This window comes from Mobula birostris, chromosome 13 (assembly GCF_030028105.1).
Source record: "Mobula birostris isolate sMobBir1 chromosome 13, sMobBir1.hap1, whole genome shotgun sequence".
Classification (NCBI taxonomy): Eukaryota; Metazoa; Chordata; class Chondrichthyes; order Myliobatiformes; family Myliobatidae; genus Mobula; species Mobula birostris.
The window spans coordinates 105,301,247-105,445,425 of record NC_092382.1 but is presented as its reverse complement, the minus strand read 5'-3'; the positions used below and the strand labels follow the sequence as shown (position 1 = coordinate 105,445,425).

Here is a 144,179-nt window from a genome sequence, read left to right as displayed (position 1 = left end):
CAAAAATAACAGGGTTGTTATCATGGGTGACTTTAACTTCCCTAATATTGATTGGCACCTGATTAGTTCCAAGGCATTAGATAGGGCAGAGTTTGTTATTTGTGTCCAGGGCAAATTCCTGTCACAGTATGTGGACAGGCCGACTAGGGGGAATGCCATACCAGATCTAGCACTAGGTAATGAACCGGGTCAGGTCACAGATCTCTCAGTGGGTGAGCATCTGGTGGACAGTGACTACCGCTCCCTGGCCTTTAGCATTATCATGGAAAAGAATAGAATCAGAGAGGACAGGAATTTTGTTTTAATTGGGGAAGGGCAAATTATGAGGCTATAAGGCTAGAACTTGCGGGTGTGGATTGGGATGATGATTTTGCAGGGAAATGTACTAAGGACATGTGGTCGATGTTCAGAGATCTCTTGCATGATGTTAGGGATACATTTGACCCGTTGAGGAAGATAAAGAATGGTAAGGTTAAGGAACCATCGGTTATGTGGAGGAAGGCAGCATACATGAGGGTTAGGAAACAAGGATTAGATGGGTCTATTGAGCAATATAGGGTAGCAAGAAGGAGCTTCAGAAGGGGCTGAGAAGAGCAAGAAGGGAGCATGTGAAGACCTTGGTGAGTAGGGTAAAGAAAAACCCCAAGGCATTCTTCAATTACGTGAAGAAAAGAAGGATGACAGGAGTGAAGGTAGGACCGATTAGAGACAAATGTTGGAAGATGTGCCTGGAGCACGTGGAAGTGAGCGAGGTCCTCAATGAACACTTCTCTTCGGCATTCACCAATGAGAGGGAATTTGATGATGGTGAGGGCAATATGAGTGAGGTTGCTGTTCTGGAGCATGTTGATATTACGGGAGAGGAGGTGTTGGAGCTGTTAAAATACATTAGGACGGATAAGCCGCCAGGGCCTGACGGAATATTCCCCAGGCTGCTCCACGAGGCGAGGGAAGAGATTGCTGAGCCACTGGCTATGATCTTTATGTCCTCGTTGTCGACGGGAATGGTACCAGAGGATTGCAGGGAGGCGAATGTTGTCCCCTAATTCAAAAAAGGTAGCAGGTATAGTCCGGGTAATTATAGGCCAGTGAGCCTTACGTCTGTGGTGGGAAAGCTGTTGGAAAAAGATTCTTAGAGATCGGATCTATGGGCATTTAGAGAATCATGGTTTGATCAGGGACAGTCAGCATGGCTTTGTGAAGGGCAGATCCTGTCCGACTGGCCTGATAGAGTACCCTGTGGAGGAGAACAGGCATATAGAAGAGGGTAGTGCAGTGGATGTGATCTCTATGGATTTTAGTAAATCATTTGACAAGGTTCCACACGGTAGGCTTATTCAGAAAGTTAGAAGGCATGGCATCCAGGGAAGTTCGGTCAGGTGGATTCAGAATTGGCTTGACTGCAGAAGGCAGAGGATCATGGTGTAGGGGGTACATTCAGATTGGAGGATTTTGACTAGTGGTGTCCCACATGGATCTGTTCTGGGACCTCTACTTTTTGTGATTTTTATTGGCTGGTTGTTGGGGTGGAAGGGTGGATTGGCAAGTTTGCAGACGACACAAATATTGGTGGTGTTGTAGATAGTGTAGAGGATTGTCAAAGATTGCAGAGAGACATTGATAGGATGCGGAAGTGATCTGAAAAGTGGCAGATGGATTCAACCCGGAGAAGTGTGAGGTGGTACACTTTGGAAGGACAAAATCCAAGGCAGAGTACAAAATAAATGGCAGGATACGTGGTAGTGTGGAACAGCAGAGGAATCTGGGGTACATGTCCACAGAGCCCTGAAAGTTGCCTCACACGTGGATAGGGTAGTTAAGGAAGATGATGGGTGTTAGCTTTCATAAGTCGAGGGATAGAGTTTAAGAGTAGCGATGTAATGATGCAGCTCTATAAAACTCTGGTTAAGCCACACTTGGAGTACTGTGTCCAGTTCTGGTCACCTCACTGTAGGAAGGATGGGGAAGGAATGGAAGGGGTACAGAGGAGATTTATAGGATGCTGCTTGGTTAAGAGAGTATGCATTATGATCAGAGATTAAGGGAGCTAGGGCATTACTCTTTGGAGAAAAGGAGGATGAGAGGAGACATGATAGAGTTGAACAAGATAATTAGAGGAATAGATAGAGTGGACAGCCAGCGGCTCTTCCCCAGGGCACCACTGCTCAATACAAGAGGACATGGCTTTAAGGTAAGGGTTGGGAATTTCAAGAAGGATATTAGAGGAAGGTTTTTTTTACTCAGAGAGTGGTTGGTGCGTGGAATGCACTGCCTGAGTCAGTGGTGGAGGCAGATACACTAGTGAAGTTTAAGAGACGACTGGAGAGGTATATGGAGGAAATTAATTTGGCGGCTTATATGGGAGGCAGGGTTTGAGAGTCGGCACAATATTGTGGACCGAGAGTGGGCACAATATTGTGCCTGTTCTGTGCTGTACTCTTCTATGATCTATGTTCCCTCCTCCCTGTCTGAGTCACAGATAATTGTAGTGAGTATGAGAGAGAGATGACATCTAGTATGACACTCCACCACTTCCAAAAGATATCAATCACCAACTTTTGAGCCTCTCCACAGCTCTACAATCTCAGGCTCCTGGTGTGGTTCCATACCCCTTGCATCAATATCTGCAATCGTAACACTCTTTAACTCGCCTGCTCTCTCCTCCCCTTCCTTCCTCTTGCCACAGCACACCATCCGGTCACTCACACAATCCATCTCCGAGAGACACACTGAATTCGAGACTACTGGAACGCCGAAATGCTGAGTATTGGTGAGTGAGAAGAACGGAGTCGGGAGATCGTTTGAGCAGTTTTTCTGACTCCAGTAGAGTTTGCTGAGATGGTGCGCGAGCTATTTCACATGCCTGACCTTTGGTGTGTGATGGGTTAATACTACGGGAGCTTCGCTGGTTATCTGACTCTCGAAGTGTGTGTTGGAACGGTGTGGAGGGAGATTCACTGTTTATCCGACCCCGGGAGCGTGTGATGAGACAGTGTTGAAGGAGCTTTACTCTGTTTCTGACCCCGGGATTGTGTGTGGGACGGTTTGAAGCATGATTCACTCTGTGGTTGAGACAGATATTCTGTGATGGGACAGTGCGGAGGGAATTATCACTGTTTGTCTGACTCCCGGTGCGTTTGATGGGACGATTTGGAGGGAGCTGCGGGAGTGTGTGATTGGATAGTGTGGTGGGACTTTCACACTGTGTCTGACTCCGGTAGTCTCCGTTCGGACGGTCCAGAGGTTCTGGTTCTCTCTCTCTCTCTCTCTCTCTCTCTCTCTCTCTCTCTCTTCCTCTCCCTGCGGTCAAAGACTCAAACTCTCTTCACTCCGAACTCTCTCTATACCTCTCACATACTCTCTCTCTCCCTCCCTACCCCGCTTCTCTTCTCTTTTGCTCTACCGCCACTATTTCACACACTGTCTCTACCCACTCTCATATCCCGTAAGTTCCCTACGCCCCTCTCCATCTCCGTCTTACACTCCACCTGCTAATCGTTCCCCATCTACGTCGCCCCCAACCACGCTCCCAGCTCTCCCCCCTCTCTGTGTCACAGACAATTGTGGGGAGTATGAGGGTGTCTAGTATGACACCTCCCCCCTTCCACGAGATATCAATCACCAGCTTTTGAGACTCTCCACAGCTCTGCCTGCACAGGCTGGTAATGTGGTTCTGCAGCACTTGCATCGGTATCTGAAATCTTAACACCCTTTCCCTCGCACGCTCTCTCCTCCCCTTCCTTCCTTTTCCCGCAGCACACCATCCGGTCAGTCACACAATCCATCTCCGAGAGACACACTCAATTCGAGACGACTGGAACGCCGAAATGCTGGGTATTGGTGAGTGCGGAGGACGGAGGAGGGAGAGAGTGCGCGGGTTTTCTCACTCCAGTGGATTGTGCTGAGATAGTGCGTGTCACATGTCTGCCACCGGGAGTGTGATGGGATAACATTTAGGGAGATTCGCTGGTTATCTGCCACTGGAATTGTGTGATGGGACGGTGTGGGGGAGTTTTACAGTGTGTGTCATCCCGGTCGTGTTTCTTCATGCAGTCCAAGGGTCCAGGATTCCTCTCTCTCTCTCTCCCTCTCTCTCTCTCTCTCTCTCTCTCTCACTCACTCTCTCTCTCTCTATCTCTCTCTCTCTGTCTCTGTCGCTGTTTGTCTCTCTTTCCCTCCACTTCTGTCTACGCACACACAGACACACGCACACACACTCTCTTTCTACCCTGATTCTCTCTGTATCTCGCACAGCCTCCCACTTTCCCTCTAACCCTACCCATTTCTCCTTTGTTCTACCGGCTCTGTTTCACACACTTTTTCTATCACCACTCAAGATCTCAGGCCACCAACGTTAGAGTCGTCTGCAATCTCAGCAACGGCATCTTGTATAATCTGCTGCAAATAGTCTTTATATTTGACCGAGATCACTGGTCTCACCCCCGAACTTCTGGTGAACACCGCTTGTGAAGGTCTTCCAGCCTGAGAATAGATCCTCAACCCTAAAGCTTTGCCCCGACAGCAAAGCCGTGTGATAATAATTCCTTCTCTATGGTGGAATAATTTATTTGATGCTGATTGAATTTATTTTGAAAATAAGCCACAGGGTGGTCTGTACCATCATCCTCCGTTTTAGATTTGCACCATCGATAAAAAATCACAGACTTCTCATAATTCCTAAACCTTTGCATATAGGCTCCTGGAACCAGTTCATAAGCTTTAAGCACAGTCTGTTTTACTGTCCCATATTCAGATGCATCATCAACTGATAGTGCAGAATAATATTCCTTTTATTTCTCCCCGTCTTACATTCTCTCTCTTTCTCTTTCAGACGGCGAGACATCCACATACACTGCGCTGAACTTCGGGAAAGACGGTGAGTATGAAGATCCTCTCATCGCTCGGGACCCGCCGGTCTGTCAGTGACTGCACAGGCAGGTCAGAGTTCACATTAGCGACGTCACACTGAAGGAGTCACGTGCCATGCGCACAAGTATTCAAGTTTCTATGAATCTGCTGCAATCACCTCCTCTGCCAGCTCCCTCCGTAGACGGACCGCTGTCTGAGTGGAAAAACAAAGTTGTCACTCAAGTCCCCAGTTTTATCACCTTCTGCTATCATGTTATCCCTGAGTGCTCTGGTTCTCGGTTCTCCAAACCGAGAGAAAAGTGACTCTGCACGTTCACCTAGTCTGTGCCCCATGTCCCCTGTGGTTTTATACAAGTCTGTAAAGTCAGCTCTGCGCTCCATGGTATGAAGTGTCAACCTACCTGACTTATCTTCATAATTCAGTCACCAAGGTCCCGGCAATATCCTCGTAAATCTCCTCCGCACTCTCTGCAGCTCAGTGGCATCTTCTCCAGACAAGGAGGACGGAAATGGAACATTGTACTCCAAGTGTGGCCTCACTGAGTCATGTTGAATGCAACGTGACCTCCCTATTCCTGTACTCATTGCCCTGACTGATGGAGGGGAGCGCTTCAGACGCCTTCTCCACCGCCCTGTCTATCTGTGACTTCACACTCTGGGAACCGTGCACCCCGAGCCCTGGGTCCCTTTGCTCTGCACCACTCCCCAGTGTCCCTGTCTACCTGTGACTCCACTTTCAGAGAACAGTGTCCCTGTACCCCTGGGTCCCTCTGTTCCACAGCACTCCCCAGTGTCCCTGCGTACCTGAAACTCCCCTTTCAGGGAACCGTGTCCCTGTACACCTGGGTCCCTCTGTTTCACAACACTTCCCAGGGACCCTGACTGCCTGTGACTCCACTTTCAGGGAACCGTGTCCCTGTACCCCAGGGACCCTCTGTTCTACAACACTCCCCAGTGTCTCAGTCCACATGTGACTCCACTTTCAGGGAACAGTGTCCCCGTACCCCTGTATCCCACTGTTCTACAGCACTCCCCAGGGTCCCTGCCGACCTGAGACACCACATTCAGGGAACCTTGTCCCTGTACCACTGGGACCCTCTGTTCAACAACATTCCCCAGGGGCCCTGTCTACCTGTGACTCCACTTACAGTGAACCCTGTATGTGTACCCCTGGGTCCCTCTGTTCTATAACATTTCCCAGGTTTCCTCCCGTTCACCGTGTAAGTTCTGCGCTGTTATTTGTCTTCCTCAAACACGATAGCTCAAAACTAGTTGCATATGTTCCTGCATGGCGCTCGTCCCCGGCTAATCGAGATCCCACTGTCAGGGAAAACTGCCTTCACTTTTCACCACACCACCGATGTTAGTGTTGCCTGCAGGCTTGTCAACCGCATCTTATATATTCTGCTGTAAATGGTCGATATAGATGAAAAACAAAAACACTGGTCCCACATCCGACCCCCCGGTGAACAGCGCTCGTGACGGGCTTTCAGTCTGAGAAACGAGCTACAACCTTAGACCTTTTCTCCTATCGCCGAACCAATTGTATATTCAGTCAACCATCCCTCCCAGCGTCGCACACCATCTCCCAGAGCGGTATACCATCTGGGAACTTATTAAAATCTCTGTATATTGCAACTACAACCCCGTCCTGACCAATCTTCCGCAAAAAAAAAGGAAAAAAAAAAAAACACCTGTCATCTGCTTCCCACTTCTCGCTTCTATTCTCCCCAGCTTCCGACCCCCGCAGAGTTTCATAGTCATAGTTATAGTGTTACTTTATTGATCCCGGGGGAAATTGTTTTTTGTTGCAGTTGCTTCATAAATAATAAATAGTAATAGAACCATAAATAGTTAAATAGTAGCATGTAAATTATGCCAGTAAATTATGAAATAAATCCAGGACCATCCTATTGGGTCAGAATGTCTGACCCTCCAAGGGAGGAGTTGTAAAGTTTGATGGCCACAGGCAGGAATGACTTCCTATGACGCTCTGTGCTGCATCTCGGTGGAATGAGTTTCTGGCTGAATGTACTCCTGTGCCCACCCAGTACATTATGTCGTGGATGGGAGGCATTGACCAAGATGGCATGCAACTTAGACAGCATCCTCTTTTCAGACACCACCATCAGAGAGTCTAGTTCCATCCCCACAACATCACTGGCTTTACACCAGCCTAACCACCATGAACTCTTCCTGCACATCCTGCTGCCTCGGTAAAGCAGCCAGCATCATCAAAAAACAACTCCACCCACCCCGAACATTCTCTCTTCTGCACCTTCCCATCGGAGGGAAGATGGGAGAGCATGTCTGACCGGGCTCAGAGACAGCTTCTACACCACTGTGATCCGCTACTATGATAAGATGTAAACTTGACCGCGCAATATACCTCCTCGTGGCCTTTGCCTGCTTGCACTGTATTTTCCCTGTAATTGTGACACGTTTCTGCATTCTGTTATTGTTTCACCTTGTTCTACTCCAATGAAGTGACCTGTACCTATGGAATTTTCTGGGATCTGTCCTGTCTGCGATGTATATAATTTATCTGGATGACAGTGTAGATGGGTGGTTGGTACGGTTACAGATGATACGGAGATAGGTAGTATAGTGGATTGTGCAGAAGAGCTGTAAAGAGTTCCGCGGGATACTGATCAGTTTCGGATATGGGTTGGAGAAATGGCAGATGGAGTTTAACCCGGAGAAACGGAAAAATTTGCACCTTGGTAGGTCAAATGCAAAGAGATATCACAGTACTACAGCCAAGATCCTAAACATTGTTGGCTGGCAGACGGATCTTGGGGTCCAGTATCATTGTTCATGGACATGTTTTCTGATAGGGTGGTGAAGAATGCGGATATCATGCTTGCCATTATACTATTATTTAGGGCAATGAGTTCAAAATTCTGGAGATCATATTGCAATTTTATAAAAATCTCTAGTTAGGCTGAAGCAGGCTTATTGTATAGAGTTCTACTCACCCTATTATCGGAAGGATGTCAAGCCCTTGAGCAGCGTCCGGAGAGGTTTAACAGGATGCTGCCTGGTCTCGCTGATTTGAGGGATTGGACAATTCGGTTGCTTCCTATGGAGTGGAGGGAGATGAGGGGAAATCTGACGGCAGTTCATAAGATCATAAGACACATCGGCGGCCTCGGCAGACGTTGCCTTTTCCTCAAAGATGAAATGTCTAATATCACAGGGAATGCATTCGGAACATTATAATCCTCTCCTGTGCTATAAGGGTTGGTCTGTGTTCTATGTGTGACAATATAAAACCAATTTACTAACTCTACGAGGCAAGACATACTAAGGCACAAAGACCTACTGAGATTTCCATCCAAGTCATTGCCACAGACATCAGAAGTCGTGCGTATCATCACCAGTTGCAGAATTCCAAGAAGCAATCGCTGCCCGCTTAAGCCAAATCTTAACAAAAAAATCCCAAATTCACAGTTCGCTGTGAATTACAGAAATCGCAATCATGTAAATGAAGTTCCCATGAGAGGAACGTTTTTCAAATGCCCGTCTAATGTCAAGTGGTTAATCTCTACAGACTTGCGCGTCCAACCCATGATCCCCTTCTATGTCGGCAGGAAACGGTCCTGGATTTAACTGTGTCCTGTCCCTCTGCATTTGACTTCCCGGAGCTCAAAGCCTCCCTCTTACCCGGATTAAATTCGGTCTCCCATTTCTCCACCGATCTGCAAATGATCCACATCCCACTGAATCCATCAGCGATGATCTACACTTTCCACAACCCTACCAATCTTTGTGTCGTCAGCAATTTTAACAACCGCCCATCTCCATTTTCATCCAGTTCATCAGACCCATCACAAACACTGGACGACCCGCTTGTACATGCAAACTATATTCAACCTTGAGGTTCATTAAAAAAATGTTATTTAGATTTACTTATTTATTGAAAAAACAATGCGGATTAGGCACTTCCGATGCTTCGGGCGCCGCTGCCTACTAATTACCTGACTATAATCCTGGCCGAATCACTATAAAATTTATAATCAGCAATTAACCTATCAACCGGTACGTCTGTGCACTGTGAGAGTAAACGGAAGCACTAGGTCGAAAACTAGCCGTTCACGGTTAAGAGGAACATACTCCTTGCAGTCAGTAGCGGGAAGTGACTGTAAACCACTATGTTACCGTACCGCTCTTCCTGTTGCAAGCAGCCACGAAACTAATAAACACAATGGAAGGCGAAATTCCCCAAAATCTGTTAATCCCCATAAAACTGCAATATATCCCATTTGTGAAAAAGGAACAAATCTCCTCCTCCTCTCTCTCTCCCAGTGTTTTCTCCCCTCACTTTCCTACTCTTTCGCTATCACTCTCGCACATCCCACTCGCCCTTCACTCATAACATCGTTCCCTCTTCTCACGCCGCCACCCCTCTCCCCTTTCTCTTCCCGTTTTCGTTCCCACATTCTCTCCCATTTTACCACCCTTCTCCCGCTCCGCACACTCTCTCACATTTTCCCGCTTTTTCTTCCAGACGGTCCGAGCTCAACGTACTCAGTGCTGAACTTTCGGAAAGAGGAAGATCTCGTCCATGAGTATGACGATCCTCCCATTGCCTCGGGACCCGCCGAACTGTCAGTGGCTCCACAAGCAGGTCAGAGTTCACATTAATGACGTCACTGTAAAGGAGTCACGTGCTATGCGCACAAGTGTTCAAATTCCAATGCATCTGCATCGTCCGTCTTCTCTGGCAGTTCGTTCCATAGACGGACCGCCATCTGGGTAAAATGGAAAACGTTGTAACTCTGGTCTCCAGTTACATCACCTTTGCTATCATCTTATCCCTGAGCGTTCTGGTTCTCGATTCTCCAAACCTAGAGAAAAGTGACCCTGCGCATTCACCTAGTCCGTGCCCCATGTCCCCTGTGGTTTTATACAACTTTTTTTAAGGTCAGCTCTAACCTACCTGACTTATCTTCATAATTCAGTCACCTAGGTCCCGGCAATATCCTGGTAAATCTCCTTAACACCCTCTGCAGCTCAGTGGCATCATCTTCAGAGAAGGAGGACGGAAACGGAACACTGTACTCCAAGTGTGGCCTCACTGAGTCATGTTCACTGCAACGTGAACTGCCTACTCCTGTATTCACTGCCCTGACTGATAAAGGGCAGCAGGTCAGACGCCTTCTCCATCACCTTGTCTATCCGTGACTTCACACTCAGGGGACCGTGCACGTCTAGCCCTGGGTCGCTTTGCTTTCCTACATTCCCCAGTGCCCCTGTTTACCTGTGACTCCACTTTCAGGAAAGAATGTAACTGTACCCCTGGGTCCCTCCGTTCTATGACATTTCCTAGGTATCCTCCCGTTCACTGTGTAAGTTCAGCGCTGTTGTTTGTCTTCCTGAAATACGATAGCTCAAACTTAGTTGCATATGCTTCTGCTCGGCGCTCGTCCCCGCTAATCGAGACACCACGGCAAGAGAAAACTGCCTTCACTCTTCACTACACCACCGACGTCCAGTCAACCATTCCTCCCATCGTCGCACGCCATCTCGCAGAGCGGTATACCATCTGGGAGATTAACCGAATCTATGTATGTTACATCTACCATGCCGTCTTGATCAATCCTCCGCATCAACTTAGTCAGACAGATCTCCTTGAGTTCCAGATCATCCTCCAAAGCAGTCTACCATCTGAGCGCTTGTTAATAGTCTGAATTTGCCTACTCTATGGTACATAGAACATGGAACATAGAATAGTATCTACAGTACAGGTCCCTCGGCCCACAATGTTGTGCCAACCTTCAATCCCTGCCTCCCATATAAGCCGCCAACTTAAATTCCTCCATATACCTGTCCAGTAGTCTCTGAAACTTCACTAGTGTATCTGCTCCACCACTGACTTGGGCAGTGTATTCCAGAAACCAAATGCTCTCTGAGTAAAAATCATTCCTCTAATATCCCCCTTGAACTTCCCACCCCTGATCTTAAAGTCATGTCCTCTTGTATTGAGCAGTGGTGCCCTGGGGAAGAGGCGCTGGCTATCCGCTCTATCTATTCCTCTTATTATCTTGTACACCTTTATCATATCTCCTTTCATCCTCCTTCTCTCCAAGGAGTGAAGCCCTAGCTCCCTTAATCTCTGATCATAATGCATATTCTCTAAACCAGACAGCATCCTGGTAAATCTCCTCTGTACCCTTCCCAATGCTTCCACCTCCTTCCGAGAGTGAGGCGACTAGAACTGGACACAGTACTCCAAGTGTGGCCTAACCAGAGTTTTATAGAGCTGCATCATTACATCGCGACCCTTAAACTCTATCCCTCGACTTATGAAAGCTAACAGCCCATAAGCTTTCTTAACTACCCTATCCACCTGTGAAGCAACTTTCAGGGATCTGTGGACATGTACCCCAAGATCCCTCTGCTCCTCCACACTACCCAGTATCCTACCATCTACTACTAATTGCAGGTCTGCCCTCCCCAGTCAAATCAGCCCGATAAATTTCTCCCTGGGTCTCACGCCACCTGTCATCTGCTTCTCTCTTTTCGCTTCTACTCTCCCCAGCTTTCGGTCTCCCGCCGTGTCTCACCGCCTATTGCTTCTCCGTCTGGCCCCAAATTCCTTTCTCCCATCTTCCAGACTGCACTAAAATCTGGGATGTTAAAATGCGACTTGCCAAGTATCCATTATATCTATCTATCCGCACATATAACTGTTTCAAATCCCCCTGGGTCCCACACCATCCTGCAGAGAAGTCTACCAAGTTGAAAAAAAAAATGTTTTATTGAATTCCCTGTTAACCATGTCTACTGCCCTGCTCTCATGAAACGTCCTGGTTCCACACTAACAAATGAAACAAATAACACTGCTCCAACGATGAGCGCAAGAAAGTACAGAGCTGAGCCCAGCTCCGAAACCAGCCTACCCAATATGAACTCTTTCTGCACATCCTTCTGCCTAGGTAAAGCAGCCAGCATCATATAAAAAAAAATACTCCACCCACCCCGAGCATTCTCTCCTCTGCAACCTCCCATCGGAGGAAAGATAGGAAGGCATGTCTCACTAGGCTCAGAGACAGCTTCTACACCACTGTCATCAGACTATTGAACGGTCCTCTACTATGATAACATGTAAACTTGACCACGCAATATACCTCTCCGTGGTCCTTGACTGTCTGTACTGCGTTTTTCCTGCAATTGTGACACTCTGCATTATGTTATTATTTCACACTGTTCTACTCCAATGAAGTGATCTGTATCTATGGAATTATCTGGGATCTCTCCTGCCTATGATGTATATAATTTATCTGGATGACAATGTAGATGGTGGGTTGGTACGGTTACAGATGATACGGAGAGGTAGTATAGTGGATTGTGCAGAAGACCTGCAAAGTATTCGGAGGGATATGGATCATTTCAGATATGGGTTGGAGAAATGTCAGATGGAGTTTAAAGCGGAGAAACCGCGTTTGAACCTTGGTAGGTCAAATGCTAAGAGAGATCACACTATTAGAGCCAAGGTCCTAAACACTGTTGCCTGGCAGAGGGATCTTGGGGTCCAGTATCATTGCTCATGGACATGTTTTCTGATAGGGTGGTGAAGAATGCGGATATCATGCTTGCCGTTATACTATTATTTGGGGCAATGAGTTCAAAATTCTGGAGATCATATTGCAATTTTATAAAAGTCTCTAGTTAGGCTGAAGCAGGCTTATTGTATAGAGTTCTACTCACCCCATTATCGGAAAGATGTCCATCTCTTGAGCAGCGTCCGGAGAGGTTTAACGGGATGCTGCCTGGTCTCGCTGATTTGAGGGATTGGACAATTCGGTTGCTTCCTCTGGAGTGGAGGGAGATGAGGGGAAATCCGAGGTAGGTTCAGAATATCATAAGAGGAATCGATGGCCTCGGCAGACATTGCCTTTTCCTCAGACATGAAATGTCCAATATCACAGCGAATGCATTCGGAACAACATTATGGGCCTGTTCTGTGCTGTTCGGGTTAGTCTGTGTTCTGTTTGTGACAATATAAAACCAATTTACTAACTCTACCAGGCAAGATGTCCTAAAAGCACAAAGGCTTATTGAGATTTTCATCCAAGTCATTGCCACAGACATCAGAAATCGTGCGTAACATCACTAGTAGCGGTATTCCAAAGAGCGATTGCTGCCCTCTTAAGCCAATTCTTAAAACAAATTCCAAAATTCCCAAATTCCCAAATTCCCAATTCACTGTGAATCACAGAAATCGCAATCACGTGACAAAGCTCCCATGAGAGGAACATTGCCAAATGCCCGTCTAAAGTCAACTGTTTCACCCCCACCGAACTGCGCATTGACCCCGTGATCCCATTCTATGTCGACAGGGAACGGTCCTGGCGTTAACTGTGTCCTGTCCCTCTGCACTTGACTTCCCGGAGTTCAAAATCTCACACTTTCTTGGAGAGAACTCCGCCTGTCATTTCTCCGCCCATCTGCAACTGATCCACATCCCGCTGAATCCATCAGCAATTGTGTACACTTTCCACAACCCCACCAATCTTTGTGTTGTCTGCAATTTTAACAACCACCCAACTCCATTTTCATCCAGGTCAGTCACAGACATCACTGTAAACCTTGAGACTCATCTTTCTAAAAAAGAAAATAGAGAAACCCACTCGGTCACGGGCCGGCATGTACGGTGCAGGCGTCGGCAGGAATTGAACCCGCGACTCTTGTACTGTAAAGCACTACATTACCGTACCTCTCCTGATCTTGCAAGCAGCCATGAGACAGTGAAACTCAATGGAGCACGAAAATCCCCATAAAATGGTAATCCCCACAGAACCGTCATATACCCAATGCTTGAAAAAACAACAAAGCGTGCAAACAATAATACAACTACGAAAAATAATAAAACCGTAACACTCTCTCGTTTCGCTCTCTCTCTCTCACCAATTCTCTCTCGCGCCCTCCATCGCATTCCTCCCAGTCCGGCTTTTTCCTCCACTCCCTCGACCACTCTCTCGCTCACTCCCTCGCTATTGCTCTCACCCTTCACACTCCCTCGTCACTCATAACCTCGCTCCCTCTTCTCCCTCCGCCACTCTCTCTCCTCTTTCTCTCTGTTCTCTCCGCCCATTCTCTCCCATTTTCTGTCCTACCTTCCACACTCTCTCACCTACGAGGACACCCCGTCTTTCCGCCTCACTTACACTTCCTTCCTCTGAGGCATCTATTTCTCCCTCATTCTGGTCGCCTCAATATAGGAATGATGTGGATAGAGAGTATACAATATGATGACAGATCAAGGGGGCAGGGGCTTTACTCTTTGGAGAGAAGGAGGATGAGAGGAGACATGATAGAGTTATACAGGATATTAAGAGGAATAGATAGAGTGGACAGCCAGCGCCTCTTCCCCAGGGTACCACTGCTCATCACAAGAGGACATGGCTTTAAGCTAAAGGGTGCGAAGTTCAAGGTGAATATTAGAGGAAGGTTTTTGACTCAGAGAGTGGTTAGTGCGTGGAATGCACTGCCTGAGTCAGAGGCGGTGGCAGATCCACTAGAGAAATTTAGGAGACTACTCGACAGGAGAAATATAGGGTGCGGGGAAATATGGGAGCTGGGGTTTGAAGGACGGCACAACATTGTGGGCCGAAAGGCCTGTACTGTGCTGTACAATTCCATGTCCTATGTTCTCCCACTACTTTCTCTTCCTCTCTCTGATCTGTCTCTGTATCCTCTCTCCTACCATTGGAAACATTGAAATATAGAGAAACTACAGCACATTTCCGGCCCTTCGGCAACAAATGCTGTGCCAAACATGTAATTACCTTAGCAATTACCACGTGTTACCCATAGGCCCCTATTTTCCGAAGCACCATATACCTTTCCGGGAGTCTCCTAAACTACCCTATAGATCCGGCTCCTCCACCATCGCCGGCACGGATTCTACGCACTCACCACTCTCTGTGTAAAACACGTACGCTGACCTCTCCTCAGTACCTACTTCCAAACACCTTAAAACTGTGCCCTCTCTTTTCAACCGTTTAAGTCCTCGGTAAAAAGCCGCTGACTATCCACACGATCAATGCCTCTCATCATCTTATACACCTCTATCAGGTCACCTTTCATTTTCCGTCGCTCCGAGGAGAGAAGACCACATTCACGCAACCTATTCTCGTAAAGCATAGCTAATTGAGGATCCACAAAACTATGTCTCCTTGTATCCCGTGCCTCCTTACTTTCTCAATAAGCCTTGCATGGCGTACCTTATCAAATGCTTTGCTAAAAATCCATACAGACTGCATCAACGGCTCAGTGTGTTTAGTCACATACTCCTAAAATTCAATCAGGCTCGTAAGGCAGGACCTGCCTTTCATAAGGCCATGCTGACTATTCCTAATCGTATAATGTCTCGACAAATGTTCATGAAACCTGCCTTTCAGGATCTTCCCCATCAATTTACCAAACACAGAAGTAAGACTCACTGGTCGATAAATTCCGGGACTATTTCTACTCCCTTTCTTGAATAAGGGGGAAACATCTGCATCCCTCCAATTTTCGGAACCTCTCCCAACCCCATTGATGGTGCAAAGTCCACTGCCAGAGGCTCAACATCTCCACCGTCGCCTCCCAAGGTAGCCTGGGGTACTTCTCGTCCGGTCCTGCTGACTTATCCAACTTATTCTTTTTCCAAAGCTCGGGCTCATCATCTTTATTCATGTCTATATGGTCAAGCTTTTCAGTGCACAGCAAATCATCCCTACAATTGCCAAAATCCTTTTCCGTCGTGAATACTGAAGCAAAGTATCTGCTTTGTCCGCCTGGTTCACACATACTTTTCCACTGTCACAATTGATTGATCCTATTCTCTCACGTATTATCCTCTTGCTCTTCACATATATTTGTAGAATGCCTTGGGGTTTTCCTTAATCCTGCTCACCAAAGCCTTCTCATGGCCCCTTCTGGCTCTCCTACTTTTATTCTTAAACTACTTCCTGCGTGGCCAAGCGGTTAAGCGTTCTTCCAGTGACCTGAAGGTCGCTAGTCGAGCCTGGGCTGAGGCAATGTGTGTGTCCTTGAGCAATGCACCTAACCACACGCTGCTCTGCGACGACACAGGTGCCAAGCTGTATGGGTCCCAATGCCCTTCCCTTGGACAACATTGATGGCGTGGAGAGGCGAGAACTGCAACATGGGCAACTGCTGGTCTTCCATACAACCTTGCCCAGGTCTACGCCCTAGAAACTTTTCAAGGAGCAAACCCATGGTCTCGTGTGACTAACGGATGCCTAAAAAAATCCTTCCTGCTAACCATATAATCTTCTAGATCTCTACCATTACCAAGATTCTGAACCTTTCGTAAGCTTTTCTTTTCCTCTTGACTAGTTTTTCAACAGCCTTTGTACATCACGTTCCCTGTAACCTACCATCCGTTCCCTGTCCTTGTCCCTTTGGAATGTACCTATGCAGAACGCCGCGCAAATATCCCTTGAACACTTGCCACATATTTACCGTCCATTTCCCTTTGAACATTTGTCCCCAATTTATGCTTCCACGTTCCTGCCTAATTACTCCAATTAAAGGCTCAACAGTGCCTTATAAAGTCTCAACATTACATCCGTATTTACATATTCTGGACCACCCGATCACAATTGCCAACGTCACCACCCAATCAACCTAAATGTTAACCTGAACCGAATCCTGCACGAGGTCTCCCAAACCCCTTTGTGAAAAAGATATTTTAATTTTCTCTCCATTTAGATTCAGTCTGTTGGCAGGGACAGGTCTGCAGACCCCGACCAGGTTCATCATCGTGGCCTGACGCCTTGAGAGGGTTCACCCACCTGACCGATGTTCTGACGTTGTGGCCGAAACAGAGATGACAGAAAATGGGGTGTCTAATGAACCCCGCCCTTTCACCACTAACCGTCTGCATTAGCTCCTGACACCTCTGCAGTATATCTCCCACCCTCCCACTCCTCTGCTCCTCCAAACACACTCACCTCTTTGCTCCCTGATTCACACCCTCCCCAACGCAGCTCTGTTTGCGTGGACCGCTCCATCACCAACAGCCCGCCACATCTCTGGCCCCACACAAGTCCCTGCTCTACAAATTCCCTCTCTGTGTTCACTGGGATGTGTGAAGAACATTGGGGATAGTTGACGTCTGGTTTTACTCACATTTCCACCGGCTATCGGTCCCCCGTTTCTGAGTCTCTCCACAGTTCTGTGTGGATAAGTCTATCATGTGGTTCCCGTCGTGTGCAAGCAAGTTAGTCAGACAAATCTCTTTGGGTTCGACATCATCCTCCAGAGCAGTTTACCCTCTGAGCCCTTGTTAATAACCTTGTTCAAGCCTCTGTGCGGTACATCTACGACCAGTGCACGGTCAGTCCTCCCAAGCAAAATCAGCCCGTCAACTCTCCCTGTGTGTCAAGCCATGTAGCCTCTCCCTCCCCATTCTGTCTTCTACTCTGCCTACCGTCCCCTCTCCCTCCAAGTCTCACCGCTCCACTCTTTCTCTATCTACCTCCCTGTCATCCCTCTTCCAGTCCGATCTACCATCTGAACTCTTGATAATAGACTTGTTCAAGTCAGCGTACAATATATCTACCAATCAGAACAAAGCAGTCAGTCAAATCTCCCTGTATTCCACACAATTTGACAGAGTAGACTACTAAGTGGTAGCATTAAATGCTTTCTTGAGTTCTCGATTCATCACGTCCACTACCCTGCTCTCATGAACCGCTCTGGTTCCTCAATATAAATATAGAAACTGTTCCGCCTCTGCCCACGCACAAAAAAAAAAATAAAAACTGCGGATCGCTGTGCAAAGAGCTGAGCACAGCTCAGAAACCAGCCTCCCCTCCATGAACTCTGTCTGCACTTCCTGCCAGCTCGGTGTTCAGCAGCAACAGAGAAACACCCCGCCAATCCTGGACATTCTCTCTTCTGCACCCGCTCCTTCCCATCGGAGGGAAGATGCGAGAGCATGTCTCACTATGCTCAAGAACAGCTTCTACCCCAGTGTTATCAGAATATTGAGCCGTCCCCTAGTACGATCAGATCTACCCTGGATATCACAACATACCCCGTGGTGGCCCTTGTCCCTTATTGAGTGCCTGTACTGCTCTTCATGTGTAACTGTGACACGTTATTCTGCATTCTGTTATTGATTTAACTTGTTCTACTCCCATGCAGTGATCTGTACCTCTGCATGTAACTGGGACCTCTCCTGTCTGTTATGTATACAAGTAATCTGGATGCCAATCCAGATGGGTCGGTTGGGAAGTTTGCAGATGATACGATGATGGGTGGTGTTGTGTATCGTCTAGTGGAGCTGAAAAGAATTTACTTGTATAAGGATCAGTTGCAGATATGGGTTGGAGAAATGGCGAATGGAGTACAACAAGGACAAACGTACAATGATGCGCCCTGGTAGGTTAAATGCTAAGAGATAGCACACGAGTAACGCCAAGGCCTAATCAGTGTTGATTAGCGGAGGAATCTTGCGGTCTAATGTCATTGTTAGTGGCCATGGATTCCGATGGGTAAGTTAAGATGGTGTATATCATTGGACAACAGACACTAGACACTAGAAAACTACAGCACAGTACAGTCCTTTCGGCCCTCGATGTTGTGCCGACTGATATATTCCCTAAAAATGTACTAAACAGCCCCGTAATCCTTCAATGTTCTTTCATCCATCTGCCTGTCCATAAGACTCTTAAATACCCCTAATGTTTTAGCCTCACCACCATCCCTGGCAAGTAATTCCAGGCACCCACAACCCTCTGTGTAAAAAAAAAAACTCAGCCCGGATCTCTCCCCTAAACTTCCTCCCTTAACTTTGTACATATGCCATCTGGTGTTTGCTGTTCGTTCCCTGGGAAACAGGTACTGGCTATCCACCCTATCTATGCCTCTACAATCTTGTAGATCTGCATCAAGTCCCCCCTCATCCTTCTACGCTCCAAAGAGAAAAGTCCCTGCTCTGATAACCTTGCATTAATAGACAATAGACAATAGACCATAGGTGCAGGAGTAGACCACTCGGCACATCGAGCCCGCACCGCCATTCACTGTGATAATAGCTGATCATCCACAATCTGTATCCAGTTCCTGCCTTATCCCCATAACCTTTAATTCCGCTATCTTTACGAGCTCCATCCATCTCTTTCTTGAAAACATCCAGAGGCTTGGCCTCCACAGCCTTCTGGGGCAGAGTATTCCATCTATCCACCACTCTCTGGGTGAAAAAGCTTTTCCTCAACTCCGTTCTAAATGGCCTACCCCTTATTCTTAAACTGTGGCCTCTGGTTCTGAACTCACCCATCATGTCCTCCAAGTGTGGTCTCACCAGGGCCCTGCACAGCTGCAGAAGGACCTCTTGGCTCTTATACTCAATTCCCCTTGTTATGAAGGCCAGCATGCTATTAGCTTTCTTCATTGCCTGCTGTACTTGAATGCCTCATGCTTGGCATAATTAGTCGGGGCACTGAGTGCAAAAGTCAGGAAGTTATTTTGCTAATTTATAAAGATCTCTAGTTGGGCTGAATCAGGCGTGTTGTATATAGTTCCGTTCACCCAATATTGGGAGGATGTCAAGGCCTTGGATAGCCTCGGGAGAAGCTTAACGGGATGCAGCCAGGTTTCGATGGCATGTGTTACAACGAGGGGTTGGTCACTTGGGTTTCTTGCTCTGGAGCGGACGAATACGAGGGGAGATCTGATGGAGGTTTATAAGATCATAAGTGGAATAGACAGTATCATTTTCCCAAAGGTGAAATGTCTAACACCAGAGGGAATTCACCCTGGACAACTTTCTGGGCCTGTTCCTCTGCTGTACTGGCTGGTCTATGTGTGACAATAATAAACCAATTTACTGATTTGCGATGCAGGATGCGAATCTCACAAAACCTTGCTAAACAATTGGATTTCCCAAGTCTACCAAAGGCAGCGGAGCTCCCATTGCGGATCTCTGCGCAACACGACCTGACACGGACTTCCAACCAGCGACCGCCGTCCTGTGTGTTCCGTGGACAAGCCAGTACGGAATCCAAATTCCCACGTCACTGTGAATCACAGTCATCGCAATCGTATGAATGAATCTCCCACGAGAGAGACTTTTTTTTAAAGGTCCGTCTGCGCTCAACTCTTTAACACTCCATTGACCTCCGTGATCAACCCTAGAGCCGTTTCCCTATCGACAGTTAAGGGTTCTGCCGTTAACTGTCTCCTGTCCTTTCACATTCAACGCTCCAAAGGTCTTCCTCTTACCAGCAGCCACGGAACAAAGAAACACAATGGATTCCAAGAAAATCCCCACATGTTAATCTCCATAAAATCGTCGTATATCCCATGTGTTGAAGAGGTGCAAAGCGGACAAACTATAATGCAACTGTTAAAAATAATAAATTTGAATCCAAACGACCAATACCCCATGTATCATTATCTGCTGGATAAGCCTCCACTGAGGGACACAGTCAAACACCCAAATGAGGTTTTTGGAGACGACATCCACAACTACAACTTCAGCGATCACTTTACAGATTGAAGGTGCATGTCAGACTGGGAAGTCGAGGAATTTAGACTCTCTGCGATGACTTATTTCCTCAGCAGTTTGAACGAGGCACTAGTGCGCAAGCGCGTGGTGGCCGGCCGGTGTGAAGAGCGCAAAGAGAAGACAGGTTTACAGCGCGGGAGTCGACGTAATGGGAGGCAGAGTAGGAAGGCTTTGACTCAACAGGACTTCGGAGATAATGAGTCGAGGCGAGTTAGTTAATCTGTTTAGAATACAGACAGAAAGAATGTATGTGAGCATTGTATCCTTTTTGCCAAATACGTGTCCAGCTCTTTACTCCATCCCTCTTATTTCTGTCTTCTCCTATCATTTCTGATCTCCCTATCCACCTTCCAGTTTCGAATCTCTAACTATCCATTCTTTCCGTTAGTACTGACGAAGGGTCTCGGCACGAAACGTCGACTGTACCTCTTCCTAGAGAAGCTGCCTGGCCTGCTGCGTTCACCAGCAGTTTGTCCGTGTCCCCCCTATTACATCCCCATTTTGTTTCCCCTCACGATTTTGCTCCCTCTCCCAGCAACAAAGGACTCATTCTGTGTCTGAACCGGGGAGTGTATGGTGGAGCAGCGTGGAGAGAGATTAAATTTGTGTCTGACCCCGGGAGTCTGTGATCGGAGGGTGTGGAGCGAGTTTATCTCTCAGTCTGTCCACTAATGTATTTGTTGAGACTGTGTGGAAGGAGCTTCAATCTGATTCTGAAACCGAGGGTGTGTGATGGGACGGTGTGGAGGGAGATTCACTCGGTGCCTGACCCCGGGAGTGCAGGATGGATGGTTTGGAGGGAGCTTTACTCTGTAGCTCACCCCGGTAATGTGTGATGGGACAGTGTGGAGGGAAATTCACTCTGTGTCTGACCCCGGGAATGTGTGATGGGACGGTGCGGAGGTAGCTTCACTCTGTGTCTGACCCAGGGCGTGTGTGATGGGACGGTGCGGAGGGAGCTTCACTCTGTGTCTGACCCAGGGCATGTGTGATGGGACGGTGCGGAGGGAGATTCTCTCTATGTCTGACACCGGATGTGTATGATAGGACGGTGCAGAGGGAGCTTCATTCTGTGTCTTAACCCGGAAGTGTGTGGAGAGTCAGTGCGGAGGGAGACTCACTCTGTGTCTGTCCCCGGGAGTGTTTGATCGGACGGTGTGGAGGGAGATACTCTCTGTGTCTGATCCCGGGAGTGTGTGATTGGACGGTGCGACGAGTTTCACGCGGTGACTGACCCCGTGAGTGCGTGATGGGACGGTGTGAAGGGAGATTTGCACAGTGTTTGACATAGGGAAAGGTTGATGCGAGGTTGTTGGGCGACATTCACTTTGCGTCTGACCACTTGCGTTTTTGGTGGGAGGGTATGGAGGGAGATTTACTCTGTGTTTTTCCTAGGTATGTGGGATGGGACAATGTGGTGGGAGCTTCACTCTGTGTCCGATCCCGGAAGTGTGGGCTAGGACAGTGTGGAGGGAAATTCTGTCTGTTTCTGACCCCAGGAATCTGTGATCGGAGGGTGTGGAGAGAGTGCCTGACCACTGATGTATTTGAGTTGACTGTATGGAGGGTGCTTCAATCTGTTTCTGACACCGATATTGTGTCCTGAGACAGTGTGGAGGGCGATTTACTCTGTGTATGACCCCGGGAGTCTGCGATGGGACGGTGTAGAGGGAGATTCACTCTGTGTCTGACGCCGGTGGTGTGTGATTGGACGGTGTGGAGGGAGATTCACACTGTGTCTGACCCCGGGAGTGTGGGATGGATGGTTTGGAGGGAGCTCCACTCTGTAACTCATCCCGGTAATGTGTGATGGGACAGTGTGGAGGGAGATTCACTCTGTGTCTGACCCAGGGCGTGTGTGATGGGACGGTGTGGAGGGAGATTCTCTGTGTGTTTGACTCGTATGTGTATGATAGGACGGTGCAGAGGGAGGTTCATTCTATGTCTTAACCCGGAAGTGTGTGGAAAGTCACTGTGGAGGAAGATTCACTCTGTGTCTGACCCCGGTAGTGTTTGATGTGACGCTGTAGAGGGAGATTCTCTCTGTGTCTGATCCCGGGTGTGTGATTGCACGGTGTGCAGCGAGTTTCACGCGGTGGCCGACCCCGGGAGTGTGTGATGGGACAGTGTGGATTGAGATTCACACTGTGTCTCACCCTGGGAATGTGTGATGGGACGGTGTGGAGGGAGATTCACTCTGTGTCTGACACCGGGAGGGTGTGACGTGACGGTGTGGAGCGCGTTTCACTCGGTTTCTGACCCCGGGAGTGTGGGATGGATGGTTTGGAGGGTGCTCCACTCTGTAGCTCACCCCGGTAATGTGTGATGGGACAGTGTGGAGGGAGATTCACTCTCTGGCTCACCCTTGTAATGTGTGATGGGATTGTGCGGAGGGAGCATCACTCTGTATCTGACCCTGTTTGTGTGTGATGGGACGGTGTGGGGGGATATTCAATCTGTGACAGACCCGGGATTGCGTGATGGGACGGTGTGAAGAGAGATTTGCAAAGTGTTTGACATATGGAAAGATTGATGCGAGGTTGTTGGGCGACATTCACTTTGCATTTAACTCTTGCGTGTTTGGTGATAGGGTTTGGAGGGATATTCACTCTGTGTTTTTCCTAGGTGTGTGGGACGGGACAATGTGGTGGGAGCTTCACTCTGTGCCCGATCCCGGAAGTGTGCGATAGGACAGTGTGGAGGGAAATTCAGTCTGTTTCTAAGCCCGGGAATCTGTGATCGGAGAGTGTGGAGCGAGTGTCTGACCACTGATGTGTTTGAGGGGACTGTGTGGATGGTGCTTCAATCTGTTTCTGACACCGAGATTGTGTCCTGAGACGGTGTGGAGTGAGCTTTACTCTGTGTTTAACCTCGGGAGTGTGTGTTGGGACGCTGTGGAGGGAGATTGACTCTGTGTCTGACCGCGGGAGTGTGTGTTGGGACGGTGTGGAGGGAGATTCACTCTGTGTCTGACCCCAGGAGTATGTGATGGGGCGGTTTGAAGGGAGATTCACACTGTGTCTGACCCTGGGAGTGTGTGATGGAACGGTGTGGAGGGAGATTCACTCTGTGTCTGACCCCGGAAATGTGTGTTGGGACGGTGAGGAGGGAGCCTCACTCTGTGTCTGGCCCCGGGAGTCTGTGATTGGACGGTGTGGAGGAAGATTCACTCTGTGTCTGACCCTGGAAATGTGTGATGGACGGGGAGAAAGGAGGTTCACTCCGTGCCTGACCCTGGGAGTGTGTGATGGGATGGTGTGGAGGGAGATTCACTCTGTGTCTGACCCCAGGAGTGTGTGATGGGACGCTGTGGAGGGAGATTCGCGCTGTGTCTGACCCCGGGAGTGTGTGATGGGACGGTGTGGAGCGAGATTCACTCTGTGTCTGAACACTGGAGTAAGAAAAGGGACGGTGTGGAGGGAGATTCAGAAGTTACGACGGGACATTGATGGGATGCCAAACTGGGTTGAGAATTGGCAGATGGAGTTTAACATAAATAGGTGTGAGATGGTTCCTTTTGGTAGGTCAAATATCATGGCAGAATATAACATTAATGTTTAGACTCTTGGCAGTATGGCGGATCGGAGGGATCTTGGGGTCCGAGTCAATCGGACACTCAAAACCTGTGTAGGTTGACTCTGTGGTTAATAAGGCGTACGGTGTATTAGCCTTCAACAATCGTGGAATTAAATTTGGGAGCCGAGTGGTAATATTGCAGCTATAAAGGGCACTGGTCAGACCACACCTTGTGTACTGTGCTCAGTTCTGGTCGCTGCACTACAGGAAGGATAGGAAGCCACAGAAGGGGTGCAGAGGAGATTTACAAGGATGTGGCCTGGATTGGGGAGCATGCCTTATGAGAATAGGTTGAGTGAGCTCGGCCTTTTCTCCTTGGAGCGACGGAGGATGAGAGGTGACCTGATAGAGATGTATAAGATTATGAGAGGGAATGATCATATGGATAGTCAGAGTATTTTTTTTTTCACAGTGCTGAAATGATTGCCACAAGAGGACGCAGGCTTAAGGTACTGGAGAGTAGGTACAGAGGAGATGGCAGGGGTAAGGTTTTTACTTATAGAGTGGTGGAGGCAGATGCGATAGGGTCTTTTAAGAGACTTCTGGATCGGTACATGATGTTTAGTAAAATAGAGGGCTATAGGTAAGCCTAGTAATTTCTTCGTCGCTCCAGCACACCCTCTTTCTTAATATCTACATGCTCAAGCTTTTCAGTCCGCTACAAGTCATCACAACAATCACCAAGATGCTTTTCCATAGTGAATGCTGAAGTAAAGTATTCATTAAGTACCTCTGCTGTTTCCTCCGATTCCATACACACTTTCCCACTGTCACACTTGATAGGTCCTATACTTTCAAGTATTATCTTCTTGCTCTTCACATACCTGTAGAATGCCTTGGGGCTTTCCTTAATCCTGCCCACCCAGGCCTTCCCATCTTCCCTTCTGGGTCTCGTAATTATCTTCTTAAGCTGCTTCCAGTTAGCCTTATAACTTTTAGGTGTCTAACATTCCCTGGCTCTCTAATCCTTCTGTCAGCATTTCTTCTCTTCTTGACTAGATTAATTACAGCCTTTATACACCAGTTTTCCAAGCTTCAAGTAGCCATCTGTGAGTCTCTTAGAAAACAAAACGATCGTTTCCGTATCCACTACAGCCACCGGCAGCCTATTCCACATACTCACCACTCTCTGTGTAAAAAAAAAGGAAAAAAATACTTACCCCTGAGATCTCCTCTGTACCTGCTTCCAAGCACTTCAAAACTATGCCCTGTCGTGGCTGCCATTTCAGCCCGTGGAAAAGCTTCTGACAATCCACACGATCAATGCCTCTCATTGTCTTGTACACCTCTATCAGGTCACCTCTCGTCCTCCGTCGCTCCAAGGAGAAAAGGCCAATTCTCTCAACCTATTCTCATAAGGCATGCTCCGCAGTTCATGCGACATCCTTGTAAATCCTCTCTTCACCGTTTCTGTGGTTTCCACATCCTTCCTCGAGTGAAGTGACCAAAACTGAGCACAGTACTCCAAGTACGGTTGACCAAGACCCTACATAGCTGCAACTTTAACTCTCGGCTCTTAAACTCAGCCCCACGATTGATGAAGGCCAATACACTTTATGCGTTTTTAACCATGGAGTCAACTTGCGGAGCAGCTTTGAGTGTCCTATGGACTCGGACCTCAAAATCCGTCTGATCCTCCACACTGCCAAGAGTCTTGCATGAATGCTATATTCTGCCATCATATTTGGCCTACCAGAATAAACCACCTCACACTTATCTAGGTTAAACTCCATCTGCCACTTATAGCCCAATTTTACATTCTATCAATGTCCCGTTTTAAACTCTGACAGGCTTCCACACTATCTACAACACCACCAACCTTTGTGTCTCAGCAAATTTACTAACTCATCCCTCCACTTCCTCATCGAGGTCATTTATAAAAATAATTGCCAAGTTTTTTGAATCTTTCGTAAGCTCTTCTTTTCTTCTTGACGAGATTTAAAACCGCCCTTCTATTCCACGGATCTTATACCCTACCATCCTTCCCATGTCTCATTGGAACGTACGTACTCAGAACCCCACGCAAATATTCCCTGAACATTTGCCACATTTCTTCCGTACATTTCCCTGAGAAAACCTGTTTCCAATTTATCTTCCAACTTCCTACCTAATAGCCTCATATTTCCCCTTACTCCAATTAAACGGTTGCCTAACTTGTCTGTTCCTATCCTTCCCCAATGCTATGGTAAAGGAGGGAGAATTGTGATCACTATCTACAAAATGTTCTCCCACTGAGAGACCTGACACCTGACCAGGTTCATTTCCCAATACCAGATCAAGTACAGCCTCTCCTCTTGTAGGCTTATCCACATATTGTGTCAAGAAACCCTCTTGAACACACCTAACAAACTCTACCCCACCTGAACCCCTCACACTAGGGGGATGCCGATCATTATTTGGGAAATTAAAACCTCCTACCACAGCAACCCTGTTTTTATTACTCCTTTCCAGAATTTGTCTCCCTATCTGCTCCTCGATGTCCCTGTTACTATTGTGTAGTCTATAAAAAATACCCAGTGGAGTTATTGACCCCTTCCTGTTTCTAACCTCCACCCACAGAGACTCCGTAGACAACTCCTCCATGACTTCCTCCTTTTCCACAGCCGTAACACTATCTCTGATCAACACCCACCTCTTTTTCCTCCCTCTCTATCCTTTCTGAAACATTTAAAGCTCGCACTTGAAGTAGCTATTCCTGGCTCTGCACTCCGCAAATTTATGTAATGGCCACAGCATCGTAGCTCCAAGTGCTGATCCATGCTCTGAGCTCATCCGCTTTATTCATAATGTTCCTCGTATTAATTTCAACACATCTCAAGCCATCAGTCAGGGCGCGTACCTTCTCCATCATCTGCCTATCCTCCCCTTTCGCACTGTCTCCAAGCTTTCTCTGTTTGTGAGTCAAAATCCCTTTCCTCCATCTCTTCAGTTTGGTTCCCAACCCCTAGGAATTCTAGTGTAAAATCTCCCCAGTAGCTTAGCAAATCTTTCCGCCAGGATATTGATCCACCTCGGATTCAAGTGCAACTCCTCATTTTTGTACAGGTCACATGTGCCCCAGAAGAAGTCCTAGTGATCCAGAAGTCTAAATCCCTGCCCCCCTCCTCCAATCTCTCAGCCACTCATTTATCCTCCACCTCATTCAATTCCTATACTCACTGTCACGTGGCACAGGGAATATTCCCGAGATTCCTACCTTTGAGGTCCTGCTTTTCAACTTCTTTGTGAAGTTAAGAAATGGCAAGGATAAAAAGACACTAACAGCAGCAGTTATATACATGCCTCGAAACAACAGCCGGGATGTGGACTACCAGTTAGAGCTGGAAATATAAAAAGCGTGACAGAAGGAAATTGTCAAGATAATTATGGGGAATTTTAATATGAAAGTGGATTGGGAAAGTCAGGAAGGTACTCGATCTCAGGAAAGGGAGATTATAGAATGCCCACGGGATGGCGTTTTGGAGCAACATGTCCATACGCCCACCAGGGGATCGGCTGTTTTGGATTGGGTGCTGTGTAATGAATCTGAGGCGATTAAGTTCAGTTTCAAATTTGAAAAGGAGAAGTTGGTGCCAGGTGTAACAATATTTCAGTGGAACAAAGTTAATTACAGTGGTATGAGTGATGAACTGGCCCAAATCGAATGGGAAAGTAAGCTAGATGGAAGGACGGTAGAGCAGAATTGGATGAAATTCCTACAACAAGTATACCGAGTTGGATACTGTTGGGGGGGATGGCTTACCTGGGACAAGCTGAGGCAGCCGGATCTCTGGCACTGACTCTGGTTCTTCAGTGCAGAAGGGAGGATTGAAGAAGATGAGAGCGGTAGTGATAGAGCACACGATAGATAGAGGTACAGAAAAGAGGTTCTGTGGTCGTGACAGAGACTCCCGGATAGTTTGCTGCCTGCCGGGTGCCAGGGTCAGGGATGTCTCTGATCGCTTGCACAGCATTCTAAAGTGGGAGGGTGAACTGCCAGGTGTCATGGTACACATCTGTACCAATGACGTAGGAAGAAAGAGAGAGGAGGTCCTGAAGAGTGAGTATAGAGAGCTTGGTAGGAATTTAAAATGCGGGACCTCAAGGGTGGTAATCTCGGTATTGCTACCTGTGCTACGTGACAGTGGGGGAAAGAATAGGATGCTATGGCAGATTAACAAGTGGCTGAGGTAGTAGTGTAGGGGGCAGAGTTTCAGAGTTCAGTATCATTGGGACCTCTTCTGGGGCAGGTGGGATCTGTACAAGAGAGACGGGTTACACCTAAACTGCAAAGGGACCAATATCCTTGCAGGGAGGTTTGATAGTGCTATTGGGGAGGGTTTAAATTAGATTCGCCGGGGGATGGGAACCAGAGTGTCAGAGAAGATAGTGGAGCGGGGGTGAAAATAAATAATGTTAAAGTTCATACAAAGTCACAAATAGAAGCGTTGTGTAGGAGAGCATGGTAGATTCAAACAAGCAGACATGACTTGAGAGTTAGGGGGCATAAGTTCAGGGGTAACACGAGGAGGAACGTTTTTACACAGAGAGTGGTGGCTGTGTGGAACGAGCTTCCAGTAGCAGTGGCTGAGGCTGGGTCGATATTGTCATTTAAAGAAAAATTGGATAGGTATATGGACAGAAAAGGAATGGAGGGTTATGAGCTGAGTGCAGGTTGGTGAGACTAGGTGAGAGTAAGCGTTCGGCATGGTCTAGAAGGGCAGAGATGGCCTCTTTCCGTGCTGTAACTGATATATGGTTATATGGTTATATGTGTGTGGTGGTAATAATATTCGGAGGTGTGTCTATTTTACGGATGACACCATGATATGTGGAGGAGCAGGAAGTGTTGAACAAACGGAAAAGTTGCACAGGGACATGGTCAGTTTTGGAGAGTGGGCAAAAAAAAAATAATGGCAGATGAGATACTATGTTAGGAAATTGTCGCGGACAAACGATGCTCGGACCCGGAGTGAGAGAGCCGTAGAAAATTCTTTATTTGTCACATGATATCATGGGGAGCACAGCCCCTAAAATCGGGATCCTGGAGCTCCCTCAGACAATAAAACTCAGTGATATTTATACATCAACGGTACGTGACAAGAGACACTTGTGTTGAATTTTTTTTTTTACAGAAGTAAAGGTCACGTGCTTCAGGACATTGTATGGTCAGATAATTCCTTATTTGAACTTTTGTCTAGCATTTTCAGAGAACGCTACCGAATAGCGAAGTAGCAAAAATATGTCCCTGAGCAGCTACACATTTTACTGAAGTGTTAGTTCTCAGGCCAGCTGGCTCAACCGCGGACACATAAAAATTCTCAGAACAAGGAAGTACAGATGCAATTATTTTTGTATCTCGGTTGCGAGGCACAGTTCAGTCACACAGAGTACATTAGTTACAGATAAATGATTGTAAACTTCGAATTCACATTTTAAAACAAATCATTAGCTCCCTCAATGCCCATTACAATGTAAGGCCTTGATATTTTCTTCCACAGAAGTGTACGGCTGTACATTTTGGAAGAAGAAATAATCGGGCAGATTATTGTTTAGATGGGGAGAAAATTCAAAAAGTGCAAAGGGACTTGGGGGGGTCCTCGTGCAATACACCCTAAAGGTTAATCACCAGGTTGAATCGGCTGTGAGGAAAGCGAATGCTATGTTAGCGTTCATTTCAAGAGAAATAATGCGTAAGAGTAAGGAGGTGTTGCTGAGTCTCTATGGGGCACTGGTGTGACCTCATTTGGAAAACTGTGTGCAGTCTTGCGCCCCCTATCTTAGAAGGGATGTACTGATGTTGGAGGAAGTTCAGGAAAGATTCACCAGGATTATTCCTGGAATGCAGGGGCTAAGATAGGAGGAACTTTTGTCGGCTCTTGTACTGTATTCATTAGCGTACAGAAGAATGAGTGGGGTTATCATAGAAACATTTCAAATGCTGAAAGGGTTGGACAGAGTAGATGTGGAAAGGCTGTTTCCCTTGGTGGGTGAGTCCAGGACAAGAGGCCGCAGTCTTAGGCTTAGAGGGTATCCATTTAAAACAGCGATGAGGAGAAACATTTTAGCCACAGGGTCCTGGACGTATGGAATCCGTTGTCACAAACAGCTGTGGAGGCCCGATCATGGAGGGCGTTTCAGGAGGAGATTGATAGGTATCTGATTTGTCAGGGTATCAAGGGATATTGGGGGGAAAGCCTGAAATTGGAACTAGATAGGAGAATAATTTTGCTTATGTTGGAGTGGCGGAGCAGACTCGATGGGCCGATTGCCTTAATTCAGCTCCTTTGTCCTGTGATCTTCTTTCCTAACTGCTTGTAGTCTTTGTCAGGACCTCCTCCCTTTTCCTATCCATGTCGTTGGTACCAGTGTGTACCAGGACCTCTGTCTGTTCTCCCTCCCACTTCAAGGTATCGTGGACGCGATCAGAATCATCCCGGATCCTGGACGATCAGATGGACTCCTGACCTCACGATCCACCTCGTCGTGGCCGCTTGCACTCTAATGACTGCCTGCACTGCACTCTCTCTGTAACTGTGACACTTTACTCTGCGTTCTGTTACTGATTTACCTTGCTCTAATGCAATAAAGTGATCCGTATCTATGGTTGTAACTGGGACCTCTCCTGTCTGTGATGTTTACAAATGATCTGGATGATAATGCTGATGGGTGGGTCAGTAGGTTTGCAGATGTTACGGCGAGAGGTGGTGTTGCAGAGAGCGGGGAAGACTGGCAAATAATTCAGTGCGATATGAGTCAGTTACAGATATGGGTTGGAGAAATGTCAGAAGGAGTTTAACCCGGACAAACCTAACTGTTGCACGTTGGTAGGTCAAGTGAAAGAAATGAAGCCATAGAAACCATAGAAACTACAGCACAGAAACAGCCCCTTTGGCCCTTCTTGGCTGTGCCGAACCATTTTCTGCCTAGACCCACTGACCTGCACACGGACCATATCCCTCCATACACCTCCCATCCATGTATCTGTCCAATTTATTCTTAAATGTTAAAAAGAACCCGCATTTACCACCTCGTCTGGCAGCTCATTCCATACTCCCACCACCCTCTGTGTGAAGAAGTCCCCCCTAATGATCCCTTTAAACTTTTCTCCCCTCACCCTTAACCCATGTCCTCTGTTTTTTTTTTTCTCCCCTTGCCTCAGTGGAAAAAGCCTGCTTGCATTCACTCTATCTATACCCATCATAATTTTATATACCTCTGTCAAATCTCCCCTCATTCTTCTACGCTCCAGGGAATAAAGTCCTAACCTATTCGACCTTTCTCTGTAACTGAGTTTCTCAAGTCCCGTCAACATCCTTGTAAACCTTCTCTGCACTCTTTCAACCTTATTTATATCCTTCCTGTAATTTGGTGACCAAAACTGAACACAATACTCCAGATTCGGCCTCACCAATGCTTTATACAACCTCATCATAACATTCCAGCTCTTATACTCAACACTTTGATTAATAAAGGCCAATGTACCAAAAGCTCTCTTTACGATCCTATCTACCTGTGACGACACTTTTAGGGAATTTTGTATCTGTATTCCCAGATCCCTCTGTTCCACTGCACTCCTCAGTGCCTTACCATTAACCCTGTATGTTCTACCTTGGTTTGTCCTTCCAACGTGCAATACCTCACACTGGTCTGTATTAAACTCCGTCTGCCATTTTTCAGCCCATTTTTCCAGCTGGTTCAAGTCCCTCTGCAGGCTCTGAAAACCTTCCTTACTGTCTACTACACCTCCAATCTTTGTATCATCACCAAACTTGCTGATCCAATTTACCACATTATCATCCAGATCATTGATATAGATGACAAATAACAATGGACCCAGCACTGAACCCTGTGACACACCACTAGTCACAGGCCTCCAATCAGAGAAGCAATTCTCTACCACCACTTTCTGGCTTCTTCCATCGAGCCAATGTCTAGTCCAATTTACCACCTCTCCATGTATACCTAGCGACTGAATTTTCCTAACTATCCCCCCATGCAGGCATTGTCAAAGGCCTTACTGAAGTCCATGTAGACAATATCCACTGCCTTCCCTTCATCCATTTTCCTGGTAACCTCCTCGAAAAACTCCAACAGATTGGTCAAACATGACCTACCACGCACAAAGCCATGTTGACTCTCCCTAATAAGCCCCTGTCTATCCAAATGCTTGTAGATTCTGTCTCTTAGTACTCCCTCAAATAACTTACCTACTATTGACGTTAAACTAACCGGCCTATAATTTCCCGGATTACTTTTCGATCCTTTTTTAAACAACGGAACAACATGAGCCACTCTCCAATCCTCCGGCACTTCACCCGTAGAGAGCGACAATTTAAATATTTCTGCCAGGGCCCCCGCAATTTCAACACTAGTCTCCTTCAAGGTCCGAGGGAACACTCTGTCAGGTCCCGGGGATTTAACCACTTTAATTTTCCTCAAGACAGCAAGCAGCTCCACCTTTTCAATCTGTACAGTTTCCATCGTCTCACTACTTGATTCCCTCAATTCCATAGATTTCATGCCGCTTCCTTAGTAAATACAGACGCAAAAAAAAACTATTTAAGATCTCCCCCATTTCCTTTGGTTCCGCATAAAGCCGACCACTCTGATCTTCAAGAGGACCAATTTTATCCCTTACAATCCTTTTGCTCTTAATATACTTGTACAAATTCTTTGGATTATCCTTCACTTTGACTGCCAAGGCAACCTCATGTCTTCTTTTTGCCCTCCTGATTTCTTTCTTAAGTATTTTCTTGCACTTATACTCCTCAAGCACCTGATTTACCCCCTGTTTCCTATACATTTCATACAACTCCCTCTTCTTCTTTATCAGAGTTACAATATCCCTTGAGAACCAAGGTTCCTTATTCCTATTCAATTTGCCTATTCAATCAGATCGTGAAGTAACAATGTGGAATGAAACGTGAGCGTAAAACAGCACAGTGACACGGACACAACGCTCAATTCAATTCAAAATCTTACACGATTGTAGGCAAGACCGTAAACAGTTTTGATGGGCAGAGGGAACTTGGGGTCCATGGTCATCGCTCCCTGAACGTGGCTGCACAGTTTAATGCGGTGGTTAAAAAGGCCTACGGTATTTCTACCTTTATTAGTCGGGGCACTGAATACAAATGTCAGGGAGTTAACTTGCAACTTTATGAAAATCACTAGTTAGGGTGAATCAGCTGTATTGTCTACAGTTCTGGTCACCACATTATCGGAAGGATGTCAAGGCGTTGGGCAGCCTCCGGAGAGGGTTAACTGGACGCTGCCTGGATTCGATGGCTTGTGTTACAACGAGGCGACGGACACCTGGGTTGCTTCCCCTGGAGCGGATGGGGCTCAGGTGAGATCTGACTGATCTCTGGAATCCGTCAGACACCTGTCAGACCCTGCCAAGTCAAGGAATTTGGACTCTCAGTGATGACGGCTGACAGTAGATGAGATTAAGAGAGGGAGAGTTGACCGTAGTGGAAGGAGAGAGCGCGGATGGTGGGTGGAAGGGAGTCCCAGAGGGAGTCACGGCTGAATTCACGCACACACTGAATTGTCTGTCTACAGCTGTACTGAAACAGGAGTCGAACATCGGAAATAGACAGCACGATAAGATCTGTCTATTCTGCCTAGTTACGTCCATCCTTATCGCGATAGTGGCCGGGCTCTCGATATATGGTGAGTCGAACGGGCTGCAGAAGGAATCAGACCGTGTAGTAACAGTGTGGAATGAAACGTGAGCGTAAAACAGCACAGTGACACGGACACACCGCTCAACGTGACACTGACAAACAATTCACCGTGACACCGACACTTACTTTATCACGACACCTACACGCCCCTCACGGTGAAACTGACACTACCCTCAGGTTTACAAGAACGCGACTCCCGCCATGACACCATTACGCCCACACCGTGACACCGACTCGCACCTCACCGTGACGCCGAATTTCACCTCACCGTGACACCGACTCGCACCTCACCGTGACGCCGAATTTCACCTCATCGTGCCAGCGAGACTTGCGGGACAGTGACAACGGCACGCCCGACATCCTGAAGCCGATACACCGAAACTAGCAAATCCGTGGCACCGACACGACCCAACCCGTGACACTGACACGCACCTCACCGTGAAACCTATGCCACGCTCACTGTGAAACAGACACGACCCATACCGTGGCAAGGACATTCAATTAACCGTGACACTGGCACTCGTCTCATTGTGACACTGACATTCCCCTCACTGTAACACCGATAAAACCCTCATCGTGACAAGGACGCTCAGCTCACAGTGACGCCGACGATCATCTACCCGTGACACTGACACACTCCGCACTGTAACACCATAATGGGATGAGGGAGGATTTCGGTAGTGTAGACTGGTAACACAGACACTATTTTGGGAAAGTTGAGGAACGGTGGTGGAATTACAAGGTATTTTATTTTACGCTGTTCAACAAAAATATATTCTAGTTAAAGGCAAAGGCAGTAAGGCGTGTGTGTGTGTGTGTGTGTGTGGTGGGGGGTGGGGGGTGGGTGGGTGGGGAGAGCCAGCCTTGTATAACGAAGGAAATAAAATAAGGTATCAAACTAAAAGCTCGTGCATATAAATTCGCCAAGGGTTGTGGGAACCTGCAAGACTTGAAAAAGCAACAAAGAACCACTAACGAACAATAAAGAAAGCGAAGCTAGATTATGAAAATAAACTAGCACAACATTAAAATTGGATCGTAAAAGTTTTTGTAATTATCTATAGCAGAAAAGCGCGGCCAAAGTGAATGTAGGTCCCTCGGAGGAAGAGAAGGGGGAATTGATAGTGTGTAATGAGGAAACATCAGAGGCTTTGAGTGACTATTTTGTGTCTTCTTCACGCTGGAGTACGCGCCTAACATGCCAAATAGAGATGTAATGGATGCGATGGGAATTCAGGACTTCAATACAATAGCTGATCAAACCTGTGGGCCCGAAAATAGACAAAACTCTGGTCCGGATGGAATGCATCCCAGAGTGCTGAAAGAAATGGCAGAAATTATAGATGAGGCATTGGTGATAGTTTACCAAAATTCTCTGGACTTTGGGCAGGCTCCAGCCGATTAGAAGACGCCGAATGTCACATCAGTGTTCAGAAAAGGATGCAGGCAAAGACAGTTAACTATGGGCCTGTTAGTTTAACATCTGTATTTGAGAAAATGCTTGAGACTGCCATAAAGAAAAAAATAACAAAATGGATCCATCAAGCGGACACAGCATAGTTTCAGCAGAGGCAGATCCTGTTCAACAAACATCTTTTCGTATATAACGAGCACAGTGAACAGAGGGGAAGAAATGGCACTATTTATTGGATATCCAGAGATCATTCGATAAGGTGCCGCATAAAATACCTATCAATGAGATACGGCGTTGGGCGTGTTGTATTTGCATGGATACAGGATCAGTTAAATGACGGAAAGCAGGAGCTAGGATACACGGGTGAGTGGTGAACGGCAGGGGGCAGTGCTGGGCCCGCAACTTTTCACGATATACATTAATGATCCGGAAGAGGGGACCGAGTGTAGTATATATAAGTTTGCAGATGATATTAAATTGAGAGGAAACGGAATTCTGCAGAAGATACGGAGAAAGATGTAGATAGGTTAAACTAGCGGGCAGTCGGAGTACAATGTTGGTGAATTCGAGGTCTTCCACTTTGGAAGAAAAATGGAGGAGCAGGTAATTATTTAAATGGAAAAAGATTACAGCAAGTTGCTGTTCAGAGGGACTTGGGAGTGCTTGTGCATGAATCACAAAAGGTTGATTCGCAGGTGCAGCAGGCTATCAAGAGGGCAAATGGGATGTTGCCTTCATTGCTAGAGAGATTGAATTTAAAAACAGGAAGGATATGCTGTAACTGTACAGGGTACTGGTGAGGGCGCACCTGGGGCACTGCGTGCAGTTCTGGTCTCCCTACTCGAGGTAGGTTGTACCCTCTGCGGAGGAGGTGCAGAGGAGGATTGCCGGGTTGATTCCAGAGATGGGGGCGTGCGGTGGGGCGGGGGGCGTGGTTAGACTATGAGGAGAGATTGGGTCGCCTAGGACTATACTCGCTGGGATTCAGAAGAATGCGAGGAGATCTGATTGGAATACATACAATGTTAAAAGGGATAGAAAATATAAAGACAGGAAAGTGGTTTCGACTAGAAGGATAGACGAGAAATAAGGGACATAAGACTATAAGACCGTAAGATATAGGAGCAGAAGTAGGGCATTCGGCTCATCGAGCCTGCTCCGCTGATCAAACATGGGCTGATCCAATTCTTCCAGTTATACACTCTCCTGTTTTCACCCTACACATTTTTTTGTTTTTTTTTGCCCCGGCTGGGATCAGTGCTGGGTCCATTGTTATTTGTCATCTATATCAATGACCCGGATGATAATGTGGTACGTTGGATCAGCAAATTTGCTGATGATACAAAGATTGGAGGTGTAGTAGACAGTGAGGAAGGTTTTCAGAGCCTGCAGAGGGACTTGGGCCAGATGGAAAAATGGACTGAGAAATTGCAGATGGAGTTTAATACAGACAAGTGTGAGGTATTGCACGTTGGAAGGACAAACCAAGGTAGAACATACAGTGTAAATGCTAAGACACTGAGGAATGCAGTAGAACAGAGGGATCTGGGAATACAGATACAAAATTCCCTAAAAGTGGCGTCACGGGTAGACAGGGTCGCAAATAGAGCTTATGGTTCATTGGCCTTTACTAATCAAAGTATTGAGTCTAAGAGTTGGAATGTTATGTTGAGGTTGTATAAGGCATTGGTGAGGCCAAATCTGGGGTATTGTGTTCAGTTTTCATCATTAAATTACAGGAAGGATATTAATAAGGTTGAACGAGTGCAGAGAAGGTTTACAAGGATGTTGCCGGGACTTGATAAACACAGTTACAGAGAAAGGTTGAATAGGTTAGGACTTTATTCCCTCGATCGTAGAAGAATAAGCGAGGATTTGATAGAGGTATATATAATTATGATGGGCATAGACAGAATAAATGCAAACAATCTTTTTCCACTGAGGCAAGGGGAGAAAAAAAAAAAAACAGAGGACATGGGTTAAGGGTGAGGGTGGAAAAGTTTAAAGGGAATATTGGCGGGGGTGTTCGTCACACAGAGAGTGGTGGGAGTATGGAATGAGCTGCCAGACGAGGTGGTAAATGCGGGATCTGTTTCAGCATTTAAGATTAAGTTGGACAGATACATGGATGGGAGGTGTATGGAGGGATATGGTCCGTGAGCAGGTCAGTGGGACTAGGCAGAAAATGGTTCGGCACAGCCACGAGGGCCAAAGGGCCTGTTTCTGTGCTGTAGTTTTTTTTTTCTCTGGTTTCTATGGTTTCAATGGCTAATCAATACCTCTCCCTTAAATACAATACACCGAATAACTTGGCCTTCACAGCGTCTCGTGGCAACAAATTCCACGACTAATATAATTTCTCCGCATCTCAGTTCTGAAAGGACGCCCTACAAGCATGAAGTCGTGCCCTCTTGTCATAGACTCCCCTACCATGGGAAATAACTTTCCAATATCTAATCTGTTAAGGCTTTGTACCATCCGGAATGTTTCTGTGAGCTCCCCGCTCATTCTCCTGATCTCCAGGGAATACAGCCCAAAAGCTGCCGGACTTTCCTCATACAGTAACCCTCTCATTCCTGGAATCATTGTCGTGATTCTTCTCTAAACGTTCTCCTCACTGACCCAATGTCAGTACATCCTTCCAAATATCAGGAGCCCAAAACTGCACAGAATACTCTAAGTGTGGTCTCACGTGTCCCTTACAGAACCGCAACATCACATCCCTGTACTTATATTATATACCTCTAGAAATGAATGTCCACATTGCATTCGCCTTTTTCACATCAACTGAACCTGGATGTTCAGTTTTACGGTATCTTGCACAAGGACTCCCAAGTCCCTTAACATTTCTGCATTTTGAATTTCCTCCCCATCTAAATAATAGTCTGCCCGTAACACTCGTCTGCGTGAGACTTATATGCGGCTCAACATGAACGGCACCGCAGTGTAACACTGACACACCCTTGTTACGTCCCGCCCAGCACCGTACCGCTGTCTCACACGTCACTCTAAACACTAAATATCCTTCAACATCTGTCTCAGTACTACAGATTCGTCAGTCTCAGATCACCTCTGATCGAAACTACCAGCTACTTTGGAGACAGTATCAGGAGATGAACAGGACACAGACCTCATGTCCACATCTGGTTCATGAGTTGAACTCAAGCCTTGAATCTAAGACATCCGAAAATTCCCATCTGAATCGCTCCCACAGCGCCTGTCTCCAGAATCTTTCTGTCCTCAACAACCACATCTCGAACATCGAAAAGAAGTTCAGAACTGACAGCGGCGCCAAGGCTCACATTTGCCAATTGTTGACCAGTAGCAGAGGTGAGGCAACATCGTCTTCTTACCAACTCCTCATGAGAGAGAGAGTGAGTGAGGGAGGGAGGGAGGGAGGGAGAGAGAGAGAGAGAGAGAGAGAGAGAGAGAGAGAGAGAGAGAGAGAGAGAGAGAGAGACTCCCTCCACGCCATCGTATCTCACACTCTACCGGGTTACGACACTGAGTGGAAGAGAGAGCAGAAAGGGGAGTGATTAGGGCGTGGGGATAAAGAGAGTGATAAACGGAGAAAGGAAAACACACACACACACACACACACACACAATCAGACAGTCCACTCACAGAGATCATGACAAATCCCTCACTGAGACCCGATATATCCGTCACCGTAATATCCAGGTACATCTCACGGTGACTCGGTACACATCTCATCGGGACACAAAAACATCTATCACAGTGTCACCGAAACGCCCCTCAAAGTAAAACCACCATTTACCTCACTACATCACGGAATCAATCATCACCGTGCTGCTGAGGCCAACTCGCAATTCACCGTGGCACTGACAACACTGCCTGTGAAACCAGCAACCCCCTCACATAGACAGTGACACGTCCCTCACAGTGGCACGCCTCGCACTGTGACACGAAACAAACACACCCTCACTCTGTAACAATCTTCAACGTGCACTGACACACCACTCACCGTGATACTACACGCTTCTCAACATGAACCGCATTGTACCTCACAGTGACACAGACACACCAGAAACCCCGATTTGCACAACACCGTGACGACGTCTCACGCCTCATTGTAAACGCTGAACATCCAGCACAAACTCTCTCATAACACATATTCGTCAGAGAGATAGACAGACAGATGGAAACCTGGCAGTGTGTGATGAAAGAGTGTGGAAGGAATTTGTCTGATGTCTGATGCCGGGAGAGTATGATGGAAGAGTGTAGTGGGAACGTTGCTCTGCGTCTGACGTCTGTGTGATGGGAACGTGCGGAGGGAGATTCATTCAGTCTCTGACCCCGGGAGTGTGTGATGGGACAGTGCGGAGGGAGATTCATTCAGTCTCTGACCCCGGGAGTGTGAGATGGGACGGTGTGGAGGGAGATTCACCCCGTGTCTGACCCCGGGAGTGTGTGATGGGACGGTGTGGAGGGAGATTCACTCTGTGTCTGACCCCAGGAGCGTGTGATGGGGCGGTGTGGAGGGAGCTTCACTCTGTGTCTGACCCCAGGAGTGTGTGATGGGACGGTGTGGAGGGAGCTTCACTCTGTGTCTGACCCCAGGAGTGTGTGATGGGACGGTGTGGAGGGAGATTCACTCTGTGTCTGACCCCAGGAGTGTGTGATGGGACGGTGTGGAGGGAGCTTCACTCTGTGTCTGACCCCAGGAGCGTGTGATGGGGCGGTGTGGAGGGAGCTTCACTCTGTGTGTGAACCCTGGAGTGAATGATTGAACAGTGTGCAGGGAGTTTCATTCTGAGTACGAACCCGGGAGTGAGTGATGGGACGGTTTGGAGGGAGATTCACTCTGTGTCTGACCCCGGGAGTGTGTGATGGGACGGTGTGGAGGGAGATTCGCTCTGTATCTGACCCTGGTAGTTTGTCATGAGAGGGTGTGGAGGGAGTTTCATTCTGTGTCTGACCCCGGGAGTGTGTGATTGGACGGTGTGGAGGGAGATTCACTCCGTGTCTGACCCCGGGAGTGTGTGATGGGACGGTGTGGAGGGAGATTCACTCTGTGTGTCTGACCCCGGGAGTGTGTGATGGGACGGTGTGGAGGGAGATTCACTCCGTGTCTGACCCCGGGAGTGTGTGATGGGACGGTGTGGAGGGAGATTCACTCTGTGTCTGACCCCGGGAGTGTGTGATGGGACGGTGTGGAGGGAGATTCACTCTGTGTCTGACCCCGGGAGTGTGTGATGAGACGGTGTGGAGGGAGCTTCACTGTGTGTCTGACCCCAGGAGTGTGTGATGGGACGGTGTGGAGGGAGATTATGTTTCTTTATTCCTGCTTTTCAGAGGGAAAATGTTCGAAGGATTGGGTCAAATATGGAGACCGGTGTTATTTGTTCTCCACCTTTGAAACATCTTACAATGGAGCTCGGCAATTGTGTTCAATCTTTGATTCAAGTCTCCTCGAAATCAATTCAGTGGATGAAACGGTAAGGGTCAGACCACGGGAAGAGATATTCGCACGGCTCCCGCCTTTTTCAGGATGAAAAATATAGTGGTGGTTCCTGTTGATAGTGAAATTCCCTACACCCCTTCTTGAAACACACTCCCGGGGTGAGACACAGAGTGAATCTCCCGCCACACCGTCCCATCACACACTTCCGGGTCATACACACAGAATGAATCTCATTCCACACCGTCCCATCACACACACCCGGAGTCAGACACACGGAGTGAATCTCCCTCCACACCGTGCCATCACACACTCTCGGGGTCAGACACGGTGTGAATCTTCCACCCCGTCCTATCACACACTCCCGCGTTCGGACACAGAATGAATCTCCCTCAACACCGCCCCATCACACAATTTGGTGGTCAGACACAGAGTGAAGCTCCCTCCGCACTCTCCCTTCACACACTTTTGCTGTAATAATCCGAGAGAGGTTCCGTAAATAGTTTCCCGTTTTTGGTATTAATCCAACTAATTTAATTTCACAGAGTTTTGTTTACCGCGCTCTTGCCTCCCGTATCGCTACATACTGGATTGGAAAATGCGAAGAAGGGTAAGATTTGGACTGATCTGTGGGGTGAGAATTAGGGAATGACACAATACTGACGGAAGAGAATTGGATTAGTTTACGGACTGAAGTAGGTTTGCTGGAAGAAGTGGATCATCGGGATTGTTTGAAGTCTGTACCAGGTTGTCAGGAGAGGATGGCACAATGGGAATATTTTGGGGAATGATACGTGTCTGTCGAGGAAGGGTAGGGCAGTGGGGACATCTTGAGGACTGGCAGGAACTCTAGGGAGAATTCAGTACCCTCCGATTATTTTGCTGATTGACGTCGGGCTGTAGAGAGTGAGAGATGCAGCAGTGTTAGTTCAGAGAGTGACACGAAGTTATGGGGAGATGGAGGGAACGTGGCACTGAGCTGATTTGTGAAAGAACAGTTGGGCAGCGGGATTACTTTGTGGACTGACAGAGATCTAAGGGAAGAGAGTGGGACAAATGAATTAGTTTAGAGACTGTGTGCAAAGAGCGGGTCAGTGGGAATAGATTGCAGACTGAAGCAGGGACGTGGGAGAACGTTTTTCAGCGGTACAAATGTTACGGTGGACCCGTGTCTGCGGGTTGAGGGCGGTGTAGTGGGTTTACTTTCGGGGCTGAGACGAAGCTATTGGGAGAGGGAGGGTCCATAGGATTAATTTGGGGAACGCTGAAGTTTTGCGGGAAGAGAGCAGGCCTAAGGGATTCATTTCGGGACCGTGATAAGTCTGTGGAGAGAGATTGGGCCAGGAGGATTTGTTTGGAGAGTGAAACAGGTTTGTGTGCGGGAGGAGAGTTCGTCTGTTGGATCCGTATTGGGACTGATATTGGACTGTGAAGAGAAAGTGGGTCAATGGGATTAGTCGAGCGACGGACCGGAGGCTGTGAGGGGTCCGCGGTGTTGTGGGATTAGTTTGGAGACTAACACAGAGCTGTCGGGACCGATTGGTCAGTGTGATTAGTTTGGGGACGGTCTCAGGGCTGTGAGGAGAGCGCTGTTTAATGAGATTAGTTTCGCGAGGGTCTCCGGTTGACTGCTGCGCTGTTTTGTCTGTGTTGAAATTTTTTAACCCTCTTTGATAGAAAAGTGGCCTCTGGTTTCCTGTACTACGTGTCCTATGGAACACCCGTCTGTATTGATTGCCGACCGAAAGAAAAAGACTACCGTTGCAATGGTGATCGCCGATTCATCTGCGAGAAGTCTGCACTTTTGTGCCCGGTTATCCCTGAAAACATCCAGAGTCTCTGTCAACAGCCCGTGGGGGCGACGTGAATCACGTGACTACCACCTCTTTCTCCTCCGTATCTCTTTTCCATTCTCACTCCATCCGTCACCCCAAATTTCCTCCCCACATTCGCCACCGCTCCCTCCTGCTCCATTCTCCGTCTCATTTCGCACCCCCACTCTCTAGAGAACGACAAACCTCTCCCTCATCTATCTCTTTACTTGTCTTCATTCCCCCACCATGTCCACACCTCCCTAATGGTCCTTGCTCTCTCTCTCTCCACTCACTCGCACATTCTTTTCCCGCTCTTTCGCCGCTCCCTCTAAGTACTTCTTGCCCCTCTCTCCCTCTTCCTCCCCCATATCTCACTCTGTCTCTCCCCTCTCGGTTCACTCACACCCTCTGTCTCCCTGATCCCTCTTTCTCTTTCTCCTTTTCACCCACCCTCACCTCCACCCTGAGCCGTCTGGTTGTTGATACCCCGACCCAGGGTAAAAGTCTGTGCGCGTGCATTATGTTTGGGCCCTCTTGGTTTATGGAACACTGTAAGATTGCAACTACGCTCCCAGGAATAAAGTATCAACCTTACCTCCCTCTCTCCATAACTGAGTTCCTCGAGTCCCAGCAATATCCCCGTAAATCTCCCTCTGGAGTCTTTCCAACTCTAAGACATTTTCCTGGAGCAGGGCGAGCAAAACTGTTTGCGGCCTCACCGACGTCTTGTACACTGCAATGTGACCTCCCGACTCCGGTACTCAGTGCCCTGACTGGTGAAGGCCAGCGTGCCAAGTGTCCTGCCCACTCGTATCGGATGTTTCCCACCGAAATCGCTATTTCATTTATTATCTGAAACTTATACGGCCTGGAATTTCTTCTTTTGCAGCATCAGTAGGGTGCAAATATTTCAAAGCAAAGTAAGTTGCAAATATTAATAAATACCGCTAGCATGTCGCTCATTCGGTCAAAGATGACAATTAATTTAAAATGCAACATATTAATAAATACAGAAAAAATGTCGAATCAGTGCTCATGCATTCAAATGTGTGACGGCTCAGAGGAGGGAGTTGTTCCTGACTCGTACTGTGTGCGTGTTTAGAGTCCCGTGACTCCTCCTCGATAGCAGTAACGGGCAGAGGGCTTCTCCAGGGCGGTGAGGGTCCTCAGTGATGGATGCGCCCTTCTCGAGGCATCGCCTTACGAAAATGTCCTCCATGGTGGGGAGGGGTGAGACTGTCAGAGTTTTTCGGCTGAGTTTAGAACCCTCTGGAACCTCTTGCGATTCTCTGCGTTGCAACCTCCACACCAGCAGGTGATCTTCTGTAACGAGACAGCGATGGATGGTGCTGTACACAGATGCAGTGTGAGGTCTGGAATTAACTCAGACTCAGACTGGAAGTAAAGGAGACGGCAAGAAACCAATCGAAGGACATCACAAACAGTGGTACAGGTAACTTAACTCTTACGATTGAGCACTGAGTGCTCAGCTACAGTCCTTTAATGACAAACTGACATAGTAAAGTCTGTAATTAACACATGTATCGACTCGAAATAAACTCGACGGCACGAAGCAAATCGAAAGACATCACAAACAGTAGGACTGGAAACGTAACTCTTACGGTTGAGCACGGAGTGCTCATTAAGAGGCCTTTAAACACGAACTTGCCCTGCAGGAATGTGGCAGGGAATGATTGCAAGTCTGAGTCTTGAAAGGAAGGAGACTTCACCGTACTCTGGGAAATGGAGTTGCGGAAACCTACATGTCTGTCCTGATCAGTCGGACACATGACACCTTTGTGTTTGCATGAACGTGTTTGACCAACTATAGATCTTCTGAGTTGCTGACAGCTAGGAACCCAGGAACTTCAAATCAGTCTTAGGAGCAGAAACAGACCATTGCGTCCGCTCACCATTTCATCACGGATGATCCATTTCTATTTCAGCCACAAGTCTCCCGCCTTCTTCCTGTCTCCTTTCATGCCCTGACTATTCAAAAATCTATCAAACTCTGCCTTAAATATACCCAATATCTACGGCTGCCTGAGACTTTGAATTCCGCAGATTCCCCACGCTCTGGTTGTGGAAAATCCTCCTCATCTCCTTTCCAACAGATGTCCCTCTATGCTCAGGCTGTGTCCTCTAGTCCGAATCTCCCCTACAATAGAGAACATTCTCTGCACATCCACTCTGTCATAGCCTTTCACCATCCGAGAACTTTCCATAAGGTCACCCCTCATCCTTCTCAGTTCCAGCGATTACAGGCCACAGAGCTTACAATACTGCAATTATGACCTGACACTTCCGTAAAATTCAATCCTTCCATTTACATTCCAGTCCTCTCGAAATGAAAGGGTGGAGATAAAGTACACATAATGTGTGAACGGCGAGTGTGTGACGGGACAGTGAAGAAGAAGTTTCACTCTGTGCCCGCACCAGGCGAATTCTGATGAGACGGTGTGGGGTGAGCTTCACTCTGTGTCTGACCCCGGGAGTGTGTGATGGGGCGCTGCGGTGGGAGATTCACTCTGTGTGTCTGAAACCGGGAGTGTGTGATGCGGCGCTGCGGAGGGAGATTCACTCTGTGTCTGACCCCGGGAGTGTGTGATGCGGCGCTGCGGAGGGAGATTCACTCTGTGTGTCTGAAACCGGGAGTGTGTGATGCGGCGCTGCGGAGGGAGATTCACTCTGTGTCTGAAACCGGGAGTGTGTGATGCGGCGCTGCGGAGGGAGATTCACTCTGTGTCTGAAACCGGGAGTGTGTGATGCGGCGCTGCGGAGGGAGATTCACTCTGTGTGTCTGAAACCGGGAGTGTGTGATGCGGCGCTGCGGAGGGAGATTCACTCTGTGTCTGAAACCGGGAGTGTGTGATGGGACGGTGCGGAGGGAGATTCACTCTGTGTCTGACCCCGGGAGTGTGTGATGGACTGTGTGGAGGGAGATTCACTCTGTGTCTCACCCCGGGAGTGTGTGATGGGGCGCTGCGGAGGGAGATTCACTCTGTGTGTCTGAAACCGGGAGTGTGTGATGGGACGGTGCGGAGGGAGATTCACTCTGTGTGTCTGAAACCGGGAGTGTGTGATGCGGCGCTGCGGAGGGAGATTCACTCTGTGTCTGAAACCGGGAGTGTGTGATGGGACGGTGCGGAGGGAGATTCACTCTGTGTCTGACCCCGGGAGTGTGTGATGGACTGTGTGGAGGGAGATTCACTCTGTGTCTCACCCCGGGAGTGTGTGATGCGGCGCTGCGGTGGGAGATTCACTCTGTGTGTCTGAAACCGGGAGTGTGTGATGGGACGGTGCGGAGGGAGATTCACTCTGTGTCTGAAACCGGGAGTGTGTGATGGGGTGCTGCGGAGGGAGATTCACTCTGTGTCTGAAACCGGGAGTGTGTGATGCGGCGCTGTGGAGGGAGATTCACTCTGTGTGTCTGAAACCGGGAGTGTGTGATGCTGCGCTGCGGAGGGAGATTCACTCTGTGTCTGAAACCGGAAGTGTGTGATGCGGCGCTGCGGAGGGAGTTCCACTCTATGGTTTGGGGATGTGTGATGGGATGGGATGGAGGGAGCCGCGCTCTGTGTCTGTCTGCTGGAGTCATAGTTTCTTGTCATTTTGTTGTCGGGACAGCCTCCGAACTGAGATCAGGAGCGGGGCAGATGCAGTGGCATGCAAATGTTTGGGCACAGCTGATTAAAATTTCTGTTATTGTGAATAATTAAGTGAGTGGAAGGTGATCTGATCTACAAAAGCGATGCCGTCGAAGATGAAACATTCTTTTCCACATGTTAAACAAGATTATTGTATTATTTTTGTTTTGTACAATTTTAGACTGGAGCACCATGCAAACGTTTCGGCATTCCAAGAGATTTCAGATCTCAGATAACCTTTTCCAAGGTCTCAAACCTTAAGTAGCTTGTCAGGGCGATAACCTGTTCACAATCATCGTTAGTAAAGTCTAGTTTATGCAAATTTCAAAGCTTTATGAATACCCTGACTCTTCAAACCTTGTCCCAACAATCAGCAGCCATGGGCTCCTGTAATCTCCTCTCTGGCTGTCTGATAAGTAAAACAAATGATGTCCGCAAAGCAGGAGAAGGCTAGAGCAAGATATCAAAGCGTTTTCATGTAGTCGTTTCCTCAGTTCGTAATGTAATTTAGAAATGGCATTTAACAGAAACAGTGGAGTTGAAGTTGAGTTCTGGAAGACCAAGAGAAAATTCCGGGAGAACTGCTCGCAGGATTGCTGAAAAGGCAAATCAAAATCCCCGACTGCCTGCAAAAGACTTTCAGGAAGATTAGGCAGACTCTGGAGTGGTGGTGCACTGTTCTACTGTGCAGTGACACCTGTACACATATGACATTCATGGAAGAGTCACCAGTAGCAATCTTTTCCTGTGTCTTCAACACAAAATGCAGCGTGAGAAGTTTGCACAGGATCATCTAACAAGCCTGATGCATTTTGGAAACCAGTCCTGTGGACTGATGAAGTTAAAATAGAACTTTTTGGCCGTAAGGAGCAACGGTATCTTTGGCGAAAAAGGGGGCAGAAATTCATGAAAGGAACAATTCTACAACTGTTAAGCACGGGAGTGGATCGATCACGCTTTGGGCTCCGTTGCAGCCAGTGGCACGCGGAACTTTTCACAGGTAGAGGGAAGAATTAATTCAATTAAATACCAGCAAATTCTGGAAGCAAACATCACACTGTCAGACAAAAAAGCGGAAGATGAAAAGTGGATAACTTCTATAACAGGATAATGATCCTAAACACACCTCAAAATCCACAACGGATTATCTCAAGATGCGGAAGCTGGAGGTTTTGCCATGGCCCTCACAGTCCCCTGACCTGAACTCATGGGAAATCTGTGGATAGAGCCCAAAAGAGCGGTGCATGCAAGACAGCCCAAAAATGTCACAGAACTAGAAACCTTTTGCAAGGAAGAATGGGTGAAAATCCCCCGAAGAAGAATGAAAGGCTCTTAGCTAGCAAAAAAAAAAAAAAAAAAGCTTTTACAAGTTGTGATACCATCTGAAGAGGGTGTTACTAAGTACTGACCGTGCAGGGTGCCCAAACTCGAGCCTCGAGCCCCTTTCCATTTTTTGTTATTTTTAAGCTGTAAAAGTTGAAAATAAAAAAAAAAAGTAATATTGCTTAAAATATTAAAGAAATGTATCATCTTTAACTTTATGCCTTTTGGAAATCAGGGCATCTATTACTCGCTTAGATACTCACAATAACAGAAATGTTCACCAATTGAGCCCAAACTTGTGCATGCCACTGTGTGTGCATTAAAACAAAAACAGCGCCTCGAGTTTTTTTTTTGAACAACAACCAATCGGTGAAGCGGATTTATGAGCAAGGGCAAATAAAGATAAGACTGGGCTTAAAATTGGTAGGTTTGTTTTTTTCAGATTATGTATTGTTTAATTTCTTTGTAATTGCAGAGTGAGAACAGTAGGCATGCCTGGAAGGAGAGTTGAATGCTCTGCTTGCAGGACGTGGGACAGCAGGGAGACCGAGATGGGGGATTCATTTTACGGGACAGAAAAGAGATTCTGTGGGCGGATAGATAAAGCTAAGCGACAACGCAGCTTGCGGCTGTTGGTCCACTACTGCACTGAAATCCGCAGATGACCAGAACAGAGCCTGTCATCTGCCGAGCGAACACTGGGGGGCAGCACATACTCCTGCCCGGAGACCACGTCACACCACCCAACATTGCACAGTTCCTTCATTTTCTCTGCCCCGAGCAACTCTCTCAGTTTGCACCTGAACTGGACGGGAACCGATAACCCAGCGGGAAGTTTTCCTATAAGAGGGGGAGTGAAACGGTTTATACTCGAGATGCGGGGGGATGAAAAGCAGAATGCCAAAACTGATAGTGGAGTGGTTATTGGGACAGATGTTGTTAAGATCTCAGACAGAGTCAGGAAGTAAAATGTTTAGCCTGCTGGGTCGCATGTTATGAGCTGAGTGCGTTTTAATGCAGGAAGTATTGTACGAAAGGCAGATGAGCTCAGTGCATGTTTCTATGCTGTAGTTTCTATCTTGTAGCTGCCGACGAATAAACCATGTTCTATCTCTAATCTATCCTGCCAAAGAACCGCTGTAATATTTTTCTCTGACAAGCAATGCAATACCTCCCCGTCTTGTCCCTCCGATTCTATCACACCTGAAGCAACGAAATCCAGGAATATTTAGTTGCCAATCACACCCATCCTGCAAAATGTTTCACTAATAGCCACAACATCATATTTCCAGGTATCAATCCATGCTCTAAACTATCCACCTTTTTCACAATGCTCCTAAGATTAAGATATGCATTTAAGAAACGCTCCACCTCTTACTCTCTGTTTATTCCCAACTGTGTAAAACAACTTGTTTTATTTTTTTCTTCCTTCTACCCTACATCTTCGGTCTATGTGCTCCCCTTCGCTGTCCCCTGTCTATCCTCCCTCACACACTGTCTACTAGATTTCTCTAATTGTGAACTAAACTCTCTCCCAGTCTCTTCAGTTTGACTCCCACCCCTTAACCATTCTAGTTTAACGTCTCCCCAGTAGCCTTCGCAAATCTCCCCGCCAGGATATTGGTCCCCCTAGGATTCAAGTGCAACTCGTCGTTTTGGTACAGGTCACACCTGCGCCAAAGAGGTCCCGCTGCCCAACGTTTTTCTCACAAATCAGTTCAATGCCACGTTCCACCCATCTTCCCATAACTTCGTGTATCTCTCTAAACTAATTCCGCTGCGTCTTGCATTCCTACAGCCCTGCATCTGTCAGCAAAGTAATCCCAGAGTACTGATCCTCCCCAGAGTTCCTGCCAGTCCTCAAGATATTCCCACAGCCCTACTCTTCCTCGACAGACACGTATCGTTCCACAAAATATTCCCATTGTGCTACCTTCTCCCGACAATCTCGTACAGACTACAAAGAATCCCGATGGTCCACTTCTTCCCACAAACATACTTCAGTCCGTAAACTAATCCAATTTTCTCCCGTCAGTATTGTGTCATTCCCTAATTCTAACCCGACAGATCAGTCCAAATCTTACCCTTTTTCGCATTTTCCAATCCAGTATGCATGGATAAGGAAGACTTGAGCGTGCGAAAAAAACTCTGTGAAATTAAATTCCCTTGATTAATGCGAAAATGGAAAACAATTTACGGAGTCTCTCTCGGATTATTACAACAGGAGTGGGGGAAAGGGAGAGTGCGGAGGGAGTTGCACCCTTTGTGTTTGACCACCAAATTGTGTAAAAGGACGGTCTGGAGGAGGCTTCATTCTGTGTCTGAATGCGGGACTGTATGATGAGACGGGGTGGAGGAAGTTTCACCCTGTGTTTGACCCCGGTAGTGTGTGATGGGACGGCGTGGAGGAGATTAACTTTGTGTCTGACGCCGGGATTGTGTGATGGGACAGTGCGGAAGGAGATTCACTCTGTGTCTGACCCCGGGAGTGTGTGATGGAACGGTGCGGAGGGAGATTCACTCTGTGTCTGACCCCGGGAGGGTGTGATGGGACGGTGTGGAGGGAGATTCACTCTGTGTCTGACCCCGGTAGTGTGTGATGGGACGGTGCGGAGGGAGATTCACTCTGTGTCTGACCCCGGGAGTGTGTGATGGGACGATGTGGAGGGAGATTCACTCTGCGTCTGACCCCAGGAGTGTGTGACGGGACGGTGCGGAGGGAGATTCACTCTGTGTCTGACCCCGGGAGTGTGTGATGGGAATGTGCGGAGGGAGATTCACTCTGTGTCTGATCCCGGGAGTGTGTGATGGGAATGTGCGGAGGGAGATTCACTCTGCGTCTGATCGCGGGAGTGTGTGATGGTACGGTGCAGGCGGAGCTTCACTCTGTGTCTGAGACCGGGAGTATGTGATGGTGCGGTGCGGAGGGAGCTTCACTCTGTGTATGACCCCGGGAGTGTGTGATGGGACAGTGTGGAGGGAGATACACTCTGCGTGTCTGAGCCCGGGAGTTTGCGATGGGACCCTGTGGAGAGAGCTTCACTCTGTGTCTCACCAGGGGAGACTGTGATGGGACGGTGTGGAGAGAGCTTCACTCTGTGTCTCATCAGCGGAGAGTGTGATGGGACGGTGTGGAGGGAGCTTAACTCTCTGTCTGACCCTGGGAATGTGTGATGGGATGGTGTGGAGGGAAATTCATTCTGTGTCTGATCCATAGGAATGGATTTTATGTTGCCTGGGAATGCTGTGTGGTAACCTCTGGAAGACGATATTCCCGTGACAGGTCACTTTCAGTGATAATTCGTATGTGCAGTTGAAACGTCCCGTCGAACGAGACCTACGGCGACTGTGATCTCGTTTTACCAGCGTGAAACCTCTGGAATATTTTCTACTTACCTTTTTTCTACGTTTTACCTTGGATTACAAATGTCCCTTCCAATAATTTATTTAGTGGATTACTGAACACTCCTGCTTTTCCATCTAAAGACGGTAAGCCTTTTCCCCCCAAACTGAATAGTTATATTCACACAATCCTACACATAACACCGTTCACTTTTGTTTATCTTGGTTAGGTTACTGTATTATAAGTAGTTACTAATATAGATAGTGATTTTAACATCATATCAGACTCGCACATTTCTAAGGATGTACGGGGTCGAGCATTCTGGCTTGTCGCATGCCCGCCTGGTGTGGAGGCTGCAACGCAAAGGGTCGCCATGGACCATAGAAGGTTCTAGACTCAGCCAGCTCCATCACGGACGCAACCCTCTCCTCCATCGTGGACATGTTGAAGAAGGAATGACGAGGGAAGACCGCATCCATCAGCGAGGACCCTCTCCCGCCGGGAATTGCCCTGTGCTGATCGGTACCATCGGGGAGGGGTACAGGAGCCGGGAAACTCAACAATTTACAAGCAGTTGCTTCCCCTCCGACATCAGATTGCGAACGCTCCCTGAACACTTAAACACTCCCTCGGTATTCACCTTTTTCTTTGCAGTATTTATTCATTTTCCCAATTCCCGTGAATTTTGCATCCTTGTACTGCACTGAAGCCACGTTGTGGTTGTACAAAAGGTCGGTGAGGTCGCGCTGGGAGTTTGGTGTTCAGTTCTGGTCGCATTGCTGTAGGAAAGATGTCACTGAGCTGGAAAGAGCGCAGGGGGTGATTTACGACGATGTTGCCGGGACTAGAGGGTCTGAGTTACGGAGAGAAGACAAGAAGGATGGAACTTTGTTCCTTGGAGCGCAGGTATGAAGCCAGGATAGGCACAGATAGTGTGAATGTGCACAATCTTTTTCCGCCTGCGTTGGTGAACTGAGGGCCAGTGCGCACAGAATTGAGCCGAGGGTGGGTGGAGGAAACCGAGAGAGGAGAGGCAGAGATGGTGTACGAGGGGCGGAGGAAGGTGGCGAAGCGGAATGAGTTGGGGAGAAGAAGGACAGAGACAAGAGAGGGGCGGAAAGGGGGAATAAATTGAGGGAGAGGGGGGAGCGGGGCCGGGAGGGGAGAAGAGCAGTCCAGATGGGGAGAGGGAGAGTCGTGGGGGACAATGGGGATGCGAGTAGAGGAGGAGATTGGGGTAGGTGTTAGGACAGAGAGGTTGGGAAGGGATGAAAGGATGGGGAAGTGACAGTGGGGTAGATTGAATGGGGAGAGGTGGGATGCAGTCACATGATTGAAGTCGGCCCCACGGGATGTTGACAGAGACCTTGGATCTCTTCATGAATATCCGGGTATAAATGTGCAGACTTCTCGCAGATGAATCTGTATTTACTGCTGCAATCGTAACTCCAGAAGTACGAGTTGCACGTCCTGCATTTGGACTGTCCATACAACTTCTCGTACAGAAGATAAGAGGTCACATTCCTATCAAAGAGAGTGAGACAATTTGAACAGAGACAAAACAACTCGAGCAGACAACCGGAGACCGTCGCAAAATTAATTCCACTGTTCTGTGCTTTCTCCACAACCCCTTGCCAGCCTCTATAGTAATCTCATGATACCGCGCTCTCCCCACAGCCCGGAGTACATTGCCGTACAAATCCAACAGCACCACTATCTTCTACAATCCCGAGTTAGCTCCCAAATTAATCTCACTGAACCACCCTCTCCCAACAACCCTCCATCAGTCAACAAACTAATCCCACTGTCCGACTCACTCCCCACGGCCTCGTGTCACTCCCACACCACCGACCTGTAACAGTGCAAACCTCACCCATCTCTGCATTTTCCGATCCAGTAAGTTCTGCCTGCATGGCCGATAGAGATGGAAACAAAATCCTGAGAAAATAAATCCCTTTGATTAATGTGCATGTAACGCCCTGGGAAAGGTTTCGCTGCTAATGAAAAGGTTTCTCTGTAGCAGCAGTGTGTTTGGGTTCCGACTGAATACAAATGGGCCTAGGGAATGTGTGGCGTCTCTCTCAATGCCTTACCGCGGGAGCATGTGAACGATTGAGACGGAGAGGGAATTATCCAGTGTCTGACCCCAGGAGTATCTAGTGGATGGGACGGTGTATAGCGGGCTTCCCTCTGCGTCTGACCCTGGGAGTGTGTGATTGGAAATTGTTCGGGGATTTCCCATCCGTGTCTGATACCGGGAGTGTGTGATGGGAAGGTGTGGAGAGATCTTCACTCTGTGCCTGATACCGGGAGTGTGCGATGGAACGGTGTGGAGGGAACTTCACTCTGTGTATGACCCCGGAAATTTCTGATTGTAAATATTTCCTCCCTCGGTGTGACACATACCTCCTCTCGTTTTGAATTGATTTCCAGCAGCCTTCCATCAAAGTTTGAACAACCTTCCTTCGCTTCATCGTAAGATGTTTCCAACGTGGATATGAAATAACAGCGGTCTTCAGTTCTCATCCAGTGCTGGGAACACGTTTGCTCTGCACATCAGGAACAAGAAAAAGTGAATCACCTGCCACACCGTCCCATCATACACTCCCGAGGTCAGACACACAGAGTGAATCTCCCTCCATACGATCCCATCACACACTCCCGGGGTCAGACACACAGAGTGAATCTCCCTCCACACCGTCCCATCACACACTCCCGGGGTCAGACACACAGAGTGAATCTCCCTCCGCACCATCCCATCACACACTCCCGGGGTCAGACACAGAGTGAATCCCCCTCCACACCGCCCTATCACACACTCTCGGCGTCAGACACTGAGTGAATCTCACTCTACACGCCCCACCACACACTCCCGAGGCCGACACACTGAGAATCTCCCTCCACACCGCCCTATCACACATGCCCGGGGTCAGACACAGAATGAATCTCACTGCACACCGTCCCATCACACACTCCCGCGGTCAGACACAGAGTGAATCTCCCTCCCACCACCGCCCCATTACACACTCCCGCTGTCAGACATAGAGTTAAACTCTCCAGCTCCACCGTCTACCCATATCTCTCTCCTGTGTGATGAGCAGCCGGAGAAGCGGTGTATGTTGTCTCACCTCTTCTCCTGGTGAGGTATTGACAAATCTGAGCCTGGCTTTCGGTGATGGTCCTGTATTTCATGTCGATGTGATTGAATTGATGACGGAGATTGGTGTGCTCTCGATTCAGAGCAGAGAGGTCCGAGTTCAGGACGGTTATGTTCTTCTCTAGTATGGAGATGCGGGGATACTCTGAGATCCTGGATTCAAGGGTTGAGTTCAACTCATGGACTTTTAGTTGATATTGGACCTGGGTCCTGTTCATCTCCTGATATTGTTCCCAAAGTCTCCGGTAGTTTCGGTCGCCAGTGATCAGAGACTGACGAAGCTGTAACACTGAGAATGTTGTTGTCAGGTGACGCCGCTGTCAGTGTCACGGTGTGAGATGTGTCGGTGTCACGGTGAAGGGAATATCAGTATCACGGTGTAGGCTGTATCGGTGTCACGGTGCGGGCAGCGTAGTTTTCACGTGTGGGCTGGACAGTTTGACGGTGCGTGACGTGACGGTGTCACTGTGAGGGGAGTGGGAGCGTTACTCTGACGTCGTCATGGTGAGGGGCGTGCAGATATCTCCTGGAGAGCTGTGTTGGTGTCAAGGTGTTTGCTGCTTCGGTATCACGGTGTTGGGAGCGCCGATGTCGCAGTGTGAGGGAGTGTGGGTGTCACGGAGAGGTGTGCATCGGAGTTACGGTGAGAGGTGTGTTGGTGTCACAGTGAGAGCGTTTCGATGTCACGTTGATCGTCGTGTCAGTGTCACGAGGTTTTACGACAACTTTTCATTACAATCTCTTTACGGTCCGACTCCACCCGGAGCTCCTTCGACTCACCGTAAATCGAGAGCCCGACCACTATCGCGACGAGGACGAACATAGTAAGGCAAAGTGGACAGATCTTACAGTGCCATCTATTTCCGATGTTCTCGCTCGGCTCCTGTTTATGCGCATCTGTGGAGAATCCATTCAACGTGTGCGTGAATTCAACCATGACCCGCAGGGTAGCTTATTTCCACCCACCATGCCTCATGTCTGACTGATTCCATTGATCTGGTAAGAGTGCAGACGAGCTTTACAAGGATGTTTAGTGGCTGCTTGCAAGAGCCGTACGGTAAGGGAGTGGTTCGCACGACGCGTTACAGTACCAGAGACCCAGGTTCAATTCCCGCAGCTGCCGCAAGGAGATTGCACTTCCTCCCCGTGACCGGCAGGTGCACCAGGTTGCTCCCATAGTCAGTAGACAGACCAGTTGTAAGATAATTGGTCACTGTAAAATGTACAGTGTCTAGGCCGGGATTGGGGAATTGCTGGGCATCGCGGTCTGAAAGCCTGGAAGGGCCTGTCCGCACAGTTTTTCAATAAATAAATAAATCTAAATATTTGTTTTGGGGAAAAAATGAAATTCAAGGTCGAATATGTTTTACATATACAACCGGGATTGTTTTAGTGGGTAGCGGATCAGCTGTAGATCGGTGGAGAATTTGCTGATGGGATTAAATCCGGGTAGGTTCTGGGAAGTCAATTTTGCGAAGGAACTGGACACATTAACGGCGATATACTTAATTGTCGACGGAGAAAGGCATCGAGTGTTAAACGCGCAGGTCAATGGGATGTTGAAAAGTTGAGATTAGACAAGCCTTTGTCAATATCCCTCTCATGGGAGTTTCATTCGCAAGATTGCGATGACCGGAATTCGCGGTTATTTGGGAATTTGCGTTAAGAATTAGCTCGTGCTAATTTAGACATGTGCCGGTTGCCAGTTCGCAGTCCGTGACTGATGGTGTTATGTATTGATAAGCACTGGGATCTCTGCTGTCTGCGGCAAAGACTAGGATGAAAACCTGTGTGTTCAGGACATACAGCGTCCTAGATTCAGTAAAGTGTTTTGTTTTTGTCACATAAAGACCAACATTACAGCATGAGATAATTCGGCGCACAATGTTGTCCCAAATGCATCCCCGCTACTCTTAGATATTATATCTCTGGAAATAAAAGGTAACTGTCTGTCTACTCTGTCTATAATCTTATAACCCATTATCAGATCTCCCCTCAGCTTCCTCTCCTTGTAACACACGTCATCGAAACCTGGCGCACGCTTTTAAACACTCTCCAGAGACTATCCAAGCACTTGACATCCTTCCTATCGTTGGGTGAGCAGAACCTTTTCAATACGCCTGATGCAACCCGACCAGTGATTTTCATAAAGTTGCAACGTAACTCCCTGACTTTTGAACTCATTATCCGGACGAACAATGGCAATCATGATAGACGCCTTCTTCACCCTATCAGAAAGCCTGACCATGAGCAATAGCATTCGACCGCAAGATCCCTCTGCTAATCAACACTGTTTACAGTCTTGGCTTTAATAGTGTGCTATCTCTTAGCATTTGAAATTGTCACCAACTGGAGAGATCCTCATTACATCCAGAGATACAGAAAGTAGTAGAACAAGGTAAGTCAATAACACGATGCAAACTAAAGTGTCAAAGTTTCAGAGAAGGTGCACTGCAGGAAGGCAATAAGGTACAAGGGTGACACGTACCCAGACCAAGATGTGAAGAGAACCTGATATCGTAATAGGTGATCGTCTGATACCAGAGCGACAGAAGCTGTGCTTCAGAGGAGTTACAGCTATTTAAGACCCTGATCAGACTCCATTTGGAGTACTGTGTTCAGCTGTGCTCACCTCACTACAGGAAAGATGTGGATACTATAGAGAGAGTGCAGAGGAGATTTACAAAGATGCTGCCTGGATTGCAGGGCCTACCTTATGAAAATAGGATGACTGAACTGCGTCTTTTCTCCTTACAGCGACAGAGGATGAGAGTGACGGGTAGATAGAGGTGTACAAGATAATGAGGGGTATTGATGGAATGGATAGCCAAAGGCATCCCGCCCCCAACCCCCCCCCCCCCCCCAGGGCTGAAGTGTCTAACACAAGGAGGTAGAGTTCAGTATAGTCTAGATACAGAGGGGGATGTCAGGGGTAAGATTTACTCACAGAGTGGTGTGTGTGTGGAATGCACTGCCAGCGGCAGTGGTGGAAGCGGATACGATAGGGTATTTTAAGAGACCCTTAGAGCTTAGAAATAATAGAGGGCTATGAGCCAGGAAAATTCGAGGTCGTTTCTCGAGGAGGTCTCATGGCCGGCACGACATTGCGCTCTATGGTCAATGAGATTTCCATGTTTCCATGAGGCAGTCACAGATGAGAGCTACAGGGAGGTAGTCGCATCTAGGCTGTCGGAAGCAGGTCGTTGGGTGACAGTCAGAGGGGGGAAAGCGAAAGTGAGCAGACAGTTAGTGCAGAGCACTCCTGTAGCCATTCCCCTGAATAATAAGTTTACTGTCATAGATACTGTTGGGGGGGGGGGGAGACACCGTCCAGGTGTGAGCCACAGTGGCAGGGCTTCCGGCACTGAGTCTGACCCTGTGGTGCAGAAGGGTGGGACGGAGAAGAGTAGAGCTGTCGTCATTGGAGACTCTATAGTCAGGGATATTGCAACTCTGATAAAGAAGAAGAGGGAGTTGTATGAAATGCATAGGAAACAGGGGCTAAATCAGGTGATTGAGGAGTATTAGAAGTGCAAGAAAATACTTAAGAAAGAAATCAGGAGAGCTAAAAGAAGACATGAGGTTGCCTTGGCAGTCAAAGTGAAGGATAATCCAAAGAGCTTTTACAAGTATATTAAGAGCAAAAGGATTGTAAGGGATAAAATTGGTCCTCTTGAAGATCAGAGTGGTCGGCTTTGTGCGGAACCAAAGGAAATGGGGGAGATCTTAAATAGTTTTTTTGCGTCTGTATTTACTAAGGAAGCTGGCATGAAATCTATGGAATTGAGGGAATCAAGTAGTGAGACCATGAAAACTGTACAGATTGAAAAAGAGGAGGTGCTTGCTGTCTTGAGGAAAATTAAAGTGGATAAATCCCCGGGACCTGACAGGGTATTCCCTCGGACCTTGAAGGAGACTAGTGTTGAAATTGCGGGGGCCCTGGCAGAAATATTTAAAATGTCGCTGTCTACGGGTGAAGTGACGGAGGATTGGAGAGTGGCTCATGTTGTTCCGTTGTTTAAAAAAGATCGAAAAGTAATCCGGAAAATTATACACCGGTGAGTTTAACGTCAGTAGTAGGTAAGTTATTGGAGGGAGTACTAAGAGACAGAATCTACAAGCATTTGGATAGACAGGGGCTTATTAGGGAGAGTCAACATGGCTTTGTGCGTGGTAGGTCATGTTTGACCAATCTGTTGGAGATTTTCGAGGAGGTTACCAGGAAAGTGGATGAAGGTAAGGCAGTGGATATTGTCTACATGGATTTCAGTAAGGCCTTTGACAAGGTCCCACATGGGAAGTTAGTTAGGAAAATTCAGTCGCTAGGTATACATGGAGAGGTGGTAAATTGGATTAGACATTGGCTCGATGGAAGAAGCCAGAGAGTGGTGGTAGAGAATTGCTTCTCTGAGTGGAGGCCTGTGACTAGCGGTGTGCCACAGGGATCAGTGCTGGGTCCATTGTTATTTGTCATCTATATCAATGATCTGGATGATAATGTGGTAAATTGGATCAGCAAGTTTGCTGATGATACAAAGATTGGAGGTGTAGTAGACAGTGAGGAAGGTTTTCAGAGCCTGCAGAGGGACTTGGACCGGCTGGAAAAATGGGCTGAAAAATGGCAAATGGAGTTTAATACTGACAAGTGTGAGGTATTGCACGTTGGAAGGACAAACCAACGTAGAACATACAGGGTTAATGGTAAGGCACTGAGGAATGCAGTGGAACAGAGGGATCTGGGAATACAGATACCAAATTCCCTAAAAGTGTCGTCACAGGTAGATAGGGTCGTAAAGAGAGCTTTTGGTACATTGGCCTTCATTAATCGAAGTATTGAGTATAAGAGCTGGAATGTTATGATGAGGTTGTATAAGGCATTGGTGAGGCCGAATCTGGAGTATTGTGTTCAGTTTTGGTCACCAAATTACAGGAAGGATATAAATAAGGTTGAAAGAGTGCAGAGAAGGCTTACAAGGATGTTGCCGGGACTTGAGAAACTCAGTTACAGAGAAAGGTTGAATAGGTTTGGACTTTATTCCCTGGAGTGTAGAAGAATGAGGGGAGATTTGATAGAGGTATATAAAATTATGATGGGTATAGATAGAGTGAATGCAAGCAGGCTTTTTCCACCGAGGCAAGGGGAGAAAAACACCAGAGGACATGGGTTAAGGGTGAGGGGGGGAAAGTTTAAAGGGAACATTAGGGGGGACTTCTTCACACAGGGAGTGGTGGGAGTATGGAATGAGCTGCCAGACGAGGTGGTAAATGCGGGTTCTTTTTTTAACATTTAAGAATAAATTTGACAGATACATGGATGGGAGGTGTATGGAGGGATATGGTCCGTGTGCAGGTCAGTGGGTCTAGGCAGAAAATGGTTCGGCACAGCCAAGAAGGGCCAAAGGGCCTGTTTTTGTGCTGTAGTTTCTATGGTTTCTATGGTTTCATTTCTTTTACTTGACCTACCAACGTGCAACAGTTAGGTTTGTCCGGGTTAAACTCCTTCTGACATTTCTCCAACCCATATCTGTAACTGACTCATATCGCACTGAATTATTTTCCAGTCTTCCCCGCTCTCTGCAACACCACCTCTCGCCGTAACATCTGCAAACCTACTGACCCACCCATCAGCATTATCATCCAGATCATTTGTAAACATCACAGACAGGAGAGGTCCCAGTTACAACCATAGATACGGATCACTTTATTGCATTAGAGCAAGGTAAATCAGTAACAGAACGCAGAGTAAAGTGTCACAGTTACAGAGAGAGTGCAGTGCAGGCAGTCTTCAGGGTGCAAGGGGCCACGACGAGGTGGATCGTGAGGTCAGGAGTCCATCTGATCATCCAGGATCCGGGATGATTCTGATCGCGTCCACGATACCTTGAAGTGGGAGGGAGAACAGACAGAGGTCCTGGTACACACTGGTACCAACGACATGGATAGGAAAAGGGAGGAGATCCTGACAAAGACTACAAGCGGTTAGGAAAGAAGATCACAGGACAAAGGAGCTGAAATAAGACAATCGGCCCATCGAGTCTGCTCCGCCACTCCAACATGAGCCAAATTATTCTCCCATCTCGTTCCAATTTCAGGCATTTCCCCAATATCCCTTGATACCCTGACAAATCAGATACCTATCAATCTCCTCCTGAAACACCCTCCATGTTCGGGCCTCCACAGCTGATTGTGGCAACGGATTCCATAGGTGCAGGACCCTGTGGTTAAAACGTTTCTCCTCATCTCTGTTTTAAATGGGTACCCTCTAAGCCTAAGACTGCGGCCTCTTGTCCTGGACTCACCCACCAAGGGAAACAGCCTTTCCACATCTACTCTGTCCAACCCTTTCAACATTCGAAATGTTTCTATGATAACCCCACTCATTCTTCTGTACGCTAATGACTACAGTACAAGAGCCGACAAAAGTTCCTCCTGTCTTAGCCCTTGCATTCCAGGAATAATCCTGGTGAATCTTTCCTGAACTCTCTCCAACATCAGTACATCCCTTCGAAGATAGGGGGCGCAAGACTGCACACAGTTTTCCAAATGAGGTCACACCAGTGCCCCATAGAGACTCAGCAACACCTCCTTACTCTTACGCATTATTCCTTTTGAAATGAACGCTAATATAGCATTCGCTTTCCTCACAGCCGATCCAAGCTGGTGGGTAACCTTTAGGGTGTATTGCACGAGGATCCCCCAAGTTCCTTTGCACTTTTTGAATTTTCTCCCCATCGAAACAATAATCTGCCCGATTATTTCTTCTTCCAAAATGTACAGCCGTACATTTCTGTGGAAGAAAATATCAAGGCCTTACATTGTAATGGGCATTGAGGGAGCTAATGATTTGTTTTAAAATGTGAATTCGAAGCTTACAATCATTTATCTGTAACTAATGTACTCTGTGTGACTGAACTGTGCCTCGCAACCGAGATATAAAAATAATTGCATCTGTACTTCCTTGTTCTGAGAATTTTTATGTGTCTGCGGTTGAACTAGCTGCCCTAAGAACTAACACTTCAGTAAAATGTATAGCTGCTCAGGCACATATTTTTGCTACTTCGCTATTCGGTAGCATTCTCTGAAAATGCTAGACAAATGTTCAATAAGGAATTATCTGACCATACAATGTCCTGAAGCACGTGACCTTTACTTCTGTAAAACAAAAATTCCACACAAGTGTCTCTTGTCACGTACCGTTGATGTATAAATATCACTGAGTTTTCTTGTCTGAGGGAGCTCCAGGATCCCGATTTTAGGGGCTGTGCTCCTCATGATATCATGTGACAAATAAAGAATTTTCTACGGCCCTCTCACTCTGGGTCCGAGCATCGTTTGTCCGCGACAATTTCCTAACATTGTATCTCATCTGCCATTATTTTTTTTTTTGCCCACTCTCCAAAACTGACCATGTCCCTGTGCAACTTTTCCGCTTGTTCAACACTTCCTGCTCCTCCACATATCATGGTGTCATCCGTAAAATAGACACACCTCCGAATATTATTACCACCACACACATATAACCATATAACCATATATCAGTTACAGCACGGAAAGAGGCCATCTCGGCCCTTCTAGACCATGCCGAACGCTTACTCTCACCTAGTCTCACCAACCTGCACTCAGCTCATAACCCTCCATTCTTTTTCTGTCCATATACCTACCCAATTTTTCTTTAAATGACAATATCGAACCAGCCTCAACCACTGCTACTGGAAGCTCGTTCCACACAGCCACCACTCTCTGTGTAAAAACGTTCCTCCTCCTGTTACCCCTGAACTTTTGCCCCCTAACTCTCAAGTCATGTCTGCTTGTTTGAATCTCCCCTACTCTCCTACACAACCCTTCTATTTGTGACTTTGTATGAACTTTAACATTATTTATTTTCACCCCCGCTCCACTATCTGCTCTGACACTCTGGTTCCCATCCCCTGGCGAATCTAATTTAAACCCTCCCCAATCGCACTATAAAACCTCCCTGCAAGGATATTGGTCCCTTTGTAGTTTAGGTGTAACCCGTCTCTCTTGTACAGATCCCACTTGCCCCAGAAGAGGTCCCAATGATACTGAACTCTGAAACTCTGCCCCCTACACTACTACCTCAGCCACTTGTTAATACGCCAGAGCATCCTATTCTTTCCCCCACTGTCACGTAGCACAGGTAGCAATCCCGAGATTACCGCCCTTGAGGTCCCGCATTTTAAATTCCTACCAAGCTCTCTATACTCACTCTTCAGGACCTCCTCTCTCTTTCTTCCTACGTCATTGGCACCGATGTGTACCATGACATGTGGCAGTTCACCCTCCCACTTCAGAATGCTGTGCACGCGATCAGAGACATCCCTGACCCTGGCACCCGGGAGGCAGCAAACTATCCGGGAGTCTCTGTCACGACCACAGAACCGCCCTTCTGTACCTATAACTATCGCGTCCCCTATCACTACCGCTCTCATCTTCTTCAACCATCCCTTCTGCACTGAAGAACCAGACCCAGTGCCAGAGATCCGGCCGCCGCAGCGTGTCCCAGGTAAGCCATCCCCCGCAACAGTATCCAACTCGGTATACTTGTTGTAGGAATTCCATCCAATTCTGCTCTACCGTCCTTCCATCTAGCTTACTTTTCCATTCGACTTGGGCCAGTTCATCACTCATACCACTGTAATTAACTTTGTTCCACTGAAATATTGTTACACCTTGGCACCAACTTCTCCTTTTCAAATTTGAAACTGAACTTAATCGCCTCAGATTCATTACACAGCACCCAATCCAAAACAGCCGATCCCCTGGTGGGCGTATGGACATGTTGCTCCAAAACGCCATCCCGTGGGCATTCTATAATCTCCCTTTCCTGAGATCGAGTACCTTCCTGACTTTCCCAATCCACTTTCATATTAAAATTCCACATAATTATCTTGACGATTTCCTTCTGTCACGCTTTTTGTATTTCCAGCTCTAACTGGTAGTCCACATCCTGGCTGTTGTTTCGAGGCATGTATATAACTGCTGCTGTTAGTGGCTTTTTATCCTTGCCATTTCTTAACTTCACAAAGAAGTTGAGAAGCAGGACCTCAAAGGTAGGAATCTCGGGAATATTCCCTGTGCCACGTGACAGTGAGTATAGGAATTGAATGAGGTGGAGGATAAATGAGTGGCTGAGAGATTGGAGGAGGGAGGCAGGAATTTAGACTTCTGGATCACTAGGACTTCTTCTGGGGCACGTGTGACCTGTACCAAAATGAGGAGTTGCACTTGAATCCGAGGGGGATCAATATCCTGGCGGAAAGATTTGCTAAGCTACTGGGGAGATTTTAAACTAGAATTGCTAGGGGTTGGGAACCAAACTGAAGAGATGGAGGAAAGGGATTTTGACTCACAAACAGAGCAAATTTGGAGACATTGCGAAAGGGAGGATAGGCAGGTGATAGAGAAGGTACGCGCTCTGACTGATGGCTTGAGATGTGTTTAAATTAATACGAGGAACATTATGAATAAAGCGGCTGAGCTCAGAGCATGGATCGGCACTTGGAGCTACGATGTTGTTGCCATTACATAAACTTGCAGAGTGCAGAGGCAGGAATAGCTTACTTCAAGTGCGAGCTTTAGATGTTTCAGAAAGGATAGAGAGGGAGGCAAAAGAGGTGGGTGTTGATCAGAGATACCGGCAGGGATGTGGAAAAGGAGGAACTCATGGAGAGGTTGTCTACGGAATCTCTGTGGATGGAAGTTAGGAACAGGAAGGAGTCAATAACTCACTGGATATTTTTCATAGAGCACCCAATAGTAACAGGGACATCGGGGAGCAGATAGGGAGACAGATTCTGGAAAGGAGTAATAAAAACAGGGTTGCTGTGGTAGGAGATTTTAATTCCCCAAATAATGATCGGCATCCCCCTAGGGTGAGGGGTTCAGATGGGGTACAGTCTGTTAGGTGTGTTCGAGAGGGTGTCTTGACACAATATGTAGATAGGCCTAGATGAGGAGAGGCTGCACTTGATCTGGTATTGGGAAATGAACCTGGTCAAGTGTCAGTTCTCTCAGTGGGAGAGCATTTTGTAGATAGTGATCACAATTCTATCTCCTTTACCATAGCATTACACAGGGATAGGAAAAGACAAGTTAGGCAACCGTTTAATTGGAGTAAGGGGAAATATGAGGCTATTAGGCAGGAAGTTGGAAGATAAGTTGGAAACAGGTGTTCTCGGGGAACCGTACGGAAGAAATGTGGCAAACGTTCAGGGAATATTTGCGTGGGGTTCTGAGTAGGTCGGTTCCAATGAGACATGGGAAAGATGGTAGGGTACAAGATCCGTGGAATACAAAGGCTGTTTTAAATCTCGTCCAGAAGAAAAGAAGAACTTACGAAAGGTTCAAAAAACTTGGCAATTATTTTTATAAATGACCTCGATGAGGAAGTGGAGGGATGAGTTAGTAAATTTTCTGATGACACAAAGGTTGAGGGTGTTGTGGATAGTGTGGAAGGCTGTCAGAATTTAAAACGGGACATTGATAGAATGTAAAATTGGGCTATAAGTGGCAGATGGAGTTTAACCTAGATAAGTGTGAGGTGGTTTATTCTGGTAGGCCAAATATGATGGCAGAATATAGCATTCATGTAAGACTCTTGGCACTGTGGATGATCAGAGGGATTTTGAGGTCCGAGTCCATAGGACACTCAAAGCTGCTCTGCAAGTTGACACCATGGTTAAAAACGCATGAAGTGTATTGGCCTTCATCAATCGTGGGACTGAGTTTAAGAGCCGAGAGTTAAAGTTGCAGCTATGTTGGGTCTTGGTCAACCGTACTTGGAGTACTGTGCTTCGTTCTGGTCACCTCACTCGAGGAAGTAAGAGGAAGCCACAAAAAACGTGCAGAGAGGATTTACAAGGATGTTGCATGGACTGTGGAACATGCCTTATGAGAAAAGGTTGAGAGAATTGTCCTTTTCTCCTTGGAGCGACGGAGGACGAGAGGTGACCTGATAGAGGTGTACAAGACAATGAGAGGCATTGATAGTGTGGAGAGTCAGAAGCTTTTCCACAGGCTGAAATGGCAGCCAAAACAGGGCATAGTTTTAAAGTGCTTGGAAGCACGTACAGAGGAGGTCTCAGGGGTAAGTTTTTTTTTTTTTCCTTTTTTTTTTTTACGCAGAGAGTGGTGAGTATGTGGAATAGGCTGCCGGTGGCTGTAGTGGATACGGAAACGATCGTTTTGTTTTCTAAGAGACTTACAGATGGCTACTTGAAGCTTGGAAAACTGGTGTATAAAGGCTGTAATTAATCTAGTCAAGAAGAGAAGAAATGCTGACAGAAGGATTAGAGAGCCAGGGAATGTTAGACACCTAAAAGTTATAAGGCTAACTGGAAGCAGCTTAAGAAGGTAATTAGGAGAGCCAGAAGGGAAGACGAGAAGGCCTGGGCGGGCAGGATTAAGGAAAGCCCAAGCATTCTACAGGTATGTGAAGAGCAAGAAGATAAGACTTGAAAGTATAGGACCTATCAAGTGTGACAGTGGGAAAGTGTGTATGGAATCGGAGGAAACAGCAGAGGTACTTAATGAATACGAAGAAATTACTAGGCTTACCTATAGCCCTCTATTTTACTAAACATCATGTACCGATCCAGAAGTCTCTTAAAAGACCCTATCGCATCTGCCTCCACCACTCTATAAGTAAAAACCTTACCCCTGCCATCTCCTCTGTACCTACTATCCAGTACCTTAAGCCTGCGTCCTCTTGTGGCAATCATTTCAGCACTGTGAAAAAAAAAATACTCTGACTATCCATATGATTATTCCCTCTCATAATCTTATACATCTCTATCAGGTCACCTCTCATCCTCCGTCGCTCCAAGGAGAAAAGGCCGAACTCACTCAACCTATTCTCATAAGGCATGCTCCCCAATCCAGGCCACATCTTTGTAAATCTCCTCTGCACCCCTTCTGTGGCTTCCTATCCTTCCTGTAGTGAAGCGACCAGACCTGAGCACAGTACACAAGGTGTGGTCTGACCAGTGCCCTTTATAGCTGCAATATTACCACTCGGCTCCCAAAATTAATTCCACGATTGTTGAAGGCTAATACACCGTACGCCTTATTAACCAGAGAGTCAACCTACACAGGATTTGAGTGTCCGATTGACTCGGACCCCAAGATCCCTCCGATCCTCCACACTGCCAAGAGTCTAAACATTAATGTTATATTCTGCCATGATATTTGACCTACCAAAAGGAACCATCTCACACTTATCAATGTTAAACTCCATCTACCACTTCTCAACCCAGTTTGGCATCGCATCAATGTCCTGTCGTAACTTTTGAATCTCCCTCCACACCGTCCCATCTCTTACTCCAGTGTTCAGACACAGAGTGAAGTTCCGTCCACACCGTTCCATCACACACTCCCGGAGTTAGACACAGCGCGAATCTCCCTCCACACCGTCCCATCGCACACTCACGCGGTCAGATACAGAGCGAATCCCCCTCCGCACCGACCCATCACACACTCCCGGGGTCGGACACAGAGTGAATCTCCCTCCACACCGTCCCAACACACACACCCGGGGTCAGACACAGAGTAAAGCTCACTCCACACCGTCTCAGGACACAATCACGGTGTCAGAAACAGATTGAAGCACGATCGACACAGTCCCCTCAAACACATCAGTGGTCAGACACTCGCTCCACACTCTCCGATCACAGATTCCCGGGCTGAGAAACAGACTGAATTTCCCTCCACACTGTCCTATCGCACACTTCCGGGATCGGGCACAGAGTGAAGCTCCCACCACATTGTCCCGTCCCACACACCTAGGAAAAACACAGAGTGAATATCCCTCCACACTCTACTACCAAACACGCAAGAGATAAACGCAAAGAAAATGTCGCCCAACAACTTCGCATCAATCTTTCCATATGTCAAACACTGTGCAAATCTCCCTTCACACCGTCCCATCACGCAATCCCGGGTCTGTCACAGATTGAATATCCCTCCACACCGTCCCATCACACACAAACAGGGTCAGATACAGAGTGATGCTCCCTCCGCACAATCCCATCACACATTACAAGGGTGAGCCAGAGAGTGAATCTCCCTCCACACTATCCTATCACACATTACCGGGGTGAGCTACAGAGTGGAGCACCCTCCAAACCATCCACCCCACACTCCCGGGGTCAGGCACCGAGTGAAACGCGCTCCACACCGTCACGTCACACCCTCCCGGTGTCAGACACAGAGTGAATCTCCCTCCACACCGTCCCATCACACATTCCCAGCGTGAGACACAGTGTGAATCTCCCTCCACACCGTCCCATCACACACCCGGGATCTGACACAGAGAGAATCTCCCTCCACAGCGTCGCATCAAACACTCCCGGGGTCAGGCACAGAGTGAATCTTCATCCGCAGTGACCCTCCACACATTCCCGGGGTCAGACACAGAGTGAATCTCCCTCCACACTGTCCCATCACACATTACCGGGGTGAGTTACAGAGTGAGCTCCCTCCAAACCATCCATCCCACACTCTCGGGGTCAGACACCGAGCGAAACGCGCTCCACACCGTCACATCACACCCTCCCGGGGTCAAACACAGAGTGAATCTCCCTCCACACCTTCCCATCACACACTCACGGGGTCAGACACAGAGTGAATCTCCCTTCACACCGTCCCATCACACACTCCCGGGGTCGGACACAGAGTGAATCTCCCTCCACACCGTCCCAACACACACTCCCGGGGTCAGACACAGAGAGCAGCTGTGCTGACTGAGCTGGGAGAAATCGAGGCAAAACTACTGGATAAAGTTCGTGGAATAATTTGGAGGTGGCTCTAAAAGTCTCTTGGACAACCGAGTGACTGACGGCGCTGGTGTGGAAACTCGGTGTGGAGTTTTACTGCCGGTTTGGGCTGGGTTTGTTGGCGGCTGCTAGCTGCGTAGCTCCCAGCTGCGGCCGCTGGCAACTCGCCAGGAAGCCGGTTCGCTCCAAAACCGGAGGCAAACGCCGTCGTTCCCCCCCCCCCCCCACATTGACATCGGGGCAACGTTCCTCCTCCATTGTTTTCCTGATTTTCGTCCGGTGTTGGTGCCGGAGCATCTGGAAGGACGTTTCGGCCTCTCCCGGCCTGGGTCTCTGCAAGTCCGACGGAGCCTTTCCTGGCGTCGACCCAGTGAGGAACTGTCGACTGCAAACTTTCCCGGCCAGTTATTCGACTCGTTCCAGGACTTCTAACCGGCACCGATGTAGGATTCTCGGACTGGAAAGAGCGCCAGCATGCCGGACCGGTCTCCAGGGAGTCGCGGGCCTTCGGGGAGTTACGCAAGGGCGGCTGCCTCCCCGGCCTCGGACAACGCCCTTTTTCGGTCGGTGAAGGTGGAACGTGGGGTGCAATGTATTTTGCGCCCTGGAATGGCACTAGAAAAGTGTACGGAGGCAATGGAGGACCTTGTTGGGAAAGGTGGTATTCTGGCCACCGAGAAGGAGTTCGGAAAGGCGGTGTTTTATCTGGCGAATGAAGAGCTAGTGCACCGGGCCCTAAGCAGGGGAGTCACGGTAGACAACATCTTTTTACCCATGGAGCTGGTGACGGCCCCCACGCAACGTATCGTGCTTGGACATGTTAAGCCTTTCATTCCAAATGAGGACTTGCTACCCCCACTGGCCCGTTTAGGGCAAGTAAGGTCGGAGATCACTGCCATCCGACACAAATTTAAGAGACGCACCCTCCGCACCGTAAACTCTTTCCGGCGTCAGGTATTCATGCAGCTGGAAAGGGAGGACGATGTTGAGGGCCGGTTTACTGTCCGGCACGAGGGAGTGGATTATCAGGTGTACTGGAGCTCCGAGCGCCCGCGGTGCCATGCGTGCAGGGGGGTGGGGCACTTTCGGAGGGACTGTCCTGCCGCCCGGAACCCGACAGAGCCCATTTCGGGCACCAGTGCCCCAGCTACCTCTGCCCCTGATCCTACTCCTGCGCGTGCGTCTGCGCCTGCATCTGACCCTGCCCCCGCCCGTGATCCTGCCCCAGCCCCTCACCCTGCCCCTGCCCCTACCCCTACTCCTACGGTTGGGTCGGTCCCTGCTCCTCTCCCTGTGGTTCAGGTGGGGGACGGGGTGGAGTCTGTGCGGAGTAAGAAGGCAAAGGGGAAATCCAAACACAGTAAGAAGCGGGCCTTTGAGGCTGCAGAACTCACGCCCATTTCGCCTGAAGTGGAGCGTGGGGCTCGGGGAGGTGCGCAAGCAGACGGGGCGATGGAAACAGAGAGCGCCGCCCCATCGGTGAAGCCTGCACCTGTGTGCTCCTCCGGTGTGAAGAGGAGAAGGGAACGTTCCCGCAAGAGGGCAGGGGATGTAGATGCGGAGGAGTCCCAGGAAGGGGTGGGAATCCGGGTAGGGGTTGGTTCTAAACCTGAGTCCCCAGATGTAGCCACCAGTCCTGGGGAAGATGGTGTGGTTGTGCAAAAAGCTTGTGATAGCCCTGTTTGCACAAATGAGGCAGCCCTGGAGGCCTCCACCCAGGACCTACAAGTCAGCGCCTCTCTGGAGACCAGTGTACCGAATAATGTAAGAGGAGACGAGACAAAGCTCTCTCATTCTCAGCACCAGGCTGCTTGTGAATCCCTTGGACCAAAGGTTCCGGGTTCCCCTCTATGCCTGCCCCCTGGGGAGGGCGTTTTTCTGTGCACGTCGACCCCAGCAATTAATGACTTGCAGGGAGTCCCTGGGGATTGTCCCTCCACTGTCGCAAATGTGGATGAGGCTGATGCGACGGTGGAGCGGGCAGGTAAGAGCGAGGTGCCCGCTGCGCGGTATGGGTCACAAGCGCAGCCATCTTTTGGAACATGCGGGGAGGCCGATGGGGATTCTGTCTGCAGTGACGGGTTGGAGGGGGACTCTTTCGATAGTGAAATAATGGACATCCTCACCCCTCCTGAGAAGTCCCCATTGATACCTGTAGAGGAAATTAAGCATTTTATTCTCACCTCTGAGGGTGCCAAGCACCGGCCTCAACTAGCCTCGCTACGCTGGCCCAGCATGCCGAGGCTGGTGAGGTCCCTGCGAGTCATCCTCGGACGAAAGGGAAAGGGAAAGAGGAATGCGGTGGCGGGGAACGACAGACGGCAACTAAAATCTTTCCTAGATGACCAAGTAAGGGACATTAGAGGGAGAAGCAGCCTCGCTCCTACGGGGGATGGTGGGTCACAGGGTGTCGCTGGTACCGCTCGAGCCCGGAAGGCAAAAAGTAACCTTGCTTTCTTTCCGGACAGTGTGGTGGAGGGCGCCTCCGCTCTCACCGAAATGGGCACAGCTGCTGAGACCTGGTGTGCTCCCGCCATGAAGCTTACCATAGCTAGTCTCAATGTAAACGGCAGCAGGGGTCCTCTTCGCAGGCATAGCAATCTCTCAGCCCTCAGGGATGCGCGGTATACGGTGAGTTTCCTGCAGGAAACCCATACCATCCCTGGGGACGAGTCTGCTTGGCTCCTGGAGTGGCGGGGCGGGGTCTACATGAGCCACCTCAGCTCCATTTCTAGCGGGGTGGCGATCCTGTTGGCCCCGACCTTCCAGCCAGTAATTGAAAGAGTCCAGGACGTTGTGCCCGGCCGTCTGCTCCACCTGGTTGTGCGCCTGGATGGCGTACCATTGCATTTTATCAATGTGTATGCTCCCAGGCGCGGTGTGATGCAGACGCGCCTATTCTGCCAGCTGTCCACCCTGCTGAGCTCCATCGATCCTGAGGATTGCGTCATCCTCGGGGGAGATTTCAATTGTACCCTCGAGGCGGAGGACCGTTCGGGCCTCCAACGCGACCCAGCATCGGCAAAAAAGTTAAAGGAGCTAGTCGGCTCCTTTCACTTGGTGGACAGCTGGCGGAATCTTCACCCCAACTCTAGCGCCTTCTCGAGAAGGTCCAGAGAAGGAGGTTCCAGGATAGACCGCATTTACATCTCTCGGGCCTACGTCTCCCGCGTGTCGGCGTCCTCCATGCGGCCGGTGTCGTGCTCGGATCATCACCTTGTGTGGATGGAATTTATTCCACTACACCCTCGGGTGGGATCCGGGTATTGGCATTTTAACAACCGGCTGCTGGAGGACAGCCGATTCCGGGATTCGTTCCGAGCTTTCTGGGTCTCCTGGAAGGAGAGGCGGAGAGAGTTCTGCTCCCTACGGCTATGGTGGGATGTTGCAGGATTTGGACCGTGGCTCACCCTTCTTCTACTCGTTGGAAAGGTGGCGGGGAGTTCAAAAGCAGCTAGTGGAGCTGCTGGCTGCCGATGGCTCCTCCATCACGGACCCTGATGGAATTAACAACGAGGTCCGTTCATTCTATCGGTCCTTATTCTCGCCTGATCCGTCAAATGCGGAGGCGTGTAATGAGGTCTGGGAGGATTTGCCGAAGGGCAGCCCAGAGGACGCAGTGCGTCTGGATGCCCCCCTGACTCGGGAGGAGCTGTCCACTGCCCTTCGGCAACTCCGTAGGGGCAAGTCCCCTGGTTTGGATGGACTGCCGGGGTCCCAGTCTCCTGGAGTAGGTGGATCAGGTCCCGTACTAGGGATGGTATGGGTTTCCTGCAGGAAACTCACCGTATACCGCCCATCCCTGAGGGCTGAGAGATTGCTATGCCTGCGAAGAGGACCCCTGCTGCCGTTTACATTGAGACTAGCTATGGTAAGCTTCATGGCGGGAGCACACTAGGTCTCAGCAGCTGTGCCCATTTCGGTGAGAGCGGAGGCGCCCTCCACCACACTGTCCGGAAAGGATTTTTGGGATGTCCTGGGGGATGATTACAGCCTTGTCCTAGGGGAGAGCCTAGCCACCGGAGAAATGCCCCTCTCATGGCGGAGAGCTGTTGTGGTCCTACTGCCCAAGAAGGGAGACCTCCGCCTGCTAAAGAACTGGCGGCCGGTCTCCCTCTTGTGCGTGGACTACAAGATCTTCGCCCGGGCAATGGCCAACCGCCTGGGTTCGGTAATTGGACAGGTGGTCCATCCTGACCAATCTTACACAGTCCAGGGCCGCTCCATCCAGGACAATGTCCACCTAGTACGGGACCTGATCCACCTACTCCAGGAGACTGGGACCCCGGCAGCGTTTCTTTCTCTTGACCAGGAGAAGGCTTTTGACCGGGTGGACCACAGTTTCCTGGTGGGCACCCTGCAGGCTTTTGGGCTCGGACCACACTTTGTGGCCCGAGTTCGGCTCCTTTACTCTGCCGCAGAGTGCCTAGTTAAGATTAATGGATCATTGACAGGACCTATCCACTTCCGAAGAGGAGTGCGTCAAGGGTGCCCCATGTCCGGTCAACTGTATGCGATCTGTGTCGAGCCATTCCTCAGCCTTCTTCGGCGAAGGCTGACAGGTCTGGTTCTGCGCGAACCGGACATGGGGGTCGTCCTCTCGGCCTACGCCGATGACGTACTCCTCATGATGACAGACCTCTGTGACCTGCGGAGGATGCGCGAGTGCCAAGATGTTTTCTCGGCGGCTTCCTCCGCCAGGATCAACTGGGCGAAATGTTCCGGACTCTTAGTAGACCAGTGGCAGGTGGACTCCCTGCCGGAGGAGATGAGAGCTTTTGAGTGGAGCACCAGACGTCTTCTCTATCTGGGAGTCTACCTGAGTCCTTCTGGGGAGACCTGGCTGGCGAACTGGCAGGACCTGGAGACAAAGGTCATGGCCCGGCTAGGGCGCTGGTAAGGCCTTCTCAGGGTGCTTTCCTATCGAGGCAGGGTGGTGGTCATAAACCAGCTGGTGGCCTCCATGTTGTGGTACCGGATGGTCACCTTGGCCCCCCCTGCCCCTTTTGTCGCAAGAATGCAGAGGAAGCTAGTGGACTTCTTCTGGGGAAACAGGAAGCACTGGGTCTCTGCAGCGGTTCTGAGTCTCCCAGAAGGAGAGGGCGGACAGTCGCTGGTGTGTGTACGCACACGACTGGCGGCTCTCCGCCTCAGGACGCTGCAGAGATTCCTGTACGCCGAGCACCCTCCCAGGTGGCACGTGTTGGCGACTTTCTTCCTCCGGAGGGGCTGCTGTCTTGCCGAAGATATGCAGCTACCACCGGCGGGCGTCAGCCGTGCTGCTTTGCAGAGGCTGCCCGGCTTCTATCAGGACCTACTGAGAGTCTGGAACATGGTTGCCTCAGGCCGGGAATCCCCTCCTCTGGCAGAGGGCGGGGTCCTGGCCGACCCTTGCCCTGTCTCAACGGATGTCAGTGCGGCTCAGGTGTGTGGAACGACTCGGGCTGAGCTGCTCGTCGGGCCCAGGCCCCGCAGCCTTGCCCGAGAGACGAATCCACACAACTTGAGCCGTCTTTCATCAACACCCACAATCCCATTCAGGGATGCAGGCAGGAGGTACCTTTATGGGCTGCTGCTCCACACCCTCCACTTCCTAGCATTTGTCCACCGTCCCGACACGCCATGGCGGTCGGTCTTTCCACCTGGAGGTGAGGGGGGTCCCCAGTGGAAGTCCCTCTACAAGGGAGTCCTTCCCATGCACCTTGGGGATCTCGGCTGGAGGGTGCTGCATAAAGCGGTGCCCTGCAATAAGTTCTTTAGTTTGTACACGGATCTCCCAGCCGCGTGTCACTTCTGCGGGCTGGAGGAGACCGTGTACCATATGTACGTGGAGTGTGTGAGGCTGCAGCCCCTTTTCGCGTATTTGCGTGGGCTGCTTCTCGCCTTCTGGTTGCATTTCAGTCCCACCCTATTCATATATGGTCATCCAGTAAGGAGGGGGGCACAGAGGGATGAGGATGTCCTTGTCAACTTGCTCCTGGGGCTGGCGAAAATTGCCATCCGTGGCTCCTGGAAAAGGGTGGCAGGAGGTTCTCCCCGGGCGGACTGCCTGGCTATGTTTAGGGGGTATGTTCGAGCCCGGGTGAACATTGAAAAGGAATACGCGCAGTCCACGGCGACCGTCGAGATGTTCCGGGACAGTTGGGCTCCGCGGGGTGTAAATGCCATCATTGATGAGGATGGCAATATACTGGTTTAACATGTATTGTCTGTTTGTAGTGTAGTAAATGTGTTATTCACTGGGTTTGTAAATATTGTATAGCACCGACATTTGTAATAAAGAATTTTGTTTAAATATTAATAAAAAAAAAAAAAAAAATCAGACACAGAGTAAAGCTCACTCCACACCGTCCAATCACAAATTCCCAGCGTGAGACACGGTGTGAATCTCCCTCCACACCGTCCCATAACACACCCGGGATCAGACACAGAGAGAATCTCCCTCCACAGCGTCGCATCAAACACTCCCGGGGTCAGGCACAGAGTGAATCTTCATCCGCAGTGACCCTCCACACATTCCCGGGGTCAGACACAGAGTGAATCTCCCTCCACACTGTCCCATCACACATTACCGGGGTGAGTTACAGAGTGGAGCTCCCTCCAAACCATCCATCCCACACTCTCGGGGTCAGACACCGAGTGAAACGCGCTCAACACCATCACATCACACCCTCCCGGGTTCAAACACAGAGTGAATCTCCCTCCACACCGTCCCATCACACACTCACGGGGTCAGACACAGAGTGAATCTCCCTCCACACCGTCCAATCACACACCACCGGGGTCAGACGCAGAGTGAATCTCCCTCTACACCGTCCCATCGCACACTCCCGTGGTCAGACACAGAGTAAATTTCCATCCACACTGTCTCATGACACAATCTCGGTGTCAGAAACAGATTTAAGCACCCTCCATACAGTCACCTCAAATACATCAGTGGTCAGGCACTCTCTCCACACCCTCCGATCACAGATTCCTGGAGTCAGAAACAGACAGAATTTCTCTCCACACTGTCCTATCCCACACTTCCGGGATCGAACACAGAGTGAAGCTCCCACCACATTGTCCCATCCCACATACCTAGGAAAAACACAGAGTAAATCTCCCTCCACACCCTACCACCAGAAACGTAAGTGGTCAGACGCAAAGTGAATGTCGCCCAACAACCTCGCATCAACCTTTCCCTATGTCAAACACTGTGCAAATCTCCCTTCACACCGTCCCATCACGCACTCACGGGGTCAGTCACCGCGGGAAACTCGCGCGCACCGTCCAATCACACACTCCCGGGATCAGACACAGAGAGTATCTCCCTCCACACCGTCCGATCAAACACTCCCGGGGTCAGACACAGAGTGAGTCTCCCTCCACACTGACTCTCCACACACTTCCGGGTTAAGACACAGAATGAAGCTCCCTCTGCACCGTCCTATCATGCACATCCGGTGTCAGACACAGAGAGAATCTCCCTCCGCACCGTCCCATCACACACGCCCTGGGTCAGACACAGAGTGAAGCTACCTGCGCACCGTCTCATCACACATTCCCAGGGTGAGACACAGTGTGAATCTCCCTCCACACTGTCCCATCACACACTCCCGGGGTCAGTCACCTTGTGAAACTCGCTGCACACCGTCCCATCACATACTCGGGATCAGACACAGAGGGAATCTCCCGCCACAGCGTCGCATCAAACACTCGCGGGGTCAGGCACAGAGTGTATCTTCATCCGCAGTGACCCTCCACACACTTCCGGGTTAAATACAGAATGAACCTCCCTCTGCACCGTCCTATCATACACATACGAGGTCAGACACAGAGTGAAGCTACCTCCGCACCGTCCCATCACACATTCCCGGGGTCAGACACAGAGTGAATTTCCCTCCACAGCTGTCCCATCACACATTACCGGGGTGAGTTACAGAGTGGAGCTCCCTCCAAACCATCTATCCCACACTCTCGGGGTCAGACACCGAGTGAAACGCGCTACACACCGTCACATCACACCCTCCTGGGGTCAGACGCAGAGTGAATCTCCCTCCACACTGTCCCATCACACACTCCCGGTGTCAAAGACAGAGTAAAGCTCACTCGACACCGTCCCATCACACACTTCAGGGGTCAAACACAGTGTGAATCTCCCTCTACACCGTCCAATTACACACCACCGGGGTCAGACACAGAGTGAATCTCCCTCTACACCGCCCCATCGCATACTCCCGGGGTCAGACACGGAGTAAATTTCCATCCACACTGTCTCAGGACACAATTTCGGTGTCAGAAACAGATTGAAGCACCCTCCATACAGTCACCTCAAATACATCAGTGGTTAGACACTCTCTCCACACCCTCCGATCACATATTCCTGGGGTTTGAAACAGACAGAATTTCCCTCCACACTGCCCTATCCCACACTTCCGGGTTCGAACACAGAGTGAAGCTCCCACCACATTGTCCCATCCCACATACCTAGGAAAAACACAGAGTAAATCTCCCTCCACACCCTACCACCAAAAGCGCAAGTGGTCAGTCGCAAAGTGAATGTCGCCCAACAACCTCGCATCAACCTTTCCCTATGTCAAACACTGTGCAAATCTCCCTTCACACCGTCCCATCACGCACTCACGGGGTCAGACACAGAGAGCATCTCCCTCCACACCGTCCGATCAAACACTCCCGGGACAGACACAGAGTGAGTCGCCCTCCACACTGTCCCATCACACATTACCGGGGTGAGCTACAAACCATCTTGAGCATAGTGAGACATGCTCTCGCATCTCCCCTCCGATGGGAAGGAGCGGGCGCAGAAGAGAGAATGTCCGGGATTGGCGGGGTGTTTCTCTGTTGCTGCTGGCTACAACACGGAGCTGGCAGGAAGTGCAGACAGAGTTCATGGAGGGGAGGCTGGTTTCTGAGCTGTGCTCAGCTCTTTGCACAGCGATCCGCAGTTTTTATTTTTTTTTTGTGTGTGTGGTCAGAGGCGGAGCAGTTCCTATATTTATATTGAGGAACCAGAGCGATTCATGAGAGCAGGGTAGTGGACGTGCTGAATCGGGAACTCAAGAAAGCATTTAATGTTAGCACTTAGTAGTCTACTCTGTCGAATTGTGTGGAATACAGGGAGATTTGACTGACTACTTTGTCTGATTGGTAGATATATTTTACGCTGACGTTAACAAGTCCATTATCAATATCCCAGATGGTAGATCGGTCTGGAAGAGGGAAGAGAGGGAGCTAGGGAGAGAAGGTGTAGAGCGGTGAGACTTCGAGGGAGAGGGGAAGGTAGGCAGACAAGAAGACAGAATGGGGAGGGAGTTGCTAGACGGTGTGTCACACAGGGAGAGTTGACGGGCTGATTTGACTTGGGAGGACTGATCGGGCACTGGTAGTAGATGTCCTGTACAAAGGCTTGAACAAGGTTATTAACAAGGGCTCAGAATGAAGACTGCTCTGGAGGATGATGTCGAACCAAAAGAGATCTGTCTGACTAATTTACTTGTGAAAGACGGATCAGGTCTCGATGCTAGACATATTTTAACCGCTCTGGTAGATGGTGTGCGACGCTGGGGCGGATGGCAGACCTGATGTACAATTGCCACGGCGGTAGGAGCAAAGAATTAGCGTTGAATTTCGATTCTCAAATTCGGGCCCGTCGCTTTTACGTGTTCACCGAGGGGTTATGGTGGGGTCCGTGCTATTTGTCAACTATATCGAACATTTCTAGCTGATTATAAATTATGCTGTTGATAAACTATACTAACGTTGGTGGCGTGGTAAACAGTGAATAGTTTTCTCTTGCAGCGGGATGTCGATGAGCTGGGGAAGTGGGCCGAGCAGCTGCAAATGCAATTTATTTCGGATAAATCCGAGCTGTCGCGTTTCAAGAAGTCAAACAACAGGGTAGGACTTCGGCAGTTAACGGGATGGACCCTGGGAACAGAGAAGAGAGGTACCCGGTTCCCTGAAAGTGAAGTCACGGGTAGACAGGGCGGTGAAGAAGGCGTCTGACGGGCCGGCCTTGATCGGTCAGGGCACGGACTACAGGAGTCGGGAGGTCACGTTGCAGTTGTACATGTCGCCAGTGAGGCTGCATGTAGAGTGTAGTGATCCGTCCCGGTCGCCGGACTCCAGGAAAGATGCCACTGAGCTGGCATGGTTGCAGAGAAGTATTTACGAGGATGTTGCTGGGATTCGAGGGAGAGAGTTATAGTGACAGGTCAGGCAGGTTCGAACTTTATACCTTGGAGCGCAAGCGTGACCTTACAGAGGTGTATAAAACCAGGTGGGGCACAGACAAGGGGAATGCGCAGAGTCATTTCCTCCAGGCTTGGAGAGCCAAGGACCAGAGCTCACAGGGATAAGGTGATAGCGGAAAGACAATTAACTGGTAACACAAGTGACAACTTTTTTTTTTGTACCGAGACGGTGCCTATGGATGGGGCGAGCTGCCAGAGGAGGTGATAGCTACAGAGATCTTAGAAGTTGTATCGCGTGTGCGTATGGCACGTGACTCCTTCACAGTGACGTCATCATTATGAACTCTGACCTGCTTCTGCGGTCACTGACAGTTCGGCGGGTCCCCGGGCAATCGGAGGATCTTCATACTCATCGATGTGATTTTCGTCATTCCGGAGGTCCAGCAGTGCGTAAGTGGATGTCAGACCGTCTGGGAGAGAAAGCGAGAGCATGTGAGAGAGAAAGAAATAGGAGGAGACATTGGTAGAGAATGGGCGTAGAGGAGTGAGGACAGAGAGGGAGTAGGGAGAGAGAGGGATATGTGAGGGGGGCAGAGTGGACGGAGAGGCTGGAAGAGAAGGTGAAAAAGGCGGATTGATGGGGAAATACAGGGAGTCCGAGTAGGAGTGAGAGGGTGGAAGGGATAGATGGAGAGGGTGAGAGTAGAGAGGTTGAGCGACTGGTGTGATGCGCTAAAATGGAGTAGAATTGCGCTGAGAGAAAAGGGAGAGAATGGGAAAGCGAGTAGCGGAGGGAATGGAGGGAGCGAGCTGAGTGAAGGTACAGAGAGAAATGTGAGAGGGGTAGAGCATGAGGGAGAGAGGGTAGAGTGAGGGAAGGATAAAAGTGGGTGAGGGAGGTAGAAGGACAAAAGGAGCGAGAGAGAGTTATTTTGCGAATCAAAACTTTTGAGGGTCTTGGATTTAATAGTATGTTATTTCCTTGCATCTAACCGACCTAGGTGCAGCATTTCACTTTTGTCCTGATTAAACTCCATCTGCCATGTCTCCAACAACTATCTAAAGCTGAGACATATCCCACCAAATCTTCGCAGTTCTTCTACACGATGTACGACACACATCATCTTCGTATCATCTACAGAGTTACCACCCACCCATCGATATTTTCATCTGCATCATTTCTATACATCACAGACAGTAGAGCTCCCAGTTACATCCAGAGAGACAGATCACTACGCTAGAGTGGAACAAGGAAAATCAATCACAGAATACAGAACAAACATAGAACATAGAATAGTACAGCACAGTACAGGCCTTTCGGCCCACAATGTTGTGCCGACCCTCAAACCCTTCCTCCCATATTAGCCCCTACCTTAGTTTCCTCCATATACCTGTCTAGTAGTCTCTTAAACTTCACTAGTGTTTCTGCCTCCACCACTGACTCAGGCAGTGCATTCCACGCACCAACCACTCTCTGAGTAAAAAACCTTCCTCTAATATCCCCCTTGAACTTTGCACCCCTCACCTTAAAGCCGTGTCCTCTTGTATTGAGCAGTGGTGCCCTGGGGAAGAGGCGCTGGCTATCCACTCTATCTATTCCTCTTATTATCTTGTACACCTCTATCATGTCTCCTCTCATCCTCCTTCTCTCCAAAGAGTAAAGTTCTAGCTCCCTTAATCTCTGATCATAATGCATACTTTCTAAACCAGGCAGCATCCTGGTAAATCTCCTCTGTACTCTTTCCAATGCTTCCACATTCTTCCTATAGTGAGGTGACCAGAACTGGACCCAGTACTCCAAGTGTGGCCTAACCAGAGTTTTATAGAGCTGCATCATTACATCGCGACTCTTAAACTCCATCCCCGACTTATGAAAGCTAACAACCCCATAAGCTTTCTTAACTACCCTATCGACCTGTGAGGCAACTTTCAGAGATCTGTGGACATGTACCCCGAGATCCCTCTACTCCTCAACACTACCAAGTATCGTGCCATTTACTTTGTACTCTGCCTTGGAGTTTGTCCTTCCAAAGTGTACCACCTCACACTTCTCCGGGTTGAACTCCATCTGCCACTTCCCAGCCCACTTCTGCATCCTATCAATGTCTCCCTGTAATCTTTGCCAATCCTCTGCACTATCTACAACACCACCAACCTTTGTGTCGTCTGCAAACTTGCCAACCCACACTTCTACCCCCAACATCCAGGTCATTAATAAAAATCACGAAAAGTAGAGGTCCCAGAACAGATCCTTGTGGGACACCACTAGTTACAATAAAGTGTCACAGTCACAGAGAATGTGCAGTGCAGGTTCACAATAAAGTGCTAGGGCCAGAAAACCTTGATTATGAGATGAAGATTATTTAATAACGTAAAAATAGATTGTTAAATCGTCTGGTAACAGTGAGGTAGGAGCACTCGCTTAGACTATTTTTAGCGATAATGGTCAGACCACACTTGGAGTACCGTGTTCAGTTCCAGTCACTTCACTACAGAAAAGATGAGGATACTATAGAGAGAGTGCAGAGGAGATTTACAAGGATGTAGCCTGGACAGGCTTACCTTCTGAGAATAGTTTGAGTGAACTTGTTATTTATCCGTGTAGCGACGGAAGGTGAGAGGTGACCTCATAGAGATGTATAAGATGATGAGAGGCGTTGATCTCATGGACTGCGGGATGTTAATTCCCAGGGCCAACACGAGGGGTCATTGTTTAAGGTGTACCGAGGGGATGTCAGGGCTAAGTTTTTCACACCGAGATTGTGGGTGCGTGGAATGCACTGCCAGCGGCGGTGGTGGAAGCCGATAAAATAAGGGTCTATAAAGAGCCTCTTAGATAGGTACATGGAGATCAGGAAAAAGAAAATGTGGGTTATGTGCTAGGGAATATCTTGGCACTTTTTAAGGTAGGTTACATGGATAGCACAATACTGTGGGCCGAAAAGCCTGTAATGTGCTGTAGATTTCGATGGTTTAAATTCCAGTCAGACATGCTTTCGACCTTCCTTCCCATGCGGTGGGTGAAGAACAGAGAAAATTCAGCTGGTTTAGGGTAAACTTCGATTATGCTGGCTGCTTTTTCGACAAAGCCAAGTGTAGGCAGCGTTCATAGTGGGGAGGCTGGTTTCAGAGTTGTGTCCACAGCATCTGCAGCTTCCTGCGGTCACGGGCGGAGCAGTTTCTATATTTTGAGTGAGGAACTAGGGCGGGTCGTGAGAACAGGGGATAGAAGTAATCAGTAGGGAACTCAATAAGGCTTTAAATTGTTCCACTTGGTAGGCTACGCTGTGTAATGGTGTGGGACCCAGGGAGATTTGCCTGATTATTTTGTCCTGACTGGCAGATAAAATGTATGCTGACTTTAAAAAGTACATCTCCAAGATCTGAGATGGTAGATTGCTCTGGAAGATAGAGGAGTGGGTGGTAGGGAGAGACGGAGAAGGAACGGAGACAGAGAGAAGAAGAGGGGATGGTAGGAAGCGTGGAAGATAGAAGTGGGAGGTAGATGCCAGATGGCCAGAGACCCAGCGAGAGTTGATTGGCTGATTTGACCGGGGGGGGGTGGGGGGGGGGACAAGCCAGCCACGTGTAATAGTTGTACCGTACATAGACTGGAACCAGGCTATTAACAAGGTCCGAGAAGGTACACCGCTGTAGAAGATGGTGAGCGACGCCACACTGGATTTACTGGATATACAGTTAGCTTTGCTGTAGGAACAAAGCTTTAGGGTTGAAGGTCGTGTCTCAGGCTGGAAGCCCGATACTAGCGGTGTTCATCGGGGGAAAAGGGGGTCGGTGGCGGGAACAGTGATCTTTTTAAGCAGTGAAGACAGTTATCTCTTACAGTGGGATCTCGATTAGTTGGGAAACTACCAAAAGCAACTTACGTCGGATAAGTCCGAGCTATGGTACTTCAATAAGACAACCCAGAGTCGGATTATCACGGTGAACGGGATGGACCCTGAGGCATGCTATAGAACAGAGGATCCCCGGGAGAGGAACACAGTTCCCAGAAAGTGAAGGTGGGCAGGGACCCTGCGGAGTGTTGTAGACCAGAGGAACACAGGGCTACAGGTAGACGGTACTGAGCTGGAGAGAGTGCAGAAGGAGTTCACGGGGCTTTTGCCGGGACTCGAGGGACTGCGATATGGAGATAAGTCAGGCTGGTTAGGATTTCAAACTTGGAGAGCAGGAGTGACCTTACAGATTTGTATAAAACCATGCCGGGCACAGACAATGTGAATGCGCGGACTAATTTTCTGTAAGCTTGGAGAATCGAGAACCGGAGCACACAGGTCTAAGGTGAGAGTAGAAAGAAATGTTACTGGGGACATGTTTCACAACATTTTGTTTTACACAGACGGTGGTCCGTCTATGGAACGAGCTGCCACAGGAATTGGTCGTTGCAGATGCATTAGAACTTAAACACTTGTGCGTATAGCACATACCCCTACGTAATGACGTCAGTACAATGAACTCTGACCTGCTTGTGGGGTCACTGACAGTTCAGCGGGTCCCGAGGCAATGGGAAGATCTTCATACTCATGGATGAGAGGTTCGTCTTTCCGAAGGTTCAGCACTGAGTAGGTGGAGTTCATACCTTCTGGGAGAGAAAGCGAGAGAATGTGAGAGAGAAATAGAGAAATAGAAGGAGTAGAGACGGGTAGAGAATGAGGGGAGTGAGGACAGAGAAATGGAGCAGAGAGAGGGGAACAGAGAGTTAGATGTGAGAGGTATGTGTAGCACAGGCCCGAACAATTAAGAGTGTAAGATCTCTTTGCATTTGACCTATAAGGTGCAACGTTTCACTTTTGGCCGGGTTAAATACCATCTGCCGTTTCTCCAACCCATATCTGTAACTGATCCATATCCCGCTGGATTATTTTAAGGTTTTCTACACGATCCACAACACCCCAGTCTTTGTATCATCTGCAGAGTTACTAACCCACCCATCGACTATTTCTTGCAGATTACTTAGATTCATCACAAACAGGAGAGGTTCCAGATGCATCCAGAAGTACAGATCACTTCACTGGTGTAGAACAAGGCAAATCAACAGCATAATGTAGAATGAAATGTCACAGTTACAGGCAAACAATAAAGTACAAGGGCCACGAGTACCGAATTTATGAGGTCAATACTCCCTAATACCGTAATAGGGGATCGTTCATTAGTGAGAAAGCAATGGGGTAGAAGCTTTCCCTGAGAGTAGTTTCAGCTATATGAGACCTTGGTCAGAGCCCACTTGTGTTCATTTCTGGTCCCCTCACTACAGCAAGGATGTGGATAACCAGGAGGGGATTTACAAGGATGTTGCCTTAATTATGAAAGTACGTTGCATGAATTTGACCCTTTCCGCTTGGAGCGACGAGGATCAGAGGTGACCTGATAACGGCGCATTAGATGAAGTGAGGACTTGATCATGTGGATAGCCAGAGGCTTTTTCCCAGGACGAAAATAGCTCACACGACAAGACATCGTTTTAAGGTGTTTGGAAATAGGTACAGAGGGATTGTGATGGGTAAGTTTTTCACACATAACCTGGTGGGTGCGCAGAATGTACAGCTGGCGGCGGTGTTGGGACCTGATCCAATACGGCATTTGAAGAGACTCTTAGATAGAGATATAGGGGGCTAAGCGGGAGGGAAATTCTGGGCAGTTTCTAGAGTAGATTGCAAGGTCGGCACAGCATTGCGGGCCGAAGGGTCTGTAATGTGCTGTAGATTTCGATGTTCCATGTTCCAGTGAGACATGCTTTCGTATCGTCTCTCCCATGGGGAGGGTGCAGAAGAAAGAATGTCCGAGAGTGTTTTGTTTTTTGATTATGCTGGCTGCTTTATCGAGGCACAAGGAAGTGTGGACAGAGACCCTGGAAGGGCGGCTGGTTTCCGAGATCTGCTCAGCTGTGTCCACAGCGTTCCGCAGTTTCTTGCTGTCACGTGGGGAGCAGTTTCTATATTTGGATTGAGGAACCAGGACGGTTCATGACAGCATTGTAGCAGAAGTGATTTATAGGAAACTCAATGTGGCATTTTTTTAAAAAAAATATATTTTTCAAATGTGTAGGCCACTCTGTATAATGGTGTGGTGCCCAGGGAGATTTGACTGACTGATTTGTGCAGATTGGTAGGCATAATGTGCGCTGACTTTAACAAGTCCATTCACAAGGTTCCAGCTAGTAGATCGCTGTGGAAGGTGGAAGAGATGGAGGTACGGAGAGACGGAGAAGGAACGGAGGAGTGATAGAGGGAGGGAGAGGGGAAGATAGGAAGGGTGGAAGATAGATGACGAGAGAGATTCGAGATGGTATGAGACCCAGGGTGAGTTCCCGGGTTGATTTGACCAGGGAAGACAGATTAGGGCTCGATGACATACTGCTCTGAAGAATGATGGGCGACGCTGGGAGGAATGGCTGACTGGATATACAATTGGCTCAGCCTGACGAACAGAGGTTTGGCGTTGAAGTTCGTTTCTCAGACAGAGAGCCCGTCACCCGCCATGTTCACCAAGGGCTCGGTGGTGGGACAATTGATCATTGTCAACTCTATCGACCATCTGAAACAGATCTCACACTACGCTGTTGGTAAGTTTTCAGATGACACTAACGTTAGCAGCGCGCTAAACGATGAAGACAGTTTTCTTTGAAAGTGGGATTCCGATTACCTGAGAAAGTGCGCCGAGCAGGAGCAAATGAAATTGAGATCGGATAAGTGCGAGGTATCGTGTTTCGGGAAAACAAACAAAAGGACATGACTTGCACAGTGAAAGGGAGGAATCATGAGGAGTGTTGTACAACAGAGAGACACACGGAACAGGAACACGGTCCTAGAAAGTAGAGTCACAGGTGGACAGGGCGGTGAAGAGGGCGTTTGAGACGCCGGGCTTCATCAGTCAGGACACAGAGTACGGGAGTCGGAGGTCAGGTCCCAGTTATACAAGACGTCGGTGTTCGGTGCAATTAGAGTTCGGTGTTCAGTTTATTATTCGCCCTGCTGTAGGAAAGATGCTGCTGAGTTGGAAAGAGTGCAGAGGGTGATTTGCGAGGCTGCTGCAGTTACTCCAGGGACTGAGTTATGGAGAGAGGTTGTGCTGGTTGCCACTTTATTCCATGGAGCGCAGGGGTGACACATCAGGGATATATCGAGCCTCGAGGAGCACAGACCAGGTGAATGCGCAGAGTCATTTTCTCCAGAGATGGAGACTGAAGGATCAGAGCGCAGAAGATTAAGGTGACAGCGGAAAGAAAATTAATTGGGGAGCGAGTGACAACCTTTTGACACCCAGATGATGGTCAGTCTGTGCAACGTGCTGACAGAGAATTGGTCGAGGCGAATGCATTAGAAACGGGGGCACGTGAGCAGATGACTCGTGACTCCTCCTGCATGACGTACTGGAACCTCCAATTTACGTGATTTTTACTAACGACCTAGATATGGGGTAGAAGGGTGGGTTGGCAAGTTTGCAGACGACGCAAAGGTTGGTGGTGTTGTAGATAATGTAGAGGATTGTCAAAGATTGCAGAGAGACAATAATAGGATGCAGAAGTGGGCTGAGAAGTGGCAGATGGAGTTCAACCCGGAGAAGTGTGAGGTGGTACACTTTGGAAGGACAAACTCCAAGGCAGAGTACAAAGTAAAATGCAGGATACTTGGTAGTGTGGAGGAGCAGAGCGATCTGGGGGTACATGTCCACAGATCCCTGAACGTTGCCTGACAGGTGGATAGGGTAGTTAAGAAAGCTTATGGGGTGTTAGCTTTCATAAGTCGAGGGATAGAGTTTAAGAGTCGCGATGTAATGATGCAGCTCTATAAAACTCTGGTTAGGCCACACTTGGAGTACTGCGTCCAGTTCTGATCACCTCACTATAGGAAGGATGTGGAAGCATTGGAAAGAGTACAGAGGAGAATTACCAGGACTTTGCCTGGTTTAGAAAGTATGCATTATAATCAGAGATTAACGGATCTAGGGCTTTACTCCTTGGAGAGAAGGACGATGAGAGGGGACATGATAGAGGTGTACAGGATAATAAGAGGAATAGATAGAGTGGATAGCCAGCGCCTCTTCCCCAGGGCACCACTACTCAATACAAGAGGACATGGCTTTAAGGTAAGGTGTGGGATTTTCAAGGGGGATATTACAGGAAGGTTTTTTTACTCAGAGAGTGGTTGGCGCGTGGAATACACTGCCTGAGTCAGTGTTGGAGGGACATACACTAGTGAAGTTTAAGAGACTACTAGACAGGTATATGGAGGAATTTAAGGTGGGGGCTTATATGGGAGGCAGGGTTTGAGGTTCGGCACAACATTGTGGGCCGAAGGGCCTGTACTGTGCTGTACTATTCTATGTTCTATTTTCTATATTGATCACAAACAGAAGAGCTCCCAGCTGCATCGAGAGATACAGGTCACTTGATTGGTGTAGAACAAGGCAAATCAACAGCATAATGGAGAATAAAATGTCACAGTTACAGAGAAAGTGCAGATCAGGCAAACAATAAAATACAAACGCCACGACTACCGAATTTATGAGGTCGATACTCCCTAATTTCGTAATGGCGGATCGGTCAATAGTCAGAAAGCAATGGGATAGAAACATTCTCTGAGACTAGTTTCAGCTATATGAGACCTTAGTCAGACCCCAGACCCCACATGTGTTCATTTCTGGTCAGCTCACTACAGCAAGGATGTGGATAATCAGGAGGAGATTTACAAGGATGTTGCCTTAATTATGAAAATGGGTTGCATGAATTTGACCATTTCTCCATGAAGCGACGAGGATCAGAGGTGACCCGATAACGGTGCATAAGATGAAGGGAGGCCTTGATCATGGCATAGTTTTAAGGTGTTTGGAAATAGGTACCGAGGGATTGCGAGGGGTAGGTTTTCTCACACATAACCTGGTGGGTGCGTAGAATGTACAACTGGCGGCGGTGTTGGGACCCGATACAATACGGTCTTTGAAGAGACTCTTAGATAGAGAAATAGGGGGCGAGGCGGGAGGGAAATTCTGGGCAATTTCTAGAGTAGATTGCATGGTTGGCCCCGCATTGTGGGCCGAAGGGTCTGTAATGTGTTGTAGATTTCGATTTTCCATGTTCCAGTGAGACATGCTTTCGTATCGTCTCTCCCATGGGGTGGGTGCAGAAGAAATAATGTCCGAGAGTGTTTTTTTGATTATACTGGCTGCTTTATCGAGGTAGAAGGAAGTGTGGACAGAGTCCCTGGAAGGGCGGCTGCTTTCCGAGATCTGCTCAGCTGTGTCCACAGAGTTCCGCAGTTTCTTGCTGTCACATGGGGAGCATTTTCTATATTTGGATTGAGGAACCAGGACGGTTCATGACAGCATTGTAACAGATGTGATTTATAGGAAATTCAATGTGGCATTTTTTTAAAATTATTTTTCAAATGTGTAGGCTACTCTGCATAATGGTGTGGTCCCCAGGGAGATTTGACTGACTGATTTGTGCATATTGGTAGGCATAATGTGCGCTGACTTTAACAAGTCCATTCACAAGGTTCCAGCTAGTAGATCGCTGTGGAAGGTGGAAGAGATGGAGGTAGGGAGAGATGGAGAAGGAACGGAGGAGTGATAGAGGGAGGGAGAGGGGAAGATAGGAAGGGTGGAAGATAGATGACGAGAGAGATTCGAGATGGTATGAGACCCAGGGTGAGTTCCCGGGTTGATTTGACCGGGGAAGACAGATTAGGGCTCGATGACATACTGCTCTGGAGAATGATGGGCGACGCTGGGAGGAATGGCTGACTGGATATACAATTAGCTCGGCCTGACGAACAGAGGTTTGGCGTTGAAGTTCGTTTCTCAGACAGAGAGCCCGTCACCCGTTATGTTCAGCAAGGGTTCGGTGGTGGGACAATTGATCATTGTCAACTCTATCGACCATTTGAAACAGATTATACAAGACGCGGTTCGTATGCTTTGATATGCAACTAACATTAGTAGCCTACTAAACGATGAGGACAGTTCTCTGTTTCAGTGGGATTCCGATTATCTGGGAAAGTGCGCCGAGCAGGAGGAAATGAAATTTAGATCCGATAAGTGCGAGCTATCGTGTTTCAGGAGGACAAACAAAAGGACATGATTTGCACAGTGAACGGGAGGAATCATGAGGACTGTTGTACAACAGAGAGACACACGGTACAGGAACACGGTCCAAGAAAGAGGTGTCACAGGTAGGCAGGGCGGTGAAGAGGGCGTTTGACACACTGATCGTCATCAGCCAGGGCACAGAGTACGAGAATCGGGAGGTCACGTCCCAGATGTACATGCCGTCGGTGTTCGGTGCACTTGGGGTTCGGCTTACTTTTTTTTTTCGCCCTGCAATAGGAAAGATGCCGCTGAGCTGGAAAGAGTGCAGAGGGCGATTTATGAGGGTAAAGAGAATTAATTGGGGAGCGAGTGACAATCTTTTGCACCCAGATGATGGTCACTCTATGCAATGTGTTGACAGAGAATTGGTCGAGGCGGGTGCATTAGAAACCGGGGCACTTGGGCAGATGACTCGAGACCCCCCCACCCCCCAGCATGACGAATTACCGCGAACTCTTACCTGTTTGTGCAGTGATTGGCAATTCGCCGCGCCCCGAGGCAACGGCGGGATCTTGTTCCTTATTGCTGAGGGGTTCTTCTTTCCCAGTTTTCAGCTCTGAATTGGTGGAGCTCAGAATATCTGGGAGAAAGAAGTACAGAACGGGGAAAGTTAGCGGTAGAGAATGGAGGATAGAGAGTTGCAGATTGAAGATAGAGTGGGGAGAGATGAGCTCCCTCCACACCGTCCGATCACACACACCTGGGGCCAGGCACAGAGTGCAACTCCCTGTACAGTACCGCATCACCCAATCCGTAGTCCGACACACAGTGAAGCTCCCACCACACTGTCCATCGCATAGGTGCGGGGTCAGGAACAGAGTGAAGCTCCCTCCACACCGCCCCATCACACATTCAAGGAGACCAGCGCGGAGCCAATAATCCAAAACAGTCTTCAGGTGTCAGACACATATTGAAGCTCCTTCCACACCGTCCCATCACAACTGCCAGGGTCAGACACAGACTGAATCTCCCTCCATATTGTCTCAGCACACAGTCTCGTGGTCACACACAGAGAGTGCCACCCTCCACTCCGCCCCCCACCCCCCCGCCACCGTTTTTTGTGCACCACTCACCTCGGGATGCCTTTCTCAGGATGCCTGAGTTCGTTTTTGCGAAGTTCATGTAAGTCTCGCTCTCGTCCATCCTGTCGAGGATTCTCAGCGTCTCTGAGCTCAGGAAAGGGAGGCAACCGTTGTCGGGGAGACAGAGAAGTCAGACCGACACCATCAAACAGCAGATGTGCAGCTGAGAAAGAGAGAAGGCAAGGGAGGTGAGGGGGGTTGTTGCGGATGGAGTGGGATTGATGCTGTGCGAAACGGAGTTCGAGAGGGATATGAGCGCCTGGAGGATGAGCAGTGAGAGTGGGGAGAAAGTGTTGGAGAGAGATAGTTGGAGGTCGCAGGTCGCTGGAGAGAGGGATCTGGCTCCTCCTAATCCAGCGGACTGTAATGTAGCCCCATGAACATAGTCATATTCTTGTTATTCCTCATTTTCACTAATAATGCCTCACTTCGACGAGTTCTCTTATCTATACTGACTGTGAGCTGCCGTGACATTTTCTCTTGCTAGTAATGTCGCTCTTCCTCCTTTAAATCCTTCCACTTTCTGACGATAAAAATACGGAACCCCGAAATATTATGCCGTCCAGCTTTCTTCACTTGCAATCAAGTCTCAATAATCGCCACATTATCACAATTCAATGTATTGATTCGTGCCCTGAGCTCACCTGCCATTCTTTAAATCTTTCTGCATTGAAATGTACCCAGCGCAGGGGCACCAGTCCATCCTGCTTAACCTTTTGATTACTGCCTTCGTCTGAGGACTTTACAACATCTGTCTCCACACCGACTCTGCTATCTGCACTAGAACTCTGAATCCCTCCCCCTGTAACTCAAGTTTAACAACTCTCCCCAAAGCCCTCCAAACTTTCCCCAAAATACTGACAAATCTTCCCACTCAGACATGAGCAGCCCTCCAGTTTAGCTGTAAGAGTTTCATCTCTTCTGTACAGAACCCACCTTCCTTGACAAAGAAACAATGACACAAGGGGAAGATGAAAAATGTACAGCACTGCTCGGGCATGTCAGATTAGAGGGATTGTCCACCGAGGCCATATGGGTGGAGGCGATAAACAGGAAAGGTATGATCACATTAATGGGGTTACATTATAGACCACCCAATAGTCAGCGAGAATTGGAGGAGAAAATCTGCAGAGAGATAGCAGACAACTGCAGGAAACAGAAAGCTGTGATAGCAGGGGATTTTAATGTTCCACATATTGATTTGACTCCTATACTGCTAAAGGTCTAGACGAGTTAGAGTTTGTGTTCAGGAAAGTTCTCTAAACCAATATGTAGAGGTACCAACTAGAGAGGACGCAACATTAGATCTCCTATTAGAAAAGGTGTTAGGACAGGTGACGGAAGTGTATTTAGGGGAACACTTTGGTTCCAGCGATCGTAGCATCTTTAGTTTCAGCTTGATCATGGGTAAAGATAGGTCTGGACTTTGGATTGAGGTTCTAAACTGGAAAAAAAAAGGCCAAATGTGAAGAAATGAGAAAGGATCTAAAAAGCGTGGATTGGGACCGGTTGTTCTCTGGCAAAGATGTGATTGGTAAGTGGGAAGCCTTCAAAGGAGAAGTTTTGAGAGTGCAGAGTTTGTAGGTTCCTATCAGGATTAAAGGCAAAGTGAGTAAGAGTAAGGAAGCTTGGCTGCCGAGGGATATTGGAAGTCTGATAAAGAAGAAGAGAGAGATGTATAACATGCAAAGGAAACAGGGAGCAAACAGCGTGCTTGATAAACAGAAAAAGTGCAAAAAAAACTTAAGAAAGAAATCAGGAGGTCTAAACGAAGACATGTGGTTGCTTTGGCAGTCAAGGTGGAGGATTAATCCAAAGAGCTTCTACAGGTATATGAAGAGCAGAAGGATAGGGAGGGATACAATTGGTCCTCTTGAAGATCAGAGTGGTCGGCTATGTATGGAAACTGAATAAGTGGGGTAGACCTTAAATAGGCTTCTGCGTCTGTGTTTATGAAGGAAATTGATAGAGAGTCAATAGAAATAAGGCAAACAAATAGTGAGGTCATGGAATCTATACAAAATGAAGATCAGGAGCTGCTTGCTATCTTGAGACAAATTAGAGTGGATAAATCCATAGGACCTGACAGGGTATAGCCTCGAAGGAGACTACTGTTGCAGTTGTAGGGGACCTGGCAGATATATTTAAAATGTCTGTATCCACGGGTGAAGTGCCAGAGGATTGGAAAATAGCTCATGTCGTTCCCTTGTTCAAAAAAGGCAAAAAAAAAAGTAATTCGGGAAATAACAGACAAGTAAATTTGACATAGCTAGAAGGTAAATTATTGGAAGGAGTACTAAGAGATAGGATCTACAAGTATTTGTATAGACAGGGACTTATTATGGAGAGTCAACATGGCTTAGTACGTGGTAGGTCATGTTTAACAAATCTGTTAGAGCTTTTCGAGGAGGTTACCAGGAAAGTGGGTGTAGGGAAGGCAGTGAATGTTGTCTATATGGACAACAGTAAGGCCTTTGACAAGGTCCCGCATGGAAGGTTAGTTGGGAATATTCAGTCGCTTGTTATACAGGGAGAGGTGGTAAATTGGATTCGACATTGGGTGAATGAAAGAGGCAGATAGTGGTAGTAGAGGATTGTTTCTCAGTATGGAGGCCTGTGACTAGTGGTGTGCCACAGGGATCAGTGCTGGGGTCCATTGTTATTTGTCATCTGTATCAATGATCTGGATGATAATTGCTAAATTGGATCAACGAATTTGCTGATGATACAAAGACTGGAGGAGTAGTGGACAGTGAGGAAGGTTTTCAAAGCTTGCAGAGGGATTTGGACCAGTTGGAAAAAATGGGCTTCAAACGGCGGATGGCGTTTAATACAGACAAGTGTGAGGTATGGCACTTTGGAAGGACAAACCAAGGTAGAACATACAAGGTAAGTGGTAGGGCACTGAGGAGTGCAGTATAACATAGGGGTCTGGGAATACAGAGACAAAATTCCCTAAAAGTGGCGTCACAGGTAGATAAGGTCGTAAGGAGTGTTTTTGGTACATTGGTTTTTATAAATCAAAGTATTGAGTATAAGAGTTGGAATGTTATAGTGAGGTTGTATAAGATATTGCTGAGGCCGATTTTGACGTATTGTGTGCAGTTTTGGTCACCTATTTACAGGAAGAATATTAGTAAGAGTGCAAATATGGTTTAGAAGGATGTTGACAAGAGAAAAAAGAGTTACAGAGAAAGGTTGAATAGGTTCGGACTTTATTCCGTGGAGCGTAGAAGAATGAAGGGAGATTTGACAGAGCTGTATAAAATTATGATGGGTATAGATAGAGTGAATGCAAGCAGGCTTTTTCCACTGAACCTAGGGGAGAGAGAAACCAGATGTCAAGGGTTAAGGGTGAAGGGACAAACGTTTAAAGGGAACATTATGGAGACGGTTCGACAGACAGAGAGTGGCGGGAGTGTGAAATGAACTGCCAGATAAAGTGGTAAATGCGGTCGCACTTCTAATATTTAAGAAACACTTGGACAGGTTCATGGCTGAGAGGTTTATGGAGGGATATGGTCCAGGTGCAGGTCAGTGGGACTATGCAGAAGAATGTTTCGGCACAGGCAAGAGGGGCCAAAAGGCCTGTTTCTTTGCTGTAAACTTTCAATGATTTTCAATAGTTTTTTCATGATTCCAAGTTCTGAAGCCCTCCCACTTACACCAACTCTTGAACCACGTGTTAAGCTGCATGACTTTCCTTTGTCTGGCCTCACTGGGACTGGTAGTGGTCCTGTCATTTAATTAAATTAAATTCAATAGCTATATTTAACAGCCTTAAATTCAATATATTTAATTTAATTGCTAAATCCGTGACCTCACTTTGCAGGACCACCTCCCTATACATATCGATTTCATTGGTAACTATGTAGACCAGGAGCTCCGGCTGCTCACTCACACAGTTAAGAATCATAGAGAAGGAATGGTGAGCTGAGAGAAGCGGAAGGAAGGGGAGGAGAGTGGAGGCCACAGAAAGGGTGTTCAGATTGCAGCCTTTTGAGCAGAACGTGTGAGTTACCATTTTTGCACCCTATCTCTGACTGGAGTCTGCATAAAGGCCGAAATTCTCCGACTTATCTCTATGACTCAACATAGAGACAGAACGAGGCTATCTCCATGCAATCCCATCACACTCTCCTGGAATAACATACTGAGTGACGCTCCCTCCACACCGTCCCATCACACATTCCCGGGGTCAGACTCGGAGTGAATCACCTTCCACACCGTCCCATCACACACTCCCGGGGTCAGACACAGCGCGAATCTCCCTCCACACCGTCCCAACATACACTCTGGGGGTGAAACACAGAGTGAATCTCCCTTCACACCGCCCCCATCTCACAGTCTCGGGGACAGACTCGGACAGAAACTCATTCTACACCGACCCACCGCACCTCTGGAGTCAGACAAGCGAATTAACCCCCGCACCATGGCAGCACACTCTACTGGAGTCAGAAACTGCGCGAAGCTCCCTCCCTGCCCCAGTCTCCCAACTCACCAATACCCAGAACGTTGGCCTTCTAGTAGTCCCGAATTGTGTGTGTCTCTCGGAGATGGCGTGTATGTGACCGGATGGTGCGCTGAGGGAAGAGGAAGGAAGGGGAGGGGACAGGAGGCCAGTGAAAGGGTGATGAGACTGCAGCCACTGGTGGTGAAACCACACAACCGGTTTGTGCATGTCGAGCTGTGGAGAGGCTCAGAACCTGGTAACTGATATCCGTTAGAAGGGCGGGGGGGGGGGGGGAGTGTAGCACAACGCGTAATTTCTCCCACATAGTCACCACAATTGCCTGTGAACACAGAGGGAGCCGTGTGGGGACGGGGGAGCGACGGGGATTGTCAGGGCTTTTCAGGATGGAGCGTGTCACGGAGAATGGGTGGACCGTTAGAGGATGATGGAGACGGCGAAGTGAGGGAGTGGGTACCGGAGACGGGGTAGCTCGCAAGGGAGGGAGGGGTGACGGAGATTCGCCAGATTCCCTGATCTGCCTAGGACCCTGCTCGTCCCACACGTAAAGTCCAAACCGCTCTCTGTTTTTTTGTTCCTCCACAGAGCAGGGAGCGTAAGTCACTAAGAGAGTGGATCTCCCTCCACAACGTCCCATCACACACTCCCTGGGTCAAACATAGAGTGAAGCTTCCTCCACACTGTCCCATCACACACTCCAGGGATCAGACACAGAATGAAGCTTCCTCCGCACTGCCTCATCACACACCCTCGAGGTTTGACACAGAGAAAATCCCCCTCCTTACTATTGCATCACACCACACCCTCCTCCATGGCCAGACGTAGAGAGAAGCTCCTTCCACACTCTCCTATTACACGCCTTCGTGGACGAACTTAGATTTAAACTCTCTCGTTCCTTCTTTCTGTTCTTCTCCACTCGGAAAAGAGACGGTGTGTCCGTCTAAGCTAAATTCTTAGTCATGTAAGTCTCGCTGCCGTCCATCCTGTTGAGGATTATCTGCCTCTCGGAGCTCCAAAGGGGAAGGGTTCTTTGTCTGAGTAAGTCCGTGTTGACATGGCAGTCAGACCGACACCAAAAAACAGCAGATGAACAGGCTGATGAAGAGAGAAACCAAGAGCTGGGGGTGGGTGTAATTCTGGGCTTAGAGACAGAAACATAGAAACCTACAGCTCAAAAGAGGCCCTCGACCCTCAGAGGTGTGCCGAACATGTCACTACCTTTGAAATAACAAGGGTGACCCATTTCCTGCATATCCTTTATTTTCCTAAGCTCCATGTACCTATCCAAAAGTCTCTTATAAGACCCTATCGTGTCCGCCTCCACTACCGTTGCCGGCAGCCCATTCCAAGGACTCTTCACTCTCTGAGTAAAAAAAAAAAAAAAAAAACAATCCCTGACATCTCCTGTGTAGCTACTCCCCAGCACCTTAACCCTGTGTCCTCTTGTGGTAAACATTTCAGCCCTGGCAAAAAGCCATTGACCATCCACACGATCACTGCAACTCAGCATCGTATACACCTCTATCAGAACACCTCTCATCCTCCGACGCTCCAGGGAGAAAAGGCCGAGTTCACTCAATCTGTTTTCATGAGGCATGTTCCCCAATCCAGGCAACATCCTTGTAAATCTCCTTTGCACCCTTCTGATTGTTTCCACATCATTTCTGCAGTGAGGCGACCCAAACAGAGCACATTACTCCACGTGGGGTCTGAGCTGGGTTCTATAAGGTCCCACACAGGAGGTTAGTGTGCAAACTTAAAGCACACGGTATTGAGAGTAAAGTATGGATGTGGATAGAGAATTGGTTTGCAGACAGGAAGCAAAAAGTGGGAATAAACGGGACTTTAACAGAATGGCAGGCAGTGACTAGTGGGGTACCGCAAGGCTCAGTGCTGGGACCCCAGTTGTTTACAATATATATTAATGACTTGGATGAGGGAATTAAATGCAGTATTTCCAAGTTTGCGGATGACACGAAGCTGGGTGGCAGTGTTAACTGTGAGGAGGATGCTAAGAGGATGCAGGGTGACTTGGAGAGGTTAGCTGATTGGGCAAATTCATTGCAGATGCAATTTAATGTGGACAAATGTGAAGTTATCCACTTTGGTGGCAAAATCAGGAAAATAGATTATTATCTGAATGGTGGCCGATTAGGAAAAGTGGAGGTGCAACGAGACCTGGGTGTCATTACACACCAGTCATTGAAAGTGGGCATGCAGGTACAGCAGGCGGTGAAAAAGGCGAATGGTATGTTGGCATTTATAACGAGAGGATTCGAGTACAGGAGCAGGGAGGTACTACTGAAGTTGTACAAGGCCTTGGTGAGACCACACCCGGAGTGTTGTGTGCACTTTTGGTCCCTTAATCTGAGGAAAGACATCCTTGCCATAGAGGGAGTACAGAGAAGGTTTACCAAATTGATTCCTGGGATGGCAGGACTTTCATATGATGAAAGACTGGATGAACTAGGCTTATACTCGTTGGAATTTAGAAGATTGAGGAGGGAGCTGATTGAAACGTATAAAATCCGAAAGCGATTGGACAGGCTAGATGCAGGAAGATTTTTCCCGATGTTGGGGAAGTCCAGTACGAGGGGTCACAGTTTGAGGATAAAGGGGAAGCCTTTTAGAACCGAGATGAGGAAAAACTTCTTCACACAGAGAGTGGTGAATCTGTGGAATTCTCTGCCACAGGAAACAGTTGAGGCCAGTTCATTGGCTATATTTAAGAGGGAGTTAGATATGGCCCTTGTGGCTAAAGGGATCAGGGGGTATGGAGGGAGGGCTGGTGCAGGGTTCTGAGTTGGATGATCAGCCATGATCATACTGAATGGCATTGCAGGCTCGAAGGGCCGAATGGCCTACTCCTGCACCTATTTTCTATGTTATATCGCTGCAATATAACCTTTCGGCATCAAAATTCAATTCTACGATTAATGAAGGTCAATAAACCATATACCTACTTCACGACAGAGTCAACCTGCGTAGCTGTTTTAAGTGTCATATGGACCCCGTCTCCAGGATCCATCTGATATTCCACACTGCCGTGTATAACCATTAATGGTATTACATGGTGGAGGATTACAAGTACCTCCGGATACGAATTGATAATAAACTGGACTGGTCCCAGAAAGTGAGGAGGCCTACAAGAAGGGTCAGAGCCGTCTCTATTTCCTGAGGAGACTTTGGTCCTTTTTATCTGCCGGACGATGCTGAGGATGTTCTACGAGCCTGCGGTGGCCAGTGTTATCATGTTTGCTGTTGTGTGCTGGGGCAACAGGCTGAGGGTAGCAGACACCAACAGAATCAGCAAACTTATTCGTAAGGCCAGTGATATTGTGGGGATGGAACTGGGCTCTCTCTCGGTGGTCTCTGAGAAGAGGATGTTGTCTAATTTGCATGCCATCTTGGTCAATGCCTCCCATACACTACATAATGTACTGGGTGGGCAAAGGAGTACATTCAGCCAGAGACTCATTCCACCGAGATGCAGCACAGAGCGTCATAGGAAGTCATTCCTGCCTGTGGCCATCAAACTTTACAACTCCTCCCTTGGAGGGTCAGACAGCCTGAGCCGATAGGCTGGTCCTGGACTTATTTCATACTTAAATGGCATAATTTGCATATTACTATTTAACTATTTATTACTATTGCCTATTACTATTCTCTTACTATTTATTATTTCTATGACTATTACTATTTACTATTTACTAATAGTAATATTACTACTACTATTTCTATTACTATTTATTATTTATGGTGCAACTGCAACGAAAACCATTTTCACCCGTGATCAGTAAAGTATGACTATGACTATGACTATGGCCATGGCTATATTCTACCATCATATTTGATCTACCAAAATGAACCACTTATCTATATAACCATATAACAATTAATGCTCGGGAACAGGCCATCTCGGCTCTCCTAGCCCGTGCCGAACCTAGTCCCACCGTCCTGCACCCAGTCCAAAACCCTCCATTTTATTGCCGCTCCATATAGCTATATGATTTAACTTTAAATGACAACAGCGAACCTGTCCCAACCACTTCAGCTGGAAACTCGTTCCACCCAGCTACCCCTCCCTGAGTACAGATGTTCCCTCTCATACTACCCCTAAACTATTGACCTACAACTCTCAACTCATGTCCTCTTATTTGAATCCCCCCACCTCCAAATGCAACAAAACACGTCCTTGTCAACTCTATGTATCCCCCTCCTAATTTTAAATGCGTCTATCAAGTCACCCCTCAACATTCTGCTCTCCAAAGAATAAAGACCGAACTCGTTTAACCTTTCTCTGCAACTTAGGTGCTGAAACCATAAAACCGAGATGAAACCCAGGTAATATTCGAGCAAATCTTCCCTGCACTATCTCTATTTTGTTGATATCTTTCCTATTATTCTGTGACCAGAACTGTATACAATACTGCAAATTTGCCCTTACCAATGCCTTGTAAAATTTCAACATTGCGTCCGAACTCCAATACTCAATGCACGGATTTATAAAGGCCAGCATCCCAAAAGCTGTCTTCAGCACACAATACACAAGAGATTCCACTTCAGGGAACTATGCACAATTATTCCGAGATCCCTTTGTTCTACTGCATTCTTCAATGCCTTACCATTTACCACGTATGTCCTATTTGGATTAGTCCTACCAAAATATATCTCCTCACATTTGTCAGCATTAAACTCCATCTGCCATTTTTCAGCCCTCTTTTCTAACTGGCCTAAATCTATCTCCAAGCTTTGAAAACCTACTTCATTATCCACAAACAACAGGAATTCTGCAGATGCTGGAAATTCAAGCAACACACATCAAAGTTGCTGGTGAACGCAGCAGGCCAGGCAGCATCTGTAGGAAAAGGTGCAGTCGGCTATTCAGGCCGAGACCCTTCGTCAGGACTAACTGAAGGAAGAGTGAGTAAGGGATTTGAAAGTTGGAGGGGGGGGGAGATCCAAAATGATAGGAGAAGACAGGAGGGGGAGGGATGGAACCAAGAGCTGGACAGGTGATAGGCAAAAGGGATATGAGAGGATCATGGGACAGGAGTTCCGGGAAGAAAGACAAGGGGGGGTGAAACTCAGAGGATGGGCAAGAGGTATATTCAGAGGGACAGAGGGAGTTCATTATCCACAACTCCACCTACCTTAGCATTCTCTGCATATTTACGAATCCAATTTACCACTCTATCTTAACATAAAATAGTCAGAGGAACAGAGGGAGAAACAAAGGAGAGAGAGAGAGAGAGAAAGAATGTGTGTATATAAATTAATTAACGGATGGGGTACGAGGGTGAGTTGGGGCATTAGAGGAAGTCTGAGAAGTCAATGTTCATACCGTCGGGTTGGAGGCCACCCAGACGGAATATAAGGTGTTGTTTCTCCAACCTGAGTGTGGCTTCACCTTTACAGTAGAGAAGGCTGAGAATAGACATATCAGAATCGGAATGGGTTGTGGAATTAAAATGTGTGGCCACTGGGATACAGATCACATCATTGAAATAGACCAAGGTAAATCAATCACAGAATGCAGAAAAAAGTGCCACAGTTACAGAGAAATTGCAGTGCCGGCAGACAACAGGGGCAAGGACCGGGTAGAGGTAGATTGTGAGGTCAATAGTGCATCTTATCACAGTAGGTGACCGTTCAATATTCTGATAACAGTGGGATAGAAGCTGTTCTTGAGCCTAGTGAGACCTGCATTCTCATGTTCCCTCCGATGGGAGGGTGCAGAAGAGAGAATTTCCGGTGTAGCTGGAGGTGGTTCTCTGATGCTGCTGGCTGCTTTACCGAGGCAGGAAGCGTAGACAGAATTCATGAAGGGGAAGCTGGTTTCAGAGCTGTGCTCAGCTCTGTCCACAACGGTCTGCAGAATCTTGCGGTCACGGGCAGAACAGTTTCTATTTTTTGAGTGAGGAACCAGGGCAGCCCACTAGAGCAGTGCAGTCGAAGTGAGGTATTGGAAAAATCAATTAGGCATTTAATGCTTCCAGTTGGTAGCCTACTCTGTGTAATGGTGAGGGTTGCAGGGAATTTGATGTGTTCAGATTGGAAGATAAAATTTACGCTGGTTTTAACAAGTTCATAGTGAAGACCCAGATGGCAGATTGAAGATTGATGAAAGGGAGGTGGAGAACGAAGAAGAAGGATCGAAGCGGTGATATGGGAGGGGAGAGGAAGATAGGGAGAGTAGAAAACAGAAGAGGAAGAATGTAACTCGATGGCGTGAGACCCATGGAGTCTTGTCAAGATGATTTGACAGGTATTAGATTTACCGTACATGGAATTTAACAAAGATTTAAGCGGCTTGAACAAGGCTATCAAGAAGGGCTCAGATGATAGACTGGTCTGGGGATGATGTGGAATCCAAGGAGATCTGTCTGACCAGTTTGATTGTGGATGACCGATCAAGACGGGGTGATAAATGTAACGTACACAGCTCTGGAAGATGGTGTGCGACGCTGGGAAGGATGGTTGATTGGAGAGACAATTGACTCGGCGGTAGGAGGAAATGTTTAATGTTATCGTTCGTTTCTCAGACTGGAAGCCCGTCACTAGCGATGTTCACCAAGGTGGCGGGACCAGTATTCTTTGTCAACTATATAGAATAATTGTAGCAGATTATACAAGATGCTGTTGGTGAGCTTGCAGAGAACACTAACGTCGGTGGTAAATAGAGAAGACAGTTTTCTCTTAAAGTGGGATCTCGATTAGCTGGTGAAGTGGCCGAGCAGGAGCAATTGCAATTCAGTTCGGATAAATGCGAGCTATCGTAGTTCAGGCAGACAAACAACAGGGTAGGGCATTTACGTTGAATGGAGGAACCCCGGGAAGTGTTATAGAACAGATGGACACGGGGCTACAGGTACACGGTTCCCAAAATATGAAGACATTTGTTATCAGCACGGTGGAGAAGGCGCCTGAAGCGCCGGACTTTATCAGTCCGGACACTGAGTACGGGAGTCGAGAGGTGACGTTGCAGTTGTACAAGACGTTGGTGAGGCCGCTCTTGGAGTACAGTGCGCAGTCCAGGTCGCCCTGCTCGAGATAGCATACCACTGAGTTGGGAAGAGTGATGGGACATTTACTGGAATACTGCAGGGACCCGAGGGATGAGTTATGGAGATGAGTCAAACAGGTTGGGAATTTACAATTTGGAGCTCAGGGGTGACCTTACAGAGGAGTATAAATCCAAGAGGGGCACAGATAGGGTAAATGCGCAGAGTCAATTTAATTACGCTTGGAGAATCGAGTATCAAAACGCACAGGGTTTGGTGACAGCAGAAAGAGATTTAATTATGGACCTCAGTGACATTTTTTTTTTACCCAGATGGTTGTCCGTCTATGGAACGAGCTGCCAGAGGAAGCAGCGATGCAGATGTATTGGAATTGAAAACTTGTACGTACAGCACGTGACCCCTTCAGAATGACGTCATTAACGTGAACTCTAACCTGCTTGTGCAGTCGCTGATAGTTCGGCGGTTCCCGAGGCAATGGGCGGATCTTCAAAATCACTGATGAGAAGTCCCTCTTTCCGACCGTTCAGCACTGAGTGGGCTGATGTTAGACCGGCTGGGAGTGAAAGAGAGAGAATGAGGGAGAGAGAGGAACGGAAGGGGGCGAGCCGAAAGACTGAGGATGGAGAGGAGAATTGATAGTAGGCAGAGAGGGGGGTAAGATATGGGGAGAGAGCGCGCTCTTAAGTGGGGGAAAAAGTGATGAAGAGGGGCAAGTGCGGGGAGAAAGACGTGGAGACACAGGGTGTAATGTATAGTGGGAGGGGTGGGAGAAGGAAGGTGAGATATTACGGCGGTGGGCGGGAAAATAGGATAGAATGGGGGGTAGAGAACCGGTAAAGGAGCAAGAGAGTGGCGAAAGGAAAGAAGGGAGCGAGGTTATGAATGAGGATGGACTGGGGAAATGTGAGAGGGATAGGAAAATATTGAGGGAAATAGGGGTAGAGTGACGGCAGAGACTGGGGAAAGAGAGAGGATTAGGATTATAGTATTTCTATTAAGCTTTCTTAACCACCCTATCCACCTGTGAGACACCTTTCAGGGATCTGTGGACATGTACCCCCAGATCCCTCTGCTCCTCCACACTTCCAAGTATCCTGCCATTTACTTTGTGCCCTGCCTTGGAGTTTGTCCTTCCAAAGTGTACCACCTCACACTTCTCCGGGTTGAACTCCATCTGCCATTTCTCAGCCCACTTCTGCATCCTATCAATGTGTCTCTGCAATCTGCGACAATCCTCTACACTCTCCACAACACCACTGACCTTTTGTGCCGTCTGCAAACTTGCCAACCCTCCCTTCTACCCACACATCCAGGTCGATAATAACAATCACGAAAAGCAGACGTCCAGGATCCAATCCTTGTGGGACACCACGACACACAACCCTCCAAACCGAATGTGCCCCCTCCACCACGACACTCTGCGTCCTGCAGGCAAGCCAACTGTGAATCCACCTTGCCAAACGTCCCTGACTTTCAGAATAATCCTACTGTGTGGAACATTGTCAAATGCCTTACTATGGTGGTCGTTACAGAGACTTGGAAGCTCAACGTCAGGAATGGTTAGTTATAGAGCAGTACTTTCGATGCTTCAGAAGTCACAGGGAGGGAGGCAAAACAGGAGGGGCGTGGCACTGCTGATCAGAGATAGCGCCACAGCTACAGAAGGAGAGGCTGTACTTCATCTAGTATTGGAAAATGCACCTGGTCGGGTGCCAGGTGTCTCAGTGGGTGAGGTTAAGACCAATCATAGGATAAGACCAAGAATAGGACCAATCAAGTGTGACAATGGAAAAGTGTGTATGGAGCCGGAGGATACAGTGAGGTACTTAATGGATACTTGGCATTGCAGAGATGACTTTCAGCGGACCGAAAAGATTGGGCATATGGGTATATCGAAAGAGGATGTCCCGTAGTTTAGGAAATGATTTGGAGAGGCATAATATGATTCGGAATAGGCATAACGGCTTTGTCAAAGGCAGGTCGCGGGGTGAGCCTGATTGAATTATTTTGAGGATTAGACTAAACACATTGATAAAGGTAGATCAGTGGATGTAGTGTATATGGATTTCAGCAAAGCATTTGATGAGGTATCCAATGCAAGGGTTATTGAGAAAGTAAGGAGGCATGAGAGACAAAGGGGAATTGTTTTGTAGATCCAGAACCGGCTTGCTCACAGACGGCTGAGAGTGGTTATAGACTTGATGACCCGTGCTGTGCCTATGGGATCTGTTCTGGGAGCCCTACGTTTCGTGATTTTTATAAATGACCTGGATGTGGAAGTGGAGGGATGGAATAGTAAATTTGCTGATGACATGAAGTTTGGAGGTGTTGAGGATAGTCTGGAGGGCTGTCCTGTCTCGTTCCGCAGTAGGAAATTAAGTATTGCTCTCTCTGTCTTCGGGAACTCGACGTATTGAACATCTTTCACAAACACTTCCCGTGGTTCTTTGGCAGTATGCGACTGAGTCTATACGGGGAAAGTTAATAATAACCTGTTCTCACAATCTTTTGCCTGCGATCTCCTGGCATATAGCATTATCATCGAAAAGGATAGAATCAGAGAGGTTAGGAAAGCTTTTAATTGGGTAAGGGCAAATTATGAGGCCATCAGTCTGGAAATTGCGGGTGTGAATTGGGATGTTGCTTTTTTGCAGGAAAATGTACTATGGACATGTGGTCGATGTTTAGAGATCCCTTGCAGGATGTTAGGGATAAATTTGTTCCGATGAAGAAGATAAATAATGGTAGGGTGAAGGAACCATGGGTGACAAGTGAGGTGGAAAATTTTGTCAGGTGGAAGAAGGCAGCATACATGAGGTTTAGGAAGCAGGGATCAGGTGGGTCTATTGAGGAATATAGGGAAGCAAGAAAGGAGCTTAAGAAGGGGCTGAGAAGAGCAAGAAGGGGACATGAGAAGACGTTGGCGAGTAGGGTAAAGGAAAACCCCAAGGTATTCTTCAATTATGTGAAGGAAAAAAGGATGACAGGAGTGAAGGTAGGACCGATCAGAGATAAAGGTGGGAAGATGTGCCTGGAGGCTGTGGAAGTGAGCGAGGTCCTCAACGGATACTTATTTTCGGTATTCACCAATGAGAGGAACTTGATGATGGTGAGGACAATATGAGTGAGGTTGATGTTTTAGAGCATGTTGATATTAAGAGAGAGGAGGTGTTGGAGTTGTTAAAATACATTAGGGCGGATTAGTCCCAGGGGCCTGACGGAATATTCACCAGACTGCTCCACGAGGCGAGGGAAGAGATTGCTGAGCCTCTGAGTACGATCGTTATGTCCTCGTTATACACGGGAATGGTGACAGAGGATTAGAGGGAGGCGAATGTTTTCCCTTTCTTCAAAAAGGTAGTCGGGATAGTCCGGGTAATTATAGACAAGCTTGCCTTTTGTCTCTGGTGGGAAGGCTGTTGAAAAATATTCTTAGAGATAGGATATATGGGCATTTAGAGAATAATGGTCTGATCAGGCATGGTTTTGTGAAGGGCAGATCACGTCTAAAAAGCCCGAGAGAGTTATTTGAGGAGATGACCAGGCATATAGATGAGTGTAGTGCAGTGGATGTGATCTACATGGTTTTTCGTCAGTCATTTGACAATATTGTACACGGTATGCTTATTCAGAAAGTCAGAAGGCATGGGCTCCTTCAGGAAGTTTGGGCCAGGTGGGTTCACAATTGGCTTGCCTGCAGAAGGCAGAGGGTCGTACTGGAGGCAGTACATTCAGATTGGAGGGTTGTGACTAGTGGTGTCCCACAGGGATCTGTTCTAGTAGCTCTACTACTGAGAGTTTTATTCAAGAACTGGTTGTGTGGGTAGAAAGATGGGTTGGAAAGTTTGCAGACGACACAAAGGTTGGTGCTGTTGTAGATAGTGCAGATTCGAAGATTGCAGAGAGACATTGATAGGATGCATAGTGGGCTGCGAAGTGGCAGATGGAGTTCAGCCCGCAGAAGTGTGAGGTGGTGCACTTTGGAAGGACAAACTCCAAGACAGAGTACAAAGTAAATAGTAGGATACTTGGTAGTGTGGAGGGGCAGAGGGATCTGGGGGTACATGTCCACAGATCCCTGAAAGTTGCCTCACAGGTGGATAGGGTAGTTAAGACTGCTTATGCGGAGTTCGCTTTCATAAGTCGAGGGATAGAGTTTAAGAGTTGCGAGGTAATGATGCAGCTCTATAAAACTCCGGTTAGGCCGCACTTGGAGTACTGTGTTCAGTTTTGGTCACCTCACTATAGGAAGGATGTGGAAGTATTGGAAACGGTACAGAGGAGATTTACTAGGACGCTGCCTGGTTTAGAATGTATGCATTATGATCAGAGATTAAGAGAGCTAGGGCTTTACTCTTTGGAGGGAAGGAGGATGAGAGGAGACACGATAGAGGTGTACAAGATAATAAGAGGAATAGATAGAGTGGATAGCCAGCACCTCTACCCCAGGGCACCACTGGTCAAAACACGAAGACATGGCCTTCTGGTAACGGCTGGGAAGTTCAAGGAGGATATTAGAGGAAGGTTTTTCCATCAGAGAGTGGTTGGTGCGTGGAATGCACTGCCTGAGTCAGTGGTGGAGGCAGATACACTCGTGAAGTTTAAGAGATTTCTAGACATGTTTATGGAGGAATTTAAGGTGGGGGGTTATATGGGATGCAGGCTTTGAGTGTTGGTATAACTATTCTATGTTCTATGTTCTATGTTCCATCTGCAGATTTTTTTCCTCCTAATCCAACGGACTGTTGGCTGGTCTATAATGTAGCCCCATGAACATGATCATACATTTCATATTCCTTATTTCCACCCATAAAGCCTCACTTACTCGAGTTCTCTTATTCGTTCTGACTGCGCACTGTGGTGACATTTTTAACTGCCCAGTAATGTTACCACTCCTCCTTTATTCTTCCGCTTTCTCGTGTCTAAAAATAGGTTTCCCAGAAATATCGTGCTGTCCTACTTTCTGCTCTTACAATCAGTTCTCAATAATGGCGACAATATCATAATTCGATGTGTTGATTCATGCCCTGAGCTCACCTGCCTTTCCTTATTTTTTTCCTGGCATGGAACTATACGCAGTTTAGTGCACCAGTCGCATAATGCTCCACCTTTTGATTCCTACCTTTGTCTGAGGCCTTTCCAACATCTGTCTCCACACCCACTCGTTATCTGCTCTGAAGCTCTGAATCACATCACACTGCAGCTCCAGTTTAACAACTCTCCACCAAACTCTCATGCACAGTCCTGGGAAGTCCTTCCGCTCAAACATAAGTACCCTCAAGATTACGTGTAAAACGTCCTCCGTCTCTTCGGTGCAGTTCCCACCTTCCTTGGAAAATACATACTAATCTCAGATTCTGTAGCCCTCCACCCAAGACCAACTCCTGACCACTTGGTAAAGTGTATGGTCTTCCTGTGTCTGAACTCAGTCGGTGGGGTAATTGTCCTGTCCTTTAATTTAATGGCTAAATCCCTGACCTCACTTTGCAGAACCACCTGACTATACTTACCGATGTCATTGTTACCTATATGGACCAGGATCTCCGGCCGCTCACTCACTCCATTTAGAATCATAGAGAAGGAATGATGTGCTGAGAGAAGAGGAAGGAAGGGGAGGAAGGTGGGGGCCACAGAAAAGGTTCACTGATCGCAGCCTTTGGAGCAGAAAGTGTGAGTTACCGTTTTCTTGCTCCCTATGTCAGATTAGAGTCTGTTTAAACGCCGAAATCTTTTGACCTATGACTATGAGTCAGAGACTGAGGGAGGCACCCTCCATACAACCCTAAACACACTCCTGGAAACATACAATGAGTGACGTTCCCAACGCAACAATCAAACACACACTTCCGGGGACAGACTTAGAGTGAAGCTCCCTCTACACGGTCCAGTCACACACTTCCGGGTTCAGATGCAGAGTGATATTCCCTCCACACCGTCCGATCACACACTCCCGGGATCAGACGCAGTGATCTTCCCTCTATAGCGTCGCATCGCACAGTTCTTGATCAAAGACTGAGTGAAGCTAAATCCATAAAGTGCCATCGTATATTCCCGGGCTCAGAAGCAGAGTGAACCTCCCTCCTCACCGTCCCATCACCCATTCCCTAGGTCAGACGCAGAGTGAAGCCCCCTCTGCACTCATTTCTGCGGTCAGACACTGAGTGAAGCTCCCTTCGCCCGGTCGAGTCACACACTCCCGTTGTAAGGCATGGAGTGGAGCGCCCTCCACACCGGACCATCCAAGAGTTTCCGAGTAAGACGACATGTGAAGCTCCCTCCATTTCGTCCCATCACTCAAACCCAGGGTCAGACGCAGAGTGATGTTTCTTCCACAATGCCGTATCGCACCCTCTCGGCCTCAGAAACAAAGCGAAGATCCCTCCACACTGTCCCATTCCAAAAACCCTCGGGTCAGACACAGAGAAAAGCTCCCTCCGCAACGTCCCATCACACACTGCCGCGTTCAGACACAGATTGAATCTCCATCCACACCGTCCCATCACACACTGCCGGGTTCAGACACAGATTGAATCTCCATCCACACCGTCCTATCACACACTTCCTTGGTCAGATACAGAATAAAGCTCCGTCCATACCATCCCATCACACACCCTCTGGGTCAGACACAGAGAAAAAGCTCCCTCCACACCGACTGTTCTCACACCTTTGGGGTCAGAGACAGAGAAAATCTCCCTCTGCACTTTGCATCACACCACTCCCTCCTCCATGATCAGACGTAGAGGCAAGCTCCTTCCACACTCTCCCGTTACACGCCCTCGTGGACAAACATAGATTTAAACACCCTCCTTCCGTCATTTCTGCCCCTTTCACCTCGGAAAGGAGACGGTGTGTCCGTCTTTGCGAACTTCACATTCACATTCATGTAAGTCTCGCTGCCGTCCATCCTGTCGAGAATTATCTGCCTCTCTGAGCTCAGAAGTGAAAGCCACCGTTGTCAGAGGAAGCCCGTGTTGACCTGGGAGTCAGACCAACACCAAAAAAACAGCAGAAGAACAGCTGATGAAGAGAAAAAAACAGGAGCAGGGGTTGGGTGTAATTGTGTGCTTAGAGATAGAAACATAGAAAACCTACAGCACAAAACAGGCCCTCGGCCCTCAAAGGTGTGCCGAAAATATCTTTACCTTTGAAATTTCTAAGCCGACCTATCGCCCTCTATTTTTCTAAGCTCAAAAAGTCTCTGAATGGACCATATCGAATGCGCCTCCACCACCGTTGCCGGCAGCCCATTCCAAGCACTCGTCACTCTCTGAGTAAAAAAAAAAAAACTTACCCCTGACATCTCCTCTACCCACCTACTACCCGGCACTTTAAACCTGTGTCCTCTTGTGGCAATCATTTCAGCCCTGGAAAAAAAGCCATTGACTATCCACACGATCACTGCCTCTCATTACCTTATACACCTCTATCAGGACACCTCTCATTCTCCGTCGCTACAAGGAGAAAAGGCCAAGTTTACTCAACCTATTCTCAGAAGGCATGCTCCCCAAACCAGGAAACATCCTTGTAAATCTGCTCTGCACCCTTTCTATGGCTTCTACATCCTTCTTGCAGTGAGGCGACGCAAAATGAGCACAGTACTCCAGGTGGGGTCTGACAAGGGCCTTATATAGCTGCAATATTACCTCTCTGCTCCTAAATTAAATTCCATGATTAATGAAGGCCAATAAACCGTATGTCATCTTAACCGCAGAGTTAACCTGCGCCGCTGTTTTGAGTGTCCTATGGACTCGATCTCCAAGATCCCTCTGATCCTCCACCCTGCAAAGAGTCTTACCATTAAGACTATATTCTGCCATCATATTTGACCTACCTTTCTCTGTAACTTAGGTGATGAAACCCAGGTAACATTCGAGTAAATCTTCTCTGTACTCTCTCTATTTTGTTGATATCTTTCCCATAATTCAATGACCAGAACTGCACACAATTCTCGAAATTTGTCCTTACCAATGCCTTGTACAGTTTCAACGTTACATCCCATCTCCTATACTCAATGCTCTGATTTATGAAGGCCAGTATACCAAAAGCTTTCTTCACCAGTCTATCCACATGTGATTCCACAGTCAGGGAACTATGCACTATTATTCCTAGACCCTCTGTTCTACAGCATGCTTCAATGCACTACCATTTACCATGTATGTCCTATTTTGATTAGCCGTACCAAAATGTAGCACCTCATATTTATCAGCGTTAAACCCCATCTGCCATCTTTCAGTCCACTCTTCTAACTGGCCTAAATCTCTCTGCAAGCTACACTGCACTGTTCAAAATCTACTTCATTAGAACATAGGGTATAGGATAGTACAGCACAGTACAGGCCCTTCGGCCCACAATGTTGTGCCGACCCTCCAACACTGCCTCCCATATAACACCCCACCTTAAATTCCTCCATATACCTGTCTAGCAGTCTCCTGAACTTCACTAGGGTATCTGCTTCCACCACTGACTCAGGCAGTGCATTCCACGCACCAACTACTCTCTGAGTAAAAAATCTTCCTCTAATATCCCCTTTGAACTTCCCACCCCTTACCTTAAAGCCATGTCCTCTTGTATTGAGCAGTGGTGCCCTGGGGAAGAAGCGCTGACTATCCACTCTATCTATTCCTCTTGTTATCTTGTACAACTCTATCATGTCTCCGCTCATCCTCCTTCTCTCCAAAGAGTAAAGCCCTAGCTCGCTTAATCTCCGATGATAATGCATATTCTCTGCACCAGGCAGTATCCTGGTAAAACTACTCTGTACCCTTTCCACTACTTTCACATCCTTCCTTTAGTGAGGCGACGAGAACTGGACACAGTACTACAAGTGTGGCCTAACCAGAGTTTTACAGAGCTGCATCATTCCATCGCGACTCTTAAACTCTATCCTTCGACTTATGAAAGCTAACACCCCATAAGCTTTCTTAACGACCCTATCTACCTGTGAGGCAACATTCAGGGATCTGTGGACATGTACCCCCAGATCCCTCTGCTCCTCCACACTCCCAAGTATCCTGCCATTTACTTTGTACTCTGCCTTGGAGTTTGTCCTTCCAAAGTGTACCACCTCACACTTCTCCGGGTTGAACTCCATCTGCCACTTCTCAGCCCACTTCTGCATTGTATCAATGTCTCACTGCAATCTTCGACAATCCTCTACACTATCCACAACACCATCGAACTTTGTGTCTTCTGCAAACTTGTAAACCCAGCCTTCGGCCCACACATCTAGGTTGCTAATAAAAATCACGAGAAGTTGAGTTCCAAGCACCAATCCTTGGTGGGATACCACTAGTATCAACCCTCCACGACCTCTACAACGAGCCTTTGCTTTCTGCAGGCAAGCCATTTGTGAATCCACCTAGCTAACCTTTCCTGGATCCAAAGCCTTCTGACTTTCTGAATAAGCCTACCGTGTGGATCCTTGTCAAAAGGGTTACTATCGTGGCCATTACAGAGACTTGGAAGCTCAACGTCAAGAATGGGTACTTGGAACGAAGGGCTTTAGAAATTTCAGAAATGACAGGGAGGGAGGCAACAGAGGAGGGGGTGTGACACTGCTGATCAGGCATAGCGCCACCGCTGCAGGTGGGGAGGCTGTACTGATCTGGTATTGGGAAAGGTACTTGGTCAGGTGTCAGGTCTCTTAGTAGGTGTGGTTAAGACCAATAATAGGTTAACGCCAAGAATAGGACCAATCAAGTGTGACAATGGAAAAGTGCGTCTGGAGCCGGAGTAGATAGCAGAGGTACTTAACAAATACAGTGCTTCAGTATTCTCTACAGAAAAGGATATTGACGATTGCAGGGATGGCTTACAGCGGACGGAAAAGCTAAAGCGTATGGGTATATAGAAAGAGGATGTCCTGGGGCTTTTTGGAAAAGATTTAGAGAGGCAGAATATGACTCGGAATAGTCAGCACGGCTTTGTCAAAGGCAGGTCGTGCCTTTCGAGCCTGTCTGAATTTTCTGAGGATGTGACTAATCACATTGATGAAGGTAGAGCAGTGGATGTAGTGTATATGGATTTCAGCAAAGCATTTGATAAGGTATCCAATGCAAGGCTTACTGAGAAAGTAAGGAGGCATGAGGGGGAACTTGTTTACTCTGACAGTGATAGCTGTATGGAAATATTTTCTAGCAGAAGTGGTTCAGAAAGGTTCTATAATGTCATTTAAAGTTAAATTGGATAGCTATATGGACAGGAAAGAAATGGAGGGTTATGGGCTGATTGAAGGGTTGGACTAGGTGAGAGTAAGAGTTCGGCTCGGAGTAGAAGGGCAGATAATGCACTCTTCCTGTGCTGTAATTGATATATGGTTATGTGGGAGACAAAGTGGACACTGTTTTGTGGATCCAGAACTGGTTTGCCCAGAAAGCAAACAGTGATTGTGGACGGATCATATTCTGCGTGGAGGCAGGTGACACTGGTGTGCCTCAGGGATCTGTTCTGGGACCCCTGCCCTTCGTGATTTTTACAAAAGACCAGGATGAAGAAGTGGAGGGATGGGATAGTAAATCTGCTGATGAGACGAAGTTTGGGGGTGTTGTGGATAGTCTGGAGGGCCGACCTGTTTCATTCCGCAGTAGGAAATCAAGTATCTCTCTCTCTCTCTCTCTCTCTCTCTCTCTCTCTCTCTCTCTCTCTCTCTCTCTCTCTCTCTCTCTCTCTCTGTCTCTCATTCTCGTTGAGACCTCTACGTATTGAACATTTTTGAAAAAAAAAACCTCTCTCCCAGTTGTTCTTTTGCAGTATCCGACTCAGGCTTTACGGGGAAAGTGAATTATCACCTGCTCTCACAATCTTTTGTTTCGTTGACAGTCGACGATCTCTCTTCAGGTTTATTCCTCCTAACCCAGCGGACTGTTGGCTGGTCTATAATGTAGCCCCTTGAACATGATCATACATTTCTTATGCCTCATTTCCACCCACAAAGCCTGACTGACACGAGTTCTCTTATCTGTTCTGACTGTGCACTGCGGTGACATTTTCTCTGCCCAGTCCTTTAGCCTTCCGGTTTCTCACGTCTAAAAATAGGGCACCCAGAAATATCGTGCTGACCTACTTTCTCCTCTTACAACCAGTTCTCAATAATGGCTACAATATCATAATTCAAAGTGTTGATTCATACGCTGAGCTCACCTGCCTTTCTTTAAATTTTCCTACATGGAACTATACACAGCTCAGGGCACCAATCGCATGATGCTCAACCTTTTGATTCCTGCCTTTGTCTGAGGCCTTAACAATATCTGTCTCCACGCTGACTCGTTTTCTGCTCTGCAGCCCTGAGTCCCATCCCCCTGCAACTCCAGTTTAACAACTCTCCACCAAACTCTCAGGCACAGTCCTGGCAACTCCTCCCGCTCGTGTGAACTCCTCCAATTTAGGTGTAAACCGTCTGCCATCTCTTCTGTACAGATCCTACCTTCCTCGGAAAAGACACACCGATCCCAAATTCTGAAGCCCTCCCAGCTAAAGCAACTCTTGACCACTTGCTGGACTGTATGGTCTTCCTGAGTCTGATCTCAGTGGCTGGGGTAATGGTCATGTTCTTTAATTTTATGGCTAAATCCCTGACCTAACTTTGCAGAACTACCTGACATTACTCACCGAAGTCCTTTGTTCCTATATGGACCAGGATCTCCGTCTCCTCACTTATTCAATTTAGAATCATAGAGAAGGAAGGGGAGGACAGTGGAGCAGAAAGTGTGAGTTACCATTTTCTTGCCCCCTATCTCAGATTAGAGTCTGTTTAAACGCCGAAGTCCTCTGACCTATGACTATGAGTTAGAGACTGAGGGTGGCACCCTCCATACAATCCTATCACACACTCCGGGAAACATACAATGAGTGATGTTCCCGACGCAACGATCCATCACACACTCCCGGGGTCAGACTCAGAGTCAAGCTCCCTTCACACCGTCCCATTACAAACTCCCGTGTTCAGACACAGAGTGCAGCTCCCTCCACACCGAACTAAATACAGTACCTTGGCCAGACAACCATTGAAACGCAAAATATTATCCAATCACACTCCTGGTGTCAGACGTGTGAAGTACCTCCCGCACCTTCGCAGTACACTGTACTGGAGTCAGAAAAAATGTGCAGCTCCCTCCACCCCCCCGTCTCCCCACTCACCAATACCCAGCACTTCGGCGTTCCAGTACTCTCGATTTGTGTGTGTTTCTCGGAGATGGTGTGTGTGTGTGACCGGGCGGTGTGCTGCGAGAAGAGGAAGGAAGGGGAGGAGAGAGGAGGCCAGGTAAAGGGTGGTGAAACTGCAGTCACTGATGTAAGTGTTGTTCCACCGCATGACCGCCCTGTGCACGCAGAGCTTGGCGAGGCTCAGAACCTGGTGATAGATATCCGGTGGAATGGGAGAGGTGTAACACCAGACGCCACCTCTCACTCACAGTCCCCACAATTGCCTGTGACACAGAAAGGAAGACGAATGGGGTGGCGACGGAGATGGGGACAATTTTAGGGGATTGAGCAGGCTGGGGCGCAAGGAAGGTATAGCATAAGGGAGAACGGAGGTGTGTTGCGGAGGGAATGAGTGATGGTGCCGGGTGTAGCCTGTAAGGGAGGGAGGGCTGACGGAAAGGGTATGGGTGCTGTGAATTGTGCGTGTGACAGAGACAGGGAGTAATATAGGAAAAGGAGAGGTTGACGAAGTCGGGTTGGGGTTTCAATGGATGGAGTAGGTCACACGGACAGGGAGCGGCGTAGTGACGGTAGGGGATGAAGTAGACAGTGAAGTGTACAGGGGAGGGAGTGTGTCCCGGAGACGGGGTAGCTTGTAAGGGGCGGAGGGGTGACGGAGGCAAGAGTAGCGTAGTGAAGGGAATGTGTGACGGTGACGAGGAGAGGAAATGTTTGACTGATATGGAGAGGGGTTCTGTTGAGGGAGGATGTTATGCACACGGCGAGGAAGTTTCTGTTTTGCCGTGCCGGGTCTGACGCTGTGTCGGTGTGACGAGGGGGGCGTGTTCGTGTCACGAAGTGGGTTTGCTCGGTGACATCAAAAGACTACGAGGGGTATTTCAGTGCCCGTTTGAAGACGATGTCGATGTGTGTCTTATTCATAGGCTATGCCTCCTGTGAACTGGTCGTTCCCTCTGTTTGTCGATACATCATCAAATTCTTTGTTCTACCCAACCCCCTTCTCTTCCCACCCGATCTGATCAAATCAGTCTCCGCTCTTTCTACAAAGCAGAAAACGTAAATCACACAACATAACAGACCCTTCGGTCCAAAGGTTGTGATATACCAGTTAAACAGATTTCCTTCTGCCCACACAATATCCATCTCACTCCATTCTCTGCACACCCACATGCTGGTTAAAGAGGGAATTAGAACGTCTATGAATCTCCCTCCACCACCAGCGCTGGTAGCACGTTCCAATAACCAAGCAATCTCTGTGAAAAATAAACTTGCCAAACTAATCTCCATTGAACGTACCCCCTCTCATCTTAATCAGTGCCCTTCGGTATGAGACAGCTCATAGAAACATAGAAACATAGAAAATAGGTGCAGGAGTAGGTCATTCGGCCCTTCGAGCCTGCACCGCCATTTATTATGATCATGGCTGATCATCCAAATCAGAACACCGCCCCAGCCTTCTCTCCGTACCCCCTGATCCCCGTAGCCACAAGGACCATATCTAACTCCCTCTTAAATATAGCCAATGAACTGGCCTCAACTGCTTCCTGTGGCAGAGAATTCCACAGATTCACTACTCTCTGAGTAAAGAAGTTTTTCCTAATCTCGGTCCTAAAAGGCTTCCCCTTTATCCTCAAACTGTGACCCCTTGTTCTGGGCTTCCCCAACATCGGGAACAATCTTCCTGCATCTAGCCTGTCCAATCCCTTTAGGATTTTATACGTTTCAATCAGATCCCTCCTCAATCTTCTAAATTCCAACGAGTACAAGCCCAGTTCATCCAGTCTTTCTTCATATGAAAGTCCTGCCATCCCAGGAATCAATCTGGTGAACCTTCTTTGTAGTCCCTCTGTGGCAAGGATGTCTTTCCTCAGATTAGGGGACCAAAACTGCACACAATACTCTAGGTGTGGTCTCACCAAGGCCTTGTACAACTGCAGTAGTACCTCCCTGTTCCTGTACTCAAATCCTCTCGCTATAAATGCCAGCATACCATTCGCCTTTTTCACTGCCTGCTGTACCTGCATGCCCACTTTCAATGACTGGTGTATAATGACACCCAGGTCTCGTTGCACCTCCCCTTTTCCTAATCGGCCACCATTCAGATAATAATCTGTTTTCCTATTTTTGCTACCAAAGTGGATAACTTCACATTTATCCACATTAAATTGCATCTGCCATGAATTTGCCCACTCACCCAACCTACCCAAGTCACTCTGCATCCTCTTAGCATCCTCCTCACAGCTAACACTGCCACCCAGCTTCGTGTCATCCGCAAACTTGGAGATGCTGCATTTAATTCCCTCATCCAAGTCATTAATATATATTGTAAACAACTGGGGTCCCAACACTGAGCCTTGCGGTACCCCACTAGTCACTGCCTGCTATTCTGAAAAGGTCCCGTTTATTCCCACTCTTTGCTTCCTGTCTGCTAACCAATTCTCCATCCACATCAATACCTTACCCCCAATACCATGTGCTTTAAGTTTGCACACTAATCTCCTGTGTGGGACCTTGTCAAAAGCCTTTTGAAAATCCAAATATACCACATCCACTGGTTCTCCCCTATCCACTCTACTAGTTACATCCTCAAAAAATTCAATTAGATTCGTCAGACATGATTTTCCCTTCACAAATCCATGCTGACTTTGTCCGATGATTTCACCGCTTTCCAAATGTGCTGTTATCACATCTTTGATAACTGACTCCAGCAGTTTCCCCACCACCGACGTTGGGCCACCCGGGGGGTAAATGTTACACGCTATCTCGTCTGTTTGCGTCTCCTATTGATATAAACCTGAAGTCGAAACTGAACCCGAGGTCAGACCTATCCATTTCCCGAATTACCTTGTATCCAATGTAGCCCAATGTCCGAGTTCATAACTTTCTTAATCCTTAGTTCCAACTTCAAAGTTTCACCTGGACGAGTTCTCCAGGCTGTAATAACGGAGCACCGCCGTCCTATTGTTAACGACTTGTATAGCAGCTCCTCACCCTGAACTATTTCCGAATTAGCATGACAACAAAACAAAAAGTGGTAAACTGGAATATAGAGCTAACAGACCTGCCCCTCTTGCAACCAACTCTCACAAACGGCTAAAATATCACGCCTCTGGTCGTTGGCACCTGCACTGAGGTCATCTGCCTTTCGTACAACACTTCCTGCATTGAAATGTACGCTGCTCAGAACATGAGTCCCAGCAGGCTCAACCCTTTGCTTTCTGACTTTGTCTGAGGTCTTAACAATATCTGCCCCAACAACCACTCTGCTGTCTGCTAAGGCGGTCTGGTTTTCATCCCCCTGAAGCTCTAGTTTAAACCCCTCCACTCCCACTTTCAAATAACAAACTTTCCCGCTGGGATATTAGTTCCACTCCCGTTCCGGTGTAAACAGAGAGAGCTGCTCGCTGGCAGAGGAAATGAAGGAGCTGCACGACGTGGGGGCGGAGTGGCGCGGCCTGCAGTCTGTGCTGCCCCCTAGTGTTCACACGGCAGAAGTCAAGCTCTGTTGTAGATTACGTTGGGATTCCAAGAGCCCAGGGACTCAAGTAGGTTGGAGGTGCTGTGGATAGTGTGAAGGGCTGTCAGCGATTACAGCGGGACATTGATGGGATGCAAAACTGGGCTGAGAAGTGGCAGCTGGAGTTCAACGCAGAAAAACATGAAGTGGTTCAATATGATGTCAGAATACAGTATTAATGGTAAGACTCTTGGCCGTGTGGAGGAACAGAGCGATCTTGGGGTCCGAGTCCATAGGGCGCTCAAAGCAGCAGCGCAGGTTGACTCTGTGGTTAAAACGGGATACGGTTCATCAATCGTGGAATTGAATTTAGGAGTCGAGAGGTAATGTTGCAGCTCTATCGGACCATGGTCAGACCCCACTTGGAGTACTGTGCTCAGTTCTGGTCACCTCAGTACAGGGAGGATGTGGAAACCATACAGACGGTGCAGAGGAGATTTACAAGGATGTTGCCTGGATTGGGGAACATGCCTTATGAGAATACGGTGAGTGAACTCGGCCTTTTCTCCTTGGAGTGACGGAGGATGAGAGGTGACCTGATAGAGGTGTATAAGATGATAAGAGGCATTGATCGTGTGGATAGTCAGAGGCTTTTTCCCCAGGGCTGAAACGGTTGCCACAAGAGGGCACAGGGTTAAGGTTTTGGGGTGTATGTACAGAGGAGTGTCAGGGGTATTCTTTCTAACTCAGTGTGTGATGAATGAATGTAAAGAGCTGCCGGTAACGGTGGTGGAGGCGGATACGAAGGGGCCATTTAGAGACATTGGATGGGTATATGGACCTTAAAAGTAGAGGATTATAGGCAAGCCTAGTTATATCTCAGGTAGTGACATGTTTGGCACAAATATGTTGTCCGAAAGGCCTGTATTGTGCTGTAGGTGTTCTGTGTTTTTCTTGTTTCTATGTTTCTAAATCTATGTGCGTGCGTGTGTGTGTGTGTGTGTGTGTGTGTGTGTGTGTGTGTGTGTGTTTGTGTGTGTGTGTGTATGTGTGTGTGTGTATGTGCATGAGTGTGTGTGTGTTTGTGTGTGTATGTGTGTGTGCGTGTGTGTGTCTGTGTGTGTGTGTGTGTGCGTGTGTGTGTCTGTGTGTGTGTGTGTGTTTGTGTGTGTATGTGTGTGTGCGTGTGTGTGTCTGTGTGTGTGTGTCTGTGTGTGTGTGTGTGTATGTGTGTGTGTGTGTGTGTATGTGTGTGTATGTGTGTGTGCGTGTGTGTGTATGTGTGTGTATGTGTGTGTGCGTGTGTGTGTCTGTGTGTGTGTGTGTGTGTGTGTGTGTGTGTGTGTGTGTGTGAGTGTGTGCGAACCTCCCTCCACACCGTCCTAACACACACTCCCGGGTTGAGAAACAGAGTGAAAACGGGGTGTGTAGAAAAATGAAGGCGGTGACGGAAACCAGGGTGGGGAGTAAGGGTACGTCGTGAATAACTGCGGTATGTTGGCCGTCAGGGAAGGAGGGGTTCACGACGAAGTGGGTCGTACGGGAGGACGGTGCTGACGGAGGAAGCGAAGGGTGCAGGGACTGCTGGTAACAATGTGCAGGGACTGCTGGTAATAACAAAGACTGGCGGGGTTTAGAAGATCGAGCAGATCAGGGAGACCGACAAGGGTGAAGAGAAGGGATAGGTTGACTAGACCAGTGAGTGGTGCCAAAGAGCGAAGGATTGAAAGAGACCGGGAAGGGGGTGAGTAGGGGAAGAAGGAGTGATTGACATGGGTATTGGTGCAGAGGAGGTTGGGAGTCACGGAGACGGGGTGTATTTTAGAGGCGGGATAGGGTGAGAAAATGGTCAAGGTGTCGGAGAGGTAGGAGGTGACAGAGACAGAGAGGGCTACGGGTGAGTAAGTACTCTAGCTGGGAAGTCACCTTGCAGTTGAACAATACGTTGGAGAGGGGCACATTGTTTGGCTCTGCTCGCCCCCTTCTCTTCTGTGACCTTTGTCTCGACGGCCCATGTAGGAATCATCTTTCAGGTGGGTGAAATCTCGCAGGGCATCGGGTTCCGAAGGAGTACCTGTAAGAACTCTGAAAACCTTTGCAGACCAACAGGCTGGATTCTCCGAGGGGTGAGGAAGGCACACACAAGGTTAGCATTCATTTCCAGAGCAAAGATTTTATATTAGGGCTCTGGTGTGGACTCACTTGGAGTGTGCGTAGCTGTCACCTACCCTTTAAGAATCGGACTGCCAATGTTTTCCTGTCACATTCCTTCCTGGAATGTCTGTAATTAAAGGGCTTGTGCTGAGCACTCAGTGCTCAACCGTAGTACTGTGGTTTGTGGTTTACAGTTTGTATCTCGTTACTACCGTCTAGTTTATTTTGAGTCTCAGTTTGAGTTAATTCCGACCTTACTCTGCACTTGTGTTGACCATCATCCAGAGCTCCCTCGCTACAGAAGGTGTTGCCACGTCAGAAGTTTGTGACGATTTGGTCTCTCATTGAACAGGAGCAAATTTCTGCGGATGTCCGCTGGAGGGCGCTCTGACCATCGCATCACCGCCTGGTGTGGAGTCGGAAACGACCAGGGTGGCCAGAGGCTGCAGAAGGATGTAGTCTCAGCCAGCCCCGGCACGAACACCATCGCTCCCACCGCCGATGCCATCCTCAAGAAGGCGGCATCCATCACTGAGGATCCTCACCCCCGGGAAATGGCCTGTGTTCATTACTGCCATCGGGGAAGCGTGAAAACTTAATGAGTCAGGAACACCGGAACACCTTCTTCTCCTGCTCCATTACATAAGCACAAACTCGACATTTTAGAGGTATTTATTATTATTTTGTAATTTACATTAATTTTACTTATTTGCGCCGTACTGATGCTGCAGAAGAGCAAATCTTAGGTGGTACAAGTCGCAGACAATAAATCAGATCGTGAATCTGGGACAAAACATGCGATACAGGTGGACAGGAGATTTAGAACACTGGCCTTCATCCGTCAGGACACTGAGTACTGGAGTGGCGGGGGGTGGGCGGGGTTCACGCTGCAGATGTATGAGACGTCCGTGAACCCGCACATGGAGTAGGGTGTTCGGTTTTGGGTGCCCTGCTGCAGGAAAGATGCCATTCAGCTGGAAACAATGCAGGTGGAGATTGCCGAGGATGTTGCCAGGACTCGAGGAACTGAGTTATGGACAGATGAGGTAAGTCAGGACCTCATTCCTTGGAATGTAGGGGTGACCTTACAGAGATGTATGTAACCACGAGGGGCACAGATAGGGTGAGTATGCACAGTCGTTCTGTCCAGGGTCGGGTAATCGAGAATCAGAGGTCACAGGATTGAGATGTGAGTGGGAGAGAGAGAGGGAGAGCGAGCTGGGCTAGATAGGTTGAGAGAGGGACGTCGGAGGACCAAAGAAAAGAGAGGGCCAGATTGAAAGGGAGGGTGCGATAGAGGAAGTGGGAAGTTAAGTAGGGGCGAAGGGCAGTTATGAAGGGGGAGTGAGAGTGGGAGTGAGAGACCGGGATGAAAGAGGGGTTGTCAATTGATTCAAATCGCCCCCAGTGGCTGTCGACAGAGATCCTGGATTTCTTCAGAAATATCCGAGAACAAGGATGCAGCCGAAATGGCAGATGAATCGCAGGTGAAATGGTGTTTTTCACGACTGCAAAAGGAATGCTGACTGGACGATTTACATTCAATATATTCGATGTTTCCGGAGTATGTCTTGTACAGGACATTAAAGGTCGCTTTCCTATCAAAGAAGGTTTAAACAGACTCACTAGAAGCAAAGTAGACCCAGCAGACAACCCCAAGAGTTTTCTCGAAATATTCCAACCACTCCATTCTCTCTGCACTGTCCCGTGTCAGTCTCCAGACTAATTACACTGCACCGCGATCTCCCCGCAGCCCCCTGTCAGTCTCCAAACTATTCTCATTGAGCCTCCCTCTTCTCACCTGTATCAGTCTCCAAACAAATCCCAGTGACCCACTCTCTCCCCACAGACCCTGTGCCAGTCTCCATACTAATCCCACTGATACTCTTCCTTCCGTCTCCAATCTAATCCTACCGACCCACTCGCTCCCCAGAGATCTACGTCAGTCTCCAACATAATGTCGCTGACACACTCCAAAAAAGCAGTGCCCTGTCAGAGCAAACCTCACCCATTCTCATTTTCCACTCCAGTAATTTCCGTATGGACAGCGGACAACAATGAAACAAAATTCTGTTGAATTAAAATTAGTGTATTATTGCCTAGCAGGAGCTTCATTCTCAATCAAACCACGGGAGTCTGTGATGGGACGGTGTGGAGGGAGATTCACTCAGTCTCTCATCCCTGAAGTGTGTGATTGGACGGTGCGGAAGGAGGTTTTCTCTATGTCTAGCCCCGGGAGTGTGTGCTGGACAGGGGTGGATGTAGCTCTATTCAGAGTATGAGGCCTGGCGAGAGTGAAGGGACTGTGCGGTGGGAGCCTCACTCGGTGCCTGACCCCGGGAGTATGTGATGGAACGGTGATTAAGAAACTTCTCTCTGTGTCTGATCCCGGCAGTGTGTGATGGGACGGTGTGGAGGGAGATTCACTCTGTGTGTCTGACCCCGGGAGTGTGTGATGGGACGGTGCGGAGGGAGATTCACTCTGTGTCTGACCCCGGCAGTGTGTGATGGGACGGTGTGGAGGGAGATTCACTCTGTGTCTGACCCCGGCAGTGTGTGATGGGACGGTGTGGAGGGAGTTTCACTCTGTGTCTGACCCCGGGAGTGTGTGTTGTGACATTGCGGAGGGAGATTCACTCTGTGTCTGACCCCGGCAGTGTGTGATGGGACGGTGTGGAGGAGGCTTCACTCTGTGTCGAACCCCGGGAGTGTGTGATGGGTCGGCGCAGAGTGACCCATCAATATTTGTCTCATCCTGGTAGACGTGGGAGACATGTGGATATCTCTCGTCGTGGTGTGACACATATCGCTTCATGCTTTGAACTCATTTCGAGGAGACTTGAATTAAAGTTTAAACATTGTTGCGTCGTTCCAGCGTAAGATGTTTCTAACGTGGACAGGAAATAAAACCGGTCTTTCTATCTGACCCAATCCTTCGAACACGTTTGTAGTGGAAATCAGGAATAAGGAACTGTAAATCTCCCTCTCCGTACCAGCTCACCCGCATGTGTTTAGACGGAGAGTGTAGACCGTCCACTGTCCCACGCTGTGCCATCACACACTCTCGTGATCAGAGGCAGAGTAAGGCTCACTCAGCAACCACTCAACACACTCTGTGAAATCAGACACACCGTGAGCTCCCTCCACACCAATCACAAATTCACGAGTTGAGGCTCAGGGTGAAGGTCCGTCCACACCATCCCAAAACAGTTTTCCTTGGTCAGACACAGACTGAGTTTCCTCCACACCAATCTAAACGCCGGTGGTGAGATCCACGGTGAATCTCCCACCACACCATCACTGCACATCCTCCAGGGTCAGAAAAAGATTGAAGCTCTCTCCACACCGTCTGAACACAGACTCCTCGTGTCAGACAGAGAGTGAGGCTCCCCCACTCACAGTCCCATCACTTATTGCCAGGATTAGAGACAGTGAAGACCCTTCCACTGCATCGCAACCCCCCCCCCCCCCGGGTTCAGTGGCACGTGTAGCAACACGTGGAGATCCTGCCCTTTAATCTAATTCCCTGTATCCCTCGTCACGTATCCTCCCCATGCTATTCGTAGCCAAATCGAACACGACCACACTTGCTCCCCAGTGGGTCTTGGACCATCTGTACAATTGCAATACCGACATCAGGCTGCGGTTTATTGACAACAGCTCAGAGTTCAGCACAATCATTTCCTCAGTTCTTATCCACAAGCTCCAAATCCCGGGCAGTGCATCTCCCTCTGCAACAGATGTTTTGCTTCCTCATCGGGAAACCACAGTCAGTGCAGCTCGGTCATAACATTTCCCATCTACAGACAGTGCTGAAGTAGCAGAGAGAAATGGGCAAACTAGTGGCTGTGTAACACCGTGTCTAGAGGTGCGTGATCGTGCATTTTGATAGAAGAAAATAAAGTGTAGACTTCTTTCTAAATGCAGAAAAAAACATCGCAATTCTACGGTGCAAAGGGATTTATGGAATTGCAGGATTCCCTCAAAAGTAAGTTACAAGTGGTCAGACGCAGAGTAAAGCTCCCTCCACACCGTCTCATAACACACTCCTGGAGTCTGGCGAGAGGGAATTTTTCAAACACCTACATCATTACACACTACCGGTGTGAGACACAGATTAAAGCTCCCGTTTACACCGTCACATCACTCACTCCCGGGGTCCGACACAGTAAAACTCCTTCTACACCGTCACATCACACTCTCCCGGGGAATGTCACAGAATGAAGCACATCACACTCTCCCGGGGAATGTCACAGAATGAAGCACCCTCCATACTATCAGATCACACACCTCTAGCGTCTACCGCCACACCATCCCATCACTCCACTCCATGTATCGACACAGAGTGAAGCCTCATCGAAACTGTGCCATCACAAACACACGGGGGTCAGAAAAAAATGTGAATCTCTCTATGCACCAAACCATCACACGCTTCCTGATTCAGGTACAGAATGAAGTTCCATGTACACTGTCCCATCGCGCAGTCTCGTTGTCAGATGCAGATTGAAGCTGCCGCCCCCCAACACCACCCCTTCCCCCCACCACCGCTGCACCATCCATGTGCACTCTACAGGGGGTCAGATACAATGTAAATAATCATAGTCATAGTCATAGTCAGACTTTATTAATCCCGGGGGAAATTGGTTTTCATTACAGTTGCTCCATAAATAATAAGTAGTAATAGAACCATAAATAGTGAAATAGTAATATGTAATTTATGCCAGTGAATTTTGAAATAAGTCCAGGGCCAGCCTATCGGCTCAGGGTGTCTGACCCTCCAAGGGAGGAATTGTAAAGTTTGATGGCCACAGGCAGGAATGACTTCCTATGACGCTCTGTGCTGCATCTCGGTGGAATGAGTCTCTGGCTGAATGTACTCCTGTGCCCACCCAGCACATTATGTAGTGGATTGGAGACATTGTCCAAGATGGCATGCAACTTGGACAGCATCCTCTTTTCAGACACCACCGTCAGAGAGTCCAGTTCCATCCCCACAACATCACTGGCCTCCTCATTGTCACGTCAAACCCCTCCTCATTGTCACGTCAAATCCCTCCTCATTGTCACGTCAAATCCCTCGTCATTGTCACGTCAAACCCCTCCTCATTGTCACGTGAAACAGACTCAGTGTCTGACAGAGAGCAAAGCTCGTTCCACAGGGTCCTATCACAAACTCCCGATGGAAAGGCAGAGAGAAACTCCCTCTGCACCATCTCATCACACAGTCAGGATCCTCAGAGTGAAGCGAGCTTTCTAGCGACGAATAGCACATTCCCAATTTCAGTCACTAGGTGTCGCTGCCCCTCGACGCACACATTCCCAGAACAGGACGCAGAGTGAAGCCTGATTCCACAGCGTCACAACACACACTCCCAGTGTTAGGTAGAGTGAAACTCCCTCTACACCGTCCCATCACGTATTACCGGGTCAGACACAGAATGAGGTTCCCGCCCACCATCCCATCACACACTCCCGGGATCAGACACAGAGTGAAACTCACTCCACTCCGTCCTATCACGCACCTCTGGGGTCTTCACAGGGTGTTACTCCCTCTGCACTATCTCATCATATAATTCCACGCTCAGAAATAGAGTGAAACTCCCTCAGCACCGAACAATCACACAGATCCTGAATCAGGTACGGTTTGAAACTCCCTTCACAACGTCTTATGGCCAACACCCAGGGTGAGACACAGAGTGAGGGTCCCTCCACACCGTCCCATCACTCACTGCCGGGGTCAGACACAGAGTGAATCTCCCTCCACACCGTCCCATCACACACTCCCGGGGTCAGACACAGAGTGAATCTCCCTCCCCACCGTCCCATCACACACTCCCGGGGTCAGACACAGAGTGAATCTCCCTCCACACCGTCCCAACACACACTCCCGGGGTCAGACACAGAGTGAATCTCCCTCCACACCGTCTCATTACTCATTCCCGGGGTCAGACACAAAGTGAATCTCCCTCCACGCCGTCCCATCACACACTCCCGGGGTTAGAAGCAGAGTGAATCTCCCTCTACACCGTCCCATCACACACTCCCGGGGTCACACAGAGTGAATCTCCCTTCACACCGTCGCATCACACACTCCAGGGGTCAGACACATGGTGAAGCCCCCTCCTCACCGTGCCATTATACACTCCCTGGGTCAGACACAGAGTGGATCTCCCTCCACACCGTCCCGTCACTCACACTCCCTGGGTCAGATACAGAGTGAAACTCCCTCCACACCGTCCTATCATATAGCCCTGGACTAGGCACAGAATGAAGCCCCAGCCACACTGCCCCATCAGACACTCTCGACGTCATACACAGGGAGAAGCTCTCTATGCACCAGACTATCACATTCTTCCCGAGTCAGGTACAGAGTGAACCTCCATCCACACATTCCCATCAGGCAGCCTCTTTGTCAGGCACATATTGAAACTACTCCCCCCCCCACCCCCGCTTCAAGTTCGAATACCCCGCTTCATTGTCACGTCAGAGAGACTTGAGATCAGACAAATGCAAAGTTTGTTCTGCAGCGTCCGATCACAAACACACGGTGGAAATACAGAGAGAAACTCCCTCTGTACCATCCCATCACACAGCCAGTGTCTTCATGGTGAAGCTAGCCGAATCTCTCACGTCCAGTTTCAGATACTAGGGGTCGCTGCACACATTCCCAGGGTCGCACACAGAGTAAATCTCCATCATCACTGTCCCATCATGCACCCCCAAATTCTGGCGAGAATGAAGCTCTCTCCACAGCCTCCGATAACATACACAGGGGGTCAGGCACAGTGTGAAGCTCCCTCCACACCGTCCCATTACAAACACCCGAAGTTAGACACGGAAGGGTGCTGCCATCGCATCAAACCATGAAAATCTTCCGGAGTCAAATACAGAGCGATGCTCCCACCGCACCGTCCCATCACACATTCTCGGTGCCCAGCGCATATTGAAGCCTTCCCACCACTCACAGCACACCCCTACCATCGCTGCCCAATGCAAGCCCATACTCCCGGGCAGGTATACTGCGAATATCCCTCTTTAATGTCACGTCTAGGGCATTTCCATTCCGGTGTGAAAGACACACGCTATCTGGTCTATTTGCGTCACGTATTGTTATAAAACTCAATACGGATCTAAACCTCAAGTCATGTCTGTCCCTTTTCCATAATAACCTTGTATCTAATGGCATTACCATCACTAGATGGAAAGTGGCCATCTGCACACATTTCTGTCCCGTGCCTTGTTCCATTCCGCAGGAGCATATCAAGTACTTCACTGTCTCGTTGGGACTTTATACCTACTGATTAAGGAAACTGTCTTGAAAACATTTGACAAACTGTTGCACTTGCCCTTTCACAGTGTGAGGCTCACAGTCAATACCAACATAGTTTAAATGACCCAATATCACAACCTGATGGTTCATGCAACAGATTCCGAACTCTCTGCAGATTTGTTCCTCTGAATCCCTGGGAATCTGAGGTGGTAGTTAATGTAGCCCCATGAGTGAGTTCATACTTTTCTTAATCCTCAGCTCCACACATCCTAGTGCGCATGCGCCGGTCGTGCATGTAGCCTGGTCCAGCCGTTCCGATCTATTCTTACTTTCTTCTTCTTACTTTTTAATTTACGTTATTTTATTTTTTTTCTCACGGTAACACGTCGAAGTTGCACCCTCTCTAACATACTGGTAGAGAGAGTTTTATTTGGGTTTTCTTTAGCGCTGGAAATGGTTGCATCCCGACACGCGGGACAGAAGCAAGGTCGCATTGTGTATTCCACGGACCAGCAAATGCCGGCCGGCTTAGCGAGCAGCGCCGCGGACACCTCTGCTGAAATCCGGAGGGAAACGCGCGGAAGATGCAGAGGGGGATCATAAAGCCGAGGAAAGAGGACCGGGTCGAGACAACGGAGACTTTTGGAGAAGAGGAGTTCGGTGGGTAACACTGACCCGGCTGACAGAGAGTGCACTGAGAGTGGTAAGGGTTAAGGAGCTGGGTGCTTACTGTTCTGGCTAACAACGGATGGTGCAATCCGGGGTATATTACGCTCGAGGAACGTGTTTGCAGACTAGATATTGAACTTTTTACTGTTGGACTTCGGTCACATTCCACCGTCCTACAGCACTGGCGGCACGGGAGGTCGTTCTTGCCTATTGCCATGGAACTTGCAGCTCCTCCCATGGAGGGTCAGACACCCTGAGTCACTAGACTGGTCCTGGACTGATTTTCCATCTGTCATAGTTTGCATTTTGTTGTTTTATTGTTGGGGATTTTGTATTGCTATATTTACGCTCTGTTCTTGGTTGGTGCGGCTGTAACGAAACCAAATTTCCCTTAGGATTTATGAAGTATATCTATCTATCTATCTAAAGCCTCAGCTAGACGAGTTCTTCAGTGTACCCTAACTGAGCACCGCTGTGATGGTTTCCCTGACTAGTAAAGCAGCTCCTCAGCCTAAGTGAAATATGCCTTAGCTCGACTATAAACAGCGGTAAACAGGAAGGTTGAGCTAACAGACCTGCCCCTCCTGCACCCAAGTCTTACGAATGGCTAAAATATCATGCTTCAAGGCGTTGAACCCTGCCCTGAGATCACCTGCTTTTCGTACAATACTTTCTGCATTGAGACGTACGCAGATCAGATTATGAATCCCGGCAGGCTCAACCTTTTGCTTCCTGACATTGTCTGAGGTCTGAACAACATCTGTCCCGACAATGACTCCACAATCTGTTAAGGCATTCTGATTCTTTTCCCCCCGCAACTCTAGTTTAAACACCACACCGACCCCTTTTTATGACAAACCTTCCCACTGGGATATTAGTTCCACTGCAGTTCAGGCATAAACTGAGAGAGAGGTGCACAACCAGGAGGAAATCTGCAGATGCTGGAATTTGATGGAGGTGCACAACGTGCGGCGGTGCTGCGCGGCTTCGAGGCTGGAGTCTATACTGCCCCCTAGTGTTCGCTCAGTAGAAGACAGGCTCTGTTGTAGATAGCCGATTTTGGTGACATGCAAACTGCCCAAGTCCTCAAGCTGTTTATATATATGCCCGCGACCGCGTGTATGTGTGTGTGTGTGTGTGTGTGTGTGTGTGTGTGTGTGTGTGTGTATACACAAGTGTATATGTGTGTGCGTGCGTGTGAACACGCGCGCATGTGTAAATATTGCGTGAATGTGGTTAACTGATATACTACATGTGATTGCTATCTTTCTCTCTTATACACATTTTGAGTGCTCTGTGCCGTGTGTGATTGTTGGCGTTGTGTTTATCAGCTTCGTCCTGGCTGTATTCATGGGTATTCACGTATGGTGGAATTACAATTAAACTTACATTAAATTGAATTGAAAGGAAATGCAACCGTCTCTCTGTAGAGGTCGCACATTCCTTGGAAGACAGCCCAATGGTCCACATACCTGAAGCATTCGTTCCGATCCCAACTCCTTGGCCACGTGTTAACCTGGATGTTCTTTGTATTTCCGGCCACACCTGCAGATACATAACTTTGCAAATTCGCCTCCCTTTCCTATCGATGCCACTGGTTCCCATAACGACACAGAGTGACTCTCCCTCAACACTGCACAATCACACACTCACAGGGTTAGAAACTGAGGGAATCTCCCTCCGCACAAACCCATCACAGACTGCGGGGTTCAGACACAGAGTGAAGCTCCCTTCACACCGTCCCTTCCGGCACACCCGGAGTGATACACAAAATGAAGCTCCCTCCACCCCGTCCCCTCACGCACTGCCTGGGTCAGGCATGGAGGGTAGTTCCCTCCACACCATCTCATCACACACTCCAATGGTCAAGACTCAAATTAAAGCTTCCTCACCCCGACCCCTGGTACGATGCTGTGCTGTGCTGTGCTCTTGTATTGAGCAGCTGTGATACTTGCCTAAGGGGGTGTTGCCAAGTACTGACCATACTGTGAGCCAAAACTTTTGCCTCGGTTCCTTTTCGTTTTTTTATGATTTAGAAGCAGTAAAAGATGAAATAAAAGTAGTAGTCTTGCTTAAAATATTAAAGAAACTGCCATCTTCAACTTGATGCCGTTTGGAAATCAAGTTATCTCTTACTCCCTTAGCTATTCACTGGAACAGAAATTTTGACCACGGGTTCCCAAACTTTTGTAAGTCTCTGTATATGGACCAGGAAACGCCCCCGCTCACTCACCCACTTAAGAATCATAGGAAAGGAATGGTGTGCTGAGGGAAGAGGAAGGAAGGGGAGGAGAGTGGAGGCCACAGAAAGGGTGTTCAGCTTGCCGCCTTTGGAGCAGAACGTGTGAGACACCATTTAAATAGAACATAGAACATCGAATAATACAGCACAGTACAGGCCCTTCGACCCACAATGTTGTGCCGACCCTCAAACCCTGCCTCCCATATAACCCCCCACCTTAAATTCCTCCATATACCTGTCTAGTAGTCTCTTAAACTTCACGAGTGTATCTGCCTCCACCAGTGTTCAGGCAGTGCATTCCACGTACCAACCACTCTCTGAGTAAAAAACCTTCCTCTAATATCCCCCTTGAATTCCCAACCCTTACCTTAAAGCCATGTCCTCTTGTATTGAGCAGTGGTGCCCTGGGGAAGAGGCACTGGCTATCCGCTCTATCTATTCCTCTTATTAACTTGTACACATTTTCCTGCCGCCCATTTCTGTCTGGAGTCTGTTTAAACGCCCAAATCCCCGAACCTATGTCTGTGAATCAGAGACAGAGCGAGGCTCCCTCCAAACCGTCCCATCACACACATCCGGGGTAAGATACAGAATGAAGCTCCCTCAACACCTTCCCATCACACACTCCCGGAGCCAGGCACAGAGTGAAACGCCCTCCACACCGTCCCATCACACACTCCCTGGGTCAGACACAGAATGCAGCTTCCTGAACACCATCCCATCACACACTCCTGGGTCAGATAGAGAGTGAATCTCACTCAACAGCGTCGCATCACACACTCCCGGGGTCAGACACAGAGTGAATCTCCCTCCACACTATCCCATCACACACCCCCGGAGTCAGACACAGAGTGAATCTCCCTCCACACCGTCCCTTCACACCCCCCCCCCACCTTCTTTTGCTTCTACTATCGACTTGACTTCCCTTGTCAGCCACAGCTGTACTATTTTACTATTTGCGAACTTCTTCATTTTTGGAATACACATGTCCTGCACCTTCCTCATTTTTATTTTCCTGAGAAACGCACGTCATTGCGGCTTTGATGTCATCCCTTGCAGACGGTGGTGGATAAACGGCAGACGGTGTTTAGACCGGTTAAATACTAAGAGATAGCTTGCTGTTAAAGCCGAAGCAGCTTTGATGAGCAGACGGATCTTGCGGTCCGTGTTGGAAGCTCCCTGAATGTGGCTACGGTCACGTAACCCGCGACGGGTTAAAGAATCAGCAGAAATGGAAAACACCTCGGAGTCCAGTATTGCTATTAACTAATAGTATTTAGAAGAAACCATAGAAACCATAGAAAAAACTACAGCACAGAAACAGGCCTTTTGGCCATTCTTAGCTGTGCCGAACCATTTTCTGCCTAGTCCCACTGACTTGCACACGGACCATATCCCTCCATACACCTCCCATCCATGTATCTGTCCGATTTATTCCTAAATGTTAAAACAGAGACCGCATTTACCACCTCGTCTGGCAGCTCATTCCATACTCCCACTACTCTCTGTGTGAAGAAGCACCCCGTAATATTCCCTTTAAACTTTTCCCCCCTCACCCTTAACCCATGTCCTCTGGTTTTTTTCTCCCCTTGCCTCAGTGGAAAAAGCCTGCTTGCATTCACTCTATCTATACCCATCATAATTTTATATACCTCTATCAAATCTCCCCTCATTCTTCGACGCTCCGGGGAATAAAGTCCTAACTTATTCAACCTTTCTCTGTAACTGAGTTTCTCAAGTCCCGGCAACATCCTTGTAAACTTTCTCTGCACTTTTTTCCAACTTATTAATATCCTTCCTGTAATTTAGTGACCAAAACTGAACACAATACTGCAGATTAAGCTTCATGAATGTCTTTTACAACCTCATCATAACATTCCAGCTCTTATACTCAATGCTTTGATTAATAAAGGCCAATGTACCAAATGCTCTCGTTCCGACCCTATCTACCTGTGACGCCACTTTTAGGGAATTTTGTGTCTGTATTCCCAGATCCCTCTGTTTCACTGCACTCCTCAGTGCCTTACCATTAACCCTGTATGTTCTACCCTGGCTTGTCCTTCCAACGTGCAATACTTAAAGCAATGAAGAGACGGAGGACAAGTTTGCTCGCAGTTAGTTTTTACAATGTCTTCTGCGATGGTGATGTGCCTCTCATGTGAGATGTGGTAGTTTGCGGGGACGCCCATCTCCCGCAGAGTCACATCTGCCAGAAGTGCATACGGCTGGGCGATATGGAAGAACATGTAAGGAATCTGGATCAGCAGCTGGATAACCTTGGACTCATAAGGGAGAATGAGGCAGTCATAGATGAGAACTACAGGGAGGTAATCACACCTAGGCTGTCGGAAGCAGGTCATTGTGTGACAGTCAGAGGGGGGAAAGCGAAACTGAGCAGACAGGTAGCGCAGAACATCCCCGTAGCCATTCCACTGAATAATAAGTTTACCGTCCTGGTTACTGTAGGCGCGGACGACCGACCAGGTGTGAGCCACATTGGCAGGGCCTCCGGCACTGAGTCTGACCCTGTGGTGCAGAAGGGTGGGACGGAGAAGAGGAGAGCTGTCGTCATTGGAGACTCTATAGTCAGGGGAGCAGACAGGAGATTTTGTGGACGTGAGAAGGACACCCGCATGGTTTGTTGCTTCCCGGGTGCCGGGGTCCGGGATGTCTCTGACCGGGTGCACGGCATCCTGGTACGAGAGAGTAAGCAACCAGAAGTCGTGATACATGTTGGGACCAACGGCATAGGCAAGAAGAGGGATGAGGTTCTGAAGTGTGAGTTTCGGGAACTAGGCAGAAGGCTGAGAACAGTACCTCAAGGGTGGCGTTTTCAGGATTGCTGCCAGTGCTACGTGACAGTGATGGTAAGAATTGGAGGAGATGGCAGTTGAATGCATGGCTGAGGAGTTGGTGGAGGGAGCAGGGTTTTAGATTTTGGATCATTGGGATCTCTTCTGGGGAAGGTGGGTCCTGTGCAGATGGGATGAGTTGCACATGAACCCGAGGCGGAGCAATATCCTTGCAGGTAGGTTTGCCAGCATGGCTTCGGATGGTTCAAGCTAATTTGCGAGGGGGATGAGACCCGCAGCGGTAGAGCAGTGAAAGAAGTGCATGGAGTAAAGCCAGATCTAACATACAGAGAGGCGTTGAGGAAAGAGAAGCAGAATAAACGGTGTAAAGGTAGTGAGGCAGAAGGGCTGAAATGTGTGTACCTCGATGCAAGAAGCATCAGGAACAAAGGTGATGAGCTGACTGCTTGGATACATACATGGGATTATGATGTAGTGGCTATTACAGAGACTTGGCTGGCACCAGGGCAGCAGTGGATTCGCAATATTCCTGGATTTCAGTTCTTTAAAAGGGATAGAGATGTGGGAAAAGGGGAGGAGGGGTGACAGTACTATTCAGGGATACTATTACAGCTACAGAAAGAGTGCGTAATGTAACCTCATCCTCTTCTGCGTCAGTCTGGGTGGAAGTCAGGAACAGGAAGGGAGCAGTTACTCTATTCGAGGTATTCACTACGCCCTCTGGAAGCAGCAGAGAGTCAGAGGAGCAGATTGGGAGGCAGATTTTGGAAAAGTTCAAAGATAACAGGGTTGTTACCATGGGTGGCTTTAACTTCCCTTATATTGATTGGCACCTGATTAGTTCCAGGGATTTGGATGGGGGCAGAGATTGTTAAGTGTGTCCAGGACGGATTCCTGTCATAGTATGTGGACAGGCCGACTAGGGGGAATGCCATACTAGTTCTAGTATTAGGTAATGAACCGGGTCAGGTCACAGATCTCTCAGTGGGTGAGCATCGGGGGGACAGGGACCACCGCACCTTAGCTTTTAGCATAATCATGGAAAAGAATAGAATCAGATAGGACAGGGAAAAGTTTAATTGGGGAAAGGCAAGTTATGAGGTTATAACGCTAGAACTTGTGAGTATGAATTGGGATGATGTTTGTGCAGGGGAATGTACTATGGACATGTGGTCGATGTCTAGAGATCTCTTGCAGGATGTTAGGGATAAATTTGTCCCGGTGAGGAAGATAAAGAATGGTAGGGTGAAGGAGCCATGGGTGACAAGTGAGGTGGAAATCTAGTCAGGTGGGAGAAGGAAGCATACATGATGTTCAGGAAGAAAGGATCAGATGGGTCTATTGAGGAATATAGGGAAGCATGAAAGGAGCTTAAGAAGGGACTGAGAAGAGCAAGAAGGGGGCATGAGAAGGCCTTGGCGAGTAGGGTAAAGGAAAACCCCAAAACATTTTTCAATTACGTGAAGAAAAAAAGGATGACAGAAGTGAAGGTAGGACCGATTAGAGATAAAGGTTGGAAGATATGCCTGGAGGCTGTGGAAGTGAGCGAGGTCCTCAGTGAATACTTCTCTTCGGCATTCACCAATGAGAGGGAACTTGATGATGGTAAGGACAATATGAGTGAGGTTGATGTTCTGGAGCATGTTAATATTAAGGGGGAGGAGGTGTTGGAGTTGTTAAAATATATTAGGACGGATAAGTCCCCAGGGCCTGACGGAATATTCCCCAGGCTGCTCCATGAGGTGACGGACGAGATTGCTGAGTCTCTGACTAGGACTTTTATGTCCTTGTTGTCCACGGAAATTGTGCCGGAGGATTGGAGGAAGGCGAATATTGTCCCCTTGTTCAAAAAAGGTAGTAGCGATAGTCTGGGTAATTATAGAAGAGTGAGCCTTACGACTGCGGTGGGAAAGCGGTTCGAAAAGATTCTTAGAGATAGTTTCTGTGAGCGTTTAGAGAAACATGGTCTGATCAGGGATAGGCAGCATGGCTTTGTTAAGGACTGATCGTGTCTAGCAAGCCGTATAGAGTTCTCTGAGGAGGTGGCGAGGTATATAGATGAGGGTAGTGTAGTGGATGTGATCTATATGGATTTTAGTAAGGCATGTGACAAGGTTCCACACGGTAGGCTTATTCAGAAAGTTAGAAGGCATGGGATCCGGGGAAGTTTGGCCAGATGGAATCAGAATTGGCTTGTCTGCAGAAGAAAGAGGGTCGTGGTACAGGGAGTAGATTCAGATTGGAGGATTGTGACTAGTGGTGCCCCACAAGGATCTGTTCTGGGACCTGTACTTTTCGTCATTTTATTAACGACCTGTATGTGGGGGTAGAGGGGTGGGTTGGCAAGTTTTCATACGACCCAAATGTCGGGGGTGCTATAGATAGTGTAGAGGGTTGTCGAAGATTGCAGAGATACATTGATAGGATGCAGAAATCGGCTGATAAGTGGCAAACGGAGTTCAACCAGGAGAAGTGTGAGGTGGTGTACTTTGGAAGGACAAACTCCAAGGCAGAGTACAAAGAAAATGGCAGGATTCTTGGTAGTGTGGAGGAATAGAGGGATCTGGAGCTACATGACAGCAGATCACTGAAAGTTGCCTCACAGGTAGATAGGGCAGTTAAGAAAGCTTAAGAAGTGTTATGTTTCATAAGTCGAGGGATAGAGTTTCAGATTCGCGATGTAATGATGTAGCTCTATAAAACTCTGGTTAGGCCACATTTGGAGTACTGTGTCCAGTTCTGGTCGCCTCACTGTTGGAAGGATGGGGAAGCATGGGAAAGGGTACAGATGTGATTTACCAAAATACTACCTGGTTTAGAGAGTATCCATTATGATCAGAGATTAAGGGAGCTAGGGCTTTACTCTTTGGAGAGAGGGAGAATGAGATGTGACATGATCGACGTGTACAAGATAATAATAGGAATTTATAGAGTGGATAGCCAACGCCTTTTACCCAGGGCACAACTGCTCAATCCAGAGGACATGGCTTTAAGGTAAGGGGTGGGAAGTTCAAGGGGGATATTAGAGGAAGTTTTTATTTTATACTCAGAGATTGGTTCGTCCGTGGAATGCGCTGCTACTGTCAGTGGTGGAGGCAGATACACACCTGAACTTTAAGAGACTGCTAGACAGGTGCATGATGAATTTAAGTCGGGGTTTATACGGGAGGCAGCGTTTGATGGTCGGCACAACATAGTGGGCCGAAGGGCCTGTACTCTGCTGTACTCTTCTATGTCTATGTCTAAATGAAGCTGAACCCAGGAGCTATTCATGTAGCCAGTCCAAAATTAGAATAAGCTTCTTCAATCAGAGCAGCAAACAGAAAAAGGGAAAACCAGAAAACCTGGAATAAGGAACGATGAACCGGACTGTGAAGCGGAATGTGGACTTCACGGACCAGACCAAGAGAGACAATCTCCTTTTTAAACGGACATTCCTCCATCCTGAGGCCGTGTTGACTAGTTTTATTATCGCCTCCGCTCACAACGTAGGAAGCCTTATCTCCACAGCTAATCTATCGGAGATCTTGAACATTTGATAGGTTTCAGTGAGGTCTCCACTCATTTTCCAGAATTCCATTGAGTACAGATCCAGATCAAATGCTCCTCCTGTGAAAAGTGTTTCAATGCCGGAACAAAAGGGTGCAGAGGGGATTTACAAGGATGTTGCCTGGATTGGAGAGCATCCATAATGAGAATAGGTTGAGTGTATTCGGACTTTTCTCCTTGGAGCGACGGAGATGAGAAGTGACCTGATAGAGGTGTATAAGATGATGAGAGGCATTGATCACGTGGATAGTCAGAGGCTTTTTCCCAGGGCTGAAAGCGGACAAAGGGACACAAGGGGACAGGGGTTTAAGGTGCTAGGGAGCAGGTAAAGAGGAGATGTCAGTAGTAAGTTTTTCACTCAGAGTGGTGAGTGCGTGGAATCGGCTGCCGGAAACAGTGGTGGAGGCCGATAGGATAGAGTATTTTAAGAGACTTTTGGATCGATACATGGAGCATAGAAATATAGAGGGCTATTGGTAAGCCTAGTAATTTCTGAGGCAGGGATATGTTCGTCACAACACTGTGGGCGAAGGGACTGTATTGTGCTGTAGGTTTTCAATGTTTCTACGTTTCCAATCATTTTCGTTCACCTCTATGGAACAGCGTCGAAAGTTAGCACATCCTTTTCGTCAAAGGAGCACAAATTGACTCACAATATACCCCAACTTAGGCCTCACCAGTGTCTTTTAAAACCTTACAATCAAACCTTTGCATTTATAATCTCGCCCTCTGGAAAGGAATGCGAGCATTTGATTTGCTTTTCTCACCACCGACTCCTGTAAGTGAACCAACAGAGAATCGTGCAACAGGATCCACAAGTCCCTTTGCGCCTCAGCTATTTTTTTTCTCTCCGTTTAGAAAAAAACGTTTATAATTTTTTTTTTCTTTTCTAAGAAGGTACGTGACAATATACTTCCCCACACTGCACTCCATCTGCTACTGCTTTGCTCAGTTCCCTAATCTGTCTTCAACACCACCTGCAGATTGGAAATGCTACGAGCGACCTGCACTGACTGCGGTTTCCCGATGAGGAATTCAAACGTTCTGTTGCAGAGGGAGATAGCCTGTCCCAGGCTTTGCAGCCTGTTGGATAGAACTGAGGACGTGACTGTGCTGAGCGCTGAGCTGCTGTCAATAAACCGCAGCGTGACGTAGGTATTGCTATTTCCCAGTTGGTCCAAAGCCCGGTGGAGAGCGAGTGAGTTTGCAGCCGCTGTAGTCCTATTGTGGAGAGAGACAGAGCGCAGCGGGACAATGTGTTGCCCAGTATAAATCCTCAGAGATGCTATCACCCGGGAAATGTAAGAGACTTTATTAGAGAGGCTTACAGAATCATGGTGGTCAGAACTAATACACAGTTAGCAATAGAACGGTTAAACATGTTCTCGATAGTGTGCCGAGCTGCATATATTTCAATAAATGAAGGCGGCAGGAGAGGCGGATAATTGTGTTGAAGATGAGGCAACTGTTTACAAACAGAGGCTTTGTGTCGTGAGGAGAGGCTATCGACGGCAAATTTGCAGTCAGTAGGATGAGTTGCAATGTAGAAGGTGGACACAATCGCGGATGATTTCAGGACTGAAGGTGTTATATTTGAATGCACACGGTACACGGAATAAGAAGATGAATTTAGCGCAGTTGCAGACTGGGAAATATGATGTTGCATGCATTACTGAATGATAGCTGCAGGAGCGATTCCCATGGGTATCGGATTGATTAACCAATAGAAAACAGAGAATGGGATACATGGGCGTCACTCTGTTTCGCAATCAGTGATGAGCAGTGTGCGCGAGGGTCGGTGCTGGGTACGCGACTGTTCACGATATACATCAATAGTCTGGAAGAGGGGATCCAGTGTCGTGAATCTGGGTTTTCTGATGATACTAAATTGATTGGAAAAGCAACGTGTGTAGAAGATACTGAGAGTCTGCAGAGAGATATATATAGGTTGACAATAGACAATAGACAATAGGTGCAGGAGTAGGCCATTCGGCCCTTCGAGCCAACACCGCCATTCACTGTGATCATGGCTGATCAATCACAATCAGTATCCAGTTCCTGCCCTATCCCCATATACTTCGCCTCCGCTATCTTTAAGAGCTCTATCCATCTCTTTCTTAAAAGCATCCAGAGACTTGGCCTCCACAGCCTTCTGGGGCAGAGCATTCCATCTATCCACCACTCTCTGGGTGAAAAAGTTTTTTCCTCAACTCCGTTCTAAATGGCCTATCCCTAATTCTTAAACTGTGGCCTCTGGTTCTGGACTCACCCATCAGCGGGAACATGCTTCCTGCCTCCAGCGTGTCCCATCCCTTAATGAGCTTATATGTTTCAATAAGATCCCCTCTCAGCCTTCTGAATTCCAGAGTATACAAGCCCAGTAGCTCCAATCTTTCGGCATATGACAGTCCCGCCATGCCGGGAATTAACATTGTGAACCTACGCTGCACTCCCTCAATAGCAAGAATGTCCTTCCTCAAATTTGGAGACCAAAACTGCACACAGTACTCCAAGTGTGGTCTCACCAGGGCCCTGTACAGCTGCAGAAGGATCTCTTTGCTCTTGTACTCAATTCCCCTTGCTATGAAGGCCAGCATGCCATTAGCTTTCTTCACTGCCTGCTGTACTTACATGCTTGCTTTCAGTGACTGATGTACAAGAACACGTACATCTCGTTGTACTTCCCCTTTTCCTAACTTGACTCAATTTAGATAATAATCTGCCTTCTTGTTCTTACCACCAAAGTGGATAACTACACATTTATCCACATTAAACTGCATCTGCCACGCACCTGCCCACTCACCCAGCCCGTCCAACTACCCTGCATTCTCAGAACATCCTCCTCATATTTCACACTGCCACCCAGCTTGTGTCATCAGCAATTTTGCTAATGTTACTTTTAATCCCTTCATCTAAATCATTAGTATATATTGTAAACAGCTGCATGCCCAGCACTGAACCCTGCAGTACCCCGCTGGTAACCGCCTGCCATTCCGAAAGGGACCCATTAATCGCTAAGCTGCGTGAGTGAGGGTCTGGCAGATGGAGTACAACGTTGGTAAAAGGGATGTCACCCACTTTGGAAGGAAAAATGGGAGAGCAGTTTATTATTTAAATGGTAAAAATTGCAGCTTGCTACTGTGCAGAGGGACTCACAAGCTCCTGTGCATGAATCACAAAGGGCTGGTTTGCAGGTGCAGCAGGCTGTCAGGAAGGCAGATAACCATATATAGTTATATGGTTATATGGAATGCTGGCATTCATAGCGAGAGGGGCTGAATTTAAGAGCAGGGACGTTATGCCGCAACTGCTCACGGTACTACTGAGGACACACCTGTAGTATGCGTGCAGTACCAGTCGCCGTACTTGGGGAACAATGTTGCGGATATGGAGGCGGTGCAGATGAAGCTCACCAGGTTAATTCCAGAGATGAGGGGATAAGGCAATAAGGGGAGACTGAGTCACCTGGGACTGTATTCACTCATTCACTCAGGAGGGGAGAGAGGTAGGAGGGAAAGAGAGAGGGAGGAATGCTGGGAGGGAAAGCGGAGAGTGAGAAGATGTTGGAGAAGAACAAGAGTGAGATACAGGAGAAGGAGAGAGAGGACAGAAAAAGAAGAGAGAGAGGGGGAGTGAGTGAGAGAGAGAGAGAGAGAGAGAGAGAGAGAGAGAGCGAGAGAGAGAGAGAGAGAGAGAGAGAGAGAGAGAGAGGGGGGAGAGAGAGAATGCCATGGTATAAAGTAGGAAGGAGAGAGTGCGCCATTGGACAAGGAGGCGGAGAAAGTCTGTGGAGGGAATTAATTTCGAGAGGAGATGTTACCCCACTCGGAGGAGGAGGGCTTATTCACCACAGTGGGGGTTTGTCCTGGGGCCGTGCTTTCTCGCAGACTGCAGATCTGAAGGTCCGGCGATTAGCAGGAGCAGTGCCTGCGTCGGACGCGTCAACCAGGAACCAACGGTGGATGCACATCTCCCCGAAAATACATATTCGATATGAGTGACACAAGTCTCTCCTTCATTTCCTACTGCCCTTATTATCTTCTCCCTCCTTTCCATTTCTTTTCTCCTTCCCTCCTCATTTTTTTCCTCTCAACGTCCTTCGTCTACATTCCTCTCCTTCAACCCTCCCCACGCATCTCTCTGCCCTCTCTGTAGTGCTCCATTTGCCCCTCCCTCTGCTCCTCCCCGCTCCCTCTCATTCCGTTTCTCTCTCTCCCTCTCGTTCTCCAGTTCACCGCCATCTTTTCTCTCTCTCTCTCCCAATCTCTCTCCAAATCTCCTCACCCTCTATTTCTCTACCTCACTCTGTTCTCCTCTCGTTTACCATCTTCTACACACTTACTTTCCCTTCTTTCCCATCTCTCACTCCACAGTCTCCCTCCTCTCAGCTCCTGTAGCATCTGTACACTGCCGCCCACTTCTCTCTGTCTCTGCAGATTCCCAATCGGTCTCCTCCCTTCCCTCCCCTTACTCCACACTTTCAACACTCCCCACTCCCCTCCAGTCTAATATCGCTCGGCCTCCCTCTCCAACATCCTCTTTCTCTGTGCTCCCCGCACTTCCTCTCCCTGCTCTGCCTTCATCTCTGTGTCAGCTGTCCATCTGGTGTTTGCTGGAGTCGGACCGCCTTATCGACACGGACTTCCTCTAATAACGGCTCCTTCCCCTTCGTGAGCTCAGAGACACAGAGAGTCCTGAACAAGATGGACGTGAATGTGGAGCTCGCCGAAATGGGCCCGCAGTCTCCTTCAAACGGTGAGTGGGGCAGTAAAACGGAGGCGGGGGGGGGGGTGTGGAGAGATAGATCCATTCTGTATTCATAGAAACACAGAAACATAGAGAATAGGTGCAGAAGTAGGTCACTCGGCCCTTCGAGCCTCATCGGCATTCAGTATGATCATGGCTGATCATCCAACTCAGAACCATGTACCAGCCTTCCCTCCATACCCCCTGATCCCTTTAGCCACAAGGGCCATATCTAACTCCCTCTTAAATATAGCCAATGAACTGGCCTCAACTGTTTCCTGTGGCAGAGAATTCCACAGATTCACCACTCTCTGTGTGAAGAAGTTTTTTCCTCATCTCAGCCCTAAAAGGCTTCCCCTTTATCCTCAAACTGTGACCCCTCGATCTGGACACTTCCAACATCGGGAACAATCTTCTTGCATCTAGCCTATCCAATCCCTCTAGGATTTTATACGTTTCGATAAGATCCCTCCTCAATCTTCTAAATTCCAACGAATATAAGCCTAGTCGATCCGGTCTTTCATCATATGAAAGTCCTAACATCCCAGGAATCAATCTGCTGAACCTTCTTTGTCCTCCCTCTATGGCAAGGATGTCTTTCCTCAGATTAGGGGACCAAATCTGCACACAATACTCCAAGTGTGGTCTCACCAAGGCCTTGTACAACTGCAGTAGTACCTCCCTGCTCCTGTACTCGAATCCTCTTGCTATAAATGCCAGCATACCATACGCCTTTTTCACCGCCTGCTGTACCTGCATGCCCACTTTCAATGACTGGTGTATAATGACACCCTGGTCTCGTTGCACCTCCCCTTTTCCTAATCGGCCACCATTCAAATAATAAACTGTTTTCCTGTTTTTGCCACCAAAGTGGATAACCTCACATTTATCCACATTAAATTGCATCTGCCATAAATTTGCCCACTCACCCAACCTATCCAAGTCACTCTGCATCCACTTAGCATCCTCCTCACAGCTAACACTGCCGCCGAGCTTCGTGTCATCCGCAAACTTGGAGATGCTGCATTTAATTCCCTCATCTGAGACATTAATATATATTGTAAACAACTGGGATCCCAGCACTGAGCCTTGCGGTACCCCACTAGTCGCTGCCTGCCATTCTGAAAAGGTCCCTTTTGTTCCCACTCTTCGCTTCATGTCTGCCAACCAATTCTCTATCCACATCAATACCCTACCCCCAATACCGTGTGTTTTAAGTTTGCACACTAACCTCCTGTGTGGGACCTTGTCAAAAGCCTTTTGAAAATCCAAATATACCACATCCACTGCTTCTGCTCTATCCACTCTACTAGTTACATCCTCAAAAAAATTCTATAAATTCGTCAGACACGATTTTCCTTTCACAAATCAATGCTGACTTTGTCCGATGATTTCACCGCTTTCCAACTGTGTTGTTATCACATCCTTGATAACTGACTCTAGCATTTTCCCCACCATCAATGTTAGGCGAACCGGTCTATAATTCCCCGGTTTCGAGGATCCTCCCACCGCCCCGGGGCCCGGCGAACTGTCAATCACTGCACAGACAGGTCAGAGGTCGCAGTAATGACGTCATTCTGGAGCGTTTCACGAGTCATGCACCCAAGTCTCCAATACCTAATGCTTCTGAACAGAGCACTCGTTCCATAGACGGACCACCATCTGGGTAACAAAAGGTTGTCACTCGGCTGCCCAAGTAAATCTGTTTCCCCTCTCATCTTCGCCCTGGACGCTGTGGTCCTCGATTCTCCAGGCCTGGAGAATGTGATTGTGCTCATTTACTCGATCTGTGCCCCTCGTGCTTTGTACACCTCAGTAAGGTCATCCTTGAGCTCAACATAAAGACCCAACCTGCCCGACTTCTCTCAGTAATTCAGTCCCTGGCGTCCAGTCAATATCTGCAACTCTTTCCAGCTCAAAGTGTTGCAAGACTCAGCTAATAATGATCAGGGAGGCACAGGGCGATCTGTATTTGCCGTCAAGTACCCGTATTGTCTAATCTGACAAATAGATAAAGTACGAAATATTGCCTCCGCACCAGCTTATTTTTCAGCCAGCCATTCTTGTTTGGCAGTCAGCCATTCTTGTTTGGCGTGGTGTCAGGATTGGTCTCCTTTCAGATTAACCAGGCCTCGAGCCTTTTTTTTTCACCCTCAACCCGGCACGGATGGAAAGCGTGTCCGGGGGGTGGGGTGTTGGTGGATGTGGCCCGTCTTGGATTCGAACTCGAGAACTTTGGCTCCGGATCCGGCGCTGATGCTATTGCGTCACTAGCCGGCCGCCGTACCAGCGAAGTTATCCTGACCTTTCATGCTCGGTCAAAGTACAGAAAAGTTATTACTAGGTACAAAGGAGTTTTTGCTGCTGGCCACATGTTCTTCGTAGGCGTTTTGACTTTCCACATGTCCAAGATTTAGTTGTTCTGTTTCTCAGTGACCTCTGGCAGCAGACTTGAAACGTCTTTTTTTTCCGAAATCATGAATTGCATTCCAGTGTCATTGGCTAGTGGTCACGTGTCTGACTTTAACACATTTCCATTGGCCCTACTCCATTTAATCTCCATTTAGCAGCAAGTCACAATCTGTAATTTATGGCTCGCAGACCAACATTCACAATTCCGCGTGTTCTACCCAATCAAATAACGCCTCACAAATGACGTCTTATTTGGAAATGATCCCTTAGTTCAGGAGATTGCCTGTGACATCACTGTGTCTACTTTAAATTTCGCATCAACCAAGCGACTAACACACAAAATGGAGAACACAATCTCTTCTTGAAATGGCAGCCTCCCTCTCCTCCCTCGCGGCAGGAGCAAAGCCATCTGCATCTATTGTCCCTGATTCATTTGATATCACCATTCTTCAGACTGCATTTCTTTCTGGCCAGCAAATAATATCCTTCCGACAGCAGGGCGAGCAAAACTGGACCCCGTCCTCGAAGTGCAGCCTCGCCGACACCATGTTCATCTGCAACGGGGCCTCCCCATTCCTCTACTCGGTGTCCTTACTGATGAAGATCGGCGTGTCAGACGCCCCATTCACCGCCCTGTGTACCTGTGACTCCACTTTCAGAGATCCATGTACCTGCAGACCCGTGTCTCTTTGCTCCTCAACTCTCTCCAGGGACCCTCCAGTTCAGTGTGAACCTTTACCTTTGTTTGTCTTCCTGGAATATGAAAACAAATTAGTCAGTCAAATCTCCCTGGGCTCCACACCATTATACAGAATAGCCTATCAAGAGGAGGAATTAGTTAGACTTACTAGAGTCCCTATACTTTATCTCCACTGCCCTGCCCTCGTCAGCCTTCTTGGCTCCTCAGTCAGCTTGGTATGTTCCTGTAGGACCTCGCCCATCTTTCTCGAGGCACCACCGAAAGCATCCAATCACAATGCAGCTCGACTTGAGGGAAACTACTCCGTCCGTGACCGCAACTAAACTGCAGAGAGACCAGGAAACAGCTCAGCAGATCAGGGGCACCAGTTTCAGCTCCACGGACTCTCTCGGCACTTCCCGCTGCGTCGCTACAGCAGACAGCCGAATAAAGATTCCCATCCACCCTGGATAATTGTATTACCCTATATCACCACCTATCGGTGGAAGATAGTAAAGCACGTTTCACCAGCCTCAAAGACAGTTTCTAACCTGCTTCATCAGACAATTTAATAGACCACTATTCTGATAAGTTGTATTCTTGACTTCAAAGTTTACCTCGCCGTCGCCCTTGCACCTTATTGACTGCATGAACTGAACTTCCTCTGTAACTGTGACACTTTAGTCTGCATTCTGTTACTCTTTTACCCTGTTCTACTCCAATGAAGGGATCTGTAGCTGTGGCATTCCGCTGGGACCTCTTCTGTCTGTGATGTATATGCCGGGGTGGTGAGGAGTGAGGACAGTGGGAGAAACGGTGAGGAGGGAGCACAGTATAAATTAAAACACTCTCTCCCTTTTCTAACCTCATTCTCTTTCTCTCCTTCACTTGCCACTGTCCCTTTCTCTCACTCTTTACCTCTCTCTCCCTACCCTCTCTCCCTCCCTCCCTCTCCTCCTCCTTTATCACCCCGTCCCTCTCTCAAACTCTTTCCCCTACTGTCTCACACTGTTCCCTTATCTTCACCCTCTCCGTTCACTGTCATCCCTTCCTGAACCACAGTCGTTCTGCCCACTTCTCTGTGTGCCTGTATTCCGCTCATCTCCCCTCCACGCTTTCCGCTCCTCCCTATCCAGCTCTATCTCCCTCTCCCCGATGGTTTCTCCTCTCGCTCTTTCCCCTCTCTAATACCATCTTCTCTCTCTTCTCCATCCTTCTCCCACAGATCTCCGCACACTCTCCCTTCTCAATCACCCTCTCTTTCAGCCCCCATCCGCCTCGCTTACCCCCTCTCTCTTCTGCTGTCTTTTCTCTCTCTCCGCGACTCTCTCCCCCATTTTCTACCCCTTTCTCAATCTCTCCCTAATCTGCCTGTCTGACTTTCTCTCCCAGACGGCCTGACCGCCACCAGCCCAGAGTTGAACATTGGGGAAGACATCGATGAGCGCGAGGATCCTCCCATTGCCTCGGGATCCGGAGGGATGCCAACCACTGCACAAACAGGTCAGAGTTCACAGTAGTGATGTCATTCGCTCAAGATATTCAAATTTCTAATTAGAAACATAGATACATAGAACACCTACA

General features: G+C 48.2%; 3 protein-coding genes across 9 annotated transcripts in view; 2 read left to right on the top strand and 1 right to left on the bottom strand.

The window, feature by feature from the left end:
* The window catches only part of LOC140207276 (uncharacterized), an 89,498-nt gene extending 46,308 nt beyond the window's left edge, over window positions 1-43,190 (top strand). For all 3 annotated transcript variants that reach the window (XM_072275747.1, XM_072275746.1, XM_072275748.1), the window contains 7 exons: window positions 4,832-4,876; window positions 9,380-9,499; window positions 33,524-33,634; window positions 38,105-38,392; window positions 40,379-40,521; window positions 41,030-41,094; window positions 42,162-43,190. In XM_072275747.1, coding sequence (XP_072131848.1) covers window positions 4,832-4,876; window positions 9,380-9,499; window positions 33,524-33,634; window positions 38,105-38,392; window positions 40,379-40,521; window positions 41,030-41,094; window positions 42,162-42,351 — 962 coding nt within the window. In that variant the 3' untranslated portion in view covers window positions 42,352-43,190. The remainder of the gene's footprint in view (window positions 1-4,831; window positions 4,877-9,379; window positions 9,500-33,523; window positions 33,635-38,104; window positions 38,393-40,378; window positions 40,522-41,029; window positions 41,095-42,161) is intronic.
* Window positions 43,191-50,892: 7,702 nt separating this feature from the next.
* Window positions 50,893-112,664, bottom strand: LOC140207273 (uncharacterized). Of its 5 annotated transcripts, XM_072275741.1 has the most exons (12): window positions 112,578-112,660; window positions 100,876-100,995; window positions 99,859-100,021; window positions 88,938-89,109; window positions 88,325-88,444; window positions 82,241-82,360; window positions 78,108-78,227; window positions 54,549-54,665; window positions 53,740-54,057; window positions 53,018-53,160; window positions 52,485-52,549; window positions 50,893-52,135 (listed from the first exon to the last, which is right to left on the bottom strand). In XM_072275741.1, the coding sequence occupies exons 4-12, from the start codon at window positions 89,005-89,007 to the stop codon at window positions 51,937-51,939; spliced, it is 1,272 nt and encodes a 423-aa protein (XP_072131842.1). In that variant the 5' UTR covers window positions 89,008-89,109; window positions 99,859-100,021; window positions 100,876-100,995; window positions 112,578-112,660; the 3' UTR covers window positions 50,893-51,936. The 5 variants fall into 5 exon arrangements, with proteins under 5 accessions (XP_072131842.1, XP_072131843.1, XP_072131844.1 ...); XM_072275742.1 differs by lacking the exon at window positions 99,859-100,021; XM_072275743.1 differs by lacking the exons at window positions 99,859-100,021; window positions 100,876-100,995 and having other exon boundaries at window positions 112,578-112,664.
* Window positions 112,665-139,146: 26,482 nt separating this feature from the next.
* The window catches only part of LOC140207785 (oxidized low-density lipoprotein receptor 1-like), a 19,790-nt gene continuing 14,757 nt past the window's right edge, over window positions 139,147-144,179 (top strand). The window contains exons 1-2 of the mRNA XM_072276347.1: window positions 139,147-139,513; window positions 143,988-144,098. Coding sequence (XP_072132448.1) covers window positions 139,462-139,513; window positions 143,988-144,098 — 163 coding nt within the window. The 5' untranslated portion in view covers window positions 139,147-139,461. The remainder of the gene's footprint in view (window positions 139,514-143,987; window positions 144,099-144,179) is intronic.

What these genes read in the sequence shown, in the direction of transcription:
- LOC140207273 (XM_072275743.1), bottom strand. Translation starts at nt 89,007, where the DNA reads ATGGACGAGAGCGAGACTTACATGAACTTCGCAAAAACGAACTCAGGC. An exon ending in GTCAGTGACCCCACAAGCAG is followed by an intron (nt 78,228 to 82,240) that starts GTCAGAGTTCAT and finishes TTTCTCTCCCAG; the next exon opens with ACGGTCTGACATCCACTTAC. An exon ending in ATCGGAAAATGCAGAGATGG is followed by an intron (nt 52,136 to 52,484) that starts GTGAGGTTTGCA and finishes TCTCTTTGATAG; the next exon opens with GAATGTGACCTCTTATCTTC.